Source organism: Oxyura jamaicensis, chromosome 5 (assembly GCF_011077185.1).
Source record: "Oxyura jamaicensis isolate SHBP4307 breed ruddy duck chromosome 5, BPBGC_Ojam_1.0, whole genome shotgun sequence".
NCBI classification, from domain to species: Eukaryota; Metazoa; Chordata; class Aves; order Anseriformes; family Anatidae; genus Oxyura; species Oxyura jamaicensis.
Genome location: NC_048897.1, coordinates 43,323,887 through 43,445,782, shown reverse-complemented (window position 1 = coordinate 43,445,782; position 121,896 = coordinate 43,323,887). Strand labels below are relative to the sequence as shown.

The following is a 121,896-nucleotide window of genomic DNA, read 5'->3' as shown; positions in this document are numbered from 1 at the left end:
GAAGCTAAGTTTGCTTTTTCTTTTGAATATCTATTAGTCCCTACACCTCTATTAATACTCTTTCCATAAAATTCCTTTTTTTCTTTTCTTTTTCTTAGAATTAGGGTCTTTTTTGAAACATGAAATTTTATTCTTTAAGTCACATAGCTAATTCTGCAAGCTACAATAATCTGAACACACCCCCAAAAGCCCTGAGCTAAATTTAGTTTCATGATGAGCAAGTAAAATTCACATGTTCTTTATTTATCCATATAATACACCATTTTTTTGTTGTTTTGTTTTAAAATTAGATAAAAGCATATTAAATGGCAGGTGTATTAAGTTCTTCAGAAACAATGCCAGAACAAAAAATTGAATTACAAAATGTTAAAAAATATGTAGGTACATTTGAACTTAACATTCCACTAACAGTGTTACAGAAATTGTCTAATGAAAAATAATTGTTCCACTTACCTATTTTTGCTGTTTCTACGAACTTTTTATTCTGTACATAGGACGATTCTGTACAAAATATGAAGTCTACATTTTTATTACTTATTACCATAAAACAAGGTACAATGTATGTACAATATTAAAATGAAGCCATACTAAAGCCACACTAAAAAGACACTTGTAATATTACTTTTGACATTCCTGATGTGTAATTTTAGAGAACAGGAAAAGGTGTCAAACACAGAACTTTATGAAGAACAACAGTCACCAAAATTCTACTTTAATTTTTCTTTTTATTTTGGATGTATTAGTTTTAGAATGGTTTAGTAAAGGGTTATAAGTATATAAATACTGATAATAAACATCCTAAACCATTACTGGTGATAGATTTGGAATATGTCTAAACAAACGTCCAGTGGCCCATCAAATACGAATTCATGGTTAAACTTAAGTCTCTAAACATTTCCCTCTTTGGTGAGTGTTTATCTTCAATAAAGAACAAATTAAATCTAGACAGTGAAAGATGTTCTTATACGTTGAGCATCACACAATCAATCAAACATTGATATACATTTTTTTTTTCCCCTTGGGTAACATAAGAATAATTCCTTTCAGCAACCTCTTGCACAAACATACTGAACACCCAAAATCAAAGGTAACTGATAATCTACCAGCTAAAGATGGAAGTTCAAACAATGGTATATCAAAATACATAGACATTGCTTTACACAATTAAAAAAGCACCCTTTTTCCCTCAAAAGGAGAAGGCATCTTTAAACTTTTTTCAATATAGTTTATCCTAATGGTAAAGCATATTCTTTTTCAAGTTTTACAGGAAATGTTTTCAGACGCAGTGGACATTCCACTTAAAGGTTGGATTGGTCTTTAAATTTAGTTGTTGTAAGCCAATGTTTACCGCCGACAACTTTCTTCCAATAGACAACATAACAAATATTGGAAATTGTATGTTAAATGCAACCAACAAACAGCAGGCACTACATCTGCACAAGGTTACTATGAATGTCTGCTTTGCGCAATATTTTCATGGATGCAGGAGACGTTATACTTCCTTAAAAAATAAAACAAAACTATTTTTAAAGAAGCCACGTTTTTATCTCTTTATGCATCAAGACATTGAACATTGTTATATCATGTTACTGCCAGAGACAAAAGAAACTAACCACCCACTTAGAATAGCAGAACACATTTCAAACAGCTTGTAAGCAGGATAAGTAAGTCAAAATACTGGCCACCCTGAGAGAAATCAAATATTGAAGACAAAGCACTATATTTTAAAAAGAGATTTTCCTCCCGTGCTTTTCCATCTACAACAAAAAGCTCATTACATGCAAGTAATCTTGTGGAATATATAGCAGCATTTGAAGATCATCAGCAATTCAGATGCATTTTCAGTTCACTTGTGAGGTGTATTTGCAGCAAATATGCTCTTTACAACTACAACAAAAATATTTTCACGGTAAAATTGTGGTCACTATCCCCTCAGCTCTTAGACTCTTAAAAAAAGAAGCAGAATGGAATTCAAGGGTCTGTTCTTTTTATCATTTTACTTAATTACACAAGCTTGTAATGTTTTGTTTCCTGAAAGGCTACGTTCATCTTTCAGATAAAAACTGATGCAGCTGAAATGACACAAAATATCTGCCATGGAATACTGAACTCCTAGAGCCCAAGAAAAATGCTGAGTATTAAAAGCTCAGATAAGGGAGAAAACAGTGAAACAGTATTTTATTGACTTGAAAAAAATTAAAACGAAATTTTATATTCAATCTATTCCCAGTCATCGTAAACAAATTTTCATTTTAGGAAAAATTCTTCTACCAGTTCATATCTCAAATACTGGTGCCGTATTACATACTAGAGACTGGAAAATATGGCTTTAAATATACATAAAGTATTAGGACATGAAATATATATATATCTTTATCCTAAGTAAAGGAGAAAAAAATTTACATAATTCTTAGAAAGGAATCATGATTGAGGATTGTCATGAAAGTTACCAGTTTGTAAGCCATGTTTTATAGTATGAAAGAATAATTGTGTATTTTCAAAACTGCTGGTATATTACAAGACAGCAATAACGTGGAAACAACTATAAAGTTGAGAAATCCTACAAAAAGTTTAGTAATTAAATTTGAAATAATTTTGCTTTTGAAAACACATTTATCATTAGTACCAACTATTGGTCATTCATTTCTTTAGGTGGAAATAATTTATAGAATGCTCTTCTCAAATATGAAGATAAAAAACTACATTATCAGCTAGCTGGTACTATGATAACACCTCCAGGAAATTGTGTCCACTTGATTATAGTCAACCCGACATTCTGCATTCGGAATTGGGTAATTTACCATTGTTTGAACTACTAATCTTGAGCTGCATACTCTATTAAGTTATTGCCTACAGAACTGGGTTGAAGAAATCTTTGACTTTGTGTGTAACTGATTGGTATGGCACAAAAAGTAAGTTCTACTGTAGAACTGAGTCCAGAAAAAAAACAAAAACAACTTTTCCTTCAAAATAATATTTCACTGTAAATAGTTTAATGCCCATCATGTGATATTAATTCATCAGCTCTGCAATGTGATTCCAAGGCTTTCATGGTATAGATATCCTGAGGCAGTTCTGACTTGCGTCGCACAAGAGGACGATCTTTTTTCTGATCTTTCTGTGCCTGAAATCAAAATGGAACAAAGTTAACCAAAACTATTAATTACTGAACAATTACTTTTAAAATATTTCTTCCGTATCAGTATGTTCACTTTACTTTCATGGACTGAAATAAATAAGCATAAGGAAAAAAGTTTTTACTGTCTCCTGTTTATTCCACCAGCTATCCAGTCTCAAGTCTTGAAACAATTTCTTTTTACTAAGAAGAAAATAAAATTAAAAAAAGAAACGAGAGCTGCTAGCATTTATGTTACTACCATGATTGACCCTTGATTACAACCTTAAAATAAAAAACCCCTCTCCTTATACCATTTTTCATTTTGTGTTTCTACATCCTAGATAAATCATCTTAGTTTCTTCCATGCTTGTTTACTTGCACCATTCACATACCTGAAAATTTAAGGTTCTCCTGTGTTAGAGTACTGATGCTCTGTCAAAACCAGACAATATTCCTGTCAATGTATCATTAAACTAAGTAATGATGCCTTCATATAGTCCTCATGTCCTTCTCATCTATCCTAATTCAGTTATTAGATCACTGACGTTAATTCACGTTAACAAATTATCCTCAAAGTCTTTTGAGCTGTCTGCATGAACACAAACCTAATAAGATGACTGAGAAAGGTGGCTGATTTTCTGCAGATATTCTTCTCATCCCCCTGCACGCCTCTCCCTTCTCCATCTGTTACACTGCCCTATACATCCGAGCTCAGTTAGGCCTGCACTTTCTCACCCTGTACAATTTAATTTAACCCACACAACTGCAATCTGCAAGTGGTGTCACCTCACATTTCTCACCCTCTTTCTCAGGTACAGTGAACATTACATGATAAATCTGGCATGCTGCTGTTTGATTCTTCTCACACAGAAAAGCAACCATTTATTCTCACTCTTTTTTTCTTCCTTTGATCCCCAACAGCCCTATAAAAGGACTCAAAAAAAAAAAAAAGGCAAAAAAAAAAAACCTGAGCAGCTTTTACTTTGCCTTTGTTTCACTAGCATGTTTTACAAAATTAGTAATACATGGTGGCCAAATTCAGCTTTACCAGAATCCAGTATAGAAGAAAAGCTGTAGTCCAGTACAGAAGAAAAACTGTTCTACTTTCCTCAGCCATTTTAGAAGCACCTCTTCAATACTGGCACTCTGCTACATTCCAAACCTTTGACAAAGCCTTATTTTCACTGAAACTGTATAGATCTTGACATAATTCTCACTTCTCAAGTTTGATTTTAAAAACACTAGATTTTTGCTTTTGACTTTACCTATTTATTTTAACTGGTAACTCTTGTAGATCGTTTTAACACCAATTTCTGATAGCACTTAGCAAGGGATATGTAGTTCTCTCTACAGTGTCCACTCATAAATTTAAGAATCCTACTTGCATTTAGCCTGCTATCTACAGTGCCCTAAACCTTAATCAATCTTTTTCATCTCTAGCGAGCTACTTACCAATCCTCTTGCTTTATACTGCTCAGAGACATCTCTAAGTTTCTGTTAATAACAACTCCTGCTTCAAAACATCCCATTAGCTCTGCTAAGACAGGGTCTTTGAAAAATCTCATTTACCTCTTGCACACTTTCTGAACAGAGAAAAGCAGGAAGTATGCACTTGAAGTGATGGTTAAAGAATGCTTCAACAGTTCTAAACTAAGTTTTGGAATTTTATTTATTTTTACTATTTGTTTCCTTATTCCATTAGCTTCACTGCAATCCACTCCAGAAGTGACTGTTTAAAAGCCAGCCATCACAGAGTGTAACTTTGAGACATATATATGCATACTGGATGCAAAATGCCATATTTCTCATAATACATAAAATACAATAATGCAGAAATATAATTTTAATTGCTTAGTTAATGAATTCTACAAGTTAATGTGGAATGTTATGCTCACCATATGCTTATTTTTATTAAATTCCGTGTCTGACACTTGTGTTTAAATTAACAGAATTTATTTCCTATCTCAGCCACTCGTTGAACTCACTTCTCTGGTCTCAGAAATTGCTGGATATAGAAGTATTCATACTACTGACATTCTACCAGACATCTTAGTGATACCGCAGAACTCCCTGTTACCTCACCATCTTCCATTAGCTTCTAGTTCAAATAGTTCTCCAAATGTCTAGGTTTAATGTCAGGACTCTTGTTCCATTTAACTGAATATAAAAAACTCCTGAAGATCACTAAGCATAAGCCAAAGACAGTTGGAATGGCCTTCAGACTCTGCCTTTTACTAGGTAATGGAACATGACAGACGGTGGATTGAGGAAAACAGCCTACATGTAGGCAAGACAAGTTTTATGGTGGACACTTCATAAATTTTGTCAGAACATAGCAGCTTTAGCCAAAAAGAAGGCTCTGAATAACAGACAAAAGAAATGTCATTGTTAGAATCTGACTATTTTAAACTTTTTTTTTTTTTTTTTTTTTTAAATAAACAAGCCGGTATATAGAGAACACTGGATTTTAGCCATATTTTTAATTATCCTTAAAGCATAGCCTCTGTTTCTGTCATGACTCAGACAGCTATTTCTAAGTTGAAAGGAAACAAAATCTTTGCAGAACTATCTAAAGAGACCCATACAGCAGGTCCACAGGCAGAACTGTATATAATAACAATCTATTTATTCCTTGCTGCTACAGTATCACTTTAAAGTAGCAGCTCTAATGAAGTTTATTACTTTAGGAGACAACAGTAGGAGATGAAAATGTAACTCAAATTCATTTATAGGTTTAACATAGTAAATAAAATTAAGAGCAACGCTGCCAGATTTATAATTTATTAATTCAATTTGTAATGAGTGCTTTATTATTTTCACATAGCTTTACCTGACAAGCCTCTTCTTTCACTGTCTTTTTCAGCATCTGCAAATCTTCAATTAAAGGCCCATCTGTTTCCATTGCAACAGGACTGTTCATCAAACTCGTGTCACTATATGTTGGGTACTAATAAAATGCAAAGTGTTAAAATTATCATTCTTAATAGTAATACCTAAACACTAAGAGTGATTTAGAGCACTTGAACGCTATAATTGAGATTAGCTTCAATATCTTATGTTTCTAGGTACCAAGTAATAAGTTTCCTCCCAAGTGTACATGAAAGATGGAGAAAAATGGAACTCCAATACTTTCATTTTGGCAGAAATGTCCTGTTGAAAAATAGTCAGAATACAAAAATTATGCTTTATCTGAGACTGAATTTTAAAATACATCCAGATTTTGCCAGTATTGATTTTCTATTCTGGCAACTGAAACCCTATTAATACATTGTCTAGTGATTTATGAACAGTGTAGCAACCTAAACACAATGATTTAACTTGCTGGTGCAATTTTGTATTTGTAAAGAAAATATATTGTTAAAAACACAATTTGGCTAATACAGATATAAAATAATTTCAAAATCAAGTACTTGCTTAAGACAGAAAAGTTTAATAAAGCAGCCATTTGAGTATTTTGTGGATTAAGAAAGATATGAAAACAATTGTATAGTATCTAAACTTTGGTGTAAACTAAATCAAAATATTGCAGTCTCAATGGTTTATCTATTTTAATTCAGATGAGATGTGGTCTTTAAACCAAAACTCATTTGTGGACGCACACGCGCTTTCTCAACCATTTTTCTTCAAAAAGTATTTTAGTGTACCCATAACATAATGCATGTGAGATGACACTGACAGCAAGGATTTAAAAAAAATAATTATGAAGATCTAAAAATTTTAAAATGTATTCTTGTGCCATGTAGAGTATGGAATAGCTCTGAACAAGAATTGTCAGTAAATAGACAAAGTAAACATTAATAGAAATTCAGGGTGGGAAGCGGAAATGCTAAAATCCATTGTAGAGTATGCTAAAAGCACCTACACACTTATGTCAATTCTTTATTCAGTGGAGCACTCAGTGTTCAAATTAATCATATCTTAAATTGCTTGCAAGTATCAGCTCTTTTCAAGACTACTATTCAGAATATACTCTATACAGGTTGTGCTTACCAGTTTCAGAAAATGTACTGAGTTACAAAGTTAATTGGGAAGAAAAGCAATTTTACTCTGTAGTACTGTACATTTTACAAGTCTACCCACTTCTTTAGTCAGACATGTCACCATTTGTGATAGCAAGTGACCGTGTATATCAAACACACTTCAACCAGGGCTTTTGAGTGGACTATCTGATTAGAGAATGTTCTGTCACTGAAAAACAATTGCTACTTTCATTACACGTAGTTCTTTTAAAATTCATTTAACTGATCTATTGTCAATAGTGGTACCAATTGATTTGAACATTTTTTATTTGAACACACTAGTAGTTGTTCCCTGAGTAATGCCACAAGAGGAAATAAACAATTTTGAAATTCCTTCTCCTTTGAAAAAAAATGACCCCATCATTTGTTTTAAAATAGCACTGAGATCATAAAGTGTTCTGCTTCCATTTATAGAGTACCATTACTCAATCTTCCACCACTGAAACTCCGAGTTGCAAAGACACAGTACAGTAAGTTTCTTGCTGCAAAGTAATTGAAACATTTTTTTTTTTCCTCATAGCAGCAAATCAGCATGGTTGAGATTAAGAAAAAATCTTTCAGAAAAAAATAAATATAGCAGCATTCACCAAGCAATGGGAGGTTGGGTAAATGGGGGGGAAAACCAGGTTGAACCATCCCATGATCTCAAAATAGGTAGTCTAAAGGAACCTTTCTGTATCAAAATTTCAATAATGTCAAGTTACTTCAACAAATGCCTGACAGGATGTTTACCCTTTTAGCAAGAACCTGACATGCAGGTCCTTCAGAAGACCAGCCCATTGCAAATATGAAAACAAATGCAGCAGACAAGAATGTACAATATTACTTTAATCCATTTGACACAGAGGAAAACTGACCAGTCATAACTCACAGTTTGCAGAAAGATCTCTTTTGTAATATATTGTTTGCAAAACAGCTTTTCAAGAGAAACCACTTATGGCATCTCTATATTTTCCATAATTTTGCACAATAACTTTTCAAACCGCAATACAGTATATCTCCTATTATAAGAAAAGGAAAAAGTACTTCACATCATATTTTTCAGAAACTTTTTTTTTTCTTTTTAAATAATTACTTGCACAAGAGAAAGGTTACAAATTTTAAAAGTACTTTTATTGTATATCTTTCATAATACAATTAGTGAAATTGCTTTATTTCCATGATCAGTCAGACCTGTTTCCCCCAATGATATTTAACAAAACTAAAGTATTTATTTAAACATGAACATGTTATGTTAATCTTTTCTAAATACCTGGGGATTTGATTTGGCTAGATTTTCTATTTTAACCCATGCTTCTTCCCGTTCCTTCAATTTTAGCTTCTCTCTGAAAAAAAAGTTTAAAAGCAAAAATAGCAAAAGATGCTTGGTGAATCTTGTATCATAACTTGTGTACATTTTCTTAAATACAAAAAATTTCACCAGAACAAATTATTTGTCTCTCTGCTTGTTCCAGCTTACCACCCAAAACACCACTTACTGTTGACAGGACAATTTGCATTATATCAATGCCCCATGATCTAAAAACAACATTAAAAGGAAACAAAAACAAGAACACCAATGCTCTCATGAAAGCAACAAACCAACTGATACCAGTTAGTCTTTTGTAACTGTGTTAAAAGGGTTACAACTCAAAAAGTTTTCATCTATATGGAAGCATTTTAACTTTTAATATATAAAGGGCAGGGATTCTTACTGTCAGCCCAGCTGCTTCAGGTAATAATTTGAAATAGAATACCCAGAGAAATTTTGTATTGAATACTAAAAAGAAGCAAAAAGGTTTGATTCTTTATTCAGGAGTTGGACTTGATGATCCATAGGGGTCCCTTCCAACTCCAGATATTCTATGATTCTGTGATTTATGCCTGATGTAATTCAAATTTTAAAAATTGTTTTTCCCCATTCTAATAGATAATCAACTTCATGCACAGACTAGAACAAACACTTAAGTTTGCAAGGTGGCAGAGTTTAAAAGGGCTTTTAGCTCAAGAGTGCTTGAAAAAGGCTTCCAGACTTCAAAGGACTGAGCAGATGATCCATACTTAAAAAAAAGTCTACACACAATTTGTCTCCAACTTTTCATTAAGCTAAGTTTGGAGTGGGGTAGAAGAACACCCACCCCCATCTAAAATGTGGTGGGGTGAGGGATTTTATTTTGCTTTGATGTCACCCTTAGTACTCTGCCTGCCTTAGTTCACATTCAAATGAAACACCACAAAAAAAACCAACACAACCAAACAACCACCAACCAAACAACAACAAAAAACCAACCCCCCAAAACAACCGAAAAAGCCAACAGGCCTAAAACAAAGAGAACAAAGGAGGAAAGACTGCTTTCTATTTAAAATGGATTCTACTTATTCGCTATAAGGGAAGAGAGAGATGCATAGTATTTGTTCTTTTAAAAACAAAAAAGAAATGTTCACATTTGATATGTATCTTAAAAATTTATGCTATACTACAAGCTCATTTCTACTGAAATTGTTATAAGTGCCTTCAAAATCTGGGCAAGTTCATCCACATTAGAAATTCATATTGCTTCCAGTATATTGTTTTAATATAGGTGTATAATTTGAAACATTACCTAAGGGAATCCTTGGTCACTTTGAAATTAAAAATTTCTAATTTCTTTCTAACTATGCTTCCCAGTTTCTAAAATAAGCACCAAGTGATTAATACATTTGACTTCTTGGTCTCAAAATTATGTCTAACGGGAAAAAGAGGAACAGAAGATAAGTGACATTATGATCATAAGATTTAGCCGCATTTTTGGGCATAAACCAGAAAAGTTCTAGCTTCCAATTCCCTGCTGTTTCACTGGCCTATGCAGGAATGTACTAAACTCATCAGGATTCTTCTGGCAAATAATGTATCACAAAGAAGTGACAACTTTGTCTTGGAGAATTTCTAGAAAAACATGCACATGTGCACACACAATGCAATGCTGAAAATATACAAAAAGTGTTTTGGGAAGAACCGAGTGACAACATGAGAGAAAACAACACTGGGTAAATAAAGCATGCTAAAATAAACACAGGATGTAAACTAAGCTGTTCAAGAGATCTTTTACACTGGGCTCCGTGATTAGCAGCATCTTTCTCCAAAAATGGCTTTTCATCAGGAAGATGGTGATCTGCAGCAAAGACTACATGAAGCACCCTATTCTGAAGATTTTAAAGAGTTCATATATGAGAAATTTCACCAGAGGGAATTTTGAGACTTGTACTGTAATCAAATGGTCACAACTTCCCAGTAGAGAGACAGTAGTTTTTCAGAGCTAAAGCACTCTGAACATATTATTCAAGAACAGACAGACACACTGACATGAAAACTTACTTCAGTTTTTCTGCTTTAAATTGCTGTGTGCAGTCATCGAACAGTTTTTGGTTCATCTCCATGAAGAGTTTCAGAGCATTGTATATCAAGCCATGTATTGTCCTATAAGTAAAACTTCTGGTTGAAACTCAGAGTACTTTAAACTTTGAAATCTATTTTTTTCTGGTCAACAGAAGCCAATAGCCTACATAACTGGAAAATTACATCATTTCAGAAAAAAATGGAAACAACGCTAGTTAATGGAAGTTTCAGTTCACCCTCAGAAGGGCTAACATGAGTGCTAAAATTACCAGTTGATTTACTTTATAGTACTAGTCACATATACTTTTGAAGCTTGAACTTCATTTTTAATACTACGTGTATCAACAGAGGACTAGGATTGAAATTTAGTAGCTGACACCAACCAAGCTAGAGTTATTAGAGAAAATGCAAGATGGTATTAAAGTTATTGATACAAGTAACTTACTGGCAACTGACAAATTAAAGGGACTAGGAGGGGCCTAGAAAAGATACCATGCATTCTGAAAACTGCCACACAGCAACAGCACTTACTTCAATACAATAACGTCAGGACTCTTTGGAAAAGTGTTAGAAAAGTTATGTGGAAAACAACAGAAAAAAAATAATTAAAAAAACCCATGTGCCTTATGAAGCACTTACTTCTACAGAGTAATTTGCAATTCTAGTCTCATCTCTTACTGTTTATTACAACCAAAGAAAGAAGCAATCAGCTAAGTGATTACTTTGTATCATGCATGTGAGTTGCAAGTGAGAGTGCAGCTGTACTTGACTTTGCTCAGAACAAAATGACTGCATAGCCTTGAAAGCCAGAAAAATAATTGAAAATCCATATTGACTATGTATAATTGCATCACTGAATTGAGATTTTATTAATAAGTACAGTATTTGTTACTGATTACAACCAGTGACAGTAATCAATCACTTTAACATCACTTTATCTTCCATTTCTTTTCCTATGTTCAGTGGCAGATTTATTAGGTATTTTTGGCTGACCCCTCAGCAGTCCTCAGCTCATGGCCAGCATTAGACTGTGAAACTTTTGCCACCCCAGCAGTTGCACAACAGCTCAAACAAAGAGGCCCTTCACAGTGGAACAGCTGCAGAAAGGAGCTGACCAGGACTGTTTTCATGCGTAAGTACTATGTTATTGTGGGAAAAAAAGTTAAAATAGTCAATGGAGAAAGAAAACAGTAAACAAAAAGGGGAAAAAAAAAAAACAACAAGAAAAGTAAAGGAAAATAAAAGGCCTGATCTACAACATATTCCACTAGAATTTAGAAGAAACGCAAAAGAGCAAAGAGGTTAGATATCAGAAATCATAGCTTATCTTTAGAAATATCTGAACTATGGATTACTGCCAAATTTATATTAATAAAAGTGTAATGGATTAGATGTACTAAAACAGTTTAATGAAAAAAGGAAAAAACTCTATCCTCTTCTTCATTACTTAGTATTTAACATTTTGACTACAGTAATCTCCTCCTTATCCAGTAACTTTAACGTCATAGAATAAACAGCTCAGCACGTTTAAACTATCAATTCAAAGATAAGATCTGAACCACTTTCAAGCCTAAACTAGATGTAAAAGAAGTCAGACTTTTATTTGTACAAATGCTTCTTACTTGTTCCAATGTGTCTTTGAATTCCGGTACAAGGATGGAAACATGATGGGTAAAATTTTTGCTGCATTATCACTAATTAAACTCATAATATACTCATTATTCCAGTAGTATAATGCTCGCTCTGCCACCTAAGACAACATGGAAAAAAGGAACACTTCTTCAGACAATCCCATAAAGAGCATATAATAGAAACATCTGGTAAAAATAATTGAAAGGTAGAAAAAAATTGCAACTGAGATTTGGGTTTTTGTATCACAAAACGAAAGCTACTCACGGAAGGACAGAAAAACTAATTTTTCTTCCACAGAAAATTCAAGAAAAGACATGCTCTCCCCCAGAGAAAGAGTATCTGTAGAACTCTATCATAACTAGTGAAATGCAAACAGCATGTACTGAAAAGGTTCAGGTGCTTCTGAAAACACCAAGCTATTAAAAGTGGTATGCTCAACGTAAGAGCTTAAGTGAAGTAGCCAATATGAACTCATGTATTATGCTCTTGAAAATAAATAATGCTGGAAAAAATGGGGTGTCCAAATGCTAGAGTTGAAGACTTTTTGCAAGAAATCAAATTAAGCATGGTGAACAGCAGCAAATAATACCAAGTTCACTCCATAAAAATTCTCATTGGATTGTACATTCAGGAAGTACAGACCTGAAAGTGTGGACTGGACACACATTTGGCTAGCTGTCTGAAGAGAGGCTCCATAACTTTTACGAATTCAGATGGTTCAATAACATCTAAAATTTCTTCTAGTTCATTTAAAAACATGACTTCTTTTGGACTGTGAGTCTTTGGCCAGTATTTCAGCAGTGCCATTACAACCTGTAGGAGCAAAGTGAACACAGTTTTCATAAGGATTTGGCTTTGTCTTGTACTAAGTCTCATGTCATTAAGAAGTTCAATGTTTTAAACAGAACAAAACCCTAAAATTTCTTGTCCCATGTGACAGTAGCAATCAGATGTGGTTCAGTCACAGAAATAATAGCTAATAAGGCTAAAAACATTTTATCAGAAGAGTTATATTGTTAAAAAACTTGTTCAAAAATTATCCAAAGACTAGAGAAATTAACCCGCCATCTATCATGGTCATCTATCTTAACATGACCATCAACTCAAAGTGCAAATTTGCTGCTATATGATTGGGAAAAATTAACTGCCACTTAAGTGACAGCAGTTTTCAATCTATTTCTTGGAGGAGTACTCCAAGGCTCAAGAAATTAAGCTCTATCACTGTATTTTAAGGAAACACCATAAATACCCAGACTGACAGGTGACTGACTACTCCAGGCAGATTACTGTTACACATTAAGTTTTATTTAATCAACGACATTACTATAATCAGAGTCTTAAGGGGATCCATAAAATGTGATACAGAAAAGGAAGCAGTCTCTCAGAGGGCTCACAACTATTCAGAAAGAATCTACACATCTGTGGGTAAGGCCTCTGAACTGAAAAACAAATTTTCATCTATTGAATATATAATTTGAAGAACTTAAGTCTGAAGAGTGATACCAGTTTAGAAGTTAATATATTTAGACATTATACTTACTATAATGGAGTTATCAATTACATCATCATTTATTAAGTAACTTCAAAAACATGCAAAATTATACTGAAGACATAATGAATACTGTGCTATTAATAATATTCAAATAAGACTTTTCAAATAATATTTTCAAAACATTAAATATTTCAAAATGACTGGCATCTTGCTCCATTTTAGATATTTTTGTAAGAAATTAGTATGTTCTTGAAAGCACAAGTTTGTAAATGCTTTTGTTCTGTGGTTAAAGACTAAAAAACAGGACTTAGGACTCTAGTCACTGGAGGGTCAGGACACTTGCATTCCTATGTCAGACAGTAATTTTAACTAGTGGTGTTTTGATAAACTAAACAAATGCAAACCAATTTTTTCCCTCTCTTGTTCTGCATTCTGACATACTTCTACGAGTATGCAGGAAACTTCGTATTTCAGTATCTTTTTAACTGAAATTCAACTTTCATCTGGCAACAGTACTATTAAAACCTTGTATTGTACCTCTTTTTAAATCAATACAATTTAATTATTTCAACAGATTCTTTGAAAACTGTATAACTTATGATTGTTCTTAGCTTGTCTGATTAATACTAATTAAAGCATCCCATATTTTAAAAATAATACTCAGGGAATAAGAAACATAATGGAATCACTTATCTACATGATTCAATGTACTCTTGTGGAGACAAAACCATAGCACAGTCTGTTTGAAATTAAATTGTTACTCACTGCTCACTGTACATAAAGCAATCTAAAAACCCACATAAAGAACAAAAATATGACAGTGTTTGTCTAGTTCTACATGTAGAACTGGAGAAAAAAGGCACAGAGTTCTTGGAAAAAAAAAAGCAAAACCCCCAACAATCCTCTCCTAAAAAGCTTCTATACAGCTTTGACATAGTTTAAAAGTTACAACAGTCCATCAGCCTTTGTCTTAGACACCAACCTTTCTCTCTCATTTAGAAAAAGAGCATTCTTTATTTTCTGAAATGGATGACACTATAGTAGTCCAGATTTTTTTTTAAGCTTAAAAACTATAAGCAAAATTTAACTCAATGAATGAAATAATACCTTAATGAGAAATCAGCGTATGTTTATTGTATGTATCCATCTTATTGTCAGAGTAGATACTATGTCATTAATGAAGCCTTGGGAAATTTATGCAGATTTTATTAAATAAGATGTAAAAATGTCTTATCTGACAATTACACGGGAAACAAAGGGTTTTATTTTGTAATGACCAGAATTTTGAAAAGGGAACTTAGCACATGCATTACTCACTGTGATTAAAAAATGTTGTAAGCATTATGTACTAATTTGGGATAAAAAATGAAAATGAACTTGGATTTGTATTAGTTCAAATTTGTACTAGGAAATATGTAACATTCCAGTTGATATTTGGAAGAAAGCTAAGATTTCAAGATCTCATATGGCACAAATGTCAGAATGTACAAGACATGATATTTTCAAGACTAAAAGCTCCAAGTAGAAGAGAATTCTTGCTCAGTTGCGCAGTGCTTTAAGATTCAGTTTCCATTTTACAATGGAAACAGTTATAATCTAATTCTGTATCACTTTCGTTATTAGCAATCCCTTACAGATTGCAACTTAGTGATTAAATGTGTTGGTTTGCTGACGCAAAACACTATATACTATTTAGGACAATGAGTATTCATCTATTCGGCTATGTGCAGCCAGACCAAATTCTGTTTTTATTTATGTTCCAAGTTGGTATTTGATTCAAAAGGAATCAGGAACTGACTCAAAAGCCTTGCATCAGTACGTAGCTGTGTGCCAGAAATCTGTGCTCTAGCATATCATCAGCTTCTCAACACAGCACAGTTCAGGCAAGCAGGCATCTGACTAAACTGCTTCTGCATCAACTGTCTCAGATCTAGTCAGCCAGAACAAAATAAGCAGAATAAACTCTCTTCTGTTTGTTAAAAGATATACTCTTGAAGTTGCATTAATTCATTTTGAGCATTCCAAACAATTGCTGGAAAAAAAATATCCACTTTTCAAAATGATCAAGTATTCTACTCTTCTGATTAAAAACAATTACCTGTCAATACTTTGTTCCCCAAACCTCCTTAAGCAGTCTACAGATGAAAGAGATAATTAATGTTCCAAAACCATATAATAGCAAGATAAACTTACTGGTTCTGTAAGTGTGCTGTCCTTTTCTAAAAACTGAACTACACAGTATGCCAGCTAAAATAAAAGAAAATATTTTATTAACACTTATGAAATTGAACACACTTCGAAATCAGTAGTGTAACTGGAGAACACTACTGAATCCAGATAAACACAACAGTTCTGTAATTTTACAAGGTTATTTGGCAGACAATTTAAAAAACAACAAAAAAGAGTACATATGCTTTAACAATTTTTCCCCAGGTATCTCAAGTCTGTACTCATCTTCTCCTGGATTATAACAGGAACATACACTTTCAATTGCTGAAAGACTTGTATACTGTCTCTTGAGAAAGCCAGAATTCACAAAACGGGGAGAAAGGCTTGAACAGAAATTAACCATATTTATTCTTCTCCCATTATACAGTGGATCAACAATCAGAATTGATAAATCGTTACAAGAAAACAAGGAGATACAAAAAGACAGGGTTAAAACCGATTCTTCCTAATATGAATTAGGATATCTAAGTGATTCTTAGTATACAAAGAGAAGATAGAAAAAACAGAGCAGAGACTACAAACAAGCGGTTTTAAATCTGGGTAAGAAGCCTCATTGCTAAATGACTCTGTCCTCTGATACACTATTAGAGTGTATGAAATCAACATGAAAACAGACTTTTGGACAAAGGAACACACTGTTTACTCACATCTACTACTACTTTGCTCAAATGCCCTACTTGTTTTTACATAGTTTTTGCTTTGCTGTTTTTAATTAAAGAAACTAAATTCTAAAGCAAATGAGAAATCCATGTCCTTGAAGTTCTCCTTTATATAAATGTAATTGCTCACTTTAATACAACGAACTTCAGAAGTTCCCTGGAGCAAATAGTTAGAAGCCAGCAATGCAAAGGCTGAATCAGCTCCTGTTGGAGAGGTAATAACCTGCATATCTGTAAGTGCCTCCTTTGGTTTGCCAAGAAGGAAGGTTGAAAACCTCTCCTCTCATTACCAATAGGGAAACAGTCACTTTCCAAATCATCTCCAAATGAGATTCTTGCATGGGAATGGGAATTTGCACCTATTTTTGGTGATGAAATCAATCCGCAAATTACTGTTATATTTGAGACTTCAGCTTTTTGTTATGAAGAAAAAACTTATAGATCTCTTGGAAATGAACACGAACGAATGGACTATGAAGCTGAGAAAGCACATCTATCTTCATTAAGTCCACACACAGCAAAAATTATCTCCTAGTTGGCCTTACCTAGGGTGCTGGTGAAAAGCGAAAGAATGCCAATATCTGATTGAGTTACAAAGAGATGAAAATTTGAAGTGTCTTTACTGAAGATGTCTTTTTTTTTTTTTTAAAAAAAAAAAAAAACTAATACTACATTAAATAATTCAGGCTTAATTTTACATTAACTGGTAATTTATTCCCCTTTCCATATTTGTGAATTTGATTTTTTTTCTATCTTGTACTTCACATTTCAACTCATTTCCTCTTTTCAATCATAGAAAACAAAATTGTGATTTTAAATTCTAAAGTGCTTTCCACTTGCTAACATTTTGGTGTCCCATATTGGTTTAAAAATATTTTGAACTTCATTAAAGTTAGTCAAAAAAGCACAGAACAGTTGTAAATCTTAAGATTTGCTCTATGAGAAAGTGAACTAGTAATAACTGTTTGCATCAATTTCAAGCAGATGCAAGATTAGATTGAATTAATGTTCACCAACTTCACTTCTAAGTATGATACTTTGTGCCTAGACAGTCAAATATTACATCCCTTGCACTCACCAACAATCCCAAAGTTATTTTTTTTAAATGGGAGCATCACTGCACATCTCAAACAGCTTAAATGTTTTTTTTCTAACGTTTTTTCATTTATGGAAGTTCAGCTGGTTAGCCCAATTCCTTTCTTGTTTTTGATGACTGCTACCAAGGAATCCGCCCACGTAATCTGAGGAATGTACTAAGATTACTATAGCTAGCGTTCTCCATTATTGTAAAGTAAATTTAAATTGATTACAGAAATTAGCTTTCATCACATATATCTGGATTTGTCAGTGCAACAGTGCAATCTTTCTGAATATCTGCTGCTGTTTCAATGTGAATTTGGGACTTTACTCTGGTATTTCACACAATTCATTTGAAGTATCTTGCCATTTCATTCAGTAAGACATCATAGAGAGGAGACAGGCAACCTTATGTCTACTTGTAGCTGATATGAATGCAAGTCACTAGAAGGCATAGAAGAATTAGTTTATGAAGTAAGGGGAACAGAAAAAACAATCCATCTCAGGTAGGTTAGAACAGAAGGTGTCAATCATAGCAGACGTTTGTACTTTTTGTGTTATTAAGAAAAGCACCAAACAAAAGTTACCTGTGGATGGTAAACACTGAGTGATTTCACTTTGTGCAGTGGTAACAAAACTTTCAATAAGAATATTTTGTGCTCTTCTTTTAATGGTAAGGCAAATCCATTAATTATGCTGTCAGGGAAAGAAATTAAAAAATACAAGTCAGCAATTACTCAAAAACTGCACTACTGTACAGCATGTACCAAACCCTTGTTTTCATAGCACGTTTGAGAACTAGAAAACACAGTGTAGCAGAAAAATTTACAGATTCCACATGCACCAGAGACCATTTCATTCTTGATCCAGCTCTTTAAAGAACACAAATAAATAGAATCAACATCTGCCCACACCTCATCCAAATCTTTCACAGGTCCTAAATTCTTCCAACAAACATACATGACTACGTTTGCACTTCAGATTCCAATTTTTGTTATGAACTATTCACTACTTTGAATACATATTCTTATCAGCATCGTCAATGAATTAAAGAATGAACCTGAGACTGAATATTGGAGAGATTGACCCAGGGCAGCAGACAAGGGAAAAAAACAAGACTGCTAAAATATTTGTAGAAACCATCCCCATCAATATCAGCCCATCAGTACAGCACATTTACAGCACAGAAGCCTTATTTAGATGATAGGAATTTTGACTTGGAAACCTGAGGGAAAAAAAAACACTTAATTTTTACAAAGTTAACACTTAAAGCCAACCTAAAAAACCTAAAGTGAAGAAGTTGGTGACCTAAGTAAGTTTTGTAGATTTAGCTCCATATTCTTGTATTTCAGCTTTAGACAGTCTTTAGTCTCTGATCAGTATTCTTGATCAGTAATCTTGATCAGTATTACTTGATTACTTTTATGGCATGTAGATGTAATGATATATTTGCAACTTCTGTTAATCATTGAATATTTAATTGAAAATGAAGTAACTATTCTGGGCAGACAGGTAGACAGAAAATTTTAAAACATCTTTCCAATTTAAACAGCACCCTGGGCTGCATTAGGAACAGAGCTGTTGGAAGGTTGAGGGAAGTGAGCCATCCCCTCTGCTCAGCACTAGTGAGACACATCTGGAGTGGCAGGTTCAGTTCTAGGCTCGCTAGGACTGGAAAGATGTGGACATAATGGAGAGAGTCCAGCAAAGTGCCATGAAGATGAAGGGACTGGAGCATCTCACATACCAGGAAAGGCCGAGAGAGCTGGGACCATTTAGGCTAGAGAAGAGTAAAAGCTCAGGGAATCTTATCAATGTGTAACAGTATCAGATGAGATAATGTGTAGTTGCTCTTCTTAATGATGCACAATGAAAAGGGAAGAGGCAATGGGCACAAAATGAAACAGGAAGTTTCACTCAGAAGAAAAATCTCTTTTTAATCTCAGGGTTGCCCAGAGATCTTGCGGAGCTTCCATCCCTGGTAATATTCAAAGCCTGACTGGCCATGGCCCTGAACAACCCACTCTCACTGACTATGCCCTGAGCAGAGTGGTAGGACTAGATGATCTCCACAGGTCCCTGCCAACTTGATTCATTATCTGATCCTGTAAAATTTACATATTTCTAAAATTATGTGCAAAGATGTTAAAAAATTGTAAAGTAAAATAAACTATGCTTTTAAAGTGTATTATGTATATAAAATAAAAGCTTGCACATGGATGAGAGAAATCAGTTGATAAAAACCAAACCAGTTTTGACTGGGCTATCAGCTTCATGTTTTACAATTCTAGTTTCAAGAGCTTTCAGATGAAGCATTGAAGTTTACTATAAGGAGATGAACAGAAGGTTTCTGAGAACTTACAACCTACCTGTCACACCTGTGTTTACCTGCTACACATTTAGTAAAGTTGAAATAATTTTTAAACAAATTGCAATAGTTGCACATTAATTCATCTGCATTACAACTAATCTTAATCACAAGGTTCCTAAGATAGAAAATAAGACTTAAAAATATAAGTCGCACCCCCAAAATGTTGCTATAACATTGAAGTTTTTGCTCCATTTCTGTACTCATACAAAATTTATTCTCAGCAACAGCTTTGCCACACGCAAGGAAGCTATTTTCATCTTGTCTCATAACAATTTGCAATCCCCTACTCAATTTCTAAAGCCTCCTCTGAGGATGAAGCAAGTCTAATTCGACAAAACCTACAACTTACCTTCCCAGTATTTCCAGTAACTCTGCTATGCCATTGTGATGTTCTGTTTCATAAATAAACCTAAATAAATGAAAAGTTTTACTCAGTTACTGCCAAACAGAGATGCAAGTCTACCACCAAGATTGCCATCTAACATTACAGGTAGCCTTCAACTCCCCAGTTTTAGTCACTTAGTAGAAAAGAAAACAAGCACTCAGTGGAAAAGAAACTTTGCAGAGTTCACCAGAACAATTTAGCAGTCTTACAGACTCTTCTAAAGACAGTGACACTTTGTGTTCTTGAAGCCCTTGTTCTATAAAAGACATGAACACTCCATACAGAATCAGATCAAGAGCACATGAAGCTGCTTTCAACATTCAAGCTTGCTCTTTTCCCCCACATTTAACAACAGTGCACTCATTTGAGCCTTTTCCAATCATACTCCATGCCTTTTCAATAATGCAAAATGGAACACAACAAACAATGCTTTGAATAGTAAAATAACACAGAGCATCTGGCATAATCAAACACTGTGATTCAACCTTCCATAGCACATGCAAGCACAAGGTGTTCAAAGAGTTACTACTTATGGATTGAAAGACTTATTTGGTATTACAGATTCCTATGCACACAAAAGGCTCTGAAATAAACTGAGGAAGTCAAATTTTCCTGAATTTTCTTTTGACAGAACACTGTAATTTACCATGCAATCACCTTTCCTGCATTTTTCCCAATTGCCTGAGTGTAAGTGTATTGAAAAACTTCAATGCACAATTTCAGGTACTTTACAAATAATTATCAAAATTTTTACTTATTTCAAGAAAAACTAAAAGACAACGTTACGAAAACCTTAAGACTAAATAAGCAGGAACATACTGGCTGAATAATTTTTAAAATATATATGTTCCATATTAGAAAAAAAATAAGATTAGCATACCATGGGGACAGAATTTATGTAATTCTGATTAGTGACTAAAAGACAAAGACCACACACTTCTGTTTTTCACTAGGCTTATGTAAGAAGACTTGCAGGAAGAAGTATAGGAAAATGAAGTATTTTGTAAAATTCTACACATACTTTAAGAGTTTGTCACATACAAACTCTTAATTCAAGACAGAAGTTGACACGGCTTTCCTCCCTGGAGCTCATATTCATGAGTTTACAATCAAATGCAAAAAGTTTCAACTTATAGCTCAAAAATATTACAGAAATAAGAGACTTTTTCTGTTCGTTTTTCTCCCCTACAACTTGGTAGAGAAAGGTTATTTCTACAGTGCAAATGACATCATCTCTCATAAATTTCAGAGTGAAAAAATATGGAAAACTGTAATAGTTTTCATTCTTTGTAATGAAGTCAATTTTATGACTAGAACATTTCTCAGTCTTACAAAAGCCACACACCAGAGCCATCTGTGTTTGAAGACTTTGCTTCTGCTACTCTTTGAAGTAAAGCACAAGAGGTAGCAAGTAAAAAAAAAGTTCAGAAATGAATTATATACATGTATTTTTACTGGAGGACATACTGGCTCTAGACATGGCCAGTCAAGAGCTATTGTCTGCATGGAGTGAAGGCTTCCCAATTATTTTAAAGTAGCTCCTCTCTCTCTCTTCTAAGGGCTCTCTTGTTACCACATACAGAGAAGATAAGCAGCTGGTACTGCCGGTGCCATTCATGGAATGGTACCCAGTATGTGGCAGCTTTTTCGCTAGTTTCTTAAATGGGAAGTGTCATACATTCATGGTGGGTAGAAAACAGAGGCATGATGGTAGGAGTGGAAAACATTCACAGTATAATGACTTGTGGAAAAGTGTACCAAAGCTAGAAGCTTCCCCCTCCCCCACAAAAAGAAGAAAAAAAGCTATAAGATGTATTACCTATAAAATATATTATTAATTTGTTTCCGAATGTAAGCTCTCAGGCCTAAGAATTTCCCATATATTCTGTGAAGAGTTGTTTTGAGAAAATCTCTTTCACGAGGATCTTCACTGTCAAAAAGCTCTAAAAGCTGCAAAGAAGAAAAAAGAAAAGATGCACTTTACCTGAACCTAATGCATTGTAAGATAATATGGATTTGGAGCTTGAAGTTAAAAATGTATTTTTTTTTAAACCTTACCTGTAATACAAATTTCTGATCAATATATTTCTTAGCTATATTAGGTTGGAAATCTGGAGATTCTAAAAACCTTAAGAAAAATTCATAAACAAGCTGAAAAAAAAAGTCCAACAAAAAACAGAATTAGTCTTTTAAACAAGAAACCATTTTATAAGCAGTACATTACCAAAATTACTAATTAGTTGCTCAGGACTATATTTTTATTTGTATAGCATACTTTTTTTAAAATGTATATTGCACACAGTGAAAGCTTTGCTCCTGCCCTCCCAATGCAGTATGTTTTCATCTAGAGCAAGAACTTTTGGTTCTTTAAATTGTGTTCAGATTCTGCTGAGCTCCATTGCTAGATTTTACTCAAGGGACACAGAATAATCTAATATTCATCATGCTCAGAAGTAAGTGTTTTGAAAATTCTCTCTTCTCCTCTCTTTGTCATAGTACCTCTCAAAGCCAGAACTGTGCCAGAGTCAGATCAAAGCAGTTAGTGACAAACTGAAGCTCATTTAAGTCACAGCAGTTGCATCTGTACCGCAAGAAACAGCGAGCCTTTAACCTAGTACGCTAATGATTTTTTTGGAAAATATTAAGTGTAAATTCAAGAAGGATTTTTGGTCTTGCAGAGAAATGCAAATTACTTACAGATATAATCACCTAACCTAAGTCATTTTGAGTCAATGAACAATGATTTTAATGTTAAAATTCAGTAATCTTCAGTAGGTACCTGTAGATGAGGCCACGCAGCTTCTAAAGTTGGTTCATCTTCCTCTGGATCAAATTCTGCTCCCGTTGGATTGGAAGATGGTGGTAATGTTCGAAACATATTAACTGCAAACTGAAATCACATGTGCTTTTAAGAACTCTGAAACAAGTGAATGACTATAAAAGATTTCAAAGATGGTTTTCACTGAGAATTCTTAACATAACCTATTTAGTTAACATCTGCAAAAATACAAGATATGTAAGCTGGCAATTTAAACAAAAATGAGGTAAATTTATTTTTCTTTAAAGTTTTTTTTTTTTTTTTTAAAGTTGGAGAACACTTTTCCATGCAGTACTCTTGAATGCATAAACTAACTGACAGGATGTTTTATCTCATCTCTTCAGATACCTATAAACATGCGTATTTTAAAAGCCCAAGCAAATATATTTATAAATGTTTAGACAATATTTTTATATATACATTTTAGAGGGCCTCACAACATCCTTCAACAGTAGAAGTCAGAACCAGAGATGCAAAATGAAGATTACCTGCAACTATTCTGTAAATTATTACCGCTTTCAAATCATACTCTGGGTGTATATATACGGAAACACTTTAAAATCAAATTTCTCCGTTCCCCTCCTAGTGGTACTTCTCTTAAACCATGCCCATTTACATCGTGGGGGCATCGAGGGGGGAGAAACACACAATCTTGAACCTTTAATTTCATCTGAGCTCTCAAACCCCTGAAAACAGTTTGGCATCCTCATGGAAGTGGAGCGGACTACGAAGATGAATTGCTTTTCATCGTTCACATACACAACCACACACACACACAAGTACAAAGGTATAAATATATTTTGTGCTGTCAAGATGCAGATTTGTAATGTGAGTAAATCAAAGTAGTACTTGCCACAAAGCACTTTAAAATTATTAAGGACTTTGAAACCCTCTTCAAGACAAAAAAAAAAAAAAGTTTTTTTTTAAATCTTAAAAGGAATAAAGCATCATAGTAAAGGTAAAATTTAAGGAACCTCTGTATATCTCAAGGTCAGAAACGTTCTAGAGGAAAGATTGGTGCTGACTGTGCTCCTGCATGTTGTGCATTGATCATCACAGGTGGTGCCAGAGTGATGATTTTGCAACAAATTCTGACACAGAACACTTTTCTAAAGAGATCCTCTTCTTGGTAAAACCACTTCATCACTGAATGCATGTTGCTTGGATTATTTTTTGAATGTAAATAAAAATGGACATAATCAGATATAAGCACAGTTGCATCAATATATACAATATAAATAATCATAAATGAAAGTACAACACTTGTTGGCTGAAAAAAAATCTTACGCAATTTTTGGGATAAATTTAGCACACATTCTCAGGAGTAATCTTACCTACAACGGCTTAGTGCAGATTTTAAAAGTCTGCAGTACCCTCAGTTCTCCACCTAAAATGACAGCTGGCTTCTTCATGGACAAGAAAGGACCAACTAGCTAGTGACTCAAACGGTTGTTCTGTCACCCCTGAGGAGTTAATGATTAAACCTTTTACTGAGCAAATTGCAGGGAACAGGTTTCCGTGCATGCCAGTAAGAAAACCTGAAAAATCCTTTATCTGTAAATGTAAAGACAGCTACAGCTGTCAATACCAAGAGAGACTAATTCCTCAGTTCCACTTGTAATCCTGAGTATTAGGTAGGGCAGATGTTGGTAGGAGACAACACTGATGAGCAAATAGAAAAATGCAATCTATTTAGCCATGTAAGTGCATCCAATAGAGACTTTTTGTTCTGTTTTGTTGCTTGCTTATTTGTTATTAAACCAGTACCTAGCAGCCTAAACTTATTTTTGAACAGGATGAAAAATATAGATCAATTCAAGTTATGGTCCTAAACCACCCCCTCTACATCAAAATGATTCTATCATACAAATGCTTCAGTCCCTCAGCAGCTGGAACACACTGCAGAAATGAAGATTGCCGAAATAGAGTGGTTTACAATTCTCACCTTTCATACTGATCAAGTATATTAGGCTGCATACAGGAACTCTTTAAGACTTTTCCTACTTATTCAATCATTGTAACAGATCGGGGGAGTCCTTTTGCAAGAATTGAGGAGAAACCTGAAAAATACTTTTCCTAAGTCTGGCCAACTAAGATACAACAGATTTCCCAGGAAAAAGAAAATTCTTTGCAAAAGGCTACATCACCAGGAGCAGCAGAACCATTTACTGAACCTTTTCACGAAAGCCAATACTTGGCTCAGCAAACATGCCAGTACAGGGCATTTGCACAACTAGCTAGAAAAAAAAAAAAAAAAAAAAAAGATTACTCCATTGGAATTTGCGCTGAACTGAATGTTTTATTTGAGGATGTAAAAGAACATTTTATTTACTTGATCAGCTGAGATGCTCCTAAGCTATCAACAATTAAAGGAAAAATCCTAAACCCTACATGACAGAGTTTACTTATAATGTAGCTGTAGGTCTACTTTAATCACACTTTAAAGTTTATTCTTTTTGCCATAGTATCAATCTTACTTATTTTCAATTGTTTTATGATACACATGCCATACACACATTTTTGTTCTTTTCTCAGTTTTGATTTTTTTTTTAATGGCATCAGAGCTGAGCTGCTGCTAATTTGAAGATAACCCAGAAGCTCTGAAAGATTGAGCTGTCTAAAAATGCTATTTTGCAGAGGAATCCACTCCACCCCTCTTCAGTGGGATTCTGGGAAGAGAAACAGAAGGCCATGTTTCCCTGTTCACATTCTGACTGCTTATCATTAACACCTCCATTCACAGTTTAAAATAATGCTGTACATTACTTATTAACTAGCAGGCTAAGGAGCATATGTATGTGTTGTCCTGCCATCTCACGTCTGACAGATGGCAGAGCAGACAGTGGGAGGCAGTATCAAACTGCATCAGCTAAATCTGCAAGAATTACATCATATTCCCATGAAGGAAAAGTCATGCTGACGGTCTGTTTTGCTTCATAATATTCCTTTATTTCAACAACTGAGCCGTAGGGCTGGTATCGACTAGGAATGCTATATCAGAGTAATTACTGTTTCACAGAATTAAAGGTAAAGCTAAAAAGGGGCATATGAATATATTTTAACCGCATGGACATCAAGCAACTAGTAACTTTGAAGCTTTCTTTTAAAAAGGTGAAAAATTACAATAAATCGATGGTTTTCCAAGAAAAACGTAGGAAGACTAGACTTGATTCCCACTTCCTCAGATTGCTAAGCAAATCAAAGAATAATCAGCCTTTTCTCAAGGTGAAAGTCTCAGGCAGGCTCTTAATACAAAGAAGGAAGAAAAGATAGGTTGTATAAGGTGTTAGTAATGGTGCCTTTCTTCTCATTTTTTTGAGAATATCAAATGGAAAGAGTATAAAACCCAAAACAGAATAATTTTCTCCATGTGCAATGGAGCCAATGAAGCCTGATTTGATCTGTTTTGTGTTTTGTATCTTTGACCAACAGAACATAGAACTGCTCAGATCAAGGTGCAACATTTCTCGGTTAAGACACAGATCTGAAACTCTTGTCTATTAAGCCACTAAAGTTTACAAAAATTTGCAATGAGTATTACTGAGACCTTTGCCTTTGTCAGATTGCTTGTCTTTTCCCTAACTACTGCCTTTTTACCAAACAGACAAGATGCAAGCTGCAAAGCCCGATTTCCTCTAAGGTCAAATTCCCACAGAAGTACCAAGCAAACACAGCATAAAGGATTAATTTACACTCCCCCAAAAATCCAACAAAACCCCACAAGCATCCCCGATTTATCAGATTTGAATCTTAACTGGGCTCATGTGCCAGGATTCTCTGCACTTTTAGCAGAGGCATGCCGGACTCTGAAGGATGTAACTCAGGAGGTTGGGAAAACAACAGAAGAAAAGGCCAACAAGCTGCATTTTTACAGCTTCACAGACAGGTTTGCTTGTCATGGTTGTTATGTACCCTGCTTTTCTGGTGGCCCATTTTTTGTAACACTAGAGAAAATTTTCAAGCAAGTAGGTACCACTGAGATAACATTACACATTTTCTCCTCCCTTCTGCTGAGTAGCCCAAGTGAAGCTTCACAAGAAAAGCTCTGAATGATGAGCTTTATAATCTGACATTCTGCATCCTTCGTATTTTAATGAATAAAGCCATCCTAATAGCTTAATAGAGCCACAAATAGTACAATTCTACTAACAATATTAACTCTTATTCCATATCAAAGGTCAGAGTAAACAAAAATACCTACATAACCCCAAAGTAATATTTAAAATATATATAACCCCATGCGTGTAACTGAGTGTCATTTTCATAATACATCAACGGTAGCAGTGAAAACTGTTAGTTGCTGAAATGACCTACTTAAAAAATATGATCTTAATTCCTTTATATTACCAACTTAAAAAGTAATATTGGTCTTTGTGCTTCACAAAAACATTGATCTATTATCCACAAGTACTATACCATCAAGGAAATTATTCTGGGGGCTAAAGAAATAAATCTTATTTACACAAGCTTTGGATCTACTTGTTTTTCAGAATGCTACAACCCCAGATCTCAAAATTCAGCATTTCCTTAGCTTCCTCTCAGATCTCTTCAATATCCTCTGGCTGGTTAGCTGGGGAAGTGAATATTCATACCAATGTTCACTCTCATAGTCCCTCTTAAAATAGATACAATACAGATATCGCCCATCCCTTCCTGAGATGGAATGCAGCCCTCCTATGGGTCTGTATTCTACGTAACTAACAATTCTCACAAGATTTCTACAAAACTAATATCCTTAAATGTTTATGCTTCTGACAAATTAGTGCACAACAGAACAATCTCACAAAGCCTTGTTTTCTTCAAAACCAAAGCTAAACCAAGGCATATATATCCCTTTACTAAACAAGAATCTGCAACAGATGCTTTTCATCCAAACTACTAAGTTATCATTTACATTTACAACGTGTATATAGATGATTGTCCATGTGTCTTGCAGTTTTGAGATGTGAATTCCTGCTTTGGAGATGGTCAATCCAACCTTAGAATAATATACATGAGAAATGGAATTTGTAAAACAAGTCTTTATTAAAAGCATTTCCCTTCCCATCAGATTTTTGCGTACAGAGGTAAAGAGAATCTGAAGGAAGTCAGCTTGCATCCCCCTCTGGAGAATAACATTACATCCATTTGAGAAACTCATTCCTCTCATATTGTTTGAAAAGACAACTCATGGTTAAAGTTAAATAATTATTAAACAATCAAATCAAAACATAGCTTAAAGACAAGATCTAACTCTACATTTGCCATAGATACTTGAAACACGAAGAGGGGAAGAGGGTTGGGATGGGGGGCATAAACATGACGTGATCACTAGAATTATAAAGAATGCTCTTATCAAAACAAAAGAACAAATAAAGATACTGAAAAGGAAAAATAATTTATTATTATTAAATAGGTAACTTGTGAAATGTATTGCCTTAAGTTTTTTGGCCTAAACAGTATGGAAACTAAAGCAAACAAAACTCTGTCTTGCTCTCTCTCTCACACACACATATATATATATGGATGTAGTCATATATAGATGAGTATCCCCCCAATTGAGAAGATAAACAGAAAGGCACAGCAAAGTCCTAATTCCTATACTAACTACCAGCTTAGATTTAAAAAAAAAAAGAAAAATCAGATTTCATCTTTTCCAGCATCCTCTACATTGATCACTGACAAGACTAGGATGCTGAACTAGATGGATTATTATCCCAAGTTTGGTGTAATGAGTCCTCCGTAGACAGGTCCCTTAAAATATGCAGAAGACAACTATTTTACCTTAAAATCCACATAAATCTACTACTAGAATTTAGCAAAAAGTACACTTCTTTATGTACATGCCTAAAAGAGGCATATAATAATACTGCAAGAGGAATATGGCTGTTTCATTATAGACAACTGAAAGAAATTTTTTCCATAATAGCAGCCTTAAAAAAAAATGCTATCTGAATTTAACCTAAAAATCCTAGTCCAGATCTAACAACAGTCACTGACAGTGTCTGCCACAATGCTGTACAAGTCTTATACAAGGAAATCCCATATCCTTTAGATTCTTACATGTAAAAAGCATTTTAAATTCACTGAAAGAATTGTTAAACAGATGCTGTGAGCCCATAGCAGAATACTGGTAATTAAGAGACAAATTCTGCACCAAGATTTATTAGACTGACAAAATCACAAACTATATTAACATTAGTTGCATCTGAAAGCAAAGGAAGTATGTATTTTCCTTGGTTAAATGTATCCTTGCCATTGGTTTTTGATGGAGGAAGATAATGTAGGCTCATAATGCAGAAGTTATGAATTATGGACAGTTAAGACTCTTCACAAAGAGCAAACACTAATGCCCTAAACAGATATTCAAGCCATCATCATGAATTAATTTTTTTTCTCTACATGAAATCTCAGGAAGCTTATACTTCCATAATTATTTTTCCATGAGTATCAAATATTCTCATATGTACAATCAATTAGCAAAAAACATATACAAATAGGCTATCAAAACATATGAAAAGACATGATCCCATGATATCATTAACCATCCTCAATGTTTTGTACACATTTGACTTAAAGTTGTACAGAATCCTCATACACTTAGAAGATCTCATGAAAAAAAAATCTGTATTAGTGAACAATTACGGTGGAAGCAATCATCAGAGTAACACCTTTAATACTATAAATCCTTAGAATCTACTCTGAAGATGCTTCACAGTCTCTGATTTGAAGCAGGACCTCAATATCTGACTGAGTTCACATTAATGTTAAAGATGTACCATTTTCTTATCCCCCTGAAAGCTCAACCCAATTGAGTATTTGGGGGTGGGGAGGGGAACAACCATCACGTCACATGTGGTCAACAATTTTTTGTAAGCTTAGTAGTTAGCTACTTGAAAAGATGCTTTTCTGTCCTCAGCCCAATTGCTACTCCAGGCAATTGGCATCCAGTCACCACAATGAGAGAAGACAGACTCTCCTGCAGTTTTACAGCCTCCTCCTCTGGACTGAACTTAAATATGACAGAAAAAATGAAGTGGATCTAATTGGCTTGGATTTAGATAGTGAAAGAGAAGAAACAACACAGGTCTAAATAGTTCATATAACTTGTTCCAGCAGAATCCTCATCAGCGTAATAAAATAAGGTCTGACTCTCATTCTCAGCTCCAAATGCAGAAAAAGACAAAATTTCAGCCATGGGCACTGAATATGATTACATGAGATTAAGTGTCAAGATTGAGCAAGTGATCTTAATTCTAACAAATGCTCAAACTTTCAGTTTTGCAATCTACATGTTCTTTTAAAAACTAGATTATTTACACCCTTCACCTTCACCCCATTTTTCTAAATGCCTATTATAAATAAGATGAGGGGGAGGAGAAGGATGGTCTTTTTTATTAAAGATTTCATTTTTATCAACTTAAATCATAATTTATTGCAAATGTGCATCCAATTTCTCTTAAATAGAAGAGTCAACACTTGCAAGAGGACTAAAAACCTATTATATTACCATTTTGCCAGTGTGCAAACAAAGTTGATCTTTTTGAACATTTCAGTAAGATTTCTTAAGACAGATTGACACAGCTGAAGAAGTAATTATGAATTTATAAAGTTCAGAATAGTTCCATCACTTACCATATGTACTACTTCAGGGTAAATAGGTTCCGTAATCACATTGCGATTGTGTGTGATATATTCTACCATTTCACTTAAAGCTGCTCGTTTTACTTCCTTCCACTTTAGGTCACTTAGTGGATCAGAAACAAAGTCAAAAAGTACACAACATTGTCGTAACTTCTGGATAAAAAGCTTTTCTTGATCAGCAGGAGGAACATCTGAAAAGTGAAAATAATAGGTTATAAGTTATGTTGTAGCAGACTTTACTCTTTCCTCATTTTTATTTCCCCAAGACACAGGTACTGCAGTGTTTAAGACTAAAAGCAAACTTCCCAAATCTTCAAAGAACTTCAGGAATATAGTCCAAAGCGTGAACCCTAGTAAAACACATTGTACGTGACAGGATGAATTAACAAAATTCCAAAAGTGATGCAATATTGCCTTCACTACAAATAGGTGCTGCACAGAAAAAAACCCACGTATCTGAAAAAATGCCTCAAGAATTCCGTAAAGAGCTCAGTATGTGTACAAAATACTATATTATACCTGCAGAAATATTATTTTTTGAGTACTGAGAGATAAATCAATGGATTTTCAGTTTCAATCTCTTTAAGCCTGAGTCACATTTTAAACTTGGTATCTACCACCTCACAAATTCCATTATTCCCAGCAAGCACGGAAACAGACTGCAGTAATCACAGGTAGGCACAGAATGATTATTTTTAAAACTTGATTAACACAAAAAATATTTAAAAGAAATTTGAGTAGATACACAGAATATGTTCAACAATTTACTCAATTTATAGCATCACTTTGAATGCTTTGCACATGCAAGAGATAGACTTGCAGTATTAATCTTTTAAAGCATTTTTTAGGAGTTTGTTCAGCTAATTGTGGCCAGCACTGCAGAATTAAACACTGGCCTTCTAGAAAAGGTCACAGTTACTAAATGTAAGCCATGAGTTGATATATACATGTATACAAATAACATGCAAGAAAATAACATTGTCAGCTCTCACCCAGGTGAATATAAGACATGGAAAACAAAGACCAGTACATTTTAAATCAAAACGAGTAAAAAGTTGGTTTGATATTTACTGATTGTTTTATCATCACTCAAGTGTAGCTGTTAAAAAACCCCAGTAAGTAATAGGAACGCTAACATTTCTGCCCCGTCTTCCTTTCAGGTCCACCAGTGCCCTCCTTCTGTCCATTTTTTCCCCTCCCGTTTCCTCTTTTCTAGAGGATCTTTGACCTATGAAGCTCGTCTATTAATAACATTTCTGAACTAGTTTGCTGGTGCTTTGTTTTACCGCTCAGCACATTTAAAGCGCCTCTTCTCAAGTGTGTACAAATCTACTTAATTAAATTTCTCTCTTCTGTGATACTTTTTCAAAATACTTCTTTTGGTAACTCTAATTCTGTCTGTAACACTATCAATTCACACATACCTTGCCTTTATACAGTGTTTTGTGCAGTGGTATTTTTGCTGTTTGACAAGGACACCTAGGTTCTCTGAAAACTTTGAAGTCTTTAATTCCTGTGCTTTTTATACCTTAATCCACCCTGATGATCCTCAAAAATTAATTTAATGCTTGCATGTGAAGTAAAATTAGATTGTACAGTTCAAACATTCAGAGAATCAATAAGCAGGGAAGCCAGCACTACTTTTGCCATCAGTACTTTCCAAAATAACGAACCTTCAAAAATGTAAAAATACACTCATATCAACACAAACCCACCAGTTATAATCTGAAGCAAGCCTTAATCACTGTCCAATTTTAGATGTAAAAGTTTAAATTTAGGTTACTGTTAAGAAAGAACTAACACTAGACTGCTATTTATAAATATTCATATGGTGACAACTTAAAATATCTCTTACAGCTAATGTTTCAACAGTTATGAAACAAAAGTTATGCCTTTAAAATTCTACAAGGTTTAGCTATGATGCCACAAAATTCCCCATGTGCTTTGCTTTTTGCTAAAGTTATCCCACAAGCAATTAAGATGATGTGACATTATAGTTCATTACATACAGCAAAAACTTTCAGGATCAGGACCTTAACTTCTAGTAAATTGGGAATATTTAAGTAACTGGCCAGATGTAAAGGAAACAGTACCATATTCTGACAGCAGCAAAACACTGTCTATGCCAATTAAAATGGCCACATAACCACAGCATTAAGTTCCAGATGAGAAGTGAGAATAGACCACAGAAAGCCTGCAGTTAAAGTTAGCACCATACATTTAATATTTTTGCATGACAATTTTATTGTTGAATATGAACAACTAAGCCATTAATAGCATGATAAAAGACAAAAGTCTAGATTGCCTTTGCAAAAATGTGTGCAGTTTGCTTCAACTTCTTCCAGCTGACGGATTTGTCTTTTTCCTTAGTGCACCATAAAATGCAAAAACTTTCTTAAATACAAGCAGTAACTGCCGTCACCAGACAAAGGATTTCAAGTGGTACCTACTGAATATAAACACAGCCTAACAGATGAACATGTAACCGAATAAACTGCCTGACATATCAGCCCAGCTGATTAGTTAATATAATGAGTAGCTCTCCTTTAAATGCTTGACAAATGTATTGTTGAGATAGCAAACTGGAGTGGCTCCTTCCTCCCCAAAAGAACTTGCTCTCGAAAGTACTTTTGCTATAATAAACCTGTATGACATATTTAGCCGAAAATAGATTTTTTTTTTAAAGCTATAGACACTAAAATGCTCCACTAATCACTGCAGAAGAAAAAGCTGTAGTGTAATAGCTCCAAAGAGGATATAGAGCAAAAAACTGTACACAAAAGAAACCATTATTGGTTACAGACTTCACTGTCATTAAGACACCATGGATAATGAAGAATTCAAGAATTAGAAAGAAGGTGCTAAACGGCAGATGTCAACAACCTTCCGGCAAATTAAATAAAAATCCTGTCCAGCGTTGTGAATAATTTCAAAATACTTTAGGCCACACAAATTGTATCTGAATACATATGCTTTTGTCCATTTATACTAAAAACTATAATGAATAATTTCTCCTGGAAAGACTATTTAATGGAGTCATTTGCATGCTGAAAGCCAGGTAAATTTACAACCTGAATGTAAAAAGTCTTGTTTGTACGAAGTGGTTAGAGCGGTTACCTTTTCCCAATTAACCATAAAATGGGAAGTGGTTCAGCCTGAAGCATAACAACATCATCTCACTTAGGGATACAGTGCTGGAGACGTATACTACACAAAATCCAGAGACCTTAATCATACAAGCAATGGACATACAATTACAATGATTTCCAGTACACCAATGTGGAAGGAGAGGAGGCATTATAGTTATAATTAGTACTAATCTCTGAAATTAAAGACTGACAACTAAGAGGGTCCAGGAACACCCTCACAAGGCAAGCCACCTGCATCACCACTTATTCTGAATTGGTTTAAATATTTTAAGTTTAATATTTATCGCTCAGTGAGGTGAGAGATGGTCTTTCTAGAGACTGAGAAACTCGCATATTTGCAAGGAATTGTTTGTCATGTCCCCTCCCAGCCTTGTAAGTGTTCATCAACAGCTTTCAAGTGTCCGGACCTCAATTCTCTTGTGGTGCTTGCCTGGAGTACTTGCCATCAAGTCAAGACCATCCCTACTCTTAAGGTTTGAAGGGATGATTTCAGGATGACAGAGATTAGTGAAGGTGGCCAAGAAGCAGACAGGATAGACCAGAATTTTTGAAGAGAGAATGTACGTGCACCTGTTTAATTATGAGATGCCCCAACAAGTCATTTATCCTTAGACACATGCCAGGGACTATCTGGCTGTGTGCTTTCCTTTCACTGCATGATGACTTCTACATCATCTTCCACTTCAATTAATTGTAACCTCTGACTTCTAATTGCTTAAGTTAACTGACATACTTGAAGAGCAAGTATGTTATTGCGTGTTACTACGTATGAATTTTTTTTGTAATTGAGCAGCTCTGGTGCTCCATTCCTCAATGACTGAGAAGGCTTTGGTTATTCAAAGGCTACTCCTTACAATTATCCCCAAACTGACTTTTGGGGCTATTCACTGAGTAATGCTTAAAAACTCTCCCTTTGCTATTTATATCACATATTCAATACCTACAGAATTTGCCTAAGTGTCTTAGCAGAACACAGATGATTTCCTTGCTTTCACAATAGAACAAAGTTTTGCCTCACTTAAGAAAAATAGAAAAAGAAACAAAAGCAGAAAACATTAAAGTTCAGTTTCTAAGCGCCCCAAAAAACCTGCAATACTACATCACACATTTGCATTGTAGGACTGTATTGTTCTGTGTAACTTTTTCAGTCAAATATAAAAGTTACATTTCAAGTTTTATATTTTGTCTCATCACAGGGTGTCCATGACTGACTCACTCTCTACCCTTCCAGAGATGACCGTTTTTCTATGACAACAGTGTTTACCAGCTGCTGAGTGGAGGACAAAGGCAGGAGGGGTAAGCAGGCGACTCAGCAGTGTCATACAAAACAGCTGTTTTCACGTACAGATTGCAACTGCAATAAAGCTAGAAGTTGAAAATGTTCAGGTCCTGGTGGCCTGACAGGAAGAACAATACAATTGCTACCACAAAATATAATTTGTGGTCAGTAAGACTCACTACATCATTTTAAAAGCAAAAAACAAATCATAGCTGAGAATTTGCCGAAAATACATATAGTAGATACCATTCTTTGTAGCTGTGTGAGCACTTGCTTGTTTGTAAAGGCTCAGCAGAGGTATCAGTTTTGCTCAGTTGACAGCTTTCCACTTTATCAGAAGGAAAAATACTTTCTTCTTTAAAACTGGCTGATATTAAGAGCTACCCATCAGATTACGTACACACTTACCAGCAAAAAAAGTGTTCCTATAATTTTAAATGCACAACTAGGTTCTTCATACAGAAGCACACCCAGGTTTAAGTAAAAGGATACACAGACCACCACACTGAGGGGGAGTAGCATGTGTAAAAAATAGGTCATTGTAAAAAAAAGGGCTAGATAAAAAGCACATGCTAGAAATAACCGCTTCCGTAAGATACAGGTGTAGAGCAAGAGTCCTAGCATGATGCTTGCTTGCAAGCAGTTAAGTCTTATGAAATGTGTCTCCAAGCCTACTGAAGGTTACAGTTTTTAAATAATATGGAAAAACAACATTTAACTGTAAACTAGGGGCCTATCCAGAACATACCATCAGGTATACTGACTGATAACATGGCCCCTTCTGACAACAAAAAGCAAGCATTAGTGTCTTTTAAATTGGCTGTCCATTAGAAAAGCAAGCAAAATTGAAGCATTACTGGAGCTTTGTAATTTGCACTACAGAGTTGTACTTCAGTATGAGAAGTTCAGTATGTTACAGGCAATCTTTGTTTTTTCCCCAGACATTTCAGTTAATAGTACCATGACAGCATTTTTTCAAAGAACAGCAGCGTTCAATATCTAGAGTAAAGGAAATGGAAATTGCCAGCCATGTCGGTAGGGGGACTGCAGAACATGGGAAAATGAACGTAATCCATTGAAACACAGATTTAACAGAAATATTTTTTCCAGAACTTGTGATCAAGTTCTTAAAGAGGAAGAAAATAAGAATCACAGAAAAACTGAAAGATTACAAAAAAGCTTGTCTAACACTTAATAAAGTTCTATTTAAAATATTTACTTTATTTTGAAATGGTTGAATTCCTATCCTAGTCCTCAGCAAGGAGCACTTCCTTGGGTTACAGAACTTAATTTTTCTTGCATTTCTATTATCTGAACAACTCATCACAGTTGCTGATTTCCTTCAGCAGATTTTATTGAAATGACTTTATTGAAATTGTAACAAAAGTAATTAACAGTACTTAGAGACAAAACTCTCCCAGATAACAGTATTCTACCCAAATAGATAATACTGGAAGTAAGGGGGTGGGGAGAAAGTCTTCCAGTTCACACATGGAAAGTTTAATTAATGCTATTACGTCTAGCAGTACTTTAAAATACACTTAAGGAATACAAGAAATTACTATAATTACACGCAATATGCAATACACTTTATACAATAACTAGCAACCCTGGGAGTGGGAGTTTGGCTGCAGATTACTTGAAACAAGGTATTGTTATGCATACATTGGATGGAAAAAATACATAAAATATTGCTGTTTGTATTGTTTTATCTGGAACGCTACTGATCCAGTAGAAACTCCCCCCCCCCCCCCCCTTCAAAAGAAATGCTTAAAACAAGAAAAATGCCCACTGTGATCAAAGCCACAGGAACACGCATGGGAAGGCACACAGAGCTTGTGTTAGACTCAGTATTTTTATATATCATGCTCTCTTAGGTGGCACAGAAAAGCAAATTCTACTGTCTCACTATAGAAGATAATGGGATTCACATGTAAGTGACATAGTGTCATAAAAGAATGCAGGCTTTTTCCAAAAGAACTGCAGCTGAGTCTTTATCACAGCTCCTTCTCCTTCTTTCAAGTTTGAGGTCCTTCTCCATTTACCACGTATTATACAATTATTACTCAAATACATTCCAACGGAGAAGTTCTCAACCTTTTTTTTTTTTTCCTCCTTTCTCCTGAAACAATGCATTTCCTGTCAGAAACAGGATGCTGCAGGTTAGATGAACTTTCAGCCTGGCCTAGAACAAAGCCCACGATTCTCCAAAAATTCCTGGTCAATAGTTAAAAATGCTCTAAGGATACTTACAGCTTCTGCAGGACAGACAATGAAATGTTTTAACAGCCCAAACAGCTAATATCATAGCAAAATTGTGTTGTTCAAGGCCAATTCGATGGTGAGCTGAGACTGGTAGATGGATGCACCCAGCCTCTGTTAGTACTTGTACAGCAAACTGCAACTTTAAAGCATGACACTCTTTTGGATCTGCTGCCTTTATGCAGCACTACAGTTCTCAGCAGCAGTCCGGGAAAGAAAGGAGAATCAGCTGTAAATACTGGCTGTGCCCACTCCTTTGCCTTCAAGGAACTGAGCTGCTGCCAGCCGTACCTTTTGGCTGTGCTCCAGGTAACAGGCATTTATAATTGGAAATAAGAGCCTTTGGTTTGGTTTGGTTTCTCAGTCTTTGGAGAAACTGCACTGCTCCTGCCTACTGCTGTTTCACATTCTGTAATGCACCTGAATGAGATCAGCACCCAAAGCATGATAAATATTTCCCTATATATTGATAATAAATAAAGTTAAAAAAATGATGCTTGAAATCTTATCCATGTGGCACATTTTCTACCTAAAATACAAAAGCAAGCTGCATTTGATTTCACTTTCAAGTAGTTCAAATTTCTGCACATTCAAGTACTCCAGTGGTTTTACTTCAGCTTTGTTTTCAGAAAAGAAAGGTCCCAGCTAGTAGTGAAAATTCTGCTTTATTTTTTCAGCAAAGCAATAGAGCTGACTTTGCTTCTCTGCTGATGTGCAGTCTGGGTCTACCAAACTCTGTTTAAGAGAAAAGTTTATTCCACCTCTGACAGGCTGTGTATGAAACTAGTCTTAATCTTAGAATACAGAAACAGGGAGGGGGGAGGCAGGAGGAATAAGATGCTGGAAATCATTATGTAGAAAGGTACACAGCATGTAAGAATTTTTTTCTAAATTAAGAAATCTCTTCATTCAAAATAAAGACTTTCATTTGATTTAGTTTTTTTTTTTTTTTTTTTTTAAGCAATACAGTCTTGCATTTATTACAAAAAAAATAAACTAAGGGCTGCTAGAATTAAGTGAACTACGGTAAAACTAATTAAACAGCAACAGCAAAAAAACCCACAGCTTAACAGAGGCAGAAAGTCCTGAGAAGCACACGTTTTATCAGTCCTGGAGTGAAGCTCAAGAGAGGTGCTTCACAACAGTAATCCACTAGGAAAACTGCAGTCTTGGGGGAATCCCACGTGAAAGGCTATTGGTGGTGGCAGCTATCCCCTAGCTACAAGATTAAATTGTGGGTTTGATGACAGAGAAGCTTTATGTAATGACATTTAAATGTCAAAAATAAAAATGGGAGATTAAGGACTTCAACTGGCAAGGAAAAAAGTTTGTTGTCATTCTGCACTGTTTGGCACAATTTTAAGTATTTAAACAAGCTGAAGCACTGAAATGACTTCCACTAACATCTTTTCCAGGTGTACATCGTAACTACTGATGGGAAAAGTGGATCAGAGGCACATGATGACTTACTACATTACGTAATGATTCTTCAAATGTGGACCAAAACCACCCTGCATCTAAGCTCCTGCGTTAAAAAGAATGTTATCAGAAATCAGGTACTTTCTTAGACCCCCTTCCCATGATTGCGTCAAACACTAAAAAACACCTTGAGATCAGATACATATTTAAATCTAACTGAACTAAGCATTTTTAGACTAGATCAAAACATTGAAAAAAATAGAGAGTAGAAGTCATAACTGCATAGATACTTGGAAGGCAACATGCCATAAAGAGGAAAACAGGAATGCTCATACAGGAAATGACAAGTGAAACAAGCAGAAATGGGCTTGACCTAATGAAGTAAAAATTCCACCTGAAAATTAGGGAGAAAAATGACAGGGAGTAAAATCAAATAGACAATGGAAGAAAAAACTGTCTTAACAAGGGAAGCAGGAACCAAACAGATACAGATCTCTGGGCTTTTTAGCACGCGCACGGTTAACATGACAGGAAAAGCCATTTTTGAACACAAAACGCTTACTAGTAACCAACAGTGAAAAATTCTCTATCTCCTAGTTTTACTATGTGCTGCAAAAGATACATGTAACCTTGCATCCATTTTCAATGGCACAACAATTTGGAGTTCTACATAAACAAAATTATGCAACATCAATTGCATTTGAGTTTTTAAAAAATATTTTTAATATATATAACTGTATCTCAGAAAATGAAGAACTGCTGTCAAGGTTACTGGTGAGACCAGACTTAAGTTACATTACAGAACATAATTCCAGCATGTGGTGTAATTTATACACTTTATATTGAGTAAATTGAAGAAAACAATGAACAACTGAATAAAACTCTGCCACTTTTGATGCTTGCTAGAAATAAATCTAAGCTCATCATGCCTAGCCATCTACTACAAGCAGAAGTAGCAGAAGTGCAGCTTCCTTAAACACACCAAAGCTCCATATACCAACCTGTAACTCTAGCCAGATACCACTCAAGATTGAGCAACTTGCCAACTGTATTAGCTGTCACACATCTGTGTGAAACAGAATCCAGCGCAAAACCAACCACCAAAATATGTATAAAGTACCTTGGTTACTTCCTGAAGAGCCTATCAGCAAGGTTGTTCCTCTCCTTGCTCTGTTACATGTGCTAAATCCTGTGGGTTACTGCTTGTTTTCTGTTAGACACTTTGGAACTGTAAAATACATAAGCTTAATGGTGAGATCTAGAATAATTATTAACAGATATCATAAGATTTCATTGAAGAACACTGGGTCAAGTGTTGACTTGGAAAGAGATGACGTGATAGATTAGAAAGCATGAATAAAACAGAACCATGGTTTTCTATGGTTAAACCATAGAAAGAAACCCTAAGTGTTTCACGTCCTAATGCAACCCAAACTAAACACACAATCCCTCAGGCAAGAGTTCTTTAAATTGTACCACAGGCACAGCTGCATGCACTCACTGAAGCTAACATTTATTTTTAAATTAACCAAACACTCCTATAATTTTTCCTTGATGACAACACTACATCAGCTGAATTCTCAATTATTTTCAAAATTAGAAGTAGGATCTGGAATAAGTGTTTTTCTATTAATAGGAAAGGCTCTACCAGTGAAGGTAACTGCGCCTGGATGCAGACTGAGGTTCTGACTGAACTCTCAATGAACAGCAATTACCACCCCACGTATACTCCTCAAAAATCCTACTTTTCAATTCAGTACGTAGCCTTCCTCACTGGTAGCATAAGCAACATTTCAATAGTTCCATATGCCTATGAAATTTAGAAACCTTGTGCAATGCAACTCAGGTAAAAGAAGTGGTCAACATGACAGCAATAATGCCTGGGGGAGGAGAAGTAACCTTAGAGCTAGGTCAGTAACCTGTTTAGCAGCCAATGCTCGCCATGTCAAGTGCTAAGAACCATTACTTCAAATACTAACAACAATTAGTAGCAGTTCCCCGCTGGGAAATAAAATTCATGTTTCAGCAAGGGAAGTTTTGACTCATATAACAAGACCATAGTATTGACTGGTATTGAAATGCACACTTTCGACATTATTATGCATTAAGATTAAAGATAGAGATTAAAACCAAAATATATAGAGGCATACATTATGGCAGGAATGATGTGCTTCACAATTTTCCATTTAATTCAATTCACAAATCATCACTGCATATTCCAATGCTATTTCCCCTCATGTACGTGTTTTCAGATAAATATGGTATTTGCTTCAAACAGATGTCTTTCGGCACTGGTCAGACTCGTCTTCAGTCACACAAAGGGATTCTGGTCAGAACAGAGCTTGTACCTACTAGCAACAGCATCCCAAAAGGAGTACATTGCTTCACTGCCAGAAAGGCTGATGTTCTGCTGATAACGTGCACCAAACTTCCACCCCGCTCCCACAGCAGAAAGAGTGGACCATTTCTTTATGTAACACATTCAAATCGGAGCCTCCAACAAAAGGCACATATTGCTTGGCTTTCTTAGCTACGAACCCTAGGCTGACCCACTACTGCATGTCCAGAAATCCTGGTCATATTTATAAACACCACTTAACTTCCAGCAGATTCCCAAAATATGTATTAAGGCTATTTTTAGTTACTATCTTCTTCTTAAACAGAAGACTTAATAAACAATAAAAACGCTTGATTTTAATTTCTTATATTTAAAATAAGCTTTAGCATTCATTATCCCTTAAGCTACATTAATGAACGCTCGGTTTCCAATCAGAGGGAGCGAGAAGAATTAGGCAGTCAAGTCCATGCTCAAAATTTTACTTTGGAGAGCATGTGTTTACTCTGATTCAAAGGTCAGCAAGATATTAATTTCCTACTGGGACAGGAACAAAACCAAACTTCTCATGCCACGCAAATAACTTCAATAGGCAGTCCTCAAAAACCAACCAATCCAAAAAACACCCACCTCTGCATCAGATTTGGGATTTTGAGATATTTTATGTAGAAGATTATATGCTAACAGAAGCAAAAGATAAAATAGTGTTCTGGGAAGAGGTTGGAAAAAAACATTCTAGTCTAATTAAAGTTCATTTGGAGTATATCTTTGAAGAAAAATGTATTATACCTCAAAGAACAGATAACAGTTCTTCCTTAACCTGTTTATGAGATTTCAAGCTTTGATCATTTTGGTCAAGTTTTCTTTCCAATATGTGAATGAAAACAGAACACCTTTGAAAGAGCACTGACATTGTTATGCTTTGACTTCAAATACAAAAGCAGTATGAAAATTTGGTTCTAGAGGTTTTGTAAAAAAAAAAACAAAGAAAAAAACACAGTTGGCAAATCCTAAAATGCAAATTAAAGAACTTCCATAAAATTGATCCAAAGAGAAAAGTTTTCAAGTAGCAGCCTGCTACAAGTAACTGGAGAAGTCCAAAATAAGTGATTTCTTTGGACTTACTTTTTACATCTTTTGGTTTCATATTTCGTCTGTTCTTTAAAGAACTTATAAGGAAAATGTTTACTTCATAAAATTCAGACACGTATCAGTCACAAGAGCAATTAAGAAAATTGAAGCCTGACATAAAACTGTCACTTCCACCATTACTGGTAACAGTTCAGAGGCAGCCCCCCGCCCCTAATTTAACTGCCTTTGAAAAAGGAAACTTAACTGGCAAATTATAGCAGAAATGGGGTTGCACAACCTGTATGCACATTAAGTGGAATTCAATAAAACACGTGCAGATTTGGCTTTAAAATGTCATGCATTCATTTGCATTCAGAGCATCATTTATCTCAGCTGTGTCATTTTTAAACACGTGGACAGAAGCCAAGCACAGGCTCTGTTTCCTGAGAAGATTGCACTTTGATTCATATAGGTGGTTTAGGCCAGGCATGAAGGTTAGAACATAAAAGCCATTACCAGCAGAGGAACATCTTGTTTGCATAGATGTAAATACTCCTGTACCTATAAATGAAAAATATTGCTGGTACCCAGTTAATCTACATGCTTTACAATGGTTTCAGTAACTAGCAGTATTTGATGGAGAATTAGCTGACTCTACAGAAGTTACAATTTATTATTAAAAGCCTTTAACAGATATGGGGATAGAAATTTTCCTTGGAAACCATGGTGGATTTTAATCTTAAAATGTATGTCATAGCAAAATATCACCAAACAGAAGAATTTAGATGTATAAGTAAGAATTGAGGACGATATGCATTTATGTTTATACAATTTTGCTTCCTTTGAAGGGAATACCATTACAGTATGACTCAATAAATACAACTTAAAAATTCCAGATGACTACCTTCCTCTAATTTAAAGGAATTTTTAGCTCAACAAAAAGTCCTCTCCCAAGACTTTTTACAGTTGAACCCTTTGAGATTTTAAAGGCAGTGTGAACACTTAACATCCTCATTGTTTCCAGGAGCTGAATTTATACATACACACTTCATTTTGCCAGAAGATCTAGACAAAGATTAAAAAGTGCAGTAGGAGGAATGACAGAAGTACAGAATACAGAGAGTAAAAGCAGTAACACGTTAAACCGAGCAGGTGCAATAAATATGCAGCCTCCTTTAAATGTGCTCTTGGTCAAGTATTAAAAATCTTCCCCGAGTTGCTTCAAGAAATACCAGTTAAAAACAAAACAAAAAACCACATCAGTCTGTGTCTGGCTATGTACTGTAGCTACGTCTGAATGTCCTTCTAAAAATCCAGCAAAACCATCCTTAGGCAATAATACTGTAACAGTCATTTGTATGAAATAACAGTGCTGGGATAATTCAGATAATTACCTAATACTAACTGATGAACTTCTTACATATACATTTCACAATCCTACAGATATGAGATCTAAGTCCATTAAGAACAGAGATGCTGCTTGTTCCTGAGGAAGGTGGTCGTTTCCTTTTTGAAGCACCAGGTTCAGAAAGAATGGTAGAGGGTTTCAAAGCTAACAATTCCATGTACAAGTGGTTAAGCAAAGCTATAGAGCAGCACTGGCCAAGTATTTGCTATGAGGATACAGGAAAATTTTAGCAATTTTGGCAAGAGGAGTCAGGCTGAACATCAACAGTCTGGGTGGCTCAGTAAGAAGGCACAGGTAAAAACCTTCGAACAAGCAGCCAGTGCTCCCACCTCCAGATTATCAAATTTCAGTTTGCTCTGATGGGGAAGAACAAGCAATTTCATCTCCTTTAAACCTCAGCTAAGGTCCATCCATTTCATGCAAAACCAAGAACTACAATCCACAAACAGAACAGAAAATGCATGCTGACCATGGGAAGTCCCATTAACTGGATTAGAAGGTGGGAAGAAAGTTTTGAAGGCACAGGAATATTTTCACAAGCTAAAAGCATGCCCACAATTTCAGAAGTAGCTGTATATTTATATTTTAAATAATCTGAAAGTGAATTAGCATGGTTCATTAATGTGGTGGGAACATCTCTGAAGAAAGTGATCATGGGGTTTACTCTCTGCAACTTCCTTCTCAGGAAGATCCTACTCATCACTGACAAAGACTCACTGTACCTTAAATGTTTACTACATTTAAGTGTGTTGAAAGATTAAAGTAAATTAATGGTCAAGCAAACATGCATGCTTAAACCAGTTAAGTTCATTTATCATCCTTAAAAATACCTACTTGTATGGAAAATGCAAGATGTGTACGGAGGTTAAAATTACCATTGCGCAAGAAATACAGTGGGAATAGAACACTTTCATTTCCCACAGCAGGATACAACAACACCAGAAAAAACAGCATGAAAGGTGACATTGAGATTTCTACATATGCCTTCATAATCAATAGAGCCCAGTTTCAGACTAATAAAGCATTAATAAAAAAAGTGATCACATGTAAAGGAAATTATGCTTGAGATTTATCAAGTTGTTGGAAAGGATTATTACGTAAGTGACAGTTATCTCAGGATTTTTTTAAAAAAGCTTTTAACAATGCTTTTATAATGCAGGAAGATTACAAAAAAACGTGTTGTGAGGATCTGTGGTAGAAGTTACCCTGTTCAACATTTTCATAAACAACACAGATTAATAGTGAGGTCACACATTTTGTTAATGGAATATTCATTGTCACGTTAAAGCCTGTTAAAAAGAGCTACAGAAAGATTTCACAGTACTGAGCAAATGAATTCAATTTATTACATATTTCCAAAAGTGGATAAATGTGAAGAAATGTGGGTGAACCAGCTGACTGCATACATTTATGAGTTCTAGCTTACTCAAAGGTATCTTAGTTATGGATGTTCTCTAAAAACACATACCTGCCAAACCATTTTTGACTACTGCTGAGCTGCAAAAAGAGCATTAAGAGAGTAACAAAACATTGTTTTTGTGTGCCAATATTTTTAAAACTGCATGCAGCTCCAGTTACCCTATCTTTAACAGTTCACAAAAAACAGTGCGAATCATTTAAAACATTGTAACAGTTTTCATGAAAGTAGTACACAAACTTCAGGGTTACCACAGACGTAAAAGTACTAATAGGCATTTTGGCACTACACGCATTAAAAAGTCTACTTTAGTAACCAAAAGGGGAAAAAACACCAACCAGAAATATAGAATATTGCTCTTTGAATTTTAAGAAGTAGATTAAAATTATTTTTTTAAGCGATAGAAAGGGCAGTCATTTTTTGCCCAACATGAAACAAAGAACTGCAGGATCATAGTGTAATTTATCAGAAGTGACTGCCTCATTTCTGCTGGTCTAATCCCCCGCTCAAAGCAAGGTGAACTACGTAGGGAGAGCTGCTCATGTTGCCCACTCAAGTTTCCAGCATCTCCAAGCAGAGATTTCACAGCCCCTTTTGGAATCTTGTTCCCATGTTTAAACACTTTCAGAGTTAAAATTTGTTCTCCTTGCATTCAGTTGCAATTTCTTGCATTGCAGCTTGTATCAGTCATCTCTCTTTAGGCACTGTGGACTTCTGAGAAGTGTCTGGCTCTGTTCTCCACACCCTCCCATCAGCCGAAGAAAACATCTCCCCTTAGCCTTTCCTTCCTCGGGCCAGCAAACCCAGTTCTCAGCCTCCTTTTGTGCATTGTCAGATTAATGGCTGCTGCTCTGCATGCTGAATTTGGTCTGCATTACTGCTGAAGTGTGAGCTTTGGCCTCCACTTCCATTTAATTAATTAAAAAATTGATTTTTTTTTTAAACTCAGAAAAAAAATCCCGTGAAGTAAAAGCCTTCGTGATTTTCAGCAAGTACTATTAAACAGAAATACCTACAAGTCAATTATTTTTCAAGAAAAAGAAACACATTGGGTTCTTTATAAAATGAAAGCACTGAGCAGGCTTTTCTCCTTTAAGAAAAATCACGTACTTCAGGTTTAAATGCATCATGTAGCTCACTTAAAAGCTGCTCCTTCTGTTTGCTCATTGTCAAAGGGACTTGACCTTTCATAATCAAGTATGAAAATACAAAATGGAAATGCAGCTTGAAATAGCTAGAGAGCACTTGGTTTCTTCAAGAACCTGGCATTAGTTTATGATGATTTGATCTGGAGCTGAAAGGTTACCTAAGGTGGCCCAAGCTCAGAGAAATCAGCATCGCGAGGTGCTTGATGCTGTGTTGGTACCCAACCCAACAGAACCATCAGCTTTTACCAAGCTTTTTTAAGAATGTGAATTTCTACCCAGATCCTCAGACATATATACATCACAAGAATGTTCCCACTGCCATTTTTAGTCATACCCTGTAGAAGAGCATTATGTGGAGATGAAATACAAACTGCCTTCCAGGATCCCTTGCTCAGGATTACAGGAAGCACATGACAAGAACAGGCAGTTACCACTACCCTACATTTTCAAAAAACCAACCCCACAAACTTTCACAAAATCCAAATTAAGTTAAATTACGAAGTTGAGCATCAAAAAATTTTGCTGCTCTGGAAGGCAGAGGACAACAGACAATAAGGTATTTGAAACAGGTCATGGCCTACAGGAAGCACCGGTGGGAGCTGACACAGGATCAGGGCATTCTCATCCTCCTTCCCACACAACTTTCACCACGTCTTGCGAAGTATCTTGAAAATCATTTTGGAAAAGCATGAACAGACAGTATTACCAATTTCACTAGGCAACTAGGCTGCTAAACTAACTTCTAGGCTCTGTTAATTCTGGCAATGTAGACCAGAGCAGAGTTCCACCAATATTTTATTCAAATATCTGAATATCAATGTCTTGGCTACATGAAAACACTGGTTTTCAGGCTAACAGCAGTCAACTGCATTCCTAATGAAAAGTGTACCCCCGCCCAAGTGAACATTTATGATCTGCCAACACAAAGAATCAGGATCATTTTCTAACTGCACTCTGTCCTAAAGCTACAGCTTCCTGCAAGACAACTCACCACAGTAAACACGAACTGGTAACTGAAGCCTAGTGACAATGTTAAGAGTTTGTTGTAATCCATGCTGCTTTTACAGCAGCTTTCTTTGCTTGAAGCACTGAGATGGAAATCAGAAGGTCTTGATTCCTTCCCCCAGGCCTCATCTCAGTTACTTGGATCAGGGCCCTGAGTGCACTCCAGTCACCCTAGGGGTTTCACTGCCAGAAGGGCTCCATAAGGAGAGAGAAGCATCTTGAAAAACCATCCTGCTCTGCTTCCCCCTTTGCGGTAAAAACCTTACGTTTGCAATACTTAAATGACCCTCTTCTCTGCTGTTCTTATGTCACTTTCATAGCTAGTGACCTCCACACAAGGATCCTACAGGAACTCTCCATTTGCTTCACCTACTCCATCTTTGCTCGTTTCACAGCCAACTGCACACACACAACCCTCTACTGAGGACCACAAACCACAACAGCTACTTTGTAGCCATAACAGCTACTCAAATTGAAACTGATTCTCTTTAAGCTTGCAAGGTAAGCTTTCAGTTCACTGTGATCACTAAAGCCAAGCCCTTGAGCAGACCATTATGTGCTCTGTATTCTAGGACAATCAATGCAGCAGCAGCAGCATGACTTGGGCCTCCTGGAAAGCCTGGTGTGGGTGGAATGACCAAGGGCTCACTACCCCAGTAGCCAAACACTCTTCCTGAGCCAGTGCTGTCCGCACAAGCAGATAACACACTAATGGCTGCATGCCACTTGTGTTCACCGTGGACTGGGCTCTTCTGGTGCTTGGTGTTTTCCAGCAATGGGTCCAAAGTCATCTTCTGCGGATCTGATTTCTACACATTGGTCTTGGACAACTGCCAGCAGTCTATAATTGTGACAAAGGGCAGAGTCTCACTGTACCCAAACCAGAAAAGGGGAGCAGATCTAGTGACAGTGATCAGGGTCAGCCGACAGTCCAGTGGTTGTGGAGCAAGTCCGCAAGCGAAGACGCAGGCCAAGCCAGGTGGTCAACACATCAGGACCCCGAAAGGCAAGGCACACCGCCCAAGCCATGGTTGCAGCCTCAATGAGGCAGTGACCAAAGCCAAGGGCCTGAGTCTGAAGACAGCTCCTGAGTGAAGGGGGAACCCCAACAAGACTTCTCACAGCTCTCTTCATGGCAGCATGACTCAAGAGCTGATTTTGAGCACCAGCTGGGGTACTCAGGGCCCTAACACCTCCTGTCCTACAAATCCCCATTGTTCCTCCAGAGACAGCAACAGTAGACAAAAAGATGTTGACACCCTTATTTCCTATTCACAAGGCTCTGAACATCACTTTTTAAAAACACCTGCATCTATTTTCCCAATTGTGGTGCTTTGGCAAAGCTACAAGTCACCCAGACAATAAAGCTGTCTGCAGTTCAGGAGGGGGAGGAAGAAGAGGAGCAAGCTTCCACCTCTTGCCAGACCAGACTTCTTTTTAATTCTGCAAACTTTACATACTCCTTGTGATCCAGGTATAGAAAATGTATTAGAACTAATTTTAAAAGCAAGATTGTAATTTTTATTTTCAAGTAATTCCTGATAGTCTGCTCTACAAAAATCCCCCCTCCTTTTTCCCCACTTGCCCCAAATAAGATTAGGGCCCAACAGAGTATTCTACTCTCCAATGTAAGTGTAAAAGAACATACAATACACAATCTCAAACTTTTAAACACTATATGAAAATTATCCTAACGCAAATCTACTTTTTAGTGGAGAAGATACTACCAGCCTTTTTTTAAATTAAAACTTTATCACTTTCAGCTGCAAAGAGGAGCACTTCTACTAGAAAATTCAACCCATGCTTCAACAGATGATGGAAAAGGACAACTGTAAAAGCTTCATGGATTAGAACTGTAAACCTTTGTCATTAGGCTTCAGAGTTATCAGCTCACTTTAACTCCTATTCATTTTAAATATATAGCTCTGTTAAGATTCATTCTGGGGGCAAATCAGTACTGGTTGAATTAGAGCAGCTAGTGAGATGAGGTGCATACAAAACAATGAACTAGTATGGATGGATGGAAGAGATGCATTCTCTTCCCTGCTCCCCCTCACCTCTGAAGAGACTCCTCTGGGCTATAATACCAGACACCCATATAATTTCCTACCATCTGAAAAATGCAAAGTAATCCCCCATATCTTCCTTAATTTCTTACAAGAAAGTTGACTCTCTTCATTAATAAAAAAAAAACAAAACAACAAGAAACACAAACCTAACAACACAACCCTTAACCTCAGTCTTGTTAGTATATTATCCTATGCACCAAAAATTTAGCGTTTACAAAAGTAAATTTCAGAAGTTTCTTAAAATGAGCTTCCACAATTACGTATTTGATTTGAGCAACAACAGGGATAATAGAATCACTGACATGAACCCTTTTATCATATTAAGACAAAGGATTATTGCAGTTCATCATTATAAGACTTCATAGTTCTGCCTCCAACCTTTGTTTTTTTCTAAAATTCACTTGTGCCTTTAAAAGATGGGGCTTCTACCCTTCCAAAATGAAGCACAAATCAGGAAATTAAGGTGATTTGCACAGACCGAAGAGTGAAGGCCTGTCTACAGTTCAGGCAGTCGCATTTATATTCCCTTGACAACAAGCAAAGCCCTTATTCTAACTCCAGGGAATTTTACCACATTTCCCCCCCCCACTCACAGACCAAAATTAGAGTCTTCTAGAATACATCTAGTCTCACTTCAGACAAAGAAGGGTAAGGCTCTTGTAGAGATAAAGAGAAATCATGATCTCTTAATATATGAAGACAACTGCTACTGCTTAGAGGAACAGGTTTCTGTGCATTTTGTTTATTAAAAAAACACACAACACTTTCAAAGCAAAATATTTGTAGCAAATTGAATATTCATTAAAAAAAAAATGTTTTCAGTACTAACAGCTAGCCTATGCCAGGGAAAGCCAGAAGGAAAAGGTAATCAAGAACAGTATCAGCTGTGTTTCTTGCATATAAGTGCCATTGTTCAAGCTGTGCTGATCCCATCTAATAAATGCTCTGCTTTCCTAAAAAGTTCTAAAACAAAGCCAGCTTGAGGAAGACGTTAAAAAAAATAAATGCTTTGATTGGTTACGAAGCTTGTTTATGGGTACGTAAAAACACAAAGAAACACACAGCCATGTAAAAATTCCACTAACCACAAGAATACAGAACAAGACGCACACCTCAATATTATCTAAAATAAGAGTCAGGAGAAAATGCATTTTCCTAAGGGACTACGTAATGTGTAGGCTTGCAGTGCAGCAATTCTACAGATCCAAGAGAACACGTTTCTGTGCAGAAAGCTAAGAGCGAAGGCTGCGCAAGCCACCAGGCACATAAGAGCTCGCTTGTTAGCGCTGAACCGCATCTCCTCGGCAATGCCTTCTGGCTGCACCAAGGCTGCTCTCCCCGAGTGTCACCGCTCCCCCTCCCCAGCCACCAGGCCCGGGGGTCCTTTCCCCGGCGGAGCTGGGGACGCGCATCCAGCTCGGCTCCCCCGGCCCCTCGCGGCACCTCTCTGACTTCGCATCCCTCGGCATCAACCGAGGGGGGATGCGAGAGGGCGAAGAGCAAAATCCTCGCTGCTCACCTCTGATGTGCAGCAGGGCCAGGGGCTGGAAGGGCCCGTTGGGACCGGCCGCGTCCACCACCACCATCCTGCCGCCGGCCCGGTTACATGTCAACATCGGGGCTGCGCCGGGGGAGGCAGCCCGCTGCTTACGGCGAGAAACCGGCCTCCATTTTAGGTCTTTTTATTATTATTATTTTTTTTTATTAAAAAAAAAAAAAGGCAGAAACTGAGGCGCTGTGCAGCTGGAGGGAACTGGCTGCCGGGTGATGTCAGCGGGCGGCAGCGGCCCCATTGGCTGAGGGCCGCAACTTAAAATGACACCGGGCGAGACGCGAATGGGAGGCGGCCGGGGCGGCCGCGCCGGGCCCGCGCCTCAGGCACCGGGCCTGGGGGCCCCTCGGAGCCCGGTTGGGCCATGGCGCTCTGCTCTTCTCCCCCCCCCCGCTAACAGGGGCTAAACGCCTGTTAAGACGGTGTATTGGGTATTTTGCCCCTCCTCCTCCCCCCCTTTTAGGGGAAAAAGTTGAGAGTTTCTGCCAAGAATTGCCACACTGGAGGTCAACTCCACAGTGGAAAAATACTGCATTGAGAGCAGTGTCTCCAACGGCTTTGGCTTCCACAAGCCATCTTAGAAGGTGGCTCCCACTAAGATAAATGCTTTTCACTTGTTATTAGCAGTGCTTTTTTAATATCAGGCTCTACAAGCTTTCCCATGAAGTGCTTCAGAAATGGTTGCTAGCATGAGTCTGTTATAGACCACTGTCACCAAATTTTTCAGCTCCTGAATGCAATCGCTCATTACATGCTTATTTCATTGTCTCTTCTATTCCAGAGATTGACCTATCTGAAGTCTAACTAAACATTGTCAAACTGTGATATTGCAAAACCCATGGAAGTTCAATATTTGTAAGTAATTCAAAAAAATATTTAAAACTGAAGTATCGCATCACTAAGAACCAGAACATGGTCACACAAAAACAATTTCACTGTGTAATCCTGATAAAAATTTATACTACTTTCTTGTGTTAATATATAAAATATATTAAAAAATATAAATTTTTTTCCTTAAGGTATTTGCAACAAAACACTGGAAGTGACATTTTCTTTATCGCCGGGGATTTGAGCATGTATTTTTACAAAGTGTTATTTGAAGGACCGTTTTGTCTCCTAGATACTGCACCTCTGGGAGTGATGTTCAGAGACGTAAGCAATATTGTATTTGTACCATCTCCAGATTGGTGCTTCTCCACAAATACTATTTGCACCAGTACACCACCTTTCAGTATTTAAATTACCTGATCTACAACATTTTCCTAACTGATATCTGCTCAAAAGAGAACTACATCCAAAAGAAGAGACAGTTACATAATGTGCTTACGAAAATTTGGAACAAAAATGTTTAGGCATATGCTTACCTGGCTGCAAAAATTGTATTGCCCTACAATAATAAATTGTCAAAGGTGAGTTAGAGCTGTACTGAGCATTATTAAATCAGAAGAAGGGAAAATACTAATTGGGATATATAAGAGGAATATTAACCACTTGATACATGAAGAAATCAATTGGATTTACTCACTGATGACTGGGCCTGATTTAAAGTGGTAACTCATGGATGTATCATTTTAGGAACAATGCAAACCTGGTCTCCTTTAGGCTCTCTCATCAATCTAGAAACAGGCTCAATTAAAATATGATCCAGGTGCTTTTTTTGGGGGGGAGGGGTGGAGTTGGTGATGAAGAGGTCTAGACAGAGTATCCAAGTGTTTTAAAAAAGTAATTATGGAGATGGAATTAGTTTTTCTGCAGTCACTGTAGTAATCTTCCTTGATGTAGGAGGAATTTAAGTTAGACATTAAATGAAAGTCTCTCACAATACGTGTAGTGAAACAAAATAAGACTGCAAACTTTCTCTCCAGTTTAAAAAGAGACAAACATAATGAGTGATATAAATGCACTTGATCCTGCTTTTGAGTGCAGCAAAGAATACATGAACTTCTGATACATTCTTAAACCTTTCTCTAATGCTGCAGAGATTCAGATCACTTGTCCTTCTAGTCTAGGCAAAACCAAGGGAGGTGTATTCTTAAAAGAGTTAGTTTTTCTATTTCTATATCCCTTGGGTATACCCTAGATATGAAGCTTTAATCTTATAAAACAAAGGCTACCAGAGAGATATGTCGTTAACAAAACCAGGATTTAAAATAAAACCATGAAGAAAAAAAAAGCTCAGTATTTTCACACATGGAATTTTATGAGCAAATTCTGTTTCTCTTTCACATCTAAAGTACAATTAGGCTGTTCTACAATGATAAGCCTCAGTATGATGAAGGAAAAAATTGTGTTTAAAAGTTCCAGTTTATCTGGTAAACATGTCTTTAAAAGAGAGCTGCTGTATCTCCTCCTCTCTACTCACATCTTTGCTTTAATGGTAGCTGCTGCTTCTGTTTGAAACTCCCTGCAAATACAAGAGTGGATATGAAGACTGCTGGTACAATGGTACACAATTTATTATCTTCTGTACTGAACACAACAGAGCAAAAAGGGAATGTTACCTTAGTTACAGTGCCATTTCCTACTTTATCCATAAGCATGGCTTGAATAGTTGGGAGGTTCATTTGCAAAAATTTCTGTAACAGTTCAGTAAGTCAACCCCCTACATTGTTCTAAAGAGAGTAAGTGATAAATGTGCAGCGCTAGCAGTAGTACTGGCAGAGCACTAGATCACGTTCAACTAAGTTTTCTCTTGTGAAATACCCATATCCTGTTCACATTTCTTCCTGTTTGCAGGACTCTTCCATCTAAAGCTAGTACTTACTAAATTATCATGAAACTTGCTCAAACAGCTACAATGCCGTATATCCCTGTTGTGCTTCTTGCAGGGTGCTAGGGGAGCTGGAGAACTTCAACCTTTACAAGACCATTTGCTCATTATCAAAATCTGGTATCTTCTTACCATTTACACAGACTAAGAGGTACATTCAGCTCAGGAGTTCTGTATAGCTGCTCTTTTCTTCAGCCTTATAACATTTGATTTGCCACCAAAAGAAAATATTTAATTTGAATTAATTTGAGCAACTTCATTGGTAAAAATATCTGCAAAGAAAACTGAATTAGGAATTGATTTTTTAATGGGAAGGAAAAGAAGGTTAGCACAAATGGAATAGCATTAATGATTATCAGTGGGAGGACGAGATTATTTGAACAAATTTATGAATATACTTTCATTGCAAAAGAATCAAAAAACATTAATACTAAAAATGGCAGCTGAACTTCACAAATTAATGAAAAAATATATTGACAGCATAGCAAAACTGTAGCTATTACACATTTCCTCTGAACCTGCTTTTCACTTCAAACCTCCTGACAATAGGAATGAAGAAAAATCCTATCAAGTTCTCAGGATTTAATTGTTACATTTAGGATCCAGCAGGACAGCTGGTGAATTATCTTTATACCGAGAGGCTATGTGGCATTTCCTTCAAAACAAGCAGTCCATTTAGATTGTGATGTAAAAATAAACAGACAAAATAAAACACCAGAAAAAAAAAAATCACCTGTGCAAAGCTTGCCTTTATTTATGTTCTGAACTAGTTAATGTTCTAACTACTAGTGACAGAACCAACAACACAGAGGACAGAAATTCACCTAATTTTGGTTATTTCCATTAAGTTATCTTAAACAAAGCTGTCTACCACTCAGAATAAGCATGGAGTTTGAGCTTTTAGATTGAGGAGGGGAAAATATTATTTAGCCCAGACTCCAAGGTAACTAACATTCCATGAATATTGAAGGTGCAATTCCTCAGCAACCTAAGCCAGTCTAGTTGCAGACTGCTTGCGTCCTCTTCCTGCATTCCCATCTGTTTCAGACCCACAGCTGCGAAGGCTGAGTCCATTAAACCAACAGAAAGCTACTTACTTTACTGTCAAGATGCTTTTCTGTTAGGTTAGACTTTCACGGGAGTCAAAACTGAACTAAGTCTTCCTGGGCTGCTGCTGCAATCCCACCTCTCCTAATCCACATGTGCCTAACCGTCTGCAGCCACGTACCTTTGAGCTCTTGCAGCTGCATGGCTGAACCAGATTAGGGAACAGAGCAGAGTTAAAATGAGAAAGAAACAGGTTGGGATGAGCCATGTCAGTACTATTATCTGGCTCACCAGACAGCCATACAGAATAGAGATGGGAATAAACACATCCAGGCTTTATTGGTAGGACCAACTTAATTCCCCTCCGCCCCCCCAATTTTCTTCCCTTTAAGAAAAAAAAAAAAAAAAAAACAAATAAACAAACCACATTCTCACAAATGACAAAGATACAGTAAAGTCTCATCACTACCATGAACAATGAGTTCAGAATGTTACTCGAGGACAGTAACACTTTTAGGGGAGGAAAACACATTAGGTACTACACAGTCTGGAAGAGAAGCCATAGCAATAGGAAGGATACTGGACTCATACAAGGCTCTGACTTGATTCCAAAGGACAGGCAAGAGGAAATGTTCTTCTCATGGGAACAGAGGCAGTAAAAACCATCTTAATAACCAGCTATCAAAAAAAAAATATTAAAAAAACAACACTTGGATAAATAAAACAAGTGTGAATTATCATTTGGCTTCCTTGAAGAGCTCCTAAGACTGAAGCATAGAGAAATACAGTACTCTATCTTCAATGTTGAAAACCTAAAAATGTTTGCTTACTAGAGTACAGGAAAAAATTGATTAAAAGTGGAATTGGCAAACATCTGCCCATGGCTGAATTTGTCTCTGTCTGGATCTCCTTGTATTTGCATGGTCACTGTAGTGCACACAGACTCAGTGCCAAGTTTTACTTCAGCCAATACTGTATACTCAAAAGATTTTTCAAGAGGGGAAAAAATACTAGATATCTGAGTTTGGAAAGCTGTACAACACAAAAATTCATTAGTTACCTTAAAAGAACTGTTTTAAAAATAGAATTTAGTGCAAAAATATACTTCCCAGAGTAGATAACAGAGACTCTTTTCAAGAACTGACACTATTTTAACCAAGCCTTGTTTAAAACCTAACATACCAAACTCACTCCTGTATGTGGTCTTATTACACAGATCGCAAGCCATTCTCAAGAAGTAAATGACACCTAGAAAATTACATTTAAGAGTAAAACCTTGAAGCCATGCTAGTTATTGAGCAGATGCAATTAAACGCATAAATATTGAACACAATGTTTGATTAGTAGAGGTCTTAAGAAATGAGAAGTTTAGCGCAGTGAAAAAAATGTTTCACTGTAAAGGTATCATTACAATGAAAACCTGTGCAACAAAAAATGTTCGTTTTTGTAAATACAAGCATAATAAAAAACATTTAAAGAGATCTAAACTCTGAACATACAGGTTAAAAAACAGGATTTAAAATATGGTATTGTCTTATTTTCCATTTTTATGGATGCTAGCCAGGCTTCAGTGGAAACAAGTTTGGTAGGAAAAGCTGCCAGTGACAGATGTAGAGCATTCTTCTAACACTTTCAGCTGCTGACTAATGAGTAGGTGTTTGATAGGGCAGTTGAAATGAAAAATGGCTCATTAATCCAAGCCTGTGATTTCATGTAAAGCTAGCTAACGAAAAAAACACTCAAGCAAAGTATTTCTCTCTCTTTGTAACCCCTTTTTTGGGTATATTTATTTACTCACAAGGTAACATTTGTCTTTAAAATGTTACAACATAATTAATACTGGATAATTGCTAAATACTTTAAGATTAACGCTTTCATAATCATTAAATATTAAAATATTTACTGATTTGATAGCGTACTTTCCTGTATGAGCACTAAACAACTGCCAGCTTTTGCTGTACAAAATTTCTGTGTTTACCACTCACATTTGTTTCAATAAGTCTTCTAGACATACAAAGTTACTAAATGAAGGTGGCAAAGAAAGCCTCCACAGCTCTTTCACATGATACAATAAACACATTCACTGACAACTAAACACACTGATGTAGGACCTTCTGCAGTGCTTTGCTTTACAGGCTTTTTGTTTCAGTAAATTCAATAGAAAATTAGACTGCCAAAAATACTATAATAGCATGAACACAGCCAGGACCAGAAGAATAGCACTTAGCATACCGAGTTAGCCCAATGTAGTTCATGTACAACAGAGAAAAGCATCATCTGTTTCACAGAACTGTATTCATCGATGTTTTGCATGAGAATGAATTTGTTTGGCCTCAGTGTTTTGCCTTTTACATGCATTACGTCTCAGGGCAAATTACCTTTTATAGTAGCATTATCTTGTTAAATCTACCACCTCACTTTGCATAACATACTTTTAGCTAAACAGCGATGCTACCACCTTGCAGCTGGACAAAATTCTTTATTCACTATGAATACACACAAGAAGTGCAATTAAACCGGAATGGCTGAAATACTGCACCTCCATTCTGGTTTACAACTGGGAGGAGGTTTCTGTGACAGAAGCAGCATTAAACATTGAGACTTCCAGTCTCAACAGCTCATAAGAAAAACACTCCTCAAAGCCTTAAAATGGTCCTTTATCTCTATGGTTCCCATAAATTCAGGTAAATTATGGATACCCAGCCTCTTTTGTATCACGGAAATAGGTGGCAGTTTTAAACAAGAACTCCACACTTAGTTTGAACATATCCAGATGAGAGTTTGGGGAAGTTACCAGCGTATGTGGTTGAATTTCCCTGTAGCACAGAGGTCAATACTTCGTTTGCTTTTTAATTTACCTTGATCTGAGTTTTGCCTAGCTATCTGCTCTCTGTGTTGACCAGAAACACACAGTGGTCTTCCATTCTTCAGAAACTCACTTCTTCCTCGTGGGTACGATGGTTTGATCAATGAATATTAGGCCCAATTTTTATTTTATTTTTTTAAAAATATTTAAAGTCTTAGAATCTTAAAATGGAATCACTTCTGCAATCTTGATTCATCAGATTTTAATATTGTATAGAGAATGAAAACAGAGCTATCTCCTAGACATCCACTTATGACTTAAAAGCATTAGGAAAGCTTTAATAACACTTGTCTCTCTATCAGAGTTCTGTATCACAGGCAGACAAGTTGAGACACCATCCTCAAGTTCTCTCCTTGCACAAAACAGGCACAGAATTTGGCATACCTCTAAAAGTCTCTGGTTAGAGAAAAAAAAAAAAAAGAGAAACCACACACTCTACATGAAACGTGCTCAGAAAAAAACGGCACCCTTATGACCAGTCATGGTCATTGCTTCCCCACTTTTTTATAAAACAAAGTTTTGACTTAGAGTCTGATTTCACCAAACCACTGAATCAGAAAGACATCTTCACCAAAATGTCAAATACAGCATTAATCAACACACACAGCACGACATTCAACAACAGAATACCAAAAATCTATTAATCATATCATGTAGTTATGCTACACCAAAGCAGCAATGTTGCATATTCTACACTGCTCAGCACTCAAGAGTTAGTCTAAACTTCCACGTCTATCAACACAGCTCATTTCTTCCTACCTTTATATATATACACATATAAACACACACACCTTTATAAGAAAATTGCATCCCCATTTTCCAAGATCAGAAATCCAACCCCAAAAGGAAAGTAGTAATTCTGTACAAAAATTGGGATCTGCATTTGAGAATAAAAGATGAATTGCAATTGCCATCTTTAAGATTACGTAAAACAATGTTCACCCTCATGTAGAAAAGAAAACAACAACGCCGAACTCACAGACAAAACTATGACACTATTATCATGGGAGTCCTCTATGAGGCTATAAAGCAGATTTCCACCCAGCTTTAAGACAACCACACAGACATGCTACAAAAATAGCGTATTTTTGAATTATTTCCAAATCTACGTATGCACGGCTAACACATGCTCATGGGGAAATTTTTCAACACTTTGGAGTATCCAGGAGCACTAAATTTTTTTAATAAAATTATTAGTATTTTAGAACTGACAGAGAATATCATCTTTTAATGAATACTCCTTGAAGGTTAAAGCTGGATTTGTGACACAACTGTATTTGACAGCGTATGAAGTATTTTATCCCAGTCAGGGCATCCTGAATATTGTATTCAATTCTCTTGCAACTTTCTTTTGAGTATTGTAGGATTCAAACCAAACAATTAAAAAAAAGCCTCACCATCTCACCATTTTATACAAGTTTTCTAAACACATCATGTTTACACAGTTTACTAAAATCAGCACATCCTTACAAAAGTAACATGTACAAATACAAGTATGCTCACCTGTCTGTGCTGTCAAAATCCCTTGTAGCGTATAAACTGAATGTACATAATGTACAGGGGAACATCTCAGAAATAATTAAGTAACAAGACTAGAATGGTGAAAAACCTGTCCACCTGTAATGCAAGTATTTCTAAAACTATGAAGTCTTATGAGTACTTAATATCGTACATTTTTGAATCATTAACCTTAAATTTTACTTTTCTGTATTAATAACCTTGCACAGCAGTGAAAATATGGTAACATTTAGGTTAACTGGTAACTGTTTATGAAATGCCACATTGATGGCTGGCCTGTTTTTTGTTATTTTTTGTTCTTTACAAATTACTCAGCAAGTCCATCAGAACAGCACCTCACTGATGCAGTCCAGCAGATGCTAACAGTGGCACACTACTCATTTAGTGAGGGCCAAATATGATCTCAGTAAAAATCAGAGAGGAAAAGCACCTTAATTGTAAAAATATGCTTGCAAAAATCTTTGCATAGAAAATTCAAACAGGATTAAATCTGACCATCTCCTAATAATTCAGATAATAAGCTACGCCCTACAAATGTTTGTCTGAGAATATTTTCCTGAAGAAAACACTTAAGAGGAAAAAAGCTGGATTTGGAAGTAAATGCAATTACTTCAAGCCAAAGTTAAAAAAAAGGTAAGTAAGAAGTTATCTTTCCCTTCCCACAGCATTAAACCAGATCACTGTTTAACATTTTACAAAGACATCTGAATAATGGCCTTTGGACACTAACCATTCCCCATAAGAACGGAAGTGAAAATGTGTTATTGCAGCCATCGAGCATGTAAGCAACAAGTATGCGATTTATAGCATCTCTAGATTCTATTCAAAAGTTTCTCTTTAATGTCAATTATTATTGTTTCCCCTCAAAACTAAATTAACATAGCTAGGTGATTAGCACATCTGTATCACACATGCAAGCTCCAGAGCTTTTTCTGGTATAATGTAATTACACCAGGGTGTCAGAAGTTCATAGAGGTAACCTACATTACAGAGCTGAAGTGAAGATGACCCACTGACCCATCAGCTTCACCAGAAATAAGCAGTGTAAATACCAGCACATGGCAAACTAAATCACAGACACTCTAGAATTATTTGCTAATTAACCATGGAGAAATTATCCATAGCATAACAATGAATTCCAGTTTCTTCCTTAAAGTCTAAAGGGGCAGTTGCAAAGAACACAAACTACTTCCATGTGTCAGTGGTCAGATACATATAAGTACTTTTTTTTTTTTTTATACATTTATTAAACATTCATACTGAACACTTAGGCTGTTTGTCTCTCCCAAAACACATTCTAAATTTGTTAACAACTTCAATACATCCTGAATTACAACATGCTGTTTTCTTAAGAGAGCAAAAATAAAGAAACCGGTAAGTTTCTGAAAGCTGAAACACCCTTAATTATTTATACTTGGTATAACCAAAGCATTAATCAGGAAGTTTTCAAATTATAACAAAAAAAATCTTTAGACCTATAGTTTTTTCTTTTTCCCCAATGAATAGCTGAAAGCAAAATCAACTTTCTGTAACAAGTATCTATACTACAAATTTTAGCTAACAAGGAAAAACAGATGAGCTCAAAGTAACATAACACAAGGCCATTGGTACAGAGTTTTTCCATTTTGGTGAAAATTGGCAAGATCTTCTCACAATATTTGACCACTTAGATCACAGTCCTGGGAGCAGCTCACCAGGGGTCCTTCTGTGGTATATATACAAGCTGCCTGTTCTTCCTGAACCAAGTCAGGTTGCATTGCACTGTGCAGCAGGGAGCTTCGCTGGCTTGCAACTTTGCTAATACACATCTTTGTGCTCCGTAAAGCAATAGCATCATACACTTCTCAGAATTTATATGTTTATTTCTATTCTTAGAGCCTCTTAACTCACAATTTATTTCCTATTCTTTTTGCGTTATCAAAGCTATCCAGCTCCTCCATTTCCTGAATAAACTGAGGGTTCACAATGTTAATCGTGATCTGCTCCAATGAATACAAATCACACTGCACTAATAGCAGTTAACAGTGCAGGCAGGCTGGTATTTCCAGAAGCACTTTCATGCAACACCCAACACAAAATTAGCAGCACAACTGAAGCCCAAGAATTGAGACTATTTTAGATTAACAGGCAAAGTGTTTTTCCCATATAAGAAACATTTACAAAAAGCCACTGACACAAAAAATAGTGGCTACCTCTGGGATACTACAGGCCATTTAGAGTCTACCACTTGCCAGCTTTCACAAGGCTAACATAGAATTTTGAGTCCGTGAAGATGGCTCCATACACTGCGTTTAAAACACATCTTGCATGTAGTGCCTCACACCACGCAGTACTCAACACACCATCCATGAAGATGTACATTTCTTGGCCTATCACACATGGAAGAAAGGTTTCCTGGTTTCTGTAGCCACAGGTATAGAGCTACTCCTTAGGAGTAACAAGAGTTTGAAAGCTGGTTAAACACAGCTAAGCCAAAACAATGCTACATTCTTCCCAGCTCATCACTCAAGTCAAACCGACCTTAATCCTCTCAGTCTCTTTAAATTACAGCCTGCCAGTCTGCTTTAACTCCCATCCAGACACAGATATTAAACACTTAGCTGTCCAAAAAGAAACTTTAGGAATCCTAGTCATGAGTGAGCACGTGTAGTGGGAACAGCAATTATACAGGCACCTGCTATGATCCAAGAGACCGGACATAGCTTTATTAGTAAAGGTAGTAATTATTATATATCACTAGATCAGCAATTGCACTAGTGTTTCATAACAGAGTTTGACTCTCGACAGCCTGGGGACACACATGCAGCATCATGAGACATCCACCAGAGATAAGCTCAAGATCTCTTCTTTCCTTTCACCTGAGTACAGGGAAGTGATCACAGTCTGAAAGACAAATAATATTTCTATCATTTCTTGACATCTAGGTATGTTGCTTCAAAAACATTAGAACACACCTTAGACAGTTCCTAAGATTATTACTATTATTGAATTCCAAGCAGGCACTCTTCTGCCATCCGTTTATTAGTTTAAACTGCAACAGAGCCAAGGTAGAAACAAATCTAAAACTCCACTACCAACTCTCCCTGGTACTTGGTGATAATACCAACAATGAGACATTCCACTAAGTTCTCTCCATTCACCCCACCATTACAAGGTTATTGTAAGATGGACTACATTGCCCCTCACCCATCTGCACTCATTTTTCTCATTCCAACTCACGATCCACTCCACTTTTAATTGAATGCTCACTTCTAGTCTCCCTGAACTGGCAGTCCTAGGCACTACCAGAAACACAATGCTTAAAAATGAACAGAATGGAGGTTCTAGAACCAGTAATGGGTATTTTTCTTTGCAGCTGAGTCTTTGTTCAAAGGGGTATGCTACTCAATAAGGCTGTACACATAACTTTTTAGAAAGCATCATTTGCTCATGTCACACCCTGGATGTGACATCCACGTATGCGCATCAACCTGCTACGTTAGTTTAAGAGATGACATACTATTCACAATCTGTCATATATTATAAATATTCTTATTGAAAAATAATTAGTGAATATAAATGCTATTTCTTAAAATAGATTGAGGTCTTGAAAAATTTCAAGCCTCACATATAGACTACCATACTACCATGATGAACTGATGATATTTCATATTCTTTTTGTAAAAACAGCATCTGTATGATGAGAAGAATGTTGCAGCCTAATTTTGTCTGCATGAAGAGCAGTACAGTTCACAGGGGCTGGGAAACTGGGTTCCTTATTTTCCACGAACACTAATGCATGACAAGCAAGAGAGTAATTACTGGAGGAAAAAAGTCTTATCCCTTGACATTTTCACATTGCCTACAACTGTACTACTCAACATTTCAGAAATTTATTAGAGTTTCACTGCCAACTTTGAACACTGGAAAGCAATATGCATCACACTTCGAAACAGCATTAAATAAATTTTCAGGGCAAATCAATTGTTCATCCTTGACAGATCAGCACATCTACCAGACCTGGAAAATTCTGCCCTGACACTGCAAGGTACCATAAACACAATATGCTAACATGTACTAACATAACACAACATGGTCAACAGCTAAAACAAAGATGATAAACACCACACCAGTGAAAGAAGAGATCAGTTGTTGTCTTTTCATCACAGACAAAAATATCATTTTAAACAATCATTAAGCCTTAAAACTGGCAAAGGAAAAAAACTTGATGTCACCAAAAAGACATGACTTCATTTAACTCTGGAAGTAAGTCTAACTCTATGCTCTGGAGAACCAAACCAATAAACAGCAACAGACCAGATCTTCTCTCAATGCCAAGAGCTATCTTAGTACAAGCAAACAAAGTAGCGTTTGAGAATGCCACACTGAGGACAGATGACTAATGTTTTGCAAAAAGCCCAAATATCCTGCTTTTATGCAAGATGATTGAGTTTACTTTCACATAAACCTTTCTGGGTTGAAAAGACTTGGATATTTCCTATACTGACTGCCAAGAAGACAACAGACTGGATGTCCTCGTATAAGGAACGAAATAAAAAAAAGACCATGTGTTTGCATATGCAAGTGTGTGCAAGTTTGCATATGTTAATATTTAATATATAACATATGTTTTTCAGATAAAAGAAGTATGATAGTTGAGATCCTTCTCTGTCTCATGCTCAAGATCCCCCACAAGAGTCATTTACATTTAGAAAGACATACCTTTTAAAGCTGGCAGTTTTTGAAGCTCCCTGTTATTGCTAACATTAAACCTTGAAGAACTCTGCCGCTTTTCCTTTTTCAGTACTGTCTGTGGTGCTGGTACTTTGATTTTAGATAGCTGAGCTGGGGGAGGAGTGCTGTTTGATTTTTTATTTGACACCTGTTTAAAAAGAAATGAAAAAAGTTAATTGTAGTTGAACTTACAGAGAATCTTTAAAGATTTTTTTTTGTTGTTACAGGAATTAAATTAAGCAAAATAACCTTTTAATCAAGATGTTCTACTCATCATCCTCTGAGTATATAGTTATTTATTCTTTTGTTCACTCTTTTCGATGAGTATTTCCATCTATGTGAGTGTTATGGTACAGAAATAGATCATCCTGTTACATGCAGTAACTAGCCCATGTATTCAAAGTTACCCGCCAACCAAAAAGAAGTTTTCCAACAATGCAGATCCTCAGCTTTTCCCACCATTTGCATGCGAAGCCCAAATCTTCAACGTATTTGTCTATCTAACCTGAGCTTTGAAGTGATCAGGAACTTGTTTGTTTACAGCAGGTGAACATTGCCTGTTTGTACTATGCCTCACTGTCAGAGTCCTGACCTTAGCTAGGGTATTCAGGCTTTGATATAATAAGAGTTAAAGGAATGAGCTGTCTTATTGTAGCAGATTGAGCATTTAGGAAGCTTCAGCAGCTTCTGAAGTGTACATGTAGCAGTTTACTGCCTATTCACAGCAGGTTGCTTTTATTGTAATATTCCTTACCAGATTGTCACTGTACTTCTGGATAAATTAAATAACAGAATCAGAAAAATGGTCCCCAGTTCACTCTATTCCCCAGACTACACTCAGTGCTCTCACTCAAACTGAATAAAACGCATCATTAACAAAAGCCTGTCAGAACTTGTGATGCTGTTATCCTCATTACTTTTTTTTTTTTTTTTTTTTTTGAAGTAGGAAAGCAGGTTTAAAGTAGGCAATAGTTAACTGTTTTTAAATATGAATGATTTCACAAGGTTCTTTACAAGACTCATAAAACATCTAGGAGTGACCTACACCAAGAATATAAAACAGTTGAGTGGGAAATTGTACTGCAAGCATTGCAATTCTTTTTACAGGATCTGAAATTGCTGTAGAAACTTTTCAAATTTGCAAGCTATTTTACACTGAAGCATATATCTGAAAATATACCTTGATGCTTTTCTCTTACAGGAAGAGACCACAGCCTCCTTTTCAGTAAGTGCCCATAGATAAGAAATAGGAGAAAGAAATTGGATGGAAATGGGATTCAGGATGGAAATCAGGATGTAATGCTACTATTTCTGCAGTTTGAATTGATTTAATTAGAGTTTTCTTACATATAATAGATACGAAAGCAACAGTTCATTCCTGCATGAGCTAACACCAAAAACATTTTCATGGGGATACAGCTAAAAGAACAGAAATGACTTGTCTTCGTGTTCTAAAGAGGATTTCCAGAATAGCTTATTCAATTAGCAATTTCCATATGGCCTGTGAGTGTACACATTCAGTACACATGAAAATGTTACCCTACATAACCATTTAGAGCCTCTAAAGGTAGATAAATTTAAGACAGTCATTTCATGCAAAGCTTGTTCTAGCAGCAAATGCTCTAACTGGCAGAGAAGTGTACGTACTTCAAGAATAGATTAACGATTCTATTTAATTATACACACAGTACTTAATGTACTGAAAATATGACTGAAAGCAACAGTTAGATTTCATTAAACATATTTAAGATTCCCATTCTGCAAATTTACTATTAAGAGCAAAAATGCTTTCAGCCTTACAGAAGAAATAAGGGGAAGAGACAATACATTGACCCCTACACATCTTAAGTTACCAAAAATATACTAAATTTTCATAAAAGTAGCATGCATTGGAGAGTTAAAAGCACTTACAAGTGATACCTATTACCTTGCATTTTTGACTATTTTTCTTTTTAATCTCAAATTCAACACTTAAACTTTCTGCTGAAATACAAATGATCTGTGAGGTAGGTTCTACCCATTAACTCAGTTAAAAAACAAATCAAAATTATGAAGCAGCTAAGCAGAAAGAAAAATATCACTACAAAATTAGGAAGCAATGATTTACCATGCATTAAGTAAGAAAAACTAATTTTGATGTATTATAAACACTATTACTGTATAGGTTTCTATACTTCCAATACTGTGCTGGAGTTCGGTGCTGTTTTTTTGAACTGGATGTCATCCACTACCACCTGTTTTTTGTTCATTACTTGAAACAGGAAAAGTCACCTTCCTGTTTCCTCTATTCCCAAACAAATTCTCAATTTTCAATTAGCAAGTGCTTGTGTGCCTGCACACATGTACATGCTCTGGAATGCCAAGGTAACACACACCTCAGGGAAACAAGTACTCTGAATTGCAGATACAATCTAAAATTAGCTAAAAGCGGTTATTTAAGATTAGGATTGGTAACCCTTCTAAATAGAAACGTTGAAAGAAAGCATTTTTGTTCCTATGGCAACTTCCCACCTAGCAGTGACGACCCAGCACAACTCTAGCCCTGAATCCCTGGGCAGTCCAGCCACCAGCTGGTGGCCCTTCCTTCCGCCACCAGCCCTGACCATCCCTTATTTCAGTCACAGTCCAGTCACCCAGCCAGCACGTCCCAGCGAGCTGCCAAAATATCTTACAGCTCTTGGTTATTTGAATACCACACTGCACAGCCGTAACTGACACTAGCGAACGGCACAATGAAGCTGTCAGGACAGACCTCGTCCCCAGAAATGGCACGTAGCTAGAGAGAAGGGCACCTGAAGAAGTTAAGAGGAAAAACTCAGACTAATGGCCCTGCGTATTCATTTGCTAAAGACTTCAAGTTAACATACCTCACTTTTTACAAAGATACAGACCTCGTAAGCTCAGAGTGAAGAGCCAAGCTCTTCTGATAAACTACTTCAGAAAACCACAACTCCTGAGAAAAATCAACTGACATCATGCTACATCAGAGAACTCCGCTTCTTTGACAGCAGAATGGTCAAACTACTGATACGCTTTTATCTGTTCTCTTCCAGTGACTAGAATAGGAAATACCTATTCTTACCCTCGTTCTGACAAACAGCTCCCTCCTACCCAAACGTTTAGATAGTCAGAAACACATTCAGTTCTAGAAGTGGCTGAAAAAGTTAAAAATGTGTACAAAATACTCCAAAAATATCAGACTGAGGATGCTGCTTTAATCAAAAAACAACCTCCAGACTTTCTGATGAATTTAGTTTTAGATTTTACCTATTCTGATGAACATTAACACTACCAGGATCAGAGTGATTCTGACATTTATGTCCTGCTTTTAAGAATCGAAAATACAGAACTTATGCTCCTCCTTAACATGAATCCAAGAGATGCAGATAGAAGGTGACAAGAAGGAAATTTCTTGCCAGTAGTGAGAGTTCATGATAGCCCTTGCATCCTTTCTTCCCTTCAGTCACAGGGTCTCAGAATGGCTGAGGTTGGCAGGGCCCTGTGGAGGCCACTGGGCCCAGCCCCTGCTCAAGAAGGGCCACCTACTCTTCAAGAGCAGGCTGCACGGGACCTCGTCAATGGGGCTTTTGGAGGTCTCCAAAGAGGGAGACTGCACCACCTCTTTGTGCCACTGCTCAGTCACCCACACAGCACAGAAGTGCTTCCTGATATTGAGACAGAGCCTCTTGTGCTCTGGTTTGTGCTCCCTGGGTCTTGTCCTGGCACTGGGCACCACCTGTCTCCATCCTCTTCACACCCTCCCAAGGTCTTTATAGATGTGGATAAGATCCCTGCCGAGCCTCCTCTTCTCCCTCAGCCTTCCCTCACAGGAGAGGTGCTCCAGTCTCTTTAGCATCTTGGTGGCCTCCTCTTGCACTCTCTGCAGTGTGCCAAGGTCTTTTGTACCAGAGGCCCAGAACTGGGCACAGCACCCCAGGTGTGGTCTCACCAGTGCTGAGCAGAGGGAAGGGTCATCTCTCTTGACCTGCTGGTGATACTTTGCTTAATGGAGCCAAGAATGTCACACACAAGCATTTATAGAACAGAGCACAACACTAAGCTTGTGGCAGGTAAAGAGAGATAAGTAGACAAAGCACATCCCCAGTTACAGCCAATATTTCTCTTTAAATTAATTGACCATCACTGAACAGCTCAAATAAGCAACATTTACTTTGGACAGTCACCTAAGATGAGAAGAGGGAGGGCGCTGGGGTATGTATGAGCCCTGTGTCCCATGTCAACAAGTCTCTTCAGAAGTCTCAAGAAGCATTCCCTTTCAGATAGTCCCTTAAACTAAAAAGCCTGCCTGACCTTACTTTTCAAAGCACACTCACTGATAACCAAATTAGACCAGAGCATACAAAGCCTTCTGGCTCCACAGAATCAAAAAGGGTTTCCATACCAAGCTTGGAATAAAGTAAAGCAGTGAGCTTTCATACTTAGTTTTAAGATAAACTAGTTGGCGCATGGTAAGAATTTGAAGATGACAATAAGCACCTGGATGCATCTGCCATTCAAGATTAAAAAAAAAAAAAAAGGATGATTTATATACTAGTTACAAAATGAGATAACCTCCTATGGGTGGGACAAGAGAGATTCTCTCTCTCTGCCTGAATATAACACTGTGCCAGGAAGCAACCTATATGCTATTTCTTGATGAAGATCAGGCTAACTTTAACCTGCGCTTTTCTTCCCTCTCTCAAGCATCACAACTGAATTCAAGTTTAAATTAGTATGTACACCAACCCAACATGGAAGCAGCAAGCCGCATACCAGCAAGAACCCTGATGAAAACTCCAGACTACAAAAATCTGGGTAGGTGAACCTTATATCGGTTAACAAGTTAAGACTACTTGTGAAATGCAGGTATAGGAAGTAAAAAAAAACAGAATGCTTTTAATGAGAATCATTATTTTGAACCTGAGAATAGAAGAATTCTTAATGCAGAATTAATCCCTTACTTCTTTTTATTTTGGTATAGCAAGTAGCCTCTGTGGATTTATTCTTCATTAAGATAAACAGATGCCTGATCTATAGCACCCAGAAGAGCTTGTTTCTTGCCAAGCAAGCCTCAGAAGGGGCTTTAAAAGCATTCTGGATTATATCTGAAATATACTTACACTGGAACTGAAACACAATTTACTAGAACTAAACAAAGGAGAAAACATTTACAACTTCATTTTCAAAAACGTGTAAGAGTCCAATATGTAATCAAAATAAATTGGCTAAAGGGTAGAGGTCCAATACATACTCAGTGCAATTAAGTTGAGAGTCTAAATTTAATCTCTTGAGATGAGAACTAAAAATCAAAGATAAAGGTGTCAAAATGGATGGAAAGCAGTTAAAAATCTAAATACCATTCAGTTTTTCCACTCTGAACAACTTCAAAGCAGTGCGAAAATCTCTTAAGACTCCAAGTATCTCAAACTCTGCCTCAGAGCTGTCTCTTTTGCAGCTCTTCATTTACTGCTCTGCTTTGAGGCTGGGAACACTGTCAGGCCATACCTGACATATGGCCCAGAAGCAATCAACCTGGTAATTAACCCATGGCACACTTTAAAGAAGTGGGCTGGTGGTATTGAATTAGCAGTTGGGACTGAGAAAAGAGTATTGAAATCTGCCCTGTAGTCAAAGTTCCAGATGTTCAAAGATGACCATCCTACAGTCAGTCAGGTCTTGCTTGAGCTAGATCTGAAATCTCTACATGTTAATTTACCAGCCTTAAAGACAAGCAAAAAACAAGAACAGCAACAACACAACTGTGAATTGATATGTTGAAACTCAGAATTCTTTAATATATTATTTATTGCAACTGCAGCAGTTTTCACCCTAAACTCCACACAGAACTCCCCACCTTCTGACGATAGTACATTATTTTGAAGTTAAAGCCAAGAGGTAGATGTCTGTGCTGTGAATTTTGTCATAATGTTTTCACTGATCATTTCTCTGATCAGCATGGGTAAGGTATGCTGTCTTTGTTCCTTCAGGCTTGTACCTGTAAATTCTTAGGGCACTATATTCCCCTCCACTGGGGAAGAAGAGGATTTGTCACCTTCCTTCTTTTTTCTAAGAAACACATCCCTTGAGAGCTTTTTTATTAAGCGGTGTCACTGTGATCTTCTCTTGGATGATACCATGCATTCTGAAACTTAACGTGAAAGACAGTCCTCCACCACGTTTACGGGCCTCCAACAACAACACATCTCAAAACACTTCCTAATGACTAGAGAAAAATTTCCAGGTAAATGTTCAACATGCTTTCCAACAGGACAATGTCAGAACAAACTCTTATTATTACAGTATTAAAGATTCTGCCCAACAGAGCCATTAAGACTACAATAATTCACATTCATGCTGCCCAGTAGTGCCCAATCACTGGTAAGGAGTTTGGCACGGACCAACCTGGTATGATCTTTAACTTCAGTATTTTCAATCTGCAGAGACTTTGCAAGCTATATGAAGCTCAATACGGGTTCTTAAACATCTAGACCCATAAAAAGGTGCACTGTTCCATTAATAAAAGCATTAAAGAAAAAGCAGGGAAACAACATGCTTGCTGTGTACCATTTTTGATGGCAAATAGGGAGTTTTCATTTTGTTGACGATTCTTGCCACTGCTGTTGACTAGTTTCACAGCCACAAGACTGATAGACAGACAACTTATGGTAAACCCTCCAGAGATCCTGCTTACTGACAGCTTCGGTCAATTTCACACAAGTTGCATTTAGATTTCTATTGTTTTTCCCCCAAAAGATCATTTATCAGAATGATACTTAGACTGGCCTGCTAAAACAGTATTTGCAGCTGCAGCCACCTTTCTACCAAGTACAGTCATCATCACTGACAGTTCTCTCAGTGGTAGAGATGCATAGGATAGTGGTAGTCTCAGCATAACATGTTTTTATTTGGCAAAAGCTGCACCTGAAAGCTTTGAGGATTCCTGTTATTATAATAAATGAAAATAATGGCTTTTCAGCTAATTTGATAACCTTTATATACTTTAGCATGCTAATCAGCGCACACCAAATAACATCGTGGTACTCGTTTAGCAACTGTCATTTTGCATTTATATATAGCATTGTTACTGCCAGCTATTCTTGATGTATACCGATGGAGTTCCATCAGTGTACTGTCAGACACAAGATGGAGTTTGTTGAGCTGCAGCAGTGACTGGGAAGTTCCCCATGAGCAGTGAAGGTCATCTCTCAAGCAGTGCACCACAGCAGGTTTAACAGCCAAATTTTAGAAGACTGGCCTACAAATTGCTGAAACTCTTCTGCCTTTCTTGCTAGCACTTACTTATAACAGAAAGCATTGGTTGTACTTCCTGTCAGGTGCTTACACACAGCTCAAATGTGATCTAAAGACTTGTATCAACCCAGCCTTGTTGCAATACTCTCGCCTTGCAACACATCATACCAATCCTGACAATTACCAAACATCTCAGCTCCGTGTACTGCAGCCTCAAGATTCTTGCGTTGCAACTTGACAACATTCACAGTCAAAGTTTGAGGAGCAAATGGAAACCAACCCTTCTGCTACTGATATTTATTCTCCCTTAAACCACCTTCCTCCATGTACAAACTGACATTTGATTCTTTTCAGTCAGCGATCAGATCTGGCAGCCTGAGGTTGCAGAGGAAGTGAGCACTGACGATCAGGTGCCCGGGCTCAGACTCGATGCAGTCACACAGTGCTGTGTGCTTGCTGGAACACCACCATCAGCGAGCACCTGGTACTTCACAAACATGGGCAGCAAGGCAGCGTTTGTTCCTTAATGCGTTTTCTATAATGAGACTTCAAAGAAACAAATGCCCCCAGAGAGTCTATTTTGTTACCCACAACCATCAGTTAAATAATTAAATAGGATTAAAAACAGATAAGGTCCTCAGTATTATTTCAAAACATTTATATAAATACAGAGATGAAGTATCTAAATAAATGATGGCCTGTCTTAAATTACATTAATTCTTGATTTTCAATTTTTTTTTTCTTTTTTACTTTCAAAAAAATATCCAACAAGAACTACCTTTATGTCTTTTTGCTATCCTTCAAATGCTTTAAGCCCCAACCCCTACAGTCTGCTGTAAATTCTAATTCAATAAAGCCACTGATGAGCATAAAATAGCGTATACATTGCTTTACCAGTGATGTTTGCATTCTTGTGCTCCTGGATCTATTCTTAAGAGTTTCTCACCTCACATACTCTCACGGAAATTGTCTTGCCCCCCCATACCACCCACCATTTGTTTTTTGTATCAGGTGCCAAACAAGAGAGTTATGGTGCATGACAAGGTTTCCAGACATTTTAGTAGTATAGCAATAACCTTGATCACTTCTAAAGAACTCTTACACCAAATAATTTAATCTTTAATTTTACAGGTCTCTAGAAAAGTTTACTATCCAGTACTTCAGACTGCTAAACTAGGCACTGATAAGGAACCTTATTAAGTTGTAATCACTATAATGTATAGCAAAGAATAATATTTGACAGTCATATTTTAGGTTTATATTTTCAAGAATGAAGCAAGGTTTTGTTTCCTAGCTTTACTATTATTGGCTCCCAAAGCCTGTTAGCAGGGGAAAAAAGCCACACTCAAAACACCCTTACCATCCCACTTGTATAACTGCAAATTTATTCTAGCAGAGAACAAAGCAAGATTTAGTATTTGTAAACATATATATTTAAAGTAGATTCAAAATATGCTTTTTGTTACTGTTTGTGTTCCACATGGGATAGCTACATTGCTACTTCTGTGTTACACATACACTTTACTGAGCAACTGACACTTCTTGATGTTTAAGGAACACTGCATCTTTAAAAAGAAGCCAACGGAAACAAAGGGTGAAAAGCATGTTTTCAATTTCCGAACTACCAATGCTAATTTTCGAAGAGCATTTTGTCCTTTTTAATGAGAACAGCCTTTGCTGCTCTGTTTTCATTCAGGAGGGATCCAGAGAGCTTAAGAGCACGCTTAGGGAAAGCGCAGCAGGTACTAAAACAAACTTCACGCTGAAGACCTCACACATCATGTGTGACACAAGTAGTTGCCATCCTTCTGTGAGAACTTGAAGTGCATAGGATCATATTTTCAGAAATATCTCATTTTAGGTAACAATATGCTTATAGCAGTATCTAGTACAAAATACTGAGCATTTACAAATTCAATTGATTTAGAAAGTATAATATAAAAATTACATAAGCTCTGTTAAGGTAAGCTATTTCAGCATTCAGTATTAAGGTATATTTGCTTTGGATACAGAATGGCATTCCAATTCCCCAAAACAAACAGGCTAGATATCAATAAAAATTGGAAATAGGAAATGAGAGAAGGTAAAAAATAAAAAATGCATGGCTGCTTTAATAGTAACACATAACGCATCTTTCTAATCAGTAAATAGCACCTCATTTAATGCTAAGGCTGTATTTACTTGCTACACTGAAGTATTTTGCAACTGTTAGATTAACCCATTTAAAAATTCTCTAGTAAAGAAAATTAGAACTGCAAGCCATGATCAAAAATTAGTTTTTAAATTAAGGATGTTTTTTTCTTAAAGTAGTTGACATACCAGCTTAAAAAGAAGCAAGCAAACAACAACTAAAAACCCAAAGCCTATAGACTTCATTTACACAGCTGATTTATGACAAAAATCCATCCTCATTTTAGATGCAGTTTTGGTTTAAAGCCCTATTTTTGCTATGTTAGAAGTAAAATCCCAAGTGCAGTAGAAAAGCTTTGAAAAACAAGCCTAATACTGTCTGTTTATAGCTGCTCTGCAATTCCAACTTGAAAGGTCTGGTTGTTAAAAAAAATATTTCATAATATGAAAACCTTTCTTCTTCCAAATCATCGAAGACCAGTTGCCAAATAAATTTTAACTGCTGCATGGGACTGACTCCTCAGAATATGGGCTTTTCTGCATATGAATCCAACTGGGACACACTGCTGAATACATACCGAAAAAACAGTGAGGGTACAGCCAGGTTTCCTACGTGCTGTACTCACGATACAACCACAGCTTATTCATTTGGCCCACTGAACACTGGAGGATGCTTTATCGCAGGCTGTCAGCCATACCTGACTTCCATGACTCTGACTCAAATCCAACTGACAGCATGGTAGGAAGTTCTTACCAAAACCCTTAAAACAATTTTGTATTATAAATAAATCAATACTTAACGTCAGGAATTAATTGAATAATACAGACCTGATTTATGCCAAATATCTCTGTGTAAAAGACATTTGCTTCTATGAAGAACAACAAGTACAGAAGAATCTTATTATACTTCAAATATCCTGATCCCAATGTATCCAAAAATGCTGTGCCACTGAGTAACAGAGGTTGCCCATCTGACAACAGTATGGGAGAGAGCTTAAAAGACAGCCACATTATACATGACAACAAATATATACACACTGAATCACACACCTGTGTAAGTTAGTGTACTGAACAATTAAAACAGGATAGTCTCAGCTGATTGAAAGAATGTTCTGTCAAGAAGGTATTTCCAAAAATCACTTAGGAGCAGTCCTGATACACATGAACAATGGGAGAATTTTTTTTTAAGAATTATTCTCCATCTGACCTCCAAACCTCGTGCTCCTCTGCTGTAGTCCCAACAGGTTGCCTAATAAATGCTCTTCTGTGCTAAGATTTTCAAACATAACTTTAACAACTCTGAAGTAGAAAAACCTCCTGAGAAGCTAGATATTGTGTAAGAACCCCTATATTTGTGTAAGAACCCCTATATACCATCTTCATTTTGTTGCTCAGGGTTACTAATAACTGGTACAACCTCTTAAATAGCATTGCAATGAAAATCACAAACAGAAAACATGAGAAAAATAAGGAATAGTATACAGAAAATGTGGAGTCAATTGTCTAAACTAGTCTTGATGCAACAGATGATAGGACCCTATTAACAAAGTGCTGGATTTCATTGCTTGTTTATTCCTAGTTCTTGTTTTAACATCAGGCTACTTCTGCATGTGATGTCTGGTAAGAAATCCACACAAAACTATCAATGTCACTTCCATTTCTTTCCTTTTTTTTTAAAATGGGATTTTTAAGGAAACTGGTAATTGTATGTGCGCATGTAACCAGGTACCAGTAAAAAGTCACAGGAATATTGATAGCCTTCCCCCACTGTATCCTGGCTAATATAGGAAACACAGCCACTTGTCAAGGTTCTTGCAGAGACAGAAATCTTTACTTTTGCCAAAGCATTTTAAAGATGCAATGATTTCTGCATTTTCACTATCAATACTGAAAAATATTGCCACTTATAGCTTAAGATATTAATTAAAAAGCAACAACTTTACAAAACAAGACCTGAAAACAAAGCTTAAAATTGCTGTACTGAAGTTATTACCTGTATTTAACAAACTTACTGGAAAGAGATGGCTGATGGTGGTAGGACAGAGGCACGGATCAGTACTTAGCAAAACTTCTTCATATTTGAAAATTGGTTTCAACACTGATTATCATCTGACATTTGCAATACATGTTGCCAATAAATCAAGCAGTTGCTTGCACAGCAAGGAAACTGGCCAATGCAGTTTGCATTTTATGACGTTTTGTATCGAAAAATGAAAACTTAAAGCAGAAAACACCCAAGCAGGGCAGTACATGGAAACAATGAGATAATACACACACACACTACTCAGACCACATCAATCTTCCGTTTGCTGTTCTGCGTGGCAGAAGAACTTGAAGGAAGAGCTATGATTTCTGTTCTTGTTTGTTGAAAGTCACCAAGCCAATACTTTGTTAAACAACGGCTGTCTTCCCCCACTACAGGCTGTCTTCCCCCACATTCAAAATTAATGAAGTTCTGAGTTTCAAAGTTTCATGCTTTCTTAAACCAGCCCTGTTGGATCTAGAAGAGGCATCACTCTGTCACCTGTGCCTGCCTCGTGTAAAGGTCATCAGCTACATCTGCCCCTTCCACCTCCCAGATGAACCTGAGCTGCCAATTGTCCATGTGTTCCCAGGTCATTTCGGTGCAATCACTTGAATTTCAACATCAATACCAAAGCAGGGTGCAAAAATATGAAGCAGTTAGGGATTCACCTGCAGGTTCAGCAGAGTCCAGCTCAGGGATGTTAAGTTTTTGAACCCATTCTAGGTGCCTGTGCAGCAATAAGTGTCACCAGTGAAAAGTGCAAGTTTTAGCACATACTTTCCCACAACCAAAGCACACAGAAATAAGACTCTATGGGGTTAAAGTCAATTTCCTTCCCCTGTGCTTGTACCTGAAAACTATTACTAAAGTATTGTAAGAAACACTTGAATTTTTAAAAACATTAGTTTTTTGCTAGACAGAGCTCCTCTAATAGTGAAAAAAAGAGAGGGAATACCTCATTTTTCTCTTCTTGCATACACCTGACCTTGAGTTACTACTGTTTTAACCCTAAAGGAGACCTCTGCACCTCTGGCAGAAAACAGAACTCTACAATGAAGCTTATCCACGAGGAAAATATCTTCTGCAAAGGCCAGTTCAATCTCAGGGAACGTCCACCATTTGCTAAGTGCTGGCATAAAACCCCCCACGCCTGGGCATTTTTCTTCAATCTGTGTTTAAGTTCTGATTATAGGTTTTGGTCCCTGGTAAACAAATCCCCAAGTATTTTACCAGAGGAACGCACTATCCCCACACAGAAGAAAATACACAACAGACTGTGTCTTTGTTCACAACCTGAAGACAAGAATACCCTGGACTAATTACTGAGGTATAAGGCTATACCTAAAGGAATAGATTCAACTGCTTTGGCAATTATTTAGTTTAATTCATTAGTGTTTACTAACAGGCTACAAGCTAAAGTTAGATGTGAACTTAATCGTATTAGCTCTTTTGTTAAGTGTTCAATAACTGGAAGCTGGAATGCAGTTATTACAGCACAGACACAAGGTGCCCTCACCTCATGCATACTGTACAGCTCTGGGAGCTCCATCACTAAAAGTGTAATAGAACTGAAGGATAACAGACACAGAAGGACAGACAAAGAAATGGAATCGTCTCACCTAGAAGATATTAAACAGGGGGGTTGGAAAAAAAATTCTACAGAAGACTATACAGAAATGTCTGTTAAGCCACTAACAATACGAAAACAACTTTACACAACACCTCAGCTAGAAAGCAACCTTCTAAGCCACATACTGGCTGAAAGAAAGGCATACCTGAATGGAAAGACATACATCCACTCTGTTACTCAAACTCTTTTCTTTAGTATCAGCTACTAACCACATAGAAAATACCAAACAATAGAAGACCTCTAATCTTCTGTAGCCTGGCTCTTTTTCTAATACATCAAATAACCAAGGCACAGGCAATGCAAGAAGAACCATCTTGTGTTTTTTCCTCCTAAACGCCTGTTTGTTGGGAACACTAGAGACAAGAATACAGGCAAGATGGACCTTGTTTTCAAACACAACTACAGTGGGATTGAGATGTAAGCAAAAAGGTATTTACTTCAGCAAGTCACTTGTGCACTGCAGCTACTCTTTAAGACTTCCGTTCATACATGTTTATGTGCTTCTGTTGAAATTTACGAAGTGACCCGAGTAACAGCTCAAGTCTCTCTCATCCTCTTTCAGCATGGGGACACTTACTAGGCATACCAGGATTCATTTAAATTACAAACTTGCTGTATAGCTTCACTCAACTAAAATCTCATTTCCCTGACCATGAGACAGGAAACACACTTCTTTGTTTCTGCAAATCATTAAGAACTGTTTATATTTTCATCTATGGAAGTCCAAGGCATCATGAATTTAGGTAAGTGTTATAAATGTGTCTATAAATACAGTATTTGTGGGATGCTACTGCTTGTGTTGTCCCTGCTCTTTGAATAGCAGTCTTTGAATGTAATGCAGATGGCAGATTTTATTTACATTAAATGTATACCCATTAAATTCAGTTTGATGAAAAAAATTATATGAACCGGTATATTTCTAAACCTACTCACAGTCTAATGAGGATCTTTAAAAAGCTACATTACAACACAGGTACAAGGAAACAAGAAGACAACATTCTTACAAGGAAAAAAATTTCAAAAAGTGTATTAATAGCATGTTCCAGAGCATTTCTATATTTACTAGTCTTTGTTATGCTAACAAATAGCTTCTCTTCTGCATCTATAAGCACCAGCTAACATACATCTTTGTTACAGCCAGCCACATTAGAATGAAAACTCCGTATTACTATTTGTGTGCAATTATTTTATTAAGTTAATGAGTGAAGCACTGAGGTGTTCAAAATTGTCTGGAGACTAAACAATGCCCACTGGGAATGGCAATCACGTTATATGTGCCAGTCACATTCCCATCAGTTTGCCAGCCCCTTTCCCATTCTGTCCTTACACACATATGACAAAGTATCATCAATAATCTAGGTGAACTGTACTTTGCATTGGGAATTCAACTTGGAAAGACAACAGAAAAAAATGCATGAATACTACAACATAATCTTCTATTGAGATTAATCTCTGACACATTTCAAATATCAGAAAAGAAGGAGCTTTCTTTACCTGCACATGCAAAAAGAAAGGAATCTACATACACATTTTCAGTTAACGTTTAAAGCGCTTCACTAGTTTACGGTGGGAGCTTTATACTCTATCCTGAAGGACCAAGAAAATTAGTCCTGGTCTCACCAGCTTGTTGTTCAGAAGTACGAGAAAATAAGCATTCAACCAATGTACAACAAAGATACTGATAATGGCAAGCCTTACAACTGCACAGGAACTAAGATTACAGTCAAGAAGTAATGCTCTTTCAATGCCATAGCAATATACTGTAAAAACGGAACGCATCACAATGAAATATGTTCACTATATGCTGGCACTGTTATAAACATCTACACTCTGATACGGTTCTGATTTCATTCTAAGGGCTTTTTTCCTAGCAGCTAGGATATGAGTTCCCTCTGCCGAAATTCAAAGTTCTTTTACCTGAATTAGCAAAAATTTTTAGATTTAATTCATAAAATCATTAAATCTTGTAGTGACAGTAGCACACATCCTTCTGCACAAGAAAAGAATGAAAACTCATTGAGGCGCATCAGAAAGAGTACATGTTCTGCAGGAAAAACATTCTCTCCCTTCCCCCTCAGTAATCAATTGGGGGAAAAGAAAAAGCGGTAAAGCTGGATGAGTATTTTGTTTCAGTGTCAAGAAATGTAGTTTAACAGAGTAAAATATACATAAAACTTTTCAATGTAGCATTTGACACTTGGGCTGGTACTAAGACTTTAAAGTAAATAAACAGTGGATTTCCAAGTGAAGCAGATATATTAATTCTGGGTTTCCAGATTAATGAGAAAGAGAGCATGTAAGGATTTAACCGACCCCTTTCAAGTCCCTGCACCTTGCTGGTGGGCAAAACAGGCAGCAATGCAGAACAACAAAAAAAAAATGCTGCAGCAACAACACAATAATCAGTCAAATATGGAATGTCCCATTGTATACCTATACACAGAAATTAGACAGCAACCAAAAAAACAGGCAGCCTTTGATTAAGCCTAAGGTCTCCTGATAATATAACAGGCTACTTACACTTAATTGACATGCTAACATCAAAAGTTTTCGAGAAGAGAGCTTTGGGAATTACAGAGAATGATTAAAAACTGCAATAAGCAGCTAAAAGACAAGATCAAAACCTCACAATAAAACCAGAAAATAAGACAGATGTACTCTTTGCAACCAAAGAGGAAACAGATGAGTGTTTAAGACTGTAGAAAGCAAGCTAGATCTCTAAAGTTACTCTACATAAAAACAACTTCTTCAAAAGCATCTTCGAGTCTTAAAAGACTTTATCAAATACCAAGTAAGTAGTTACAGAAACACCACCTGTTCCAGGTTCTTCACCTGTCACTTCAAAATTATAACAATCCAGAAGGACTTCTCAAAAGTCATCACAAATTTGCCTGGAAAGACTACACATTTCAGTAGTTTTTACCTCATGTTCTTGGTTTTCTTGTCCGTCTTTGCCACTTTTTCCACTTTTGCCTGATTTTGCAGGTTCCTGAAAAAAAAAGTTCACAGTCTAAGTTACTTGGAAAAGACGACTTTGGAAGATTTTCAGGTCAAGAAGTTAGTTTTTTAGACGCCTACTGAGAATATTAAAATCGATAGGACAAAAATGATACTGTTTTACTGTATTAATGCATCAAAATTCACCCATACAGTATATAGAGCTAAGTTTTACATCAGTAAGAATGCAAGCAATTTGAACCATGCCTAAGAACTTGGCCTTGCTGCCTGGCTTTTGGCCTCAGGAGCATTTACACTCAGTTTAGCTTTGAAACAAGCATCATTGCAGGACGCATTGTACACGTCATTATCTTGTCTGCTCCTGGTGTTCTACACACTAGAAAGTCCAGTTTTAGAAGAGTGCCCACAACTCTGGTATCTCCCTTGCAGCACTGTACTTGGATCTTTCACCCAGTGCCTGTTTGCAAGATTCGATAATTCTAATAAAAGCAATCAGAAGTTTGAATGTTTTTAGTGTCACAGGCAACTAGGATATCGTGAAAAATATTAAAAATGAAACCAAAAAAAAACAACACAAATCACAACACCCATCTAATTTCAAAGCAAAAACTGGAAGGCTGGCAGAAGCCAACCAGAGAAGGTCCAGCAGGACAGCAGCCAGATGTGCCAGACTACTTCACTGTTCCCAATTCCCACTCATTCCCTAATAGCTAATTATCTGCCACACAAATAAAGCATAACATGTGAAGCTGACTGGGTTGGATTTGGAACTTTTCCTCCAACTTGTGCATGAGCCCCCTTGGGCGGCTGACACCCAGACCAGCCTGGGAGCAGGCGGAGGAGGAGGACAGGGGCAGGACGAGAGGGACAGCTCCGAGCACCCCCCGGTGCTCACTTAGCCCTGGGGGCGACCCATGGGCGTCCCCCCCCACTTCCCCCCCGCCTTCTTATTTCCCCCTTCCCCTCCCCATCCCCTCCCTCCCTCCCTCCCTGCCTGCCTGCCGCCCTCCCCCAGCCCCTCCGGGCCGGGCTCCCCCGGGGCGAGGCTCCCCGAGAACCCCCTCAAACCCTCCTCGGGAACCCCCCCAATCCTCCCCGGGGACCCCCCCCCTCCCACCCTCCGGGCTAGGCCCCGCGGGGGACCGCCCCTTCCTGAGCACCCGGCCAAAGGCAGGGGGGCGGCGAAGCGGGGCGCCCCCCGCCCGGCTCCCCCACATGGCGGCAGGGGGCTCCCCGCCTTCTTCTTCTTCTTTTCTTCTTCCTCCTCCTCCTCCTCCTCCTCCTCCTCCTCCTCCCCCCCCCACGGGGCCTGCCCCTCCGACTCACTTTCTCCTTCTTGTTTTTATTCGGCATGGCCGCCCCGCGGCCGGCCAGGCGCAAAGCCCCCGCTCGGCCCCGCTCCTCCTCCTCCTCCTCCTCCTCCTCCTCCTCCTCCTCCTCCTCTTCCTCCTCCTCCGCCGCCGCCGCCGGCGCCGCTGCCCCCCCCCCAGGCTCCGGCCCCAGCTCCGGCTCCAGCGGCGGCGGCCTCAGCCCCTCCCCCCGCCCCCTTCCTCCCTCCTCCGCCGCCCCCCGCCCGCGGAGAGCGGGGCCGCTGCCCGCCCATTGGCTGCCTGCGTCACGTGAGCGGCGCCTCCAGTGGCGTCACCTCGGAGGCGGGGCTTTCCGTCCCCCCCTTTTCTCTCCACTCGCTCCTGTCACGCTCTGGCGGCGGCGGCCGGTGACAGGGTCTGGGCTCGGTATGAGGGGCTCAGGGCTCTCCCGGCTCCGCCCCGGCTGTGGGGAGGACTCCGCGGCCCCAGCTCCGCCTCGAGGTGGGCACCGAGGGCCGAGCTATGCCGCCTCAGCCCCGCTGCTGCCCGTGTGTCACCCTCCGGAGCCCGCCCTTCGTTGAGGGGCAGCGGCCCCCGGGGGTGGGCGGGCGGGAGCAGCCGGTGTGTGAAGAAGGGAAAAATAAAATAAAAATAAAAAAGACAAAATAAAAACAAAATAAAAACTTTTGGCCGCGTGCCCCTCATACAAGTCTTGTGGTCGTCATTAATTGGGGGACTTCGAAGCATGCTTGCAGTACGTGGATAAGGAAAAGGCAACTTTGCGTAGTTCTAGCCTGTTTTTTATAGATGACGTCTTTCAAAGTTGGTCTTTAATCTTTCAAAGTCAGAATCCAAAAATCAACAATATTCTTAGACAAAAGAAGACAGGTGTATATGCTTCTACTGGAAAAGTTACAAACTGTGTTTGTCACGTGGCCTGACTAAGCTCCAAACTACCATTAGCTGAGGAAAAAGAATAGGAGATATTAATCCTCATAATAATGCCAAGTTATAAAACATTTAAAATTTAGATTGGACATGCTTATTAAATACTAATTGTGCTGTGCTGATAAAGCATAGAAAAATTACACCCTAATAAACATCAGCATGAAAGAGGAATTGATCTTCTTTACTCAGCCTGCAAGTGTCAAAGGCAGCACTAGCTAGCAGCTGTGCTCTTGTTTTTAGGAACTGGGATTTCTAAAAAGTGCTAATATCTGATGTGATGATATCTAACATTAGTTTATATCCACTGTATTTGAACATTTTGCTGTGGTAGAAGAGCAAAGAAATTTTCCTTTTTTTGAGGCACTACAAGGAATACTACTGAGTAGGGAGAGTTGCTTCCTCTTGCTTCAGGCCCCTTCCTTCCCTGCTTCTTAAGTGCTAGAAAACAAATTATGTCTGCCTCTTATCCTTTCCCTAATCTTCTCTGGTCTGAGGATTTAGAAAGGAGGTGCTGTTATCTCTGCTGCGCTTCTGTTAGGAATCAGTCACAAAGAAGTTTCTCCTACTAAGCAGGACTTCTGACCAACAGAACAACATGGATTTTGGACATAGAGAAAGAAATCTACTTCCATCTGTAGTCTGCAGTTTGATCACTGTATGAAAGGGTTTGTACAGCTGAGGATAAGCTCCAGAGCTTCCAGTTCTTTGTTAAGTTCCAGTTTCACAGAAGCTTAAACTACTCTTAATTCCCAGCTGCCGTATTCCTGTCTCACTCCTCTGCACTGATGCTGGTACTGTGCAGCCTCTTAAACCAACTCATAGAATTGATCAGGTGGAAAACTCTCCCCCTAAAATGATGTGGGGTTTTGTGTTTTTGTTTATTTTATATTTTTTTTTCTTCCCTTGAACTGGCACACCACCACCTGTTTCTGTAAACACTAGCATTGGCCGAAGGAAGGGGGTGGAAATATGTGGCGGGGGCGGGATGTGACCTCAACAGCCTAGATTTAGATCAGTTTAAGCAGCTTAATGAGTTTCTCATTGGCTCTTGGCCTCCTTTGTGCTTGCTAGCGCTCATGGTTTTTCCAAATAATGAAAAAACTCAGTCAACATCCTTACCCACCTACTCATGAATAGCAGCAGCAAAAATTGTCTGTGCTTATTTCGCTGTTAGCTGGGAAAAACTTGAATCAATACATCAGACTGAATACAGGTTCAAAAGATGGCACCAACTCAGTTTACATTTGGGAGGTTTTCTTTGTGACCACAGATGTAGAAACCCTTATGAAAACTTGACTCCCCCTCACCTCACTTGCTGGGGAAAGACTCTCATTCATCAGTAACAGAAAGCAATTGTATTTTTTAAGGCCTACTGTATTATACGAAATAATCAGTGGGTGGAGGTGGTTTACAAGAAAAATAGTTCCATGTGTATGCTCTAGTATCTTCATAAAATATGAGAATAAGATAAGTGACTTACATTTTCACACAGCATTGAGATGAAATCTTATTTTTACTACAGTGTTATATCAATGTAGGCCTAATTACTTTGTTACTGAGTAGGATAAACTATGTAAATAAAGTTATGTAATATGAGTGTGAGTATGACTATATTAATATCTGCATTAACTTCTGAACATGTTTCATGCAAACTAGATATTTTCAAAAACCAAAAAATATTCAGACTGATTAGGCTATCTCTGTAATTAAAACAATAAAAAAAACCATGCATCATAGCTACCAATTTGCCTTTTTTCCTTTTCTTTTTTCTTTTTTCTTTCATTTTTTTTTTTTAAAGTATTGACTGAATTATCTAAACTTGCAAAAGTTTAAACACCAAATAGTTTAATGTCTTGTATAAAATATCTGTATAATATTTAATAGTTTGAAACTGGGCCATGTGTCCAGCATGCTAATGAAGGGGGAATATTTACATGGTTAGTCCTTTCCAACTATGTTGGTTATTATTTTTTAATAAAGAAGGAGGCCCTTTGTAAAAGTTAAGCATTCATGCTCTGTCCTGAGTTTATTGAACAGATTGCTGCTACTGTGATGGGGATAACATCTTCCATTCCCAGTTGTACAGTGTTACTGCTTTCCACGCCCCATCTCTTGTTTAATTGGGTGGTATGGCAATTCAACTTGTTAAAATAGCAGAAAACTAACTGAGCAGGGAAGACAGGAGACAATGAGACATTTTGCCAGCGAGCTGTTAATTTGGCTTAACTGAAGCTATGCAGCCACAATTGTGGACAAGGTTTGAGAAGCCAGTGAACTATCATCAGTATACATAATTGTCAAACACTGGCAGGCTGTTTCTCCAAATACTTTATTGACTGAAGCAGACTTATTCTGCTTTCTGGCACACTGTGTGAGACGTAAAGAGAAAAATGAAAACTCAAGCACCATTGGCAGTGAAGAGTGTGGAATAGATGGGTTGAAATTTAAACATTTTTTCTAATCTTATGCTCAGGCTGAACTACTAGGTAAGATAACTTGTCAGGAGTAGCGAAACTACCAAATTATGTTTGGGGGAATAAACTACTTCTTCAGCCCTGAGCACCTGCAATATACTTCTTTTCTATACAGCCTAACATCAAAAGCTGCAAAGGCAGTATATTCAGCTCCACCAAAAAGATGGATTCAGAAACCTTCACTAGCATCTATTTATTCTGCCTACCCTGAATTACATTAAATAATTCTTAGGATGTTCTCAAAAGACTAGGTTTAAATTCTCCTCAATTCTGTTAATGTCTGCTAGTATTGGAGGCCTAGATACCATGTTCTGCTGTCTTGTAAAAGTTACAAAATAATTTATTCAAAGCTGTATAGAAGGCAGGCTCTTTTGAGATGATGAGTAAGTCAAATTTCAGAACTTCATATGTGTATTCAACATGGTATTTCAGCCTCCTTTGTGACCACTTAGATACAAATGCCAATTATTGGCATCACTTAGGTAGAACCAGAGCTGCACATTCAGAACCATAGTTAATTGATGTAATCACATATATGTATAGTAGTGTCAGTATTGGATACTTTCTAGATTTACATCCAATATCTCTGTAAATTTGGATTGGTCAAAAATGAAAAACATTCTTTTGTGGTTAGTTATACTATCTAAATCACAAGAATTTTCAATGACTGCGTATTTGCACTGAAAAACAAATTTCTTTGATTTTTTTCTGTTCTTAAAACTTTTTCTTTCACTTTCGCTCTTTTTTTTTTTTTTAAGACAAGATTTCGTTTTGAATCTAGTGAATAGAATTATAATTTATTTAGAAAATTACAACATGGCAGAAGATGTCTGCTAGGATATTTTCCACTTTTGTTAAAAATCCAGGAGTCTTTCAGGTAAGGAGTGAAAGCTGATGTTAAGAGCCCTTTTCACTAAGCTTCCAGAAGCTTATTGGCAAAACCAGAAGTCATCTTGCTTGTGATGGGAATAAGGCAAGGCGAGCTAATGAGTCAGGGCCCTATCCAAGAAGTCCACTCTGGAACACCAGGAGACAGGGCCAAAGAGAAGGACAGAGAAGGCTATCTATAATGCTGGTCCAAGCTTACAGGAGACAGACCCAGAGAGAGGACTACTTATAGGATTTGTCTAAAGTCCAGCCAGAAGGGGACCAGAGACAACACTAGCTGCAAGGCATGCTTGAGGTCCATCTAGGAAGCCCTGTCGATAAATCATGCTGGAAGTAGAGGGCTGGAGGCCAGTACAAGAAAGCAGGTCAGGTTTGGCTGCCCAGGCCAGAGCTTAAGTGGAGCTTCTGGCAATGTTGTCACGTTTGGCTGGCAATTGGCCTGGTACCAAACAATGTCAGTAGTAAATAAGATCTATATTCATATACACATTGATTCTGGATTTCTGCTAGGGCCAACTTAATTTTAAAATGAAAATGAAAAACCATAAATAATGATCATGGAGAACTCACTTATGCAGCATGTTACTGAGACCTCATTACTGATATCCTAATCACAAACTGTGGAGAAGGAAGTAGATAACAAAAATATCTATCAACATCTAATGATAGTTAAACAAAGCAGATTTTCCTGTTTGTGACCACAGTTTGCAGTGTTTATGCCCATCTTTGGTTATTAAGTATTAAAAGGAATTTCATCTGGAAAGCTGGATGATGATCACAATAATTAAGGTGGATGAACCGTTCTTCTTATCCAGAATGGCAATTCCACTTGGGTGCTGGTACCCAGATTCCATACAGATGGGAACTACAAATAAAGTAATATTATAACACTTCAGTCATATCATTTGATGTTCTTCTGCCTCAGTGAAGCAATTAAAAGATCCTAAGAGCAAGACTTTGCTGCATGTTAGGTAGTTGAATCTTTCCAGGAAAAAAAAAGGAAGTGCAAGAAGTGCAACACTGCTGGTAACATAGAGGTCTGCTTTCATGTTTCTACTATCTTTAGTGGTTTCATTTTCAGTATTTACAGTGAGCTAAGAGATATGTTGACATATCATATATAATCTGTTTAAAATTTAATGGATGGACCTAGCATTCAGAATGTATAAGTGATAAATGTAGTTTTGCTAGTTCATCTCATTTCCTGTCAGAATTCAGCATCATTGTGGTGTGTTTTGGTGCAATTTTTAGCAGTGTCTTTGTTGATTCCAGGTTTTTAGCTGCAATTACTGTAATGTTCCTAATCATGTAGTACCATTCCCTCTTCCCACATGATGTCAAAGGAGAGATTAATTTTGTATCAGATGAGTGAGACTAGTAACATAAAGGTGACTGCAGCTAAGACTCCTACATTTTCTTTTTTATTATGTGTAAGTTGGTATTTATGGAATGAATGAAGAGTTCCAATTAATTGTACCTCCTGTTGATGGCATACAAGATTTTATCTTTCAACACTTCATACCTCTTTCTGCCTTTTTTAGGTCTGAACATAGCTAATATAGCAATATATTTTTATCTCAGTGTGGGAAGAGTTGAAAGACATACTCAGAAGACATACTCAGGACTTAACCCTGTAACTACCATAAATCTGTAGATGCTTGAGGGTCTACTTCTGAGTATGCTCTGAAGCGTCCAATTTCTCAAAAGCTGCATATGCTGGAGTTGTGATCTGCTTCAGGAGCAATCCGTGTTTCCTGGTCAGAAAGCAGAGCAGTTTCCAGCAACACAGCTTTTTGCTTGCTCCACCTAGAGCAGGCTGCCTGCATCTGCACGGTGCAGCATCCAGAGGGATCCTGTAGTCTTCTGTAGACCTTTCCTCAGCCTTATTAAATGCAGGGCACGGAACAAATATCACTTTTCCACTGCACTCACATGCTGTGATCATGCCAGTTCTTACTCTGTAACATGGATAAAGTTTATTTTCAGGTATTACTGCCATTGACAATGCTGAGATCCACCAGCATCCCTCAGCGCTAAGCTGCCCTGCCACCTCTCTTTTGGTAGTTGGGGTGATTCCTGCAGCCAGGATTCCCATATCTTCAAAGGCTTCAAGGGCTGTGATAGCCTACAGCTTTCTGCCAGTCAGACCTTCTGTTGGCACCTTGAAGCCTATCTTTGCATATGAGACATTTGAAAAAAAATTAAATATTTTTTAATAAATAATTTTATTTTATTTTATTTTATTTTTTATTTTTTTTTGTCCAAGATAACGTGAGAAATGCTCACTCCATGCTACATATCTACTACTATGGCATGTATCTAGAGTGGTATAATATGGGTGCATGCCATGCAAAAGGCTTGCAAGTATGATGTTGGAGGTCTGGACCAAGTGGAAGGAGACTTTAGAGTCAAACCATTTCCTAGAGGTATCTAGCTGCTGACTGGCTCCTAGGTTTTGTCTTTGAGGAAGCCTTGTAATTTTTCTCCAAAGGGCAGATGCTGAGAGAGAGGACTTTGGCACAAAACAGGTAATGATTCAAACTAATAGTATTAGGTGCACTCAAAATCTCCTTTGTGTTATGTTGGGAGCTTTGGCCTGTGATTCAGGGCTGTAGGTTCTACTGGCTGGCAGAATACCCAAGTCCTTCTATCCTTCTAGGTAGTTTTTCATCATTACAGTTATAAGAATTCATGAACATTGGCAAAATTTTGCTTAGCCACATTTTAGGAGGTGGCAGCTCCATTTTTAAGAAAGTGTAAAACAAATCAGATACTCTGAAAAAAAAATCAGACTGAGCAATTAAACATTGGCAAAGTTTACAAGCATCTCAAACTCAAACCTTATAACAGGAATCTTAGGCAAACTTTACTACAGATTTCTCTTCCATCTGTATTTATATGATGCTGTGTACTGCCTGTCTGGCCTGCCTGTACAGACTACGTCCCAAAGTTACCTTTGTATGCATTTCATGTGTTCAGTATTTATCTTAAAAATTCTATATAGATAAGGGTTGTATTTACATTCATATCATTATTTCTTATGTGTATTAGGATTTATTTTGAACAAAAGTGTTGAGAAAAAATAACGTGGGAGGTCATTTACTAAGAAGTGAAAAAAACTTGGCCTTTGGCACACATTATCTTTTTGATCGCATGCCTTCCTCAAAGTATGGTACATTGTATTTATACGTGATGCATTCCCTTCACAATTACTGTTTAAAAAAAATTTAAACTTTTTTATGCCTTTTTTTTTTTTTTATTTGCTGTCCACAGTTTTTTCCTGTCCCTGAAAATAGCATGCATGTGATCAGAGCTGATTAATTGCAACTGTTCTTACAGATGATAATTTCCTTAAAGCAGCTCATTTCTCCAGTGTGCTGCATATCTCTGCTTTTGCTTTTATTATTATATTTTTATAGTTATGTGTTTCATTCCAATTTTGTCAGAAGACTCCCTGTTCATACTGTTCTTGGCTGTTTAGAGAACTGATCCATATACATGTAATATTGATTCAAGAATCAGTTGTTAGAGCTGTTTTCCCCTTCCTTTCACCAGGGCTGCCAAGATAGAGATTAGGTTGACAGTGCTATCTGCATGGGCAGCCCTTTGCCTATTTTGTGTTTTTTAATTTATAGAATAGATGCCCATGTTACTTCATGGACTCCTTTGTTTTTGTCTTGGAGAAAGAACTAGCAGATAAGTGAGCTAAAGTTCACTGCTATTCAATATAAATTGAACAGGAAAATCCATGTAATTAGCATATAAAAGGAGCAGATAAGTAACTACCTGTCCATAATTCCCATGGCACTTTAAATTTAATGTTTCTTTCATATATGTAAAGAGGATAAAAGTAATAAAGTAAATGAAGTGTAAATAAATGTAAGATATATATACATAAAGGTTTATTTATTTACATGTATGTATCAATCCTACTCTTCACCCCACATTAATTTAATTTTTGCAATATACTTTACTAAGCTGGATTTGAATTTTAGTTCTGCTAAAGATGATAATACATAGCACTAGCTAATCTTCTAAGATTTTAAGAATTTATTTGCATTATGGAACCAACCAGTGGTTCTCCCTCAATGCTGAACTACCATGTTTGTAAGCAAACGTCCTTTTCACAGAAAGATCTGGTTTTGTTATGACATACATGCTTCCCTAATGGTAAGCTTAATATATAGTGTTACTCAATTAAATGCTAAATAAACTATAAGTCTTTGTGTGCTTGAAGCTAAAATAAAAGGAATATGATCAAAAGCTGTACAATTCCAAAGAAATTACTATGTAGGCATTACTTTTGCAATGGCAGGGACCAAAGGCTCAGTAGTCACTCAGATGTGTGGGTTTGACCTTTGACTGTATATTTCCACCTATATACAGGCCCTATGTCATTTGCTCTGAAGAGATAAAGTTGATCAGTTGTGATGTTGACCATTTCACATCTTTGCACGCTGCTGGCTGCAGAAGCTGGTACACCATACCCAGCTAGCCCAACTTGCTGTTGCAGGCTTGAGTGAACCTTGAATATGTAGAGCAGGTAGACTCAAGAGTCTCTTCTCCAGCTTTTGGATAATTCTGTAAATGTTACAGAGGAAGTGGGTTTTTGAGAAGCTGTAAGTTCAGTTGCTTTGTGTTTAAACGGTCTTTATGATCTAGCATTAATTGCTACTGGTAAACATTTTGATGACAAAAATGTCTTAGAAAAGACTAGGGGGAATACCCTGTGAGCTCAGAAAAGGACTGGGGCTTGGAAGACATGGAATCTTAACCTCGCCATTGATTTGCTGTATGATTTTTGGCAATTTAATCTCTGTGTTTATTTATTTTTCACATCTTTATCTCTTGCTTCTCTTTACTGCAATTTGTCTCTATAGTGCCTAGAATAAGGAGAGAGGCTTTCTTGACTGGTTCTAGAAAGTGATAGCAAATAGTATTAAATACAAAGTATTTTTCAGTCATTGTATTGAAGAATGATTGTATTGGGTTTTGTATAGGTATACAACAATACAGATTTAAATTACTTGTTCAGCCATCTTTAACCTAAAGGATTAAATCCTGTCAGAGAGCTGTCTTTGGCATCCGTCTTCATGTTTTGTACTGAGCTGAGAATAATTAGACTTAAAGATAATGTCCTCAGATGTCAAGAAGGTAATATGGTTGTATTTTTTACAGCTTTAACTCTAACAACTCAAACTTAGAGCTAAATTTCCGCAGCTTTTTCATACATATAGTTCTCTTTCATGACTGATATAATTTCAAAAATATTCATATTAAAAACATTTTTTTTTTTTTTTAAAGAAAAGTGCTTCTAAATTATGACCAATTTTGCTATCAGGTGCCAGGTGATATAGGCATCCTTTGGGTCTAGCTTGAAACCCTACCAGTTTCAGTAGGATTCCATGAAAAGTGTGGTTCTGTTTACTAAACTTGAAAATAAAATGTATTCAATTAAAAGCTCATGGAGATGGAGATCAGTGAACATGGTAAATTCTATTGAGATCTGTAGTTACTAGCCCTCCCCAAAATTGCAGCAAAAGGGACTTAGAATCTCTTGATTTTTACCAAGTTGTTAAATCTCTCTCTCTCTTTTTTTTTTTTTTTTTTGACAATATTGCATCCATACTGTGTATTTGCTTCACTTTTGAAAAGTCTTCTTCCTTGAGCATACAAAAGAACACTTCATGACCTTCATGCCAAGCTTTGTTAAAGCAGTGGTCAGTCTCACAAAAATATTTTCATGAGTTTATCTGAGGCCGATTTTCTTCTCCAAGCTTTTTTTTTTTCTTTTTTTCTTTTTTTCTTTTTTCCTATTTAAAAATTAATCTAGTCATTGAGAAAAATTCTGATTAGACATGGGTGGAAAATGACAACTGAAGAGTAACGTGCTAAGTCTGCTGTCCCACTTGTAATTGGGTCTGAAACTTACTTTGACGGGCTGAACCTTTAGAGATAAAAGGGTAACCAAGTCTTCTAACCTACTTGATACTGAGTTTGACAACAGCATACCAACTTTGTTAACCAGATTTACAGGAAAACTAGACAAAGACCAGTTGTTACGTATTGGTTACTGAATACCTGTCAAATAGTAACTTTCAGTTAAAATTAATGTCAGGTTTATCTGAAGTAGTTGGAAAGTTGTGTATTCCATTTCCAATCCCTTGAGCAACTCAGTGTCCATCTGCTGATTTGAGAAGAAAACATCATTAATAATGTATTCACAGCTTGTTCCCTAGCTTTTACGTTGCTATTAATTCTTCCAGCACGAACTATATTTAGCTTTCTAGCTCTAACATCTACTTACTAGCAATGGCAAGTTGTTTGGTATTTTCTGTTTTAGTGGTTAAATGGAATTAAAACACAAGATGTGACATAAAAATTGATCCAGGATTATAAGGTTGCTTAGTTTTTGCTTAAGACTCTGTACTACATTAATATACTCTATTACTGCTTCAAAATACTTTTGCAAAAGAGGGAGTTTGAACAGAAAAAGAGAACATATGACTTATTACAACTAACATCATCTAGTTTTTTAAAAAATACGTGTCTTAATGCTATGAAGTGAGTAAGGTAATGTTTTGGACTTAAGGAGTTGAATTATGATAAAATTGGTGCAGCTCCACTGAAGTCAATGCCAGGATAATGGCCAAAATTTTTGGAGGATTTTGTTAGTTTTGGACAATATTATAATATTTTTAATTAACAGTTCCACCAGGAACAATGAAGTTACTGCATTAGAATTTAAGCCATTCACACCCATGATTTATAGTCTTATTTGGAGTAGTAGTTTTGTTTTTAAATTGCTAAACAATATGACTTGAAAATTTGTCAGAATTAAAGCCTACAGTCAAACCAAGACAATATTAACTGTCAGCTTCCTAAGGCCTCCAAAAGGCTTGCTCTTTTGAGTTACCGATCTTTTATATTTTATATTTTTATTTTACTTTTCCTTAGAGGGGGCAGTTTGTTTACATTAGGAAAGTAATTATTTGCCTGGGAGAAAATGACATGCAGATGTAGTCCTTGATCCAAGATATTTGCGAAATAAAAGTTCTTTATAATCTTTTTTTTTTTTTTTTTAATAATAATAATAATAATAAAATCAGATGCCAAATAAATATCACTGGACAAAATACCCAAAGGCTTGGCTGTTTATCTCTGACACAGATCGCAGGAGTTTTCATGCCATTGTAGCTTCAAGAATGCATTTCTGCTGTAGATAGGGACTGACGAGCTATAGTTTGATGCCCTGACTGACAGCAGAAACTACAGAGGATTGCTGCAGACTGCTCTCCCTGCTGGTCTGGCTGATCGGGACCAGGCTCAAGGCCTTTTCTGTTTTAGTGTTCATCCTTTTGTAATAAACTAGAGTTTGTAGATAAGCTGGTTACAGTTGGATCTTAAACTGGTTTAGGGTTTAGAAGTTTTTTTTTTTTTTTTTTTTCCCATCATGGCTTACTTTAATTCTCCAAATGAGGCAAACTATGTTGTGTCCCCCCCCCCCCCCACACACATTTTTTTTTCTTTCTTTCCCAATAAATTTTTATTTTTCCCGGTATCTACTGTAGTGCTTTTACCAATAGAACTGTCTCATTCAGAGGGGTGTGATTTTGCAACCCTGACTGAATTAGTAAGTAAATCCTGAAGATAAACTCAACCTCAGATAGAGTATTTTTGTTAAAGATGAACTGTGGAATAAGGTGGGTTTATAAATGTTCTTGGTTTTATTCCTTAGGTTATGCAAAGAATGTCTGAATTAGGAAAACAAATTGCAGCTCTGACATTAAAAATCCAGGTCCTCCATAGTCATTGGCAATCGTAGTATACATTTCATAGCAGTATCACAGAAGCCAAGAGACTGAAAAGCAAAACATAGTAAAAAAATAATCTGGGTTCTTGCTTTTCTTAATACCTCTGCAACTTGCTAATTCAATTATAAGAAAAGTTCAGCTCAGACCCCTGGTTAACATGTGAGGGGTTAAACTGAGTTTAACAGAAACTCAGTTTCTGGTCTTCTTACTCAAGCAGAATCTAAAACAAGACTTAAAGCTGGTTAAAAGTATTTTATAGATCAGATCTTAATATCTCTGTTGACAATATATTTGGGCTCTTTTCATGTACGCTGTTGGCCATTTCTGTAAAGATCATCTGCCAGTAGTTATCAACACACAGTTGCTTAATAATGTACTTTTAAAAACAAAACTAGATGTGCCAGGACACTTATGCCTTCAGCCAAGTGTCTAGTTAGTGCAGATATAATAATATTATGTAATAATAGTAATTATTAATTGAGCAATCCAAGACACATGTTCTGGCATTATAACAACTATTTAATTGCATGCAAAGGTTTCAGAGAAATTACATTAATCTGTAAGAAAATCAAAACTACAACTCAAAACAAGTTTCAGCAGTCAGAGGGAAAAAAGAAAAACTTATTTGGATGAAGCACTTCCTAGTATAGGAGATATGATAGATTATATTATAGATTCTTTAGTATGTGGAGATCACATGCAGAATTTTATTGCTTAAATATAATCAGCAATCAGTAAACCATAATGTTAGTGTATTAACATACATTGCAACAAGAATCTATTAAAATGGGAGTAAAATACCTTTACAAAAACACACATATTAAGTGTTTTTATTTCTATTACTGTAGGGCATAAAGAGACAGCCCACAAGGAAAAATCACTTGTAAAATATTATTGGAGTTTGTTGGATTCAAAATTACTCAGACATGCTTCATTAAAAAAATAACTTTGTAATTATTTTAAATTAAGGTGATGTAATGAAATAAAAAAAAATAACTCTAACTTAATTTAAATCACTCTATTTGGAAGACCTATGTAATGCTTCAGTTGTGGAGCAGGAAAGCTGAAGAATTTGCTTTTCTTTTTTATAGAAACTACTGGTTGCTTTTTCTAGTGCCTACTTACAGTACTGAGAAAAAAATTAAGAATAGTTTTAGGAGAGGTCCCAAAATTCAGTGTTGTGTGATGCTAGTGATGAACTGACAGCTGAGAAGAGATAAGAGTTATTTCATTGTGATTTTTACAGGAGAGTGTAGAGAAAGTGTGCTAAGTATATGTATTTATAAGAAACAAATACAAAAAACCCTCTTTTCCTAAAACCGTTGTATTACTATTACTAATAACATGAGTGGAGTAGTCTGATGCAACACCACTTTCCCAGTTTGTGTTGATTTTAGTGAGACTGTAAAACAATAGCAACTTTGTCTCACAAATCCAGTATTACTCATCAATTTTTTTTTTATTATTTTTTTAAAACAATCCAGGACAAACACATTTATTTTTATTATTAAAACAAAACAAAACAAAACAAAACAAAAACCTTTTGTTAAAAAAGCTTTTACAACCTTCTTATGTGGGCCTATTGTTTGGCTTCACATCCATTACAGTCTGAATTTTCATAATATATATTCTAATTCTTCTCAATGTAAGATTTAATTGTTTTTTTTCTTGTGCTTCCTTTTCAGTCAGGAAGGACAGGATCCTGTGGGATGGACACCATGTTGGAGCAGGGGTAGAGAGTGACCATGAAGGAGCCATGGAGACGAAGCCTCATGGATTGACTGCATTCCCCATTCCTGTTCCCCTGCACTGCTGGGGGAAGGATGTAGAAGAGGGTGGATGAGGGGAAGGGATTTTTAGTTTGTTTTTAGTTTCTCACTACTCTAGCTTGTTAGAAATAGGCAATAAATTTTATTATTCTCCCTATGCTGAGTCTGTTTTTCCCATGACAATAATTGTTGAGTGATCTCCCTGTCCTTATCTCAACCTTGAGCCCTTTTCATCGTATTTTCTCCCCCCTTTCCCTTTGAGGAGAGGGTGTGAGAGAGCGGTTCTGGTGGAGCTCAGCTGCCCAGCTGGGTAAAACCACCACATTCCTCCAGTCTTTCTTCTAGTGGATACACTGAGCACTAGGTGATCATCTTTTTATAACCAGCTTTCATGTATCAAGAGGATTATGAAGTCCTGCACTTTTTCAGATCCTTCACCTCTTTTAGGTCTCGTTTTCTAAGCCAGTTTTACTGTTTTATTTTCTTCTCTGTATGGAGCTCTTCTGTAAATACTAATAACAATTGCTAGACATACTGGCTTTTTTAATTAAGGCAGTATAAAATAACTGAGTAAATAGATACATTACAATATTGTGGTATTACTAATATGAATATTGTGAACATAGATGTTAAGAAAAAATGTTCTCTCATTCAGAACAGTATAATGTTCATTGGCAGGCATAGACTTAAATGAATTGGCTGTGCTCCACTCTAGATTTCAGTCTCTAGATTTCAGTTACTGAAAACAAGTGTGTAAAATATGTTCTGCCCTTCTGTTGAAGAAGAATGTCCTCATGATTACAGGAGTAAGTTTGTTATTCCCTGTTATTCCCATAAGCGAATATACCTGGTTCCTAGTCCTCAGTGGGCTGTCAGGCACTTTTGGATAAGTTTCTAGTCTGATACCTGTAACTCTCAGTAGCTTCATTTTTAATCAAGTAAATGAAATTATTTTAATGCTACAATGAAACGGGAACATTCTAAAATAACGAAAGCAAAGACATTTTGAAAAATAATTAAAAGAAAGATGCTTTCAACAGTAAGTATTTTAGCAAGATGTACATTGAACCTTCTGGGGAGGGAGGCTTCTCCATGAGCAGTTTGTTATTGTACATGACACCTGTCAAAAGGATCTATACTTGCATTTGGAGACAGTATTTCTAATATTAATTCTTAAATTTAATAAAAAAATAATTACTTTCATTTGATTATTCTACTAGTTACAACAGGAATGTATGGATTTTTAAATGTAAAGGTGTTTTTCTTGAGCCTGGTTACAAAGCAGCTTAGTTTAATTTGAGGCAGCTTTGGTGCCACACACTCCAGGGCAGAGTGTCCCTTCACTTTGTGCTGAGAGCACAGCTTGATCGTGGTGAGACAGTTTAGGGAGCAAAGCGAGTCGTGTATTTCCAGCACCACTACAATAAAATTCAATTTTCTGCCATGTATTAGACCACTGCACAATGGATATATCCTTCCATGAGTTTTCCATATACCGCATTTAGACTGCAGTAAATTCATTTCACTTACTGAAAACAAATAGTGTGTTAAATATTCTTGCTAAGTGCAAACTAATAACAAGCAATTATGCCATGTGATTTTTCTGTGATTTTTAATTAAAAAAGAGGCTTTAAGCTTCTTCAGGATTAAAAAAATCTTTAACTGCAATGTAAATGATATTTTTTGTTGGCTTTAGAAAATAAGTGAACTTTACAGGAATTTCATGTATTTAATGTGAGTGCATAGTAATATGACAACACTATCCTCTAGTGGCAGTATGTGTTAACACGTCTTAATTTACATCAGTGTGAATTAGTTTACATATGTTGAAAAGATGGAATGTTACCCACATTAGTATTTATAAATTCAGAGTTTAGTTTTATTTAACACAAAAGGAATAATTAACCAAATGCTGCATACAATGGCATGATAATATATGCATCAACCACCAGCATCAGTTGCACTACGTATGTTTTAAACGACTATAAAACAGAGTATATGATTTCTTGTAATTTGCCAGACCACCAAACTTCTGTAATTCTTTTCAGATGTAGCAGCTTTTTCAAAGGTACATTATTTTACATGGTAGGATCACTAGTTAATTTTTAGTCTACTCTTGAACTCTGCCATTAAAATCATGTAGAGAGTGTGTCTAGACATTGGCATCCATGAACATATAAAGCATCCTTCATTTCTTTTTTAAGTTTCAAATTTCAAACTTCTCGTGTACAGCTTAAGGGAAAGAAGAGAAAGGAAAAAAAATTGTGTAAGAGAATAAACTCAGAGATTTCAAAGCATCTGTTTTTCAAAATTACCAACTAAAACAGCCAGCCAGTCTAGACTGAAAGTGTATTTATTTACAGTGAAGATAGATGTTATAAAAAATAAATGATCTCTTGCACATCCTCTTGAAGTTTGGAAATGTATCTGTGTTAAAATCCTACAATTCAGAGTATTTTTTTTTTAATATTTCACACGTACTGGAGAATTTTTATCTAATAATGCATTTTGGGAATGAAGAGGTTATGCTTCCTACTCATGTATGCCCCATGTAAAGCCAAAGCAAAATGAAAGCAGGAAACAGAAAAGACATGGTTAGACACATCTCTAGCTTTTCATATGGAGGGATCCCCGAAAGCAACAATCAGGGCAGGCTGGAACTCATGTGTTTATGTTTTTACTGATTTTACTCTCAAAGACTACTTGGCTTACAGCCAGTTCCCTTGTGTAGCGATTCCAGGTGCCTTAACAGTGCTTTCATTTCTCTTCTCCATAGCAAGACAGTTATCAAACAGTCTGTTTTAGACCGTTTTAGGGCGTGGGATTGTATCTTTTAAATGCTACTGCTTAATATACCATAAAATATAAAACAGCAGATACTGATAGTAGGTTATACTGATGTTGGTATGTGATACACAGTTCCTATAAGCTGCTTGAACTTTATAAATATATTTTAATTCATATGAGTGTTTGCTCATATTGTGTCAAGTTGTTTTTCTGTTAGTCTGTACAAAGCATATGAAGTAAATATTTTTCTTAATTTTATGTGATTTGCCTTTTAAAAACAAAAGCAAAGATAAAAACATAAAAATGCAGTGTTTATTTTCTTAGCTTTCAACTTAGTGTGAAATGTCAGCTTTTTTTTTTTCCTTTTTTTTTTTTTTTTCTTTCTTTTTTTTTTTTTTTCCCTGAGGTCTGCACTTGGAGCAAAGGAAATACTTGATCTGTACAGTTCATGTGCGCAGAGAGAAGTCATTGTCTTGTCATCTTTGTTCCACAATTCCCTCAAGCAGCGTTTGCTATAATGGTATAAACTGCAGTGGTTTCCAATGTGAAAGCATAACATTTGCAACAACATAAATGTAGCTACAGAACAGAACAATCATTAACTGACAAATGATCCTTTTAGATGATACAACAGCTATTCTTCAAGTGTCAATAAAACTATTAGTAACATAAGTAGTGTCCCACTAAGGGTCAGATGTAACCACGCAATGAACAAACAGTGTTACTTTAAAAATGTTGTGTGAAGAGTTCTGATGTTATTAGGCTTGAAAGACATTATTCAGCAGCTAGTGGTGAGTTATGAAGCATTCTGCTTCTGACTCATTGGTTTACTTTTGGATCACATTGCTAGTGACTAAATATTATATGATGGCAGATCACAGCACTGTGTTTCATGAATTAACTGTATGTATCCTGTCCCCCCACAATATATCTAACTATTGAGAACACCAACCAGAAATTTTGTTGGCAGTGTTTTTCACCAATGCTTGAATGGCCATGGAGATGGCCATTGTTCCTTTTCCTCTAGAAGTTTTTCTCTGAGAGTTGAGCATCATCAATGGAAGATACAGAAAAGTCTCAGACTTTCTGCCTATGTGTTGTGTGTTCTGTGGATAAACGAAGAAATGAAAAACAATATCAGGGAAAAATAATAACCATAAGTCACAGCAGAAATGCTTATATGCATCTTTGAAAAGGAACTGTGCTGGAGGAAATGCTTATGCACATCTGTGAAAATTAATTGCATGTTAATAACAAGTTGCAATCTATTTGGATGAAGACAGGCCCGACAGTTGATTAAAACGGTGCTCTTTGTCTCTTATACTGCAAGTAAGCTTGTAATGTTGAAAGAGAAAAGTAACTTGGATCTTAGCTCTCCATTCTCCTCAACCAGTCAGCACCACCAGGTGAATCTGTCTCTTGTTTCTACTTCTACTTGCCTGATTCTCTTGAATTCTGCATTTCTGGTTTCTGTGAACACTGAATTTATAAACTAAAGTCATAAGAAGGTAGGCTTTACTGTTATATGGGTTATTTTATATTTTAGCATTCTTGTTGACTAAAAATAAATTAACTTGATATTGTGTTACTGAAAAGTGGATGCTCATTTGATGACTCAATATTCTTTGGAAAATGTGATGTTTTCTTTGTAGATATTTTGCTTTGAAAAGGGACCTCTTCATGGGAAAAATACTTTATTTACATAGCACTACAATAAAACAAATATTAATTATAATGTGTAGTTTCACATGTTCATAATTGTAAGAAAATTGCCTTAAATACAAACACGGGGTTTTAAGACTTATTTTGAAGCATTTGAAAACATTCTGTTTGTCTATGAGGTATTAGGGTGTGATGGCTTATTATTTAGAATTGCAGCGCAATTTCTTTCATTGTTTCTCTGAAATACAGAATAGGTATTAGAAGAGCTCTGTAATAAACATAAAATTTATTATCTATTATTAGCAAATTAAGCCTGACTGCAAATTGCATTGCTGATTTAGGAGGAGAAATAACACATGAAAAATTGCCAAAGCTCCTTTGATCGTGTCCTTCTCCGCTGACCTACAACACTGTTCATTTTATGTACTCCTTTAATATCTGGGCTGTCTTACGAGAATCAAGAAGAGTACAGTAATGGCAGTGTTTTCCAATAGAAATCTGTGAAGAAATGCTGGAAATAAACTCACCACATGCATTTTACACGGGTTACTGAAGAGCTACATCATGTGCAGGTAGTCATCGCATACAAATGGTCTCGAGAATGTGAGCTTCAACCTGACTTGAATGTCAAGCAGAGGCATACTGCATAATATTTCCATTAATAATGACATGAACCAGCCCCTGATACTGGGAGTGTAACTGCAGGTTATATGAAATGATTGGAACATTAGATCCTTCATAGATGGTGAATATATCACTTCACAAATGGCTTCACTGAATTCAGTTCATCAGTGCAGGTGCTCTTCAATGTGAATAAGGATGTCATCTTGCCCTGAATAAGACAAAGAGAAAGAGTCCTGTTGCATTGGCAGGGAAACCATACAGGCAAAGTGTTTCTGTTTTTCTGGTGGTTGACTAAAAATGTAAGACAGAAATTCAATGTGTAACAGAGGAAAGAAGAAACAAATACATTGGAGAGATTGATTTTAATTTGTGGAGGCTGCTTTTTCACTGCAATTTCAATTATGCCAGTGGGAAGCATGCATTCTCTTTCTTTCTCTCCACTGACGCTATCCTGTACATCTGGAAACAATTGGTCTTAAGAAAAGGCCCTGACATCTCAAGTTAGAGAAAGCAGACCAACAGTATGTGGCAGAGCTATGACAACAAATATGAAAGTCTGTCTTCACTGATTTCAATTGCTGTCATGTTAGCTTTGATGCAAATTTTCAGTATCAATTCACTCCTATGTGTATTATTGCCAGACCTAAATACCTGGAAAGCATTAAGCATTACTTTTTAATATAAATTGAATAGACAGACAATATAAGCATGTGCTGAGAATTGACTTGAATAGAAGAGGAGGCATAATAGCCTTATTAAATCCTTTTTTTTTTTTTTTTTTTTTTTTTTAAGTAAAATAGAATAAATGTACAGTCTTTATAAGGTAGCTGTACAGAAAGCAGAATCCGCTGCCAAGTTAGATTCCTAGTTAACTGTTAAACCTTTCTGGAATAAGTGTGCCTTGTGATTTCCTGCAATATGAACAAAAGAATATGTGTTACTAAGAAAAGGTAGAGAGAAAAAAATAGATAGCTAAATGTTTTATTTTATATGATGGCATATTTTTATATGTTTGTTTACTTTCATTTTTGAAAACTAAACAGTTTTCAATGTAGAACTTCATGTAATTTGTAAGGAAAAGTACCACATCTTTCACTTTGCACTCTTTAAGAGGTGTCTCTTGGTATAAGTCAGAATTTGCATTGTGAAAATGATGCAACACAGACGTAGGGTACCATCTGATGTATTCTAATGAAAAGGTTCTCTTTTTGATGAAAAGTCTCAAATGAGGAAAAGGGAATTTGGACTGGTGATATTGAAAAAGAAGCTTTGTCCCTACTTCTCTCTCTCTCTCTCATTTTTTCTATATATATTATTATTTTTTAAACAATATTGCATATTATCAGTAGTAGGAAATAAGAAAACTACTAGTTTATTACCAAGTGGAACTGAAGGCCTGAACTTGTCTCCTTAATCCATAAAAAATCAATAGTCCTATTCTCTGAATTGGGGGTGTATGGGAATAAGTGCTCAACATTGTGAAAAAGGAAAATCATTCGTAATTGGGCTCTGGGAGCCATTTGCTATTAAATTTCATGCCTTATGTTTTAAACTGAGAACCTCTAGAGGCAAGGAAGGAATTGGTTCTTCAACTTTTAAATGACACAATTTCTGGGTGCGTATTTTTTTACTGGCTTTTTTTTTTTTTTTTTTTATGGAAGCATAAGTTGCCAGCTACAGCTGGAAGGACTTTGTACTAAAGTGATCAGTAGATTGGTTTGGCATGGCATTGGTTTGGCATCCTGTTTTTATATTTTAATGTTACCAAATCAAACAGATGTGAAATTAAAAAAAAACACAAACAACAACAACAACAAAAAACACACAACTAAATAAAGAAAGAGTTATAAATGTTTTGGTCAAAACATCTTGTAACCAAAATACTCACAGATAGAAAAGCCAAAGAGCTTTTCCAGGAAGTGTTTTTTTCTGTATTTGTGCAGCTCTTTACTGGGAAACAGTTCTACAGGACTAATTGTTTTAAGCATAATAAACAATTCACCTAAATAAAATAGTGGTATAGTGTTATAATAGTCTAAAATAATGCTAATTCTTAAATATTCTGACTAGTTGTGCCAGTCCATGTTCTCTTCAGGACAGAATGCCTATTCTTCATCATCATACCTTTAAAAAACAATAATTAAATTCTACTTCCTTCTGTACAGTTTGTGAATACAATCTTGTGTATAGAGCATTGTTGTATACAGCAACATTAGTCAAATACTGTACTTGCAAAAATATTTTACTACTAATAATCTTATTATACAGTTTTGGTTTTTCCTTGTTCAATTAGGTTCTAAAGCAAATTAATTGCTATTTTAAAAAATAGATTAAAAAACAAACCAACTAGGATTTTACAGTTTAGCCATTTTTTATTAAATGTCTGTTGACCATAATATCACTATGCTAAGTAATTTTTTATTCAAAAGACATTTTAAGTAAGTAGATAGTTTGAGAAACATGTAGTGCAGTGAGTATGTTATGATTACATTTCTTTTGACAAATGAAAAACATGACTCTATAATTTCTTTCTGTCTATTAATCACAGCAATTTTCAGTTTCTCTGTTACCTCACAAAATAATTCTCATACCTGGACTCAAGTACTGTGATATTTTTTCACCCTCAAGAAGTGTCTCAGACCATTTTCCTGCCAAATAAATGTTTTTAGCACCTTACATACTGTTCTTTAAAAATGCCAAAGAGGGTGAACTACCAAGCCAAGTTCCCCTCAGGATTTGAAAATGTGACTCTGTAATCTTGTGTAAAGAGGCATTAACAATGTTAGTCACAGTACTCTACTTTTACCATATTCCTGACCAGTCCCTGATGTGGCAGTCCTCACACAAGCAGAAGTCTCATAGGCAGTAAGAAATTCAGTAACTCATTCTAAGAAATGGTTGAGATGTGTAGAACAGTGCTAGTTACTTACAGAAGTAGCATCTTTTTTGTTTGTTTGTTTGTTTTGTTCACTAATGCATGGAAGAGTTATTAAACGAAACACAGACACACAAATAACACCCCCAAAAACAAAACACTGGAATTGTGAAACAGCAATGTGTTGTAATATGGGATGCCTAGGTAGGAAACAGGGGTAGGGTTTGGGGCATTTGAGCTTTATGGCTGTAAAAAAACATAGTTTATTTGTAAGCACTGGCTTGTAATTGTAGGAATCGTAAGATAAAGCCACTGAAGCAATGATTCACAACACTTAATGATAATGTACTCTGATTTTTTTTTTTTTTTTTCTTGGCACAGGACCAACAGGTCCTAAATGCACTTTTACATCTACCCTTGCACTGTTACATAAAGGGGACCATTCAAAGTTCCTTACCTGAGTTATGAGCTCTCTGGAGAGAGTCCTCCAGCTGCAATTGTTTTGCCCATTTTCTGTTTGCTTCCCAGTTACTAATTTAGATCCTAGAAACTGGTTAAACTGGGTTCTTGCCAGCAGGGAGTGATTTTGTCATCAGGGAATTCTAGATAGAGATACATATCCAGTCTCTGATTTTTTTTTTTTTTTTTTTTTTATGTTCAAGCAAATATAGTGAAAGCAGACTGAAAACATGACCCCAAAGGTGTCTTAGAGTAGCTGACTTGTTAAAGAAAATATTTAATAAAACCTCTATTCCTTTCCCTTTTATCATCAGAAGACAATCATCTGAATAAGAATTCCAAGACCTCATCCTTACTGTGCTTTCTTTAGCATTCATTTTTTGTTTAGTTATCTTTGTGAACTTTAAGCACATAAAACTAGTCAGCAAATGAAGAATCAGGTGCTTTGCAAACTATTAGTTGCAACATCCATTTTTCTTTTTTTCTTGCTTTAGTTCTTTACTGATTTCTGTGAAACACAAAAAAATATTTCATATTACTAGAAGAATTCTGAAAACTGAGTGGTATCAGGAATGATGGAAACTATAGATTAAAGATTTAGAAGATTTAAAGATTTAAAAGATTTATTTAATTTAATATTTAAAGCACTTATAAACTAACTACCTAATAACCTTACATAATCTGGAAACATGTGCCTATGACTTATGTAACACTTCATATTTTTTGTTCCAGGTTTAAGTATTTGTATTTTGATTTTTTTTTTTCCTTGTAATTGCTTTGAGATTAAGTGATTTGTTCTTCAGCTAAATATTATTGTAACCCTCTGTTCCGTTACTTTTTTCCCCAAATGTTTTAGGGAAACTGTGGCACACTGCCTGAGATTCTGATACTCAAAATATTTTACCACATTAATGATCAATTCCTTATTATTTTGAAGACAAATGATTGTCCTTGCAGAGGAGTTACAAACTATTGAGACAATTTCATGAGAAATGATTGTTAAAGAGAAAAATCTTTTAGAAAGCCCAAGCCTCTGTATGACTCCACTGAAGTCATTAGAGCAATCCTGAGTGAGAAAACAAAACAATCTTTTTTTTTTTTTTTCATGAATTTTTTTTTTTTTTCCTGTTGGAAACTGATTATATTAAAATGCTGTAAAATTAGTGACCAATATGTGACTCATCAATAATATTTCACCTTGTAAAAAGTTAAACAAATATCAAAAAAAAAAAAGGTTAAAAATACAGTTGTATCGAGGTAGATCAGTTGCTTGTTTTGAAATCAGCAATAGTACAACAATGTCAAATAGAAAAGGAGAGTGCTCAGAATTTTTATGATTTCTGTTACTGACTTATTGGAAGGAATGAGCTATGGAGTTTGTTAAAAGGCCGATCCTACACAGAATAAGGATGTTAACATTAATTACAAAGAATAGTTAGATTATTCAGATTTACTATTTAGTTTCAAAGTACTCTTTAGTTCCAAAAGTCTATAATGAGCATTGTTACTGTCTTTCAAGTCTTTTAAACCAGGTAGTAGAATTTTAGCTCTTAGAAAAGAACATGTTGTATTATAGAAGATAGATTTTAGGCAAGTACTATTTATGCAGGACACTGCAAGTCATCTTTTTATTCTAGTTCCTATTCTAATAATATCATCATATATAATATAATCCCACTTTTGTAATGTATAATTTGGTGTGCACAGTATAACATTTTTTTCTGGCAAGCATACAGGATTAATCTGCTATATCTTACCAATATAAAAACACATGCTGATTTATTAATACTTTAATATTAAAGAAACAAAAGAAACAGTAAATACAGGTTACAGTGCAAATACCAATGGTGGATGCAGCTGCTGAACAATTGGTAGTAACAATAAATATTTGAAAAAAAAAAAAGGAGATACTGAAATGGTCATTTTATGCATTAGTGTGGGTAATGTACTCGTTTTCTCATTGAGAATCTACTCTCTAAGAAACTATCTCAGGAGACTTGTTAAATAAGGAGTCGGCATGTTTTATTTTTGACTTATTTCATTCCTGTAATCTAAGAAAGTGCCAGTGCTTAACAAATATTAAGAAAGTAAACATTTAATTGTTCTGATGAGATCAACATTGCATCTGTTTTATGGATGACTAAAATGAAGCCTGGAAAGGAGATGTGACTGGTCAAATACTACACAGATCTGTTAAAGAAGTTGGGATGTGTTGACATGAATGGCATGTAATGATACAGTAGGTGTGCTCCTATCTCTCTTGTTAACTGCTTCATTCCCATAGCTAATAATTAACTTGTGGAAAGACATAAAAAAAGTCAAGTCACTTTTCATTTACTTGGAAACAAAACACAAAGTGAAGATACTCAAGTAGAAATCAGGGAAAAAACAAAACAAAACAAAACAAAACAAAAAAAAAACCAACAACACAAAAGTTTTAAACAATAAAAGTCTATGTCAAATGGAGGAAGACTGTTTTCTCCTTTTACTTGGAACCTCTTTTAGAATAACATAAATGAATGGATGTTTTCAGGAGTTTAGTTTTAAAGTGAAGCTGATTGTACTTTTTTCCTTCCCCTCCCCTCTTTCCCCCCAGGAACATTAAAGGTAAAACTGGCAAGTTGAAGTGGGGCAAACAAGGATAAAGGGCCCCATACTGCAGAGTGTGGAATATGTTTTGAGGTCTTGACTGCCTTTGACTACAGTTGATTCCTGCTCTTCATACAAGGAGGATGATCTGAAAGAATGTATATATATGCATGGTCATGGAACAAAAGAACCTTATTTGAACTTGTCTTTGGGTAATAGCCAAATGCTTTAAGTCAAGACAGCTTGGGGTATGAAAGATGCTTAACACAAAAGAAAAGAAGGAATATAGCTGCTTTGGTTTTGATCTTGCTCATGTGATAGAAGTTCCAATGGCTTAAAATCCTTCTGGCAGGTCCTAATTACATTTATGTAAAGTTTACTAAATATTTCAGATATTCATTAATGATGGCAAGATCTGAACTCATTAAAGGTGGGAAATTTGTGGGATTAATTTTCCTCCAACTTTTATTTGCCAAGAGAGCATTTTTCCAGCATTATTCTTTCTCCATATATTCTAACTTTGTAATTGTGGATCAAAGCATACTGAGCTTTGGTTGTATTAAGTGAATCTTACTGAAATAGAAACTCAGAAAGGCATTTTCTGCCAAAAAAATGTAACTGGAGAAGTCGTGATTGAGTTCAGCTTATTAAATCTGTTTACTCAGTGTGCCTGTCTTTTTGGAATTTAAAAAAACAAAACACACATGGATATGTTTGGGCAGTGGGATATGACAAGTAGTACATTTTTAAAGAACTATTCCTGGGAAATAGGTTTGAGAAACTGTCACTACAAGACAATAAACAAGACCTCCTAAATATGTTGCCTGGAATAATGTGTTGCTTTATCAAATGAAAATTATTCAAAAATTGTGATAAATCAGAACTGCAAAGACTTGCACTTTATGTTCATCTTAATATAAGAATTCCATCTGGCTCTGTATCCTGTCTCTGTAAATTACTGATAACATTTGGGCTTTCAAAAAAAGTTGAAGAATTTTACAGGAAACTGCTCTGGCCTGGCCTTGGTCTTTTCCTGATCTCTAATTGTTAAACAGGTTTAAGTTTTCATATCTCTTTCCACAAAATGAGTATAACTAATTATAATAATTGAGAACATTCACTGTACTTATCCTACGATACATATGATTATTTGAATGTAAGTTCTGGAGTTCATTTACTTAGATTTAGAATCTAAGATCAGTCATATGAAAAAAGACCAAAGGTCTATCTAGCTTAATACTGCTTCTCACCTGCTATGTGAGAATTCTATGGTGAGTCTTATTATTTGCAAAGTAACAAATAACATTATCCTATGTTAACCTTCTTATAACTGTTAATGACATTAGTAATCACAATATTAACATGAGTAATCTCTTGCTGTCAGAACTGCATAATTTGTAAATCTGGGAAAATGGTCAGTTTGTATTGTCTCAGAATTATTTTCTCTCTTTCTTAATTGTTTATATTTTTACTCCAAGACCACCTTTCAGTATGAAAATAGCTGAGATCATCTTTTTGCATGTTTTCGTCTTATGTATGATGTAGTCTTAATTGATTTTATGCATCCATTATCCTTTTTAAAAACATTGGAATGATTATATTGGGTTAGATGTAAGGTCATTCTAGCCCAGTTTCCTGTCTCCAACACTGACAAAAATAAAATGCTGTGAGAAAAACAAACAAACAAACATTAGAACAGGAGAATCATGTATTGTTACTTTGTCAGAATATTCTCTCCAGCTCCAGCATTTTGTAGTTCAGGAAATTCCAGAGTCAGAGATACTGTCTTTGTAGTTAATGAATTTTATTTCCTGTTGCTCAGTATGCTATGATTTTTCTGCAAATGTTAGCAGTAAGTTTTAGATTTGACTGTCTTGACTAATTTTTATCACAAATAATACTTCTTCCTATTCTATCCATATGCTGTTAGTCTTGACTGAAATAATTACGCCAATTAGTGTTAATCAAACACTTAAGTTCATGTACACACTCAGATAATTGATCATTCCATTTTATCCCAAACTGTTTAATTTTCTACTTTGGCATATTATCATTATTATTATTATTATTTTTCATACAAGGTAGAAAGAACTTATTTGGGGACGAGATTAATGGAACTTGAGCCATCCTTTGACTTTTTAAGCCAAAGCATACTGCTGAGAAAGCTGTAGAAATCCATGGTTATTCCAAATGCATTCTGTACCAGCTGCAACTGTTTAAGTAATTCACTATTTTTTGAGGAGATATGATATGAAAAGGGAAAACAGCGGGAAGAACTGGTAAGTGTTTTAATTTATTTTTTTTCTCTGTAACCATTTATTACCTTCACACAGGATTTTTGCAAAATACTGTCCTTAAGAAAGTGTTGTTTGATTGAAGAACAACCTCAAACTGTGTCAATCTTCTGTTTAGTGTTACATGCAGGATTAGATCCTACATTATTGAAATTAATGGAAATTCCTGTTTTGACCTTGCTTACATGGAGCAGGACCTAGGACACCAGTGTGTAGCTGGATGCACAGAAATATAAAAAATTATTTGGAGTGATTTTGTGTAAGATTAAGTACAGAAACAAGAAATCTAGCACTATGTATGCTTTCAGCACTATGTACTGAAGTGCTGAATTCCTAATGCGCATTACACATTTTTAAAGGTGATGATATTTGCAACCAGAAATAAATGTGTGTTGTTATTGTTTTGAACAATTTAATATTTTAGGCATGGTGTGTATTGGCTGTGGCTTATGGAAAGAACAGACCTGAAGTTACCTTGTGGAAAATGGAACAAGCTGCAGTAATTTAAACATTTCTCTTTGTATTTCCCTATTTTCTAGTAATCTCTATGGTGAGGAACATTTACCAGTTTTCTATTCTCCGTTCTAAGCATGGCACCTGCCCTAAATATTTATTTATTTGGAGATTGCCTCCATCCTTTAGATTGTTAAGATTACAAAGGCTACCATTAGCACAATATACCTTGCCTTGCTTGCATTGCATTATTTTTTTTTTCATGAAATCTTGATGCTTAAAATCTCTTCAACTATAAGAAGAACTCATGCTAGAGAGTCTTAACTACCAATGTCAGTACCCAGTGGCTGTTAGGTATGTGTTTTACTCCAATGGTATTTGCTTCCTGAGGTTGCTTAGGTGGAGCAACCTCCTTTCTCATTAGTCTGAGTGGATTTGCTTATTTCCCAGTGTCATTCCAGTGCTGTTTGCTAAACTATTTGGCTTTGTTTTCTCAACACAGATTCAAACTGCTTGACAAATTTCTTCTCTGCATTCTTGGATCTTAAGACATTCTTTCTTCTTTTAGTGGAGGCCAGATAGTCTTTCACATATCACATCACTCCAGATTATTCTTGATATGGCAGAGAATTCTAACTCTAATGCACTGCCTGTGTAACAATGATGATTGTCATGGCAGCAGAGCACTGGACCCTTTAAAGCATGTTGTACTCTTTGAGAATTAGCTGTCGTATCATTCCTCCACTTTCATTTCCACAATTATACTCCACTCCACTGTCTTAAGAATTCTTAGGCTGGTTCTGTTTGCTAGGAGTTTCCTGCTGCAATGAGAACAATGTTTCACTAGTATTAGATGGTCTGTACCTCCACAGTCTGCGAAAAGTGTAAGCCTTGGTAGTGTGTTATTGAAGTCTGATTTATGTTTCCTTGCAAACAGGAAACATGCAATAGATCTAGGATCTCCCTATTTTCTATGTTTGTATTCAGTTTTTGAGTGGAGTATCTGGTTACCAAAGAAGATTATTGAAGTAACTGGAGAGTTAGGCATTCTGTCTTGGAAATATCAAGCAATTCAAGTAGTCAAGAAAGGATGTCAATTCATTTCAGAATGAATAAACTGTCTGTTATCAGTGCTAATTAATTACTGAAAAGGTTAGATGTTAGTATCTGAAGTTAACATTCTATATGATGGTGTTACTGTTAATTCTTTGGAAACAGTAAGTTCTTCAGGGCACACCTTGATCTTTTCATCTGGTAAACATAATGGCTTTTCTGTTTAATGTCTCCAGTCTAGGCAGTGCTAAGTCACACACATAAATATCCCATCTAAGCTTCCTTAACTTTAGTGCACAACAACTGATTAAATTTTAATTTCATGATAAAGTCTGGCTTTATGCAAACCTTAAAGTAACTAGTTTTGATATGTTTTGGAGATCTAAACATTTTAAGGGTATTTTTTCCAGACAATCCTTGTTTATGGAACACTGAAACTGTGGTCTTGATCCAGAGTATTTAACTAGGATTTAGTAAGGTGTCAGTATGAATTACAGAAGGAGCTTCTATACAAAGCTTTTCTAGTAGCATAATCCTCAGAAGAATTAAAGATTCCAGACTGCTTTGCCAAGGAAATTATAATATGTGTGTGTCTGAAAAAGCAGATCCTTTACCGGTGTGCAGTAAGCCAGTTCTCACACACTCAGGAGAGATAACACTTTTATTCAGGCCTGGGTGTTTGGTGGATTTTCCACAAATAAAGCACACCCAATACCAGCTTCTTTGTTACATTTATACATTAAATTCATGCATATTCTATTTATCTATATAATACATATTCATTCTAATCTACAAAAATTCCATACTTCCGTGGTGTCCTTCTTCTTGGCTCCTTTTCAGACCCTTCTGCACATGCCTTCCTTTCTTTGACTAGTCTTTGGTGGTCTTTTCTGTCCTTCCCTGATGAAAGACCCTAACCCCTTTTATCCATGTATGGCCACATGTCACCTAAAGACAACTTAAGACTTCTTGCCAACTTGCTTTTGTTTCTTCCAGAAGGAGCACTTCTCCTTGATCAAAGGGAACCTAGGTTAAATGTTAAACTTATTTTTTGTTATGTACTATATAAATTATACTTGATTAAAGGGATGCTCAATTAAACACAGACAATACCTCTTCTCTTCCAAAGGAGAGTTTGTTCCGTTACAATTATTTCCCCTCTTTCTTGAGGCTTAATGTGTTTTAACACCTTTAATTCTCAAATCATTCCTTTATATCTCCTTGGGATACAAAGAGAAACACATTGAATCAGATAACAAGTGATTATAATCAGTGAAACAATCCAAATAAATAAATAAATAAATAATTACAAATAGCTTTTTAAGCCACTCTGAATTAGGGAGCCGCAAGGTTAACCAAGAAATATCCAGTCCTTCCTTTTCATAAATTTCAGAGGCTAACTTCTTTAGCTGTTGAATGTTTTCTTCTAGTAATAGTGAATTATCGGAGGGGTTGAAACAACACATCCCTTTGAATTCTTTGCACCCATGATTGTGTCTTACCCACAAGTAATCAATAGCTGCCCAGTTCTCCAAAGTAGCTTCCCGAATTTGCATTTTCTCAATTCCAATAGCTGTCAAAGCCTGTGAGGTAAAATTTATATCCTTCAAGAGTGCACAGGCAATACATTTTAAGGTATGATAATTCATGGCTCTTTCCACTCAAGGGGTTAAAACAGATTAAACTGTAAACTGTAATTGTACAGTTCATCTGGATTTCTTGTCATAATTTTCTAATCTGTTGCTTAATTGTTTGATTCATCCTTTCTATTTTCCCACTAGACTGTTGTCTCCACAGAGCGTGTAAATCCCATTTAATTTGTAAAAATTTCAAAACTTCTCAAATAATTTCTGCTACAAAGTGGGGTCCCCTATCTGATGAGAATTTCTCAGGGACTCTGAATCTCAGTATTTCTTTCAGTAATACTTTTACTACTTCCTTAGCTTTGTTGGTGTGACATGGGAAAGCTTCTGGCCAGTCTGAAAAGATATCAACAATTACCAATAAATATTTATACCACTCACACTTGGGTAATTCTGAAAAATAACTTTGCCAATAGTCCGTTCTTGAGAAAATTGTTTACAATAGGTTCTAGCCCAATAAGAGCCTCCAATTTCATAGGATACTGTTTTCAACTTACTGATTTGACTCCCAGCTTTAACAATATTCTTACTGATTCGGCTGATTTAGCTCTTCCAGGTTTCTAAGTTGCGCATATGAAAGGGGTTACAATGCCAAGGAGGGAGTATTCCTTGATGAGGTCTTATTCTTGCTTTCCAGTGTCTTAAGGAATTCTTGCACCATATACAGTTGTGCCTCCCAGGTATTATTTTGTAGGATGTGAATTCTTACCTTGTTTTCATCAAAAGCTGTTTGTTCCCCAAGTTTATTTGACAAGTCCCTTCCCGTCAGAGGCACCGGGCATTTTGGCATATATAGAAACTAATATAAAAACATTTTGTTACCAATTTTACACTTAATTGGTTGGAAGAATGGTCTAACTTCCCGCTTTCCTTTTGCACCAACTACAGTTATGGAATACTTACTCATGGGTCCCTTACAGCTGTTCAATACAAAGTTGCTCCTGTATCAACTAGAAATTTGAAATTTCCTCAGTTCAGCTGAGGAAATCATTTCCTCAACCCCCAGTCCCTACCAATCTGAGTCCTCCTCCACAATCTCAATCAGTTCCCCAGGTACCAGGGTTGTACCGGGGGTAAGAACCCAATTAGACTGTCCTTTTGGACATTCACTTTTCCAATGTCCCTTTTCCTTACAAAGGGCATTCTGGTCCTTTGCCAATGTAATCCTAGTGCTGCATCCTATTGCTGTTCCTTGACCTCTTTCTCACCCTGGTCCTCTTTTAAAACCTTGTCCCCTAGATGGAGCCTGAGCCTTGCAAAGGTGGCTGCCAATATTGCCATATTTTGTTTCCTGACCTTTAGTTTTTCTTATTTATTTTGCCCTTTTTTTTTTTTTTTTTTTTTTTTCAACCTCTTTCCTATTATTAAAGACTTTATATGCAATTTCAATCAGCTGGGATAGTAATTCCTAATATCCCATCCACTTTCTGCAACTTACTTTTAATATCAGGTGCTGAGTGCCCTACAAACAGGGTAGTAAAGGTCATTTTTACTAGCCTTGTCTTCTGGGTTCAGATCTGTGCATTTTTGAGCTACCTCACACAGCTGCTTATCAAGGGCGTATGGATCCTCTGTCTCACCTTGTAGCACTTTCTACAGTTTAGCAAGATTCTTTGGTGGGGTTATCCCATTCCTAATTCCATGAGGAATTAACTGTTGATATTGTTTAATCATAATCCTCCCTGTACCTGTATTCAGATCCCAATCATGTTCCTTAATCAGCATATGTTGATCATGACTATCTATAGCATTCTGCCTTTCGTTCTCCTCTCTTGCCTTTTCTATAAACATTCTCTTTTCTTTTGGTGTAATTAAATTATTTAGCAGCACTTGAATATCCTCCCAATCTGAATTATTATCCTTGACAATCATCTTAGAAAGCTGGTACATTCTGTCTGGATCATCCTGATAGGATCTCACAGATTTCTTCCAATTCATTAAGTTTGATGTTGTAAATGGTACTTTTACATATACTGGTGAACCATCTGGACCTACTGCCTGATGAAGGGAGGGGGCTTGTATAATGGGACGCTCCTGTGCTCAGCTTCTTCATGCTACTGGACTAAAAGTATTACTAACCTGTTCTCTACCTCCTATTCCACTCATAACACCTTCCCCATTGGGAGCCACCAACATCTGAATAGCTTCCTCCTTGTCCTCTAGATTCAAATATCTTCTTCCTATGCTGCAAGAAAAACTACATATTCTGATTCAACATAACAGGTTCTTCATATCATCCATAATCATCATTGCATTAGAATCTGATGTTAATAGTTTACACTTCTTTTGAGCCTCATGATCATTTCTTAAAGGAAAGAATATATCCACATAAGGCACCTCATCCCATTTATATATAATCTTCAAAGCAACATTAATTGTAAAATGGTATTATAATTCAAAGTCCCATTCTCTGGCCATTTCTCCTTTCTATCCAGTTTATACATTGGCTACCGATGATTACAATATTCATTCATTTTTATTTTTGTCAGAGGATTCCCTCCAAACCTGTCCCAGGAACTTAAAACACAACACAAGGGGGAACAAGGATGTATTGTAGATCCCTGTGTGCCCATGTTTACTCAAAAAGAAAGTTTCCAACCAAGACTTCATATACGCCAGTCACTGCTGTCAAATGTATATGAGCAATTTCCAATATACACCTTATGCATGTGTGTACCATCAAATTGTATGCTCTAGTTGCCACTGTCAAGTGCATACGATTACCAGTCAACCAAAATAGGCAATATCTCTTTTAACAAATGTTGCATTGTTGTGTTGCTTACTTGCTCTTGCTAGGGAGAATATCTGCAGAGTCCCCAATCAAAAGGCTTGTGTGCACTGAAATCCAGAGAGCAGTGTCTCATTGCTGGCAGCCAGCAAGTTGATCCATGCAAGGTGTCACAGCCATGTCACCTGGTTTGCCAAAAACTGTTGTCTGAAAAATCAGATCCTTTACCTGGTGTGCAGTAAGCCATTTCTCACACACTCAGGAGAGATAATACTTTTATTCAGACCTGGCTGCTTGGTGGATTTTCCACAAATCAAACATGCCCAGCGCTGTCCTCTTCATCATACTTTTACAATAAATTAATTCATATTCTATCTATCTTATTGTGGTGGTTTTACCCTGCTGGGCAGCTAAACTCCACCACAACCACTCTCTCACTCCCACCCTTCAAAAGAAGAAAGTATACTGAACAGAAATAAATACTGGGAGTCCTTGATGGTCTTTGGTGGCCTTCCCTGATGAAGTACCCTAACCCTTTTTATCCTTGTATGGTCACATGTCACCTAAGGATAACTTAAGGCTCCTTTCTCTTGCCAACTTTCCTTTGTTTCTTCCAGAAGGAGCATTTGTCTTTGATCAAAGGGAGCCTAGGTTAAATGTTAAACGTAATTTTTGTCATGTACAGCATAAATGATTAAAGGGATGCTCAATTAAACACAGTCAATACCTCTTATTTTCCAAAGGACAGTTTGTTCCACTAAATGTGTGTCTTGTAAACAAAAAAAGACAATAATTGTATGTTTGAGTGCATTATATTTTTCTTTAACTGAATTACAGAATAGCCCTATCTCTTTGTCACTGCACAAGGCTGTGAGTCCTAGTGATAAAGACTTAATGTATTCCAGAATATTTATCAGACCATTGACTATGAGAGATAAACATTGTTCCAAGAGGGAAACAGTGTAGATAATGAAAGGTGATAGTTTAATGACTAATTGAGAATGTGAAATTTAGGAGGTAAAAAGACCTTCAGGACATAATGATACTCTATTTAAAACTGTGGAATGAAAATCATAATTATCAGTTTTAAAAATTAGTTTCTGATCATGTGCAGAATGAGCTGGGTATATCAAATTGCTAACCATTAAGTAGCTTCACATTTGGAAAATACAAGAGTATTCACCACACTGTTTTCCTGAAAAAAAAAAAAAAAAAAAAAAAAAAAAGTTGTGTTTTCCCTTTATTCATCCAAGGCTTTCTAAGTATTTTTCTATATATAATTTCTATTGTTTAGACGTTTGGTAGAAAAATAATACAAAATTCAGTAATACAGTTTTGTTTGCATAGTCAGCATTTTTTGGGGGGGGGAGAGGGAGGAAAGGAAGGGAGGGGGAAAAGGTAAGTTTTATTTGATATCTAGTTTCAATTAAAATTTCGCTATACGTTTTTTTCATTGGAAATGTTAGTACATTTGCATTCCAGCTGCAGGCTGACATCCATGCTTTGGGATAAATAGCAGTGAAACTTCTCATAGTGTCTCAGAAGCCCTTTAAATAATCAAACCAGAAATTGTGTATAGCAGACAACATCAACAAGACTGTTGATGATTTTTTTTTATTTTTTATTTATTTATTTTTTTTTTAAGAAGCTTTTGGTCTCTCCTTCATGGATCAATAACTCTTTTCCAGATAATGTTTGACAATCACTAAAATACATCTATTAGTGTCATAGTATGAAATTCTATGAGAAAGAGCTATACAAAGTGATGTTAGAAGTTGCACAGCATGTCTGTAAGTGTGTAGCTACATAGTACTAGGATTCTGTCTCTGATATTATAGACTGGAAAAAAGCCTGTAGCTTAGGAAACATCATCTGTGTAAACAAAGAGGTAGACCCTGAGCTGCAACTGGGATATATCATGGGGTTGCCTAAGGGAAAGGGAAGAAAGATCTGTTTAAGTTCTCTGATCATAAGAGCACTCTGCACTGGTCTAAGTCCCAAGTATTCTAACTCTCAATGGCCCCATTGAGCTGACTCAACAGCCACTGGAAAACCTCATTTTATGCCTCCCCATTTTGGTTATGCCCACTGCTCCATTCATGGATAAATGAAATTGAGGGTACTGTGCTGGGAAGAAAATTTCTCCATAGGAAGAAAAATTCTCATTGTGCTTTTCTTAGAGAACTGCAGGTGTCACTAAAAATCATGAAGACAATTCTGTTCTCTGGAAGCCAGGAAACTGAGAAAATCTGGGAAAGTGGTGAAGAAGATGAATCCTTCTCCAGTTGTCAAGTGTGATAAATCAATGTAAAATAAAACAGGATTGATTTATTTGTGCATGTATTTATTTGGTATTAGATCTATCTCACTGTCTCACTGCTATATGCAAGTATGTCCTTAAAAAGTGCTAATTGTGGCTATAATTGGAGTTAGCAAGTTTTCCAAGTAGTTGTTATGGTAAGAACAGTCTAAGAGGTTCAATTTCCATCTGTCACCAGAACCGTGGTTTGAATTGAGAACTGTTTTTTTTTTTTTAATTTATTTTTTTTGAATATTGGCTTTATTTCTTGTATTACACTTACACTTTATCACTGTGATCAGTCTGTGGAAGATAAATACATAGCACCATAAAATATCTCTAAAAAATATTTGGAATGTTTATTCTGGAATAATTGTAGTATTTCTGATGATCACCTTTTCTGGTTCTCTCTCTAGATTCTCTAGTGGTGATCACTGCTTATTTGTTTTCTTTCCATGACCTTTTCAGCTTGGCTTTGCTTATTATTTAGTGGCCAGCTCCTGCTTTCTGAGGTAATCTCATAAGAACATATCTATTTTGTGAAAAGTAAGAGAAAATATCTTGATAAGTGTGTTTTAACTGTTATGATATTGAGCACTCTGGAGAATGTAAGACAATCTTGCAACAGCTTTCCATTCACTTTTAGTTTTCTACCTTTCAGTTCTGACAAGAGGTAATGTGTTAAGTTTCATTCTTGTCTGGGAGACAAAAAAATCTGGAAGCATTTGCAGTCATCAATCTGTCACATTGCCAAAAAATCAAGAATTTATTAAGACAATTACCTATGGACAGTATTTTTTCTTAAACAATGGGAAATGATCACTGCAAGCTTTATCTAACAATCAGCAACTTCCCTCCCACCTCTATCCTCTTAAGGGACATTAAAGAAATAATTAAATACCTATTTAGTGGGAAAAAAAAACAATAAGGAAAGAAAGAGATAGACAAGCAGACATCAGCAAGCTGAACCAGAAAGTCTGCTGTGTCTTTCCTCTTATATAATGTAGTCTAGTCTTGTTGGGCTAGGAACTGTTGACTCCTGTCTCCAAATGACAATTAAATGTTGGATTATTTTAGAAAAGCTGTCTTTCCAGAATCAAATTACTGTTGGTTGCCTAAACTTCTCAGTTCAGTACAAATATAATTTGCATGCAGTTATAACTATTCCACTTCCAGAGCAGGAGGAAACACTGATCATCTATGCACGAGCAGAAACAGAGTGAGTTCCTCACTTTGGAATTGAACTGAGGAAGATATGTGATGGCCATGGTACAAAGTGCAATTATGTTAAAGATCTGTGGCAAATATGAATTAACATGTCATGAAATGTGTTAAAAATGTTTTGCAAAATTTATTACTTTGCAGTTCTATATCCTGCTGTTGGCAGACCAAGTACAAGGGGTTAATTCCAGAAATATTTCTTATCTCTGTCTTGCTTTTTTCTCATGCAGAAATGGTCTCCAGCAGCTTCTTCTCCAAGAGCCTATCCTAACTTGTCTAGTGTTGAATTTGGAAGGTTAATCCCATGTTGAATTCAGCTTCAGAAGCAAACAGCAGTGAAAACAATAAGTGCACTTTTCAAGTTGAATTTCTACTTTTCCATAGTTCTCTCTACCTTATTCATCTCCAGCAGGTGTATGAAGGACTAATACTTTCTCATTTTGTAATTTTTTCAAAAAGATTTCAATTTTCTCCAATCAAATGACTCCAAATGATAGACATCAATTTTCTTCAATCATTTGTATTGTTCCAAAGCAATATACAAAGTATCATACATGAGTCTCTTTCTATCAGAAAAAGCTCTACTCAGAGCTTTCCCACTTTCATTTTTTACTTTGTCTTTGTTGGCTGAAAACCAAACTCCTTCTTGTTTAATTTGGCAGGCTGTTGAAGGTTATGACTGAGCACCTCCCTTCCCACCCTTGTCTTCCTTTATTATATTTACAGTAGTGATCAGAAACATGAGGCTTCCTTTATGTATTTCTTTGCTCAGAATTCTTATCAAAAGACACTGTGTCTATAACCATTCTTGGCGTGTGTTGCTAAAATTTCATTAGCTGATGCCTTTGTCATATTATCACATACTCATTTCAGTCTCTTATAATAAGGTTACACTGTGCCTTTAACCACATTTTCATTGCCTATCTTTGACACTTTTCTCTTTCAGCTAAACATCTTTGCAAGATGTGTTGAACATGGTATTCAAAGATTCAATGCATCATCAGTAAACTTTACACAGTTTATGTTGTTCTTTACCTTTTTTCTCTGCTGTACTAGATGCTTACCTTCGGGGTAAGTTGCGAGACTCATTTCTTTTCCAAAAGATATCAGTGAGTTTTGCATCACACTCTAACTAGAACATAATTTATATTTCCCAGATTCAATATTTTTATGATATTTGTTCATTCATTTATTTATTTTAATATACTTTGCCCTGATAATGAAACTGGGCTGTGAGGGTTTCTGTATCTGTTTCATTTCACTGTTTGGTTCTTTTAAGATGTTCGCAGTATTGGGTATCCAGCACAGGAAAAGAATGATCAGATTTCATATAGATAGATTTGATGAAAATACTATGTCTTAAGGAAATACTTTATATCACAGTCCATATATGAAGGTTTTTCACTGATTGACAACTATATTTTGTTCTGTTTATGTAATAGTATTTACAAGTACCACCTTGTTTAAGAATTTGTTGTGCTGCCTGGAATATTGGAAAACATTATGTATGTACTCGTTGTAGTATTAGTATATGCATGATATACACAAGTGCCTGTTACATTATATGTTTGTTACATTATATTATATTAATATTATATATTATTACGTTATATGAGAATTATCTATGCATATAATATCTATATCTAAGTAACTGAGAGCAAATAAAGACTTTGAAAGTACCTCTCTGGATACAATGTACTGCTGTATGTAGAAATACCAGCTAGTGTTACCTTTTAAAAATCTGGATGGGTGCTAAAAGGATTTTTTCTTGCATGTGCATTAAAAATTTTTCTGGCAACTGCTTCTCCCCATACAGCACAAGATTGGCTATTTGCCTTAAGGGAATACAAAAGAACAAGCAAAGGGGAAAGACACTAAATAATAGAATCAGAACAAGCACAAATTTTTTCAAAAAGATAAAAATGAAAATAATTTCATAATTTCATAATAAGCTGAAAATCATGTGGAACATAAACCAAAGAAGTTAATAAAACAGAAATGAAACCACATAATAATGTTTGCATGTGCACTACAATACATTCAAAAGCAGAAATAGTGTAAATAGCGATCAAAACTTGTAGACTTCTGCCACAGATTCTTATCTGAGATTTTGACCATCTTCCTATGAGAAGAATCCTTATAGAAAACATGGAATTCTCACAGATGAAGAGACTGTAATGTTGGCACACAGATGTTTCACTGGCTTCTTAAGTTGTTGATCTAGAAATGTGTCTTACTTCACTAAAAGAATATATATGGTAGAGCTATAGAGCTATATATGCTAGAGCTATAGGGCTGTGGAACATCTCTACTTCCTCCTTCCAGAGAGAAGACTTCAGGAGACTGAATTTTCTTGGGAGAGGATTATTATCTTTATAAGAGAGATGAAGAAGAAAATGGTCATTTAATTGGAAATTCAGTAACTCTAGTTTAGTACAGAGGATGGCAAGGATGTTTTTCTTCTTATTGCTTTTTAGTTATAAAAAGCAGAGACTTGGTTCTATTCCTAAATATATATTTTTTGTCCTTAAGTAATCTTAAAGAGATACAAGATTGGTGATCAGAAATGATTCTTGAATACTGAACGCTAAGCACTCTGCCTTGCCTACATCCTGCTTTGTTGTCCAGCTTCATTTTGTGCCCTATCTCTGTTAAACAGTCTCATCCCAGAAATGGCTGCATTCCACTGAGATAGAGTGAGCTTCGAATACAACGTCTAGTCCTGAGATATATTATGTGCCTGCAAATCCTGTTGACATCACTGGAAATTAGGAATTTTGTGAAGGAGAACATTGGAGGACAGTAAGTTCACTTCTATAAACTCATTGCCGTGTTTTCCTTTGAGGTTCACTCCTGAAGTAGTCTACAACACTGTTAATTGTCTAGAATTTTCCTTAGCAGTCTTGTTTTAGCTTACCCCGGAGCCAACATCTGTGTTCCTCCTTTAAATCCTCATTTGAGGGAAACTGGCTCACTTGGTGGGCAGAGTTACTGGGACAAATATAACTGGACCTCAATGTAATTCCCTCATGGGCAGATGTAGGATGACATTTTTTCTGCTGTTTGTTGTTCAGTGGAAGATAATCTCTTGCAAGGCCAGGTTGAGTATTGGTTACATTATGAAGCTTATATACCGTGGAAAACAATAGAAATAAATGAAGCCTGAGAAATGAAGAATCCATCATGTTTCTGCATCTGTGATTTTCCATTGGTTTGGGACATAACCATTTGATTTTGGCGTTGTACTCATGTTCGTGTCAATAAAGAAGATAGCTAAACCTCCGGGGAATTACTGTCTCATAATCAAGCCCATCATTAAAGTGTGTACACAGAAATGGGCCTAGAGATCGGAGTTCTTGCCAAAACCCCAGAAGCCAAAAAAGAACATCAAGATTTTAAAAAACATTCCTGTAAGACATTTACCAATGTTTATGCAATTCTTAGTCCATCACTTCCACTGCTGCTTTCTGCTGATTGAGAGCATAAGGTGATGGGTTTCCTGTAAGTCAAGAGAACCTTCTGGTGAAGCAGATAGGAGCAATGCCTTTTTTAACCCTGATGTCATTATAATCTTAATTTTCATCAAAATATTCTCTTGGGTGTCCCCTTGGGCTTCAGCAGTCTGCAAAGCAAGGCTCCCATTTGTTTTTAATAGTCTCAAATTTCACTCCCTGAGTGCCACAGCATGTTAGGAGGGTCTGTGGACATTAAAATTTTAAATCATTTTCTGAGATGTGTTTATTAGATGCTCCATAGAACATGCATGATTATATAAATGTTTAATGATAATGTTATAAATGACTATTATTTTATATTGTTGCATTTACTTGTTTCTAAGAACTTTTCAGTCTAGCTTGTAGGGATATGGTAAGAATACACACACAAATCCATGGAGGTTACACCTAATGGGAGCATCCACATCAAGGTCTGGAAATGCCAGGTATTTTCTAACACATTGTCATTTGGTTTCAAACAGACACTGTGTTTATTACATACACATAGAAATATGCTGGCAGCTGCAAGGATCTAACATTGAAAATCAGACCTCGAATCTTATCCATTTTGTATTTTGATGTTTGTTCCACTTCCTTCAGTAGTGTGAACAAAGGTCTTCTTTTCAGATTAAATAAATTGCAGAAATTGTTTATTAGGTATGAATGTTCTTTTTAACTTTTATAAGAAATTTGAACCTATGATTAACATTG

At 36.3% G+C, this 121,896-nt stretch overlaps 1 protein-coding gene and 1 long non-coding RNA gene across 4 annotated transcripts; both read right to left on the bottom strand.

The window, feature by feature from the left end:
- Nucleotides 1-222: 222 nt before the first annotated feature.
- Nucleotides 223-81,312, bottom strand: PPP2R5C (protein phosphatase 2 regulatory subunit B'gamma). 3 transcript variants are annotated; one of them, XM_035327950.1, is made up of 17 exons: nucleotides 81,257-81,310; nucleotides 81,128-81,212; nucleotides 79,767-79,832; nucleotides 63,795-63,954; nucleotides 30,770-30,969; nucleotides 23,117-23,227; nucleotides 22,396-22,488; nucleotides 22,157-22,287; nucleotides 20,302-20,361; nucleotides 18,169-18,277; nucleotides 15,810-15,863; nucleotides 12,767-12,937; nucleotides 12,115-12,242; nucleotides 10,472-10,573; nucleotides 8,390-8,462; nucleotides 5,949-6,065; nucleotides 223-3,124 (listed from the first exon to the last, which is right to left on the bottom strand). In XM_035327950.1, exons 2-17 carry the CDS (start codon nucleotides 81,152-81,154, stop codon nucleotides 2,993-2,995), a joined length of 1,734 nt encoding a protein of 577 aa, XP_035183841.1. In that variant the 5' UTR covers nucleotides 81,155-81,212; nucleotides 81,257-81,310; the 3' UTR covers nucleotides 223-2,992. The 3 variants fall into 3 exon arrangements, with proteins under 3 accessions (XP_035183841.1, XP_035183842.1, XP_035183843.1); XM_035327951.1 differs by lacking the exon at nucleotides 10,472-10,573 and having other exon boundaries at nucleotides 81,257-81,312; XM_035327952.1 differs by lacking the exons at nucleotides 63,795-63,954; nucleotides 79,767-79,832; nucleotides 81,128-81,212; nucleotides 81,257-81,310 and adding an exon at nucleotides 50,860-51,125 and having other exon boundaries at nucleotides 2,993-3,124.
- A 16,829-nt stretch (nucleotides 81,313-98,141) lies between these two features.
- On the bottom strand, nucleotides 98,142-100,282 carry LOC118167969. Its single transcript, XR_004751317.1, has 2 exons — nucleotides 99,981-100,282; nucleotides 98,142-98,897 (listed from the first exon to the last, which is right to left on the bottom strand). It is a non-coding gene; the product is annotated as an uncharacterized LOC118167969 (long non-coding RNA).
- Nucleotides 100,283-121,896: the final 21,614 nt, after the last annotated feature.

What these genes read in the sequence shown, in the direction of transcription:
- PPP2R5C (XM_035327950.1), bottom strand. Translation starts at nt 81,154, where the DNA reads ATGCCGAATAAAAACAAGAAGGAGAAA. An exon ending in ACCCTGAAGTAGTACATATG is followed by an intron (nt 23,228 to 30,769) that starts GTAAGTGATGGA and finishes ATGTGATTTCAG; the next exon opens with TTTGCAGTTAATATGTTTCG. An exon ending in TGAAAGAAGAGGCTTGTCAG is followed by an intron (nt 3,125 to 5,948) that starts GTAAAGCTATGT and finishes TTTTGATTTCAG; the next exon opens with GCACAGAAAGATCAGAAAAA.